Source organism: Ostrea edulis, chromosome 2 (assembly GCF_947568905.1).
Source record: "Ostrea edulis chromosome 2, xbOstEdul1.1, whole genome shotgun sequence".
Lineage (NCBI taxonomy): Eukaryota > Metazoa > Mollusca > Bivalvia > Ostreida > Ostreidae > Ostrea > Ostrea edulis.
The window spans coordinates 22,400,621-22,540,573 of NC_079165.1; the positions used below are offsets into that span (position 1 = coordinate 22,400,621).

Sequence of the window (139,953 nt, forward strand, 5' to 3'; positions counted from 1 at the left end):
AAAACTATGACCACACCAAAGGTCTTTCAGATTGAAAAGGTCACGCAAGCAAAGTTTTCATGAGAGGACCTGGGAAAATAGACTGATCTCCAGCACAGAGCACCTTCTGTGTCCCAAGTTTTAAGTTATCATGTACTGCACAGCTAATGTTGCCAAAAACCTTGTTCTATCAATTTAATCTTAGAATGAGCACCTGTTTTTAACCTACTAAAATTGTTAAGAAAATGTCAATCATTGAAAAGTCACCGTATTTTATGATGTTTTTATTATTTAATTCCGGTGACATTATCTCTCCAGTACGTGATAGACAAATCTAAAAGTGACTACAGCAACGTTTGACGGTAGTTCTTCATGGGTTCTATTAATAGACTGATAACAGAAGTTGACCCAGTGTGACTTTTAATGGAAGTTGTCCTACTGTGGATGACAGATTCTCGTTGGAGCTCTCGGTGCAATAGAAGGCAGCAGTCATATTCACTTGTGTTGTGTTTAAATGTCCCAAACCAAAAGACACTTATTTTAGTACAAGCATGACTGCGTTGGTTGAATGTGAAGGCATTTTTATCATTGTAAATACATCAGAATTATTTCATGCATGTTGGATATTTTTATATGTGACACTTAATTTATTTTTAAACCTCAGCAACCTTTAATGTTTTATTTGATACTTTCAGATCTTTTTATTGCCTGTTCTTAAATCTGATTCTGTCCTCTGTTTTGTTTTTTAGTTACTATTTTATGGATCTTGTAGAAAATTCTCTTAAAGGTTGTTGCAAGAAATCATTGTTTGAAATTGTGAGAATTTTTATGTGTGTATCATGATTATATTAAATGTATGACAGGTAAATGAAGCCTATTCAATAATAACAGCCGTGTTCACTTGTTCTTGTGGTGTTGGTAGTAGAACATAGATAACTGAATGGTCAGCGCAGATCTTTCATTTTAAAGTTCACTCATTTTTATACCTTTGTAATAAAAATTGAAATAAACTGAAAATATTCAATTCATTGGTACAATTCTTTGGACACTTGAACAGAAGGCACATACAAAATGGATTTTTGCTGATACTGGTCTTTCATCTGTCTGCAACTTGTGCAAGATGGAGGGTTAACATGGGGTGTGCACTTGTTGCATGTTTGTAAATGTTGACTAATCGAACAGTTAAGTTTGATCTGTACAAGTATAATGTGTATGGTTTGATCGTATGGACTCTATACAGAAACTGGTCATGGGAATTATTAAATGCAGAAAAATGGTAAATTTTCTCTTGCATTTGTGAAATGGTGGATTTTTTTTTCCAAATTGGAATTTTGGATGCATTGAAAATTGGCTGCACCCCATAATTTCAATTTAGAGTAGATTGTGGCATCAAGGGCTCGCATTCATAATGGAACTACGTGTGTGTGTGGGTTCAAGGCTTATTGTATTTAAAATGCTGCATTAAACACAACCACTACTTGCGTATGGCAAGTTGTGTGGGATAATTTTTGTAATTCACAAATGGTATTTCATATTTAAAGAATTGGGCATGTCAAATTACAAGAATGAACCATTTGGGTTGTACAATACTAAGGTTAAAAGTTGTGCTCATAGAATTCCGGTAAGTTTCAAGCCCAGCTTGTGAAATGCAGGGAAGTTGTGTGCTTTACAACACGAGAAAGTTGCAAGTCGAACGTTACAGGAAAGTTTGAGTAATACAAAATGGCAAGTTTCAGGTCGGACTTGTTATTTCAAGTTTCTTGTCGATGTCGTATATTTTGTGCTTGTAAAATGCTGTTAAGTTTCGAGTCATGATCGTACAAAACTGGCAAGTTCCAATTCTTGCTCATTAAATACAGTAAGGGTTGATTACTTTGGTTCGAATATTCATAGTTTTAATACCTAATGCATATGAGGGGGTGGGGTGGTTGCAATATTATAGGGTTATTATTTGATATTTAGCAAAATGTTTTACTGTACATAAATTATGATGTCCCCATTTACAAAATCAGTTTGCTTCATGCATTAATCACGGGTTAAATATTGAACAGTTAAAGCTGTATGGTCCGAATTACAATATTTTTTTTCCATCTCGTAAAAACCCTATTAAATCATCGCACGTATGTAGTTATGAGACTGTACGACATATAAATTATTTCCCCTGTTTTAACCCATATAATTTGATTTTAAATCGATGTTTACAAATAACCGCGTCACTCTGCCATTTCAAGTGACAGTCACGTGACCAATTCAATCTTTCAGATTCATTGGTTTTGTCTGTGTAAAGCTGTGTATTTTGTTATAACAGTGCCGTACCACAAGTTTAATAGAAATAAAAATATCAAATACCTCTTAGTAATTCGTTGTTTTACGCTCTTTCAGCCTTAAAACTAGACAGTTGCGTATGAGTTAATGCATCATGTTGGGATTCCCGACGCGCGTGGGTCTATTTATAAACGTCTATTATGGGATGATTTATATATGTAGCCACTATATTTACTTTCTAAATAATATTCGCAGTTTTTTTTTTACATGCAGATGTTTTCAAGCATGTAATTAAGGGAAAGTTCATAACTTTATAAAGTAATTAATCTGCTTTAAAGTAATTATGTACAAAAATAACACATGAACATCGGGTCATACAGCTTTAAGAAATGCATGCTGTTATTGCACACTGCCAATATTGATGAATTCTCGTCTATTTTGGAGTAGTTTGAGTGAAAAGGGATATAATTTAACAACTAAATACTTTAGCTATATAATAAAAGGGTTATTGAACTTATATAGGTGAATATTGGCACTCGTTGGCTGTCAAAATATCGCAAGCTCGTGCATTTTGACAGCCAACTCGTACCAATATAAGTTCAATAACCCTATAATATTATGGGTGGTGCAATAATCCCATGTGTGCAAACGTACACAAGATTCAATATTTTTTGTGCAGACACAAGATATTCAATATGTTTACAAATTCTTTCTTGACCACGTTTCATGAAATTATGTTGAAATAAACAATTCCTTGGATGTGTAGCAGTCAGATGAAATTGATTGCTGGAGCACAAGCACTTGTTTCATACATGGTCCTTACTAATTCTAAGGAGGGGTGACCCATGTATGAAACAAGTGCCGGTGGCCAACTACCTCAGTTGGAGCACCTAAGGTTTGAAGACATTTAAGGAGGGAAGAATGAAGCAGTCCGCCGGGTTGGATTGCCGGTGGCCAGGTAGCTGAGTTGGTAGAGCACCCGACTGGAGATTCAGGGGGCTCGGGTTCAAATTCCCATCTGGTCAAGCTGCTGCATTTCTCCTTTCCTGGTACAGATGATTTCATAGCATAACTTTGTAGAAAATATGTTTTTGAGAAATATCAAATTCTTTATTTTTTCTTAAAATGAATTTTATGAAGATGAAATTTACAAAAACAAGTCTTTCAGCTTTTCCCTTTCTTTTTCTTTTTCTTGGTGCCTGTGTTTGGGGGCTTCTCTTTCTGCAGGTTCTTCTCCTTCCTGTAAAAAAACAAAACGTGTTTACAATGAAAAAATTCTGTATGATTACTTGTATCAGATGAAGCATTTTTAAAAACAAGTCAAAATAAAGTGCTTAAAGTCACAACTTATCATGGATTCAGAAACATTTTTTCAAAATCATTTTGTTTACCGAGATAACAATACACCCAAGAGGTTTCTTGCTGTGACCTTTGAGATTCACAGAAAATGATAGGACTCACCTGAGGGGTTTCACATTGCGGACCTCGTCGAGATTCACTGAAAATGATAGGACTCGCCTGAGGGGTTTCACATTGCGGACCTCGTTGAGATTCACTGAAAATGATGGGACTCACCTGAGGGGTTTCACACTGCGGACCTCGTCGAGATTCAGCATCACAGTTCCCTCCTCTTCACTATCATCGCCAAGGTTACCATCTGCAAGAACACATTCATTGACATTGTCACCTGATGAATTTATAATATGGATAATGTATACTGCCTCAGAAACATTGCATCCTACAAGCTGCCCAGGAAATGGTGCATGACGGGCTGAACTGCCCTGGAAGTAGCATAACCTATAGGCTAAATTGTCCTGGGAGTAGAGCATCCTACTGACTAGACACTCAGTAGTATAGTTATTGACAAGTGCAAGGACACTGAGGATACAGTCTACAAATACTGTTTTGTAATACACCTTCTTTCTTTTAGGTTTTGTTTCTAGATGCATATACTTTGTTGACTTTGAACATTTAACAGAACAATGCGATTTTTGTACATTTATCACTGTATCCACTATTTTAAAAGAAAACACACTTGAGTCATTATGTTAATTGATAATTTTTTTGTGTGTGTTTCTGCTAATTCTGTATTTCATCATCAGTTAAATAAGTGACCTTGCCATTCCATTACGTAAGCAAAGCAGCAGACCAAGAATCAAATGACTTGTGTAGCAAATAGACATAGGGCAGACAATTATAGCCTGGTAAACAGGTCGTAAACTGTTGACCAGTCAACAGACCACGAGTGTACGGGTGTGAAAGTTGGTTTAACAATAAAAATGTTGGTTCTAAATCAAAATAGTTTTATATAGGAAAAGAATTAAGGTGTAGAACAAAGCACTCTACAGGCTACATGCACTGCCTAAACTGTCCTACGAGTTATCCACCTTACAAGTCCAACTGTTCAGGGAGTAATTGCAACCTATTGTTATACACCTTCCTTTTTTTCCTATATAAAACTAATACGATTTAGAACCAACATTTTAGCTGTTAAACCAACTCTTAAACTTGTGGACTATTGACCGATCAACAGTTTACAAACTGTTGACCGGCAATAGTCTGCCCTATTTCTATTGGCTATGCAAGTCACATGATTCTTGGTATGCTGCTTTCTTTATGTAATGGTGAAGTTCAGTGATTTAACTAATGATGAAATACAGAATTTATTAGATGAAAAAAGAGCAGAAACATGAAAAATATAATTATTGATTTTAGAATATTGGGTATGTTTTCTTTTAAACTAAAGGACATGGTGATAGATGTATGCAATCACACTGTCCTGTTGAAAGTTCAAAGTCAACAAATCATGTGCATTTAGAAAGAAAAAAAAAACAACATAAAAAGAAAGTGTACAACAAAACAGTTATAGACTGTGTCCTCAGACAACAGTTGTTTTGTTTGACCCTTGAACAGATCTGTTGCCCTCAGCCTACGGCTTTGGGCAACTGATCCGTCCTCGGGTCAAACAAAACAGCTGTTGTCCTCGAACCCAGTCAATAACTGTCACTGAAACTCAATACTAAGGTTACTGTTGTTTAATCTACAGCGAGTGTCTGATTGACTCAAAATAGTTTGCTTGAATGAATAAGACTTAGGTGACAAGAACAAGTAGGGGTGTTGATTAAGAAGGAAGTTTCACTTATAAAAATACATGAGGGTAAGAACTTTAACGCTTCAACCTACTTTCATTTCTATCAGAATCTGTATCTGTTATTGTGTATCTATCGAAATTCTCCTAAAGTCATTAAAGTAGATACACTATATTTATCAAGGTTCATATGGACATTGTTCATAACTGCAGTGAATTCATGAAGGGCTATATCATAACAATTTGTAAAGATATCAAAGGCAAAAACATCTGTAAATATTTGATGTTCAGTTTTTACCAGGGTTTGCTCCCCTGAATTACAAAATTAATGTTGGCAGATTCCCAAGTCATCTACACCCTGGTTTATACAAAATGAATAAGGACAGTCAGAACTGGGCGTAGAAAAGGAGAGTAGCTTAGTAAGAGTCCCTCATAACAAGGTCACAACTGTAGAGAGGTAAGCTTGTCTTGTATGTACAGAGCTGAAGAATGGGAGACATATGCATGTCTTGTATGTACAGAGCTGAAGAATGGGAGACATACTACAGCTTACTGTCTTTCACTTTTAGAAATCTCCATCACATAGTTGTCATGGTGATGCCAGCCAGATAACATCCAAAAACAACAACTTTATTGTGAAAATTTGAACATCAAAAACAGGAATATATTCAAATCTTAGAAATATGAATATTTAAACATCAAAAACAGGAATATTCAAACCTTGGAAATGTGAATATTTAAACATCAAAAACAGGAATATTTAAACCTTAGAAATGTGAATATTTAAACACCAACAATAGGAAATCAAACAACAACCTTCCAGTCAATTAATGAAAGCCAAGTATAAAACTGTCATTGACTTACAAAATCATCCAATGTCTGGTCCATGTGAGGTGAACCATCTTCCACACTTCTTTTGTTAACTTCACTTAGTGGTAGAGCATGACAAATGTCGAGGTCAGCACCTGTAAGAATGACCTCGTCTATCTCCGCGACATTGTTCTCTATTCCTCCAACTTTCCTGTTGTCATTTAACGGTTTCTCTAACACACCAGACAAACATTCCATTAAGTCCTCCAACAACACATCATTACCGTAGTCGTTCATATGGACCCCATCTTTGATATACAGCGTGACATTCTGGTGTATTATGTTGTCGTGTGACATCACAATTCCGCCGATTTCTGTCACATACTGACCTACTTCACGGTTGATTTGCTGTCTCTTTGCTTCTCCACACGGCAGTGACATTCCCCTCCACACACGGCGAGCCAGAAGCTCCGAATACACCAGCTGTGCTGTAGGAAACATTTCTGTCACTTTCGTAAGATCACCTTTCATTCTGTTAATTAATTCATTAGTATCCCATGATGCAACATCATTAGAGCCAAGGTGAATGACTAAAACATCAGGTTCGGGGAGGTCCCAGACAGCCAGGTCTCTCTGGAGGTTGACCATGAGCGAGTCCCATCTCATTCCTCTCATTCCGTCCCAGTAAATGGCCACCTCTGTTTCGTTGTACGTCAAATTGTGAATTCCGCGGACCTTTGCTCGGGACTCTGCCCAATATACAATGGACGATCCCACAATCCAGACATTCGTCACAGCAGACTGGTCATCTGAAATCAACCGTTGTTCTTGTGGTAACTTTGGTGACAGTAATGGCTTGGTACAGCAACAGGTTTAAACAACCACAAAACAGAGATCAAATTGGGGGAGCAAACCCTGGTAATCGGTTTGACAATGTTAATAATTTAATGTGGTTATGTGTCATAAAAGGAAATTTTACAGCAAAGTCACATAATTGTGTATCTAAAATTCATCCAGATAAACTTCCATGTATTTTATGCTCATTCATCTGATGTTACAGAGTGAAGCTTACACTGCAAAATAACTTGACCGCAACAAAAAGTCGCAACGCCAGTCACAAAATTATAACAGACACCAAACAAACAACTATAATTTCAACTACCAATCTAAAGTTCCCAAGTGACTCTTTCACTCACACGTGTATCAGATTTAGTTTATGAGTGTCTGTTATTGTGTTGCATGTATTTACATGTATGTAAAAATTAGTTCATCACAGATAAGATTATGATGACAAAGATATTAAAAATATTTATCCAGTGGCTTGAAAATCAATAGGATTTGACAATCCACTAGGAGGGACAGTCATACAAAGTAACCCCACTGGTACAGTTTTCTTTAAAACACAAGGTGTAATAATATATAATAATAAAGCCTTTATTTAACCAGGATTACATATTTAGCGATAACGCTAGTTTTCAATATGGTCCTGCATAATGATTTTGTGTAGCAATATACGCGAGGTGTCAAAAGGATCTAATTCTAATTTGATTGATGTAGCATTCTAACTAATGTTTATGATCAGTATTGAAAGAGGGTGCAGTGCTGGGTACAGAATGATCAGATTGTATACAAATTCTTGACTGTAGAAACCCTCTGAAACTGTATACATTACACGTAACTAAAGGTTGTAAGTCTTCCGTGACTTATTTTGTACCTGTGGTCTGAGCCAGTCTTCCGTGACTTATATTTTGTACCTGTGGTCTGAGCCAGTCTTCCGTGACTTATATTTTGTACCTGTAGTCTGAGCCAGTCTTCCATGACTTATATTTTGTACCTGTGGTAAGTCTTCCGTACCTGTAGTCTGAGCCACTTCTCTTTGGATTTTCTGTGTGACCTTGGCCTCTTTCTGTAACTCTTCTGTCATGTCTTCATCCTCCACCCCCCAGGTATTCACCCCTCCCTCTCCAATCATCCCCACGCCTTTTTCCTGAAAAAGATTTTTTAAAATTCGTCAGCCTGAAAGTCCTCCTGCTGCTATTCCCCAGATCTTCTAGGAAACTGTGCAATACATTTACTTTAATATTATTCCGTTGTAAATTTCCCAGATCTTCTATAAAACTGCAGATCATTCCTAATGCTATGCAATACTTTCATTGTAAATTTTCCAGATCTTCTAGGAAACTGCAGATTATTTCTAACACTGTGCAATACATTCACTCTAATTATTCCATTGTAAATTTCTCCCATGGGAATCTGGGTCAGAATAGGTCCTCGGTACCCCTTGCTAGTCATAAGATATGACTATATGGGGCGGTCCTTAGGATGAGACCGCAAAAACTGAGGCCCCATGTCACAGCAGGTGTGACATGATAAAGATCCCTCCCTGCTCAAAGGTCGTAAGCACTGAGCATAGGCCTCGATTTTGTAGTCCTTCACCAACAATGGTGGCATCTCCATTTGAGTAAAAAATTCTCGAGCGGAATGTTAAACATTATATAACCAACCAACAGCCATTGAAAATTTCTATATTGATACTTAATTGTAAATTTCTATAGTGATATTTAATTGTAAATTTCTATATTGATATTTAATTGTAAATTTCTTTAGCGATACTTAATTGTAAATTTATATAGTGATACTTAATTGTAAATTTATATAGTGATACTTAATTACATCATCTTGGCTCATTATCAGGTAAATTTGTTAAGCTGCTGTACTTACGAGAATTTTGACTTTAGGTTTCTCTCCAATGTTTCTGATCCAGTTAAAGAAAATACAATGCACAAAATCACAAAACAAATAATGCCCCTCCAAAAAAACCTAATGGAAATTTTCATGTAAACTAGTCTACTGTATGCACATGTAAACTAATTAAAAATTGCTGCAGTATTTAATGTTGATTTTGGTTAAAATTGATTTGATATTAACACATCAACACTAAGACTTACACACTTAAAAGTTACCAAGTTTTGCACTATATGAATCTTCAATAAGACCCTGTATATTGCTAATAAACTGATAATATGTTGGTTTTACTACACTTGAGATTATCCAGTCATGAGATTACACATTTAAATGTTTAGAATGCGTGAACAAGCCCCTACATGTGCAACACGATCTGTCTGGTAAATGTTCAGAATGGGTGAACAAGTTCCTATATTCCTCCCTAGTAAATACTATACATGATTGTACTTATTTTAGTGGGATTAAAATTTTAGCAGTTTTGGAAGCAAGAGTACTAGTTTATACTTGTGCTAAAATATGAAACATAACAGAAGCGCTAAATTATTGCATCAGCTCCAACTGCGCCGAATTCTAAATACTCTAAAAAGTTGCGAGTTTTCATTGACATCTGGAAATTAAGGCAATGTCACATTCAGTACTGTATGACCTTCATTTAAGAAAGTCACAAAACGATGAAAAGATACAAGTCTCCATTCATGTCAGTCTCTTCCTCCGATTCTTCCTCCATTTGGGTTTGTGTAGTCTGAATTTCCTCTGGTTCCCTGTGGGTGGTCAGTATGCTCTCTGTTGGTGTTAACTCAGCAAAACCAAATTTCTCTCCCTTCAGTCTAGAACAGTTTATAAACAGGATAAGTTACAGTATTGGAAAATGGGATCATAGGAATGATCTAATTCATTAAATGAAAGATGCAATTCATTAAAGAGGGAGTGTATAGACATGTAAAGAGTCAGAGCCATATACAATCTATATATCATATGCTCTTTAAAACAATACATTCTTTACTACAGTAAAGGATTGAATTCTTTAATAAACCAAATCCTTAGTCCCGAACACTGAAATTACACTGTGTAAAGAACCATTTCATTGTGACTTTAAAAAAGCAAAATTTAACAGAGATTTTCAAAGCAAATTTATTTTCATTGTGATACAAAGCAATTTTTTTACTGCGATTCTAAAGCAAATTTTTTTTACTGCAATTCTAAAGCAAAATTTTATAAAGAATTCTAAGCAAAATTTTTATTGTGATTTCTGAGTTAAAATTCTGCCATGACTACAAAGCAAAATTTCATTGCATGATAGCAAACTAAATTTCATTGTGATTTCAAAGCAGAATTTTGCTGTTATTTTAAGCAAAATTTCATTTAAAAAATCTATTGTTTAAGCAAAATTTTATTGTGATTGCAAACAAAAATTTTATTCTAATTTCAGAGCAAAATTTTACTAGATTTCAAAATGAAATTTCATTGAGATTTCAGAAGAAAATTGTATCTGAGAATCTACCTAGAGGTATACGAACATCTCATATAGAGAACATTCTGTTTATTTGAATTTTTAAGGTGGAAGTAACTGAACAGTAGATGTTTAACATGTATGATCTTGAGTTATCTCACCTTGCCTGTCTGTCATTTTCTAAAGCTGTCTGTATCAGTTCTGTGATTTCTGCCACCTTTACAACAGCAATGTTGGAACATCTCAGCACCTACAACATATCAAATGTGTTAGTCATTGATTGTAATCCCATCAATAGTTCAGGGCCGTAAATTAACCTTCAATTTGGAGGAGGCAGGAAATTAGGCGGGGGTCTGGGGGCCGCCCAGGCCCCCAGACGCTGAGCACATTTTGTGCACACTGAACACGTTTCGTGCAAAATCCTTGATTCTAGGGCCTTCTAAGATGTTACTTGACTAACTCATTCTAAAAGAAAGATTTGGAATGCTTTTTAAGGGAGGTATCATGTTCTTAGTTATTGGAAACAACATAAATTCTAATGAACTTTAAATTTTAATTTTTTTTGGCTCAAAAGTTGGAGGAGGCAGCTGCCTCCTCCGCCTCCATGTAATTTACGGCCCTGTAGTTGTAACAAGGAGTCACAGAGCAGGGTATCCCCTCGCAGAGCAGGGTATCCCCTCACCCAAAACCCTGGTGTACACGAACACAATATCAATCTCTACAGCACAAGTACTGTACAAATAATTCCACAATCACGTTACAATTCTGTGGTGACGGAGAAATAAAACTATATACTGTAGAATCATTAGAATTTGTGGAGGCTTCATTTTCATAGGTACCCCATCCCATGAATTTCAAACCATACTCCAACAAAAGTAAACTGCATACAGCCAAATGTACCTAACATTAATTTGACATTGGGCACAATTGGCTGCGTAAAATCTCAACAATTCATGGAAATTGAGCTCCATGAATTTAAATGATTCCACAGCACGTGTGATTGAGATTCCCAACACTGGCCAAGTCTGTTTAATTAAAATCTGCTGTTTTTCTCATCATTTGACCCAAAATATAATCTGAATATACCAGAAATCTTAGTTGTAAATATCAATTGTATAGGAAATGTATACATAAAGTATTAAAGAGATATTTTGGATCCTATACTTAAGCATGCAGCTAATCTTGCACATAAACAATGCCAGTATTATCTGCATGTACCCATCAAGTACCTGATCTTTCAGAAGTAACATTTCTCCCGACACCTGCAGGGTACAGATTTCTCTGTGTTTATTCATTCCTATTACCATCTTTCCATCCATTACTTTCTCTTCTTTGTCTGTGGGATCCACCAACAGAAATTTTCTGTAAGCAACACAAACAAAATTAATCGTAACAATGCATAAAGCAGACACTGCATATCATTCTTACTCAGTAAGAAATACAATCAAAATCTGAAATTTTAAAACTTTTTTGTTTTGTTGTCAAACAGATTGCACAGAAATGTTTCGGTAATTTCAGAGTTTGAGATAACTTACCTGAGATTTCTAGATCACAGATTGGTGGCACTGAAAGCTATCAGTCACGTGTTGGTTCGGAATAACTTACCCTTGATCGTAGAATAAGAAAGTGGCACAGATTGGTGACATTGAAAGCTATCAGTCATGTTTTTGGTTTGGAATAACTTACCCTTGATCATAGAAGGAGAAAGTGACACAGATTGGTAACACAGAAAGCTATCAGTCATTCTTTGGTTTGGAATAACTTACTCTTGATTGTAGAACGAGAAAGTGACACAGATTGGTAACACAGAAAGCTATCAGTCATTCTTTGTTGTGGAATAACTTACCCTTGATCGTAGAACGAAAAAGTGACACAGATTGGCATGTGGTGAACACTGAGGGGTATGGGGTCTTTCTCGTCACTGGGATGCTGATAAAAAAACACAATGTCTCTGGATGTTAATCTTCATACAGTTTAGCATCAAATAATGAAAGAGTCCACAGTTTTTATCTTTCATGCATGAGTAGGCAGTTCATTTCCAAAGAAGTGCTTCTATAGTGAGATTTTCACAGCATCAATAGTGATTGCACTAATATGATTGTATTGATTGCACTAATAGTGAAAACAAAACATTCATTGCATTTGTTCCTGAATTTTGTTTTTATACAATCTACCATCCCCTCTGTAGGAATTAAGTGCACTGTTGAAAGATGAAAACAAAATGTTCCCGATGATCTGAGGAGAGGATCGTAAATCTTACCACAATGACTTTACTTCCATCCACGGAGACATCTGGTCGTCTGTAAAATTAGACAACTGTAGTACAGCCACAAAATTATGTAGATATAGGGATTGGGCGTTACGTAGATATAGGGATTGGGCGTTACGTAGATATAGGGATTGGGCGTTACGTAGATATTGGGATTGGGCATTACGTAGATATTGGGATTGGGCGTTACGTAGATATAGGGATTGGGCGTTACGTAGATATAGGGATTGGGCGTTACGTAGATATAGGGATTGGGCATTACGTAGATATAGGGATTGGGCGTTACGTAGATATAGGGATTGGGCGTTACGTAGATATAGGGATTGGGCGTTATGTGTTATTAGTTCAAACATCAGGTGAACAGAGTCCTCATAGCTCACTTCAATGAATGACAATATAGACTGCAGAGTCATGTAATAAAGCATTATAACATATTCACCATGTTATTATGTTATTATGCATTAGCTCAAATTTCAATTCCTGGCCAAAGAATCACAAAACACACATTGATGTACAAAATTATAGAGTGTAAATCAAATTTTCTATAAAATCTACTGTTGATAACTTTTATTTCACAAACCAATATTTTGCGAGGATACGATAATATATTCATTCAAGAGACATACCTTATTAATTATTCATGCTTAAATTTTCTGTATTGAAGAGTTTATTTGTGAGAACTAAATTTTTGCAAATTGATTGGCCTCATGAAATTGTAAATAACATAGTTCGCTGGGATGCACGACTCTATACTTAACCTATCGTTCAAAAGGTTAAAGTTTTTGAAAAATAGGTCAAAGTCCAAGGTTACTAGGTCAAAAGTTCTGATACCATATCAAAGGCCTGGTCATGAGGCATCTAAATATGAAATATCAAATCCCTATCCCCTTGGTTCAAAAGATATAGCCAAGGTTAATGTTTTTGAAAAGTAGGTCAAAGTCTAAGGTCAACAGTTCTTGTAACAAAAGAAATGTCTTTAAATGAGGCATCTATATTTGAAACAGCAAAGCCCTATCACTCTTGGTTCAAAAGATATAACCAAGCGTAAAGTTTTTGAACAGTAGGTCAAAGTTCATGGCAAAAGTTATTAGGTCAAATGTCTTCTACCAAAACAAAGGTCCCTTCATGAGGCATCTATATGTAAAATATCAAAGCCCTATCCCTATTGGTTCAAAAGATATAGCCCAGGTTAAAGTTTTTAAAAAGCAGGTCAAAGTCCAAAGTCACAAGGTCAAAAGTCTTGGTACCACAACAAAGGTCCCTTCATGAGGCATCTATGTGTGAAATATCAAAACCCTATCTTACTATCAAAGTCAAAAATCTTTGTACTAAAGCAAACGCCTCTTCATGAGGCATCTATATGTGAAATATCGAAACAATATTCCCCTTGATTCAAAAGATAAAGCCCAGGTTATAGATTTTGAATAGTGGGTGACAGTCCAAGATCAAGGTCAAAACCCTCCCCTCTTGGTTCATAAGATATAGCCAAGGTTAAAGTTTTTTAAAAGTAGGTCAAGGTCCCAGGTCAAGCGGTCAAAAGTCTTTGTACCAAAACCAAGGTTTCTTCATGAGGCATTTATAAGTGAAATATCAAAACCCTATCCCTTTTGGTTCAAAAGATATAGCCCAGGCTAAAGTTTTTTCCTTAAAGTATGATGCCAACGCTGACACTGGGGTCATGGCTCTCCAGACAGTCGTCTCGGCGAGCTGATAATGTTCGCACAAATAAAATGTGATTTACAACTTACTGACATGAACAGTTCACTTTATAACATATTTTTGGGCAAGACCTATATTCTAAAACATTCATAGTTTGATGTAGGAGTACATTAGAAATACAAACCTGAAGTGTGCTAGGGCAGCAATGGCCGCTATACTACAGCAGTCGACAATGTTCCCATCGTGGTTCATAACATTCACATCCACACGAATCTGCCAAACCTACAGAGTAAAAGCTGTCTGTTAATGTGTTCTATAGCTGCCTGTTAACATGAACACAATGAATATGTAGGACTCCAAAGTGCGATGGCCACGCCAAAATCCGATGGTCTGCACCAAACACCGATGGTACACCAAAGTGCGATGGTCCACACTCATGCGCGAAAGTGTGATGGTGTGACACGCTAAAGTGTGATGGTGTGACATGTAAATTAAAGTGCGATAGTGTGACACGCCATAGTGCGATGGTCCACACTCTTTTACCAAAGTGTGATGGTGTAACACACCAAAGTCAGATGGTACATAATAATGCGCCAAAGTGCAATAGAGTGACATGCCGAAATCCGATGGCTTGCAAAACTGAATGGACACAGAGTTTTGGTACAGACTGTACCAACCGTGTGTTGTTTCACCAAATAATGATAATAAGAACTCATTTCATTACCATTTAGTTGTCATTTTATTAAACACAAATTTTTTAAACGCAAAATTGTATAGAATGTGCTTTGCTGTTGTTGCAGTCCTCAACAGTGTAAACATTGTCTTTGCTATCGTCCATATCAGCCTTAATCACCCATGCCTTTCTCCAATATCCCGAAGACGGTGCCAGCAGAAATAATCTTTGTTGGGGACCAACTGACATTGCATTTCTTTGGTTTGATTTTGAAAGATGTTACAAATTACATTATAGTAACGTGCTGTTAATATGTTCTAAAGTTGTCTGATAATGTGAAGAGAACAAATTTTGATGTCATCAAGACTATAAACGTCAGCATGTAATTCATGTCAGGCAGAACAGATGAAGAATTTATAGGCAACTTTGAGTAATTAATTTTACCAATACACAACAAACAAGAGGCCTTAGCACTAGTGAAAAAGTATCACTACTCCCAAGGGCTATGAAGTCTAGAAAAAAATTTCCTGTTCTGAGTATCTAAGCTAAATTCTATTGTTCAGCAACAGTGTAAAACAAGGTAATGATAATAATAATACAAATGTAATATTTATTTATATAGCGCACTATATGACAATATAAATAACCACTCTATATAATAATAATAATATTTATTTATATAGCGCCCTATATGACAATATAAATAACCACTCTATATAATAGTAATAATAATATTTATTTATATAGCACCCTATATGACAATATAAATAACCACTCTAAAGCGCTGCACACAATAAAAATGATACAGCATGTTATAAAAGTAGTAAAAGGAAATTATAATAGCATTAAGACAGATAATATCAAAACAATGCTAGAAAAACATCAATAATGTGAAGTAAAATGACTAAGATCTAAAACATGATATGCATGAAAAAAGTTCCACGCCGTACAATCAAATGCTATAAAATACAATAGTTGAAATAAATATACAATTATACACTTAAAAAAGTCATGTTAAAATGATGGTAAAGAAACCATAAAGATTTAACCACCTATAATACTAATAATATCCAAGTCTAAAAAGATGTGTTTTTAAATGTTTTTTAAAAGTGTTCAAATTCAGACAACGGCGGAGGGTATCAGGCAGAGAGTTCCAGAGTGTAGCTGCTGCCAAATCCAAGAGCCTGTTTCCATATGTGGAGGTTCAACATCTAGGTCTAACTAATGTCAGTGAATTTTCAGATCTTGGGGAACGATTTGGTTGGTAAACAGTGATCACCTCCTCCAAGTATTTTGGTGCCATCTTCTGAATCACCTTGTATGCATTGAGGATAATTTTGTACATGTATTGGCTGCGCCTGTCAATAGGAAGTCAATGTAAAGAAATCAGCACTGGAGTTATGTGATCACTTCTCTTGGTACGAGTGATGATTCGTGCTGCCATATTCTGTATCCGCTGCAGTTTTGCCAAGTCGATTGTGTTAATACTGAAAAGAAGAGCATTGGCGTAGTTGAGCCTAGATGTCACGTGGGCACATACTAGGGTCTTGCACGTATCTTCTGTGATGAGCAACCATATTCGTCCGATGTTACGTAGTTGATGATAGCAAGTACGAGACACAGATGAGATTTGCTTTTGCATGCAAAGTGTCTTATATCAAACCATACACCTAGGTTCTTCACAAACGGTGTCTCACTGATCATAGAATTATAGTGTCGGCAGAGTTCAGATGGTACGATGGTGAGTCAGTGACTATGGTTTTCGGTAAAAAAACAATGAACTCAGTTTTGTCCTGATTTAATTTTAGCATGTTAGCGGACATCCACATCTTTATTTCGTCCATACAAGCCTCAAGGCGGCTAGCGGTATTTTGCCAGTCATGTTTAGGTTTGAAGACTAGATAGGCCTGTGTGTCATCTGCATAACAGTGCTGTAGAACATTGTTTTTACGACATATTTCACCAATAGGGTTAGAGAAAATGGCAGAGAGCCGAGGTCCTAGGACAGATCCTTGTGGTATGCTGCAATTGAGACAGAAATCATCGGAGAAGGTAGATCCTATGGCTACTTTTTGGGTCCTCTCTGAGAGATATGACTTAATCCAATTAAGGACCAAGCCAGAAATACCAAAAGCAAACTCAAGTCTTATCAGAATAGGATGACCAATGACATCAAAGGCCGCCGAAAGATCTAACATGATTAATGCAACGCTGGAACCACCATCTAATGCTGTTACAATGCCGTGGTGGACATGAAGTAGAGCTGTCACCGTTGAATGGCAGGCACGGTATGCTGACTGTACATTGTTGTGTAAATGATTCAAGTCTGTGATGATCCAAACGTTTCGCAACAATCTTTTCAAGAATTTTGGAGAGAAACGGGAGGGTTGAAACAGGTCTGTAATTCCGGTATTCCTGTGTATCTAGGCCTGATTTTTTTTATGAGAGGACGAACAACAGCTTGTTTAAAGGATAATGGAAACACAGACTAAGTGATTGATTAATTATAATGTTTGTAACTATGGGCAAGAACGCTATCTAGGCAAGTTTTCAGTAAGGACGTTGGTATTGGATCCAATTCACAGGATTTAGGAGGTGCTGACATAATGACTTCAATGATTTCATCTTGTGATGCTGGTTCAAAAGTTCGCAGATGCACACCGGCAAACTCTTGATCGACTCATAGTGGGTCAACATCAAGCTGTATGTCTTGACACAATTCCCTCTGGATTTTTTGTATCTTAGATTGGAAGAAATCACTGAAAGTGTTTGCCTGGATGTCTTCACTCCGATGAATTGGCAACACAGCCTCGGCCTTATTACCCATAAGTTTATTGGCCAGGCAATACAATGGTTTCTGATCTTTACCAGCTTCCTCGATTTTGTTTGAGTAATAGTCTTTCTTGCAGCACACAGCAAGTTTTGATGCACGGGCGGAAATATTACGATATATTTCTTTATGTACAGTTAGTTTAGTCCTACGCATCTGTTTCTCTGCCTTTCTCTGTTCCATTTTGATGGTCCGTAGCTCAATAGTGTACCAAGGACAGTCTGGACGCAAAGTAACCACTTTAGTCTGCTCTGGAGCGACAGCATCTAGAGCACTTTGAAGATTTGAGTTGTAAACTTGTACTAATTTTTCAACAGAGTCATCACAATTTTGGATGTTTGCATAGGCACTAATAGAGTTCTTAAGACCACTGTTGTCAACATCCCGTAATTTCCGAAATCTGTTGGTTCTGCTTTCCCTTGGCAGTTTCGAAAGTGAAAGTTTCGAGAAAACAGTATTTTTAAAGATGATCACAGGTAAGGTTGCCATTTTTGTCATATAATGATGGATCCTTAACTAACAGTTCACCGATCAAAATAGATGTCTCATCCCTCGCTATAATAACATCCAGGGTGTGGCCTCCTGAGTGCGTTGATCCTTTGACACGCTGATCCAGCCCATGATCATCTAATAGCTTCAGAAACTTAACAGCTTCGGAGTTCTCTGCATCGTCAAAATGAAAATTAAGGTCTCCTGTGATGATACATTCCCTTTGATCAATCGCCAAACTGTCCAAAAAATGAGACCATTCATCGAAGAAAACAACACTCCGCAGTTGGTTTTTTATAGATGGGGGAGGTCTATATACAATACACAAGCGAATATGATTTATTACGCATTCTAGGTATTCAAAGTGCGTGAAGTGATCATCTCTACTACTAACTTTCTCATTGTGAATAAGTGCTAGTCCACCTCCTCGTCCAGAAATCCTGGGTTTGTTAATAAATGTGTATCCATTCGGTAATAGTTCGGATATAACACATTGATCCTTATCTGATCCAAGCCATGTTTCTGTTAAAGCAAGCAAATCGATGTCATTCGTTGTTATGTAATCACATATGGCTGTAGTTTTGTTTCTTACTGATCTGCCAGGGTATATAAACACATAGGTCTTGCACAGGAGATGATACATCTTTGATTCTGTAAAGTTATTTTAACTAAGTTGTTTAAGGTCACTTGCCTTTTAGAAATAGTTTGAAAGTTCTCACGTGAGGTACTATGACTTGGTGTTTTCCTTACGTTAGAAACATTTCGACAGATTGGTCGAGTTTCTTTGCCCTGTGTTGTATCAATGCTGGATTGGGAGAGCATCACATGACCCATCATTAACTGTTACAACAGATATGAGGTTACCGAGTGTGTCACACAATATACAAACCTGATTATCAATATTAACCCCAAGTTGTTGATGGACAAGATATTTAAACTGCCTTAAACACACTGTGTGGATTTGTCTGATGAACTTGCGTCCAGTTTTTATGCCTCTTCGCACACGAAAATTTTTCGTATGACCTCCCAGATGTGGGTTAACTTAATTGGTTTTAAAAAACACATCGCACAGCTAAATATCTCATGTACGAAAAATAATGGAACGAGTCTATATTAAAAATCAAGACAACAGGAAGACAATTTGTACAAGTAAAAACCACGAGTACGAAAAGTCGCGGAGCGACTCCTCAATAAAAGTCAACACAGAAGAAAAACAATTTGTACAAGTAAAAGTCTTGAAAAAGTTCCGGATCAGTGAACACAATGAATAGAACAATTAACTAAGATTTTGTTTAAAATACAAGTTTTAAAATTTTTTTTTTACCGTAGTTATATTCAATAAGTTGTAATAAAAGAGCTCAACAAATTTTAAAACTAGAACTTGAGTAATTAAAGAGAAACTAAGTTGAACAGTCAGAGGTGGAGCTGCCATTACATAACGCTAACACACTCACTTGAGTTTTTCGAGTGAGTGTGATGTGTGAGTGTGAGTAAGATGTGTTCTTAAAACTTCAATGACCTCAAAAGTGCATACACTGATGAAAGGCTTTACATAATATAATAGGTGTATTAACATTTAATTTAAAACATTAAAAGTTATGACTAATTTGGACCCATCCTAGAGTCAAAACCCTGGGTTGTGAAATTCCCTATTTTTTGTACATCCTTTTCTGCTATTCCTAAGTATGCATTTAGATTTTATACAGTATCAGCAAACTTACACATAAATATCATATACTAAGTTTGGCCCCACCCTGGGGTCAGAACCCCTACCCTGGGGATCATCAATTTTACAATTTTGGTAAAGGACTACCTGCTCTTTCTAAATATCCATTTAGTTTTAATCTAGTACCAATAACACTAAAGAATATGTTATTTAAGTGTTTTACACATAAACACTATATAGTAAATTTGGCCCCGCCCTGGGGTCAGAACCCCTACCCCGGGAATCATGAAATTTACAATTTTGTAGAGGTCTTCCTGCTCTACATCACAGTGAATATGCATTTCGCTTTCTTAAACATGTGCAGTTCTAGAGAAAAAGATGGTGGTGTGTGTGTTGCAACCTCCATAAACTCCCCCTTTTAGATCCACCACTGTCATGAAATATATAGTCTTACAAAATGGGCCCTTTTGAATATTTGTAACACAGCATGATGAAGCAAGTTTTAAGACACCACCCTCTATCAGTAATAGTCCAAACAAGCAATGAACTCTCTCTCTCTCTCTCTGTCTCTTCATGACTTTAATAATGGCTACCAGGAGACTAATAAAACCAGCCTTCTTCTGTTTGATGTTTTAATTAAGTCTTTGCATTTCACAAATGAACATCATCAGAAATTTCATGAAGACTATCATTTTACAATATCTAATCACCATTTTCTGACTCTATGCTTGCAAATATATATATATATATATATATATATATATATATATATATATATATATATATATATACATGAGAGAGAGAGAGAGAGAAAGAGAGAGAGAGAGAGAGAGAGAAGACTAAAAAAAACATTCACTTTAATAAAAATGATCCATTAAAGTAATACATTATGTAATACCAAAAATTGACATGCCAACTCAATGCATTTATCTATTAAAGGAGTATGCACGCTGAGTTGAGTTTATTTATCAAAAGTGCACTAAAAATGTTGTGTATTCTTAAAATTCTAAATGTTCCTGCACATCATTGCAAACCACAGCTCATCATTCCACAAACCATTTATATAAAAAACCATGGGTTATGGAATGAAACAATAACCTGTGGTTCTTGCATAGCATTTAAAAATTCTATAACACAGGCACTCATTACCCTCTTTATGAAAATACAATTCATAAAAAATCTTTTTCACCTACACCGTGACTTAGTTTGGAGTACTAGTACACCTAATATGCATCAACCAATGAGATGATTCCAATTACTTACACCTGCATCAACCAATGAAATGATTCTAAGTACTTACACCTAATATGCATCAACCAATGAGATGATTCTAAGTACTTACACCTAATATGCATCAACCAATGAGATGATTCTAAGTACTTACACCTAATATGCATCAACCAATGAGATGATTATAAGTACTTACACCTAATATGCATCAACCAATGAGATGATTATAAGTACTTACACCTAATATGCATCAACCAATGAGATGATTCTAAGTTATACACCTGACAAGTGTACTAAAATCGAATTATTCTAATTGAGGTCATCATGACCTAGTTTTAGGTTGCAACACATATTTACCCTAAGATACATCAACTGACAAGGTTTGATGATACTTGACTCAAAGCCCTGCACAGAAAAGCTCACCATATACGGAAGTCTTCTCCATACCCTTATCTGGCCCATCATAGACAGGTGAAAGATATAAAAAATGTCTTACAACTAACCTTTTCCCCAGAGATAATACACAAGGATTCTGTGTCGACACATCTAGACTCTCTCAGGCAGCGTTCCAACAGCCTGTTAATTTCTACACCCAGGTCAGACATCCTACACAAATTAAAAACCAAATGTTTTCATTGATTTCTACATTCATGTCAGAAAAGGCCCATGGGCCTTAACAGTCACCCGAGGATGCAATGTTTTCACTCTTCAGAAATCACTGTGTTACCTGTGTGATAGATAGATTAGTACAACTATTATACACAATTGATAATTTAGAATTTTCTTATCGGTAAGTTTTTTCACATACTGCAGTGAAATGCGATTTTCTATTTGAGTTCCAGAAGCACAGTTTTCAAAGATGGCTCATTGCTTATTATAGGTAACCAGCTGCCTCCTTGATGGCCATGCAGAAGTAAAAATTTTCAAAAATATATTGCATTTTCAACAAATTAAAGATCAACTAAGCCCCACCATGGGACCTGAACTCTGAACCCAAGGGTCATAAGTTTCACATTACTCATTATAATCACACAAACACTCCTTGATGTCCACATGTAATGAGATTTTCTAAGATATAAATGCACTTTCAATAAACGACCGACTTTGTCTCACCCTAGAGCATGAACACTAAACCTATAGCTCATCGATTTTACAGTTTAAGTTGAGGGCTCAATGCCAATTACAATCATGCAAACATTTTGTATCCTTGATGTCTAAGATTTCTAAGATATAAAAGCATTTTTATCATATAACTAACTTAGCCCTACCCTTGGGCATGAACCCTGAACTCGGGGGCTATGAATTAAAGAACACACTACTTATCATTATCGTGCTAATAATAATCTGACAGCTTGATGCCCCGGAGTAAAGATTTTTAAAGATTTCATGAGTTTTGATGGTTCAGGCCCAAGGGCGACAGAGTCCATGATATTCACAAATCGTGTTCCCCACCACCCAACTGAAACTGGTTGAAAGTCTACGACCGGCGCATGACAACACAATGGACGACACCGAACAAAACCAGAGGATATCAATAGGTCACTCAGGTGACCTAAACACATATTTCCATTAATATTATCCTACAATACAGAAACAATATGATCTCCATAAATTTCTACACAAAATGTCAGATGTCTTACACAATATACAGAAACCCATTGTTTCATGTACTGAATTACTTTTAGCAAAAATGGAAATTCTTTAATAGTTAATTTGATTACTAACATAATCATACATCTTTTAAAATATTAATCATATTCACCTAGGCACCTGATCCCACCTCTAGTATGTCCAGGGATCTGTGTTTGCCAAACTCTCTATTTTGTATTGCTTATAGGAGTTATGAGATTGATCACTGTTCGTTATCTTCACCTTTCATTCAGTCAATTTGAAAGGATAAATAATATGCCATATAGTTCACGAACCTGCCTGCTTCAAAGGCAGGTGATGCCATGGGTGACAACTCAACATTTACAAACAAAATTCCATCTGATGGTCGAACGGCTCGTGGAGAGGCTATTTCACAGGAAACTTGTGCCAGAACTCTGAAAAGCAGTTAAAACACAATTACACATGGAACAAGACCAACACAAACTTTTTTTTAAAACTGTAAATTAACTCAGTATACCCACCTCCATAACCTCAACCCTGCCACAGCCATACAAGCTAGTAATGACTGAATTTTTGTTAGAAAATAATCAAATATTTACATTCACTGAATCTTTTCTCTTATATTTCTTTTGAAATTGACACTGCTCTCATTATAGACAATGAATTCATGTTTGTTGCACTAGTTTGATCCGGTTTTTCAGTACCACCTGTCCGCATAATCATTACCAAATGTGGAACGTCGTAAAGGTCAAAGGGTGTATTTGCTGTTCTGCATGTTTAGTAATGAATTGGTCAACTATAAAATATTTCAGTACTCACATCTGGTTTATGAAATATCTTTGTTGTTTTTTCAGGTGATGAAGGTAGCAATCATTGCAGAAAAATTTGCATAACCATCTTCTTTGGGTTATGATTTTTTTCTGTAATGCTAGCCACCTTCATCACCAGATAAAACAACAAAAAATCAATATATGCACCCAGGGGTGCATGAGCCGAGTTGCATGGGATACATTGTAAAGTCAGGAATGATATGGCATATTTTTAATTGTGAAGAACTAATTTCAGTTTTAAACTTTTTGAGTTACTGTCCAGAAACCATATTTGTCTGAAGTTTTCAATCTATTTTCGGTCACTGACCTTGAGTGACCTTTTTCTCCAAAATCAATAGGGGCCTTGCTTTGCTGGTATCCAACAATATATCCAAGTTTCATTTGATTCAAGTTAAAAAAAAATTTGAATTATCCTCTGGAAACCAATTTTTTTTTTAATTTTAAATCTATTTTTGGTCACTGTGACCTTGACCATTGACCTATTTTCTCCAAAATCAATAGGGGTCTTCCTTACCTGGTACATAACAATACATTTAAGTATAATTTGATTTGGATTTAAACTGTCTGAGTTATCATCCGGAAACCAAATTTTTCTGAAATTTTCATTCTATATTCGGTCACTGTGACCTTGACCTTCGACCTTTTTTCTCCAAGATCAATAGGGGTCTTCCTTACCTGGTACCCATCAATATATCAAAGTTTCATTTGATTCGGATATAAACTATCTGAGTTATCATCCGGAAACCAAATTTTTCTGAAATTTTCATTCTATTTTCAGTCACTGTGACCTTGGCCTTTGACCATTTTTCTCCAAAATCAATAGCGGTCTTCCTTACCTGGTACCCAACAATATATCAAAGTTTCATTTGATTACATTGTAAACTTTTCGAGTTATCATCCGGAAACCAATTGTTGATGCCCAAACGCCCACCCGCCCGCCAACCCGCATCACCAAACCAATAGCCGAGTTCAACTTCGTTGCAACTTGGCTAAAAAGTTATATTTACAGTACTTTCTTTCATTAGTATAGATATTCCATACAAATGAAAGAAAGCAAGTGTAAATGTCTTGTGTCATAAATATTCATAACATCAATGCAATGTAACATCATAAGTCTGGGGTTGAGAGAAGATTTGCAATAGAGATCGGTGACACTGACTTTTCAGAATTTCAAAATGATTTGTATGACAAGGTGAACGATGTAAAGTCGTATTTACAACAGTTGTTTTCTAGCTATGTTCATAGTTTGGAAGTTGTAGTACGGTTCAGTGGAAAGTATTGTACAAATAAGCTCCGCCCCCTGGCAGTTATTGTATGTTGGATTTCTGCCAAAGGTTTTCTGTCTGAATTAAAGTATGGCTAAGATTAAAGGAAAAGGTACTGCACCATGACGCAAAGCATTTTATTGTTTAAATGAACTCCCCTGAAAACAGAAAATTCACAACTGAACATGCTGAAAATACAGTTTATCTTCCCACGCTGTTTGAAGGCTGTTTAAACATTTCTCCAAATGCAATTGGCTGTTTTCTTTTTCTTAAAACCTAATATGAAATAGCTAATACACATAGAAGAATTTGTTAAGACATGCAAATCATTAATATCACCTTCCATTCACTACACTATACCATGCTATACTATCCAACAGTTATTTTGCATATCTGAATTTCTGGCAGCAGGTACACATGTATCTCCTGCCCTTCATGAATGCAATCTGGCCTCTTAATTAAATTTGCAGATGATCTTATGCATGTTGTTTCATTTATGTACTATTTGTTCTTATTCCTAGTTCCTTATATAGTTATACTTTCAGGAGAAGCTGCAAAACAAATAACAAACACCATCTACAGGATATGATAAGCCAAAGGAAAATCAATTCTTCTGGTGTGATTAAATGCATAATCCACACAGCTGTGATAAATGATTATTACCCGCACCATAAGTTTATATTATCTGTACTTGGAATATGTGTAACATCGATTATGATATATTATGCTTTTTCCATCCATCCATCTATCTATTTATAGATAAGCACCGAGCATAGGCCTAAATTTTATTAAGTTTTGCAGCCTTTCAACAGCAATGGTGACATCGCCATCTACCTATTATCTATAACACAAAAACCACATATACAATTATTTTGTGTAAAAACAATTTTTTGATTCGAATAGTCTGTCGTTTTGATTGATGTCATACCAATGTCAACAATAAACACACAAGATTCAAACTTGCAGAATGGAGTTTTATTTTCTTAACCGAACACATAAGAAATTGATTGAAATTGAATCCAAGTAGAGCATCATAATTAGTACAGTGAAACCTGTCTAATCTGACGTACCCTGGGAGATAAACTGTGTCAGGTTAGACAGGATGTCAGGTTACACAGTCAGTGTAAAAAACATTGAAAAAAGAGAATTTGGAATTACAATAAGGTAATTAGAGTTCAGTGAAACAGAATGCACATCAGGTTTAACTGCACTGTCATTTTCAGCAGCCACATACATATCCTGCTGTTTCAAACATTATTATTGTCAAACTTCCAACACATGAGATGCATTCCATGATTAAGTCAGGTCCACAAGACAACTTAATGATAGGAAATTCTATGGACTTTATCACAGGATGAAGTACAATATATGACTTACAGAGTTTGCCCAATATTCACTTTACAACAGCCTCGGTCTGCACCAAAAGTGATCTTAAGTTTCCTGTAATCATATGGTTGTCTTCCATCTAGCCTCTAGAGAGAGAAAAAAAAGAAACATTGTCAAAAGATTAAAACAAAACTGTACACAGTGTTTTGATTTAGCTACATACATTTAATTAAAAATCTATTTTCATAGCTTCATTTAGCTATTTTAATATATTAAGTATCATGATATTAAAAGTATGCATATTTGTGATGGACTATAAGGATACTTATTATTTTTCACTTGTACTGTAGATTCCTTATTTTACGTGAGTACTTAATATCGCGAAATGACTCGTACACGTCAAATAGTGAGAACATAAATTCATGAGTGCTCTGTTGATCAAGACAGTGTTCGAAATTAACCATAGACTGAGTCTATGTCAAATGACAACGGTCTATGCCAATTGTAATTGTGATAGACCAAATTGTCTATGCCGATTTTTTAGGTTTAAAGCAATAGAGTTATCCCAAAAGTCGACGTCTGATAAACATTATGAGGATAGGAGGACATTGTTATGGAAATGGAAAGAAATTATGCTTTCTAAGTACATTATAAGTAAATAACAATGTCTTAAATTTGTGCTATTTTTTTTTCAATGTTGCGGTCTATGTCATCTTGTTTTAGCATAGACCCGTGGTCTATACCATGTTTTAAACCAATTTTTTGATTTTGGATCAGCTCTTTGGATGAATAAGGCATGTCCTAATTCGCTTCACTTTTAACATTGATTGGCAAGCCTAAAGACCAAAAACATGTAGTCTGCGTTGTAAATACGTTTGTAGATTAGTGTAGTTGTAGTGCTAGATGTATTTATATGTAGTTTTTGTTATTATGCTCTGTTGATATTGACCACATTATGTAATTCTTTTCGTTTGTCCTGAAGAAGGGACGGGGCGTCCCGAAAATTTGACAATCTCGTTGTTCGTGTCGTTGGTCATTTTAGTGCTTTGTATAATTTTTTGTATTTGACCTTGTATCCATGTTGTGGATCCGACACTCTGAGGTATCGGGTGTTGTTGGAACTTTAGTGCTTTTATATATATATATATTAAAAATTCAACAAATTAACAGATTTGTCAGAAATCTAATTTTTTTTTATCAACCTGGGATGTTTCATTCTATTTGATCATATAGTATCCGTAATATATAACTTTAAAAACAGCATTTTCTTTCGCCACAGAGCATCATTATGTCAAAAACACAACATCACAGTGTCATGTTTCACAGTTTCTCAAAATATTCTCCTCTACATTTCACAAGCAGCCTGTGGTGCCTTCTAGCTTTGTCTTCTAAGTATCTAGTGGGCTGCAACTCTCTCTCTCTGTGACATTTCCAAATGTTCAGTAAGAATAGTAAAGACGGTGCTGGAGCTAACATCAGATATCTGACCATTCCGCGACAGTGACGCAGCTCTATCATTTTCCATTTCTTCACTGACAAATGATTTGTTTCCTACCAGGACGTTCATCATCCAACATAGAGTTTCTACCATAAGAAAATCATCTATGCCATTTTTACACTATTTAGAGCACGACTCACTTTTGACAATATACTATGCACTTCCAGCATTTTAACAGTTTCTATTGGGAGATTTCCGGAGTGCAACACAAAATTTTATGGCCATTTGCTGCTCCATGATTTCCTGCAACTTCATGTTTTTTACCTTCATGAAAGAGAACTAATCTGCCTTCTGTTATCAATTTCCATTAAACGCCTTGACAATTATTACGCCAAAACTTTGCTTTTAAAATGACAAAAATTCTCTAGACTATTAGAACGTATAAATTTTATTCTGCTTTAGTGCCATTTTTAAGAGATTTGACAATCAACATTATATGATGCATTTTTGTAAAAAACAAAATTCTATCATGTGCTGTGAACTAATTTTTCGGTTCTAATTTTTGAATTATTTTCTTATATATTGTAACATACCTGAATTTTCTTCAGTATAATTAAAATTATTTATTATCTGATTATATGTCTACCAATTTTGGATGTAATATGACCAGGGTTGGGCGGTTAAAACCGCCTCCGGTTTTAACCAGCGGTTTTAACCGTCCCGGTCAATACTCCCTAAGTGGTCAATACTGGTCAATTGAGATTTAAACTGTCCATTTTCCTATTTTTGTATATTTTTTGCAAAGATAAATTAAGCCTTTTCATTATGATATATGGATCAATTGGTTATCAATAATTTTCATTATATAATTAGATGTAATTTCATAAGTTTAATATATTTGGTTTGCTGAAACTGTGACCATAATATCTTCAGAACTATAAAAGAGGGTCACATATAGCATAACTAGACAATAGGATCTTCTTATACATGTACCTGGACAGATTAAGAATAACAGGACATTAAATAAACACAATGATTTAATATGAATTGGGTGACTGATGCTGTAGATAAACAATGTGTTGCAATGTACAGAGCAGGAGATGTACCTGAGCACAGGAAACAGAGTTGACAGTTGTTAATTAGCATACTCTGGGACCAGAGAGGACCAGTGTACATGTTATTGTTTATGAAAACATCACCAGCACAACCCCTAAAATGTTTATTTAACAGTTAAATGAAGATTTGAAACAATAGGTAGTTCTTGATAAACTAAAGAATTTGAACAGAAATAGAAAACACTTCCCCCATCATACTATCTATGGCTTCAACAAAACATTTTGGAATTTCTATGATATTGTTGAGGACAACAACAAGACCACAGCAAGATGTAAAGACTGCAATGCTGTTGTCAGTGCCAAAGTAATACGGCCACGAAACAGTTTTTAATTTTTACAATAAACTTTTATATCTTCCCCTATTTAATTGAGTCATTTACATTATTTATTTAATATTATGACTTGCAAGTATATTATAAACTGATAGTGCATGTTATGAATTACAGTATTTACCATAATGACCACTGAAACATTTAAAATAACCAACATCACAGACTATAATGACCAAACAATTTTCAATCAACCAGTATTGACCAGTTTTAACCAGTATTGACCAACGGCCCGGTCAATACTCATATTGACCACTTTTTTGCCAACCCTGAATATGACTCAGTAAAAAAGTTAAATGGCAAAAGTCTACGTACTTTTATAATGACCCACGTAATTGTAAGAAGGTACATTTTCATCTGATAAGCTTTTGTTGTCTCGTGTCCTCAGATTTTACAAATCCCACTCAAAACTGAATACAATGAAAAGGGAGAACTGCCCCCTCATTAAAGGGAAAGGCAACCCTAACTACATTGTTGCTTTAATGAATAAAGTATTACTTACTGATATCGTAAATGGCAGTCTTTAACCACAAAAACCCTTGCTTAACAATTAAATCAGTATTAATCTATCATATATTTTAAATTACCCGCTGCTAAGAGAGCGACCATTGAAGTAAAATATATGATGTCACACCATCTGTTCCGGTTTATTTCTTCAGCAGCACTGGAAACGAACAGTTAATTAAGTTAAGAGCTGTATAGACTTGAACCCATTCTTTAATAAGAAGAAATTAAGAAAAGAGATGCTCAGTCGAGTCGCAGACCATGCAGACAGTACACGTTTATTCATACAAATGTCTCGAACCTCAACTTGTCATTACGCACATGATGGATCCATAGTTTACATATTCTTTTCTTTTCAGATGACTTGGTTGGGTCAGTATTTTCGAAAAAACCCAAAAACAAAACTTTTTTCACATCTAGCATCTCTCCTTCGCATTAGTGTAATCAAGTGCTTGACAGGAAGGCACCAACTTATTTACAATGTATTCGTAAATTCTAACACAAGCACATCTTTGATGATCTTAGGATCTCATCAAAACCGGAATAGATGGTGTGACGTCAAAATTATTGATTTTTGTGGTCTTGGATACAAGAGTTCCACATCATGGCAGCCTCTATAGATAGCGGGAATTTCAATTTTCAAATTAGTACTGAAGCTTATCTAGGCCGTATATCAACAGAATAGTATGACAAATCTTTATCATGTAATTAATCCTATCATTTATCATGTAAACAAAATTTGGGTTGCCTTTCCCTTTAAGGGCCTCAAACAATAAGACCTGGAATAGTTACTACTTAGAGCAAACTGTATAACATATGTCAGTTCTAGGCTAATTATGGTCAAGAAGATCTTCAGAAATAAGTCAAACAAAGAGATTAAAACAGGCACAGTTGTACTATCTAGATTTTAGTGATGGCAGATTCATTAATCCTGTATGGTAATAAATATATATATATATAAAGTTACTATACTAAAGGTATTCAGCTAAAGCAACCCATTGTGCATGTTGTGCTGGTCTTGCTTTTGGTACATAGAATTCAACATTCACCGAAATGACCTAAGAAATCATGGAAATTACCAATACAGGGGGTGAAATTGTTACTCATGACAATCATGATTGTGAACAGTTCGTTTACCTTTCTCTCTCCAAGAGCTTGGATAATAAAAGTTCTCTCACATGTTGATAATGGTGTATCTCTCATTATTGAAGATTAAGTATATCTTCTCGTTATTTTATGCAAAATTCATCCTCGTCAACTCTTCTGACAGTCCGAGTAAAGCCGAAAATGAAACTACATGTGTTCGATCACAAAAGTCTACTTCCGGTAAGCACTTTTGTATCTCCTTTGTCTGAAGAAGGTAACGAAGAAGAGTCATCATCAAAAGATGCCGACGAACGGTCACAAGTACGTGGATGAATAGTATGTGACAGAAAAATATGGCTGATAAAAGCCAGGATTTCACTGACTTTGGGAGCAGAATTGACGGTAAATATTTTTTAAAATTATTATGTTTCTAATCACATTTTCCCATGTAAAGTACTGTGATGGTGAATGTACATATGCGGGTTTACCATATTAATGATATTTGCATCTACATACTACACGGTGCACCTCTAATCCCCCACTCCTGTGTAATTCATTGGATTATTCACACTTCTACAAAAAAATCTAGATAATATTCTATTTTGTAAGATAAGGAAATATTTAATGGGTACAATGTAGATATATATTTTATATGTACCCTAGAAGAAAATGTAAATCTAAACAAGAAAAAAAAAAAAGCTTCAGGAATATGTGACTTTTGGAACTTATAATATATGACATTGAATTATTATCTTAATAAGAAGACAGTTACTAAATGGATTATTTTTGTGTGTGTGCGTGCTCACAATCCAATTATTTTCTTCTTTTTTAAAAATCACATGTTCAGAGTATAATGTTATGGACTATTCTGATGTACATATTAAAGTTTGTCAAAACATGTTGATGGCATTTGTAATTTAAGTATAGCCTGTGGTAAAATATGAACATTCTTAAATGAGGAAGTTAAATATTGCCTGGTAAAATTATGAAATTTACCACATAGTGCAGTCCATTAAACTGAAATTTGAAAAAAAAAAAGTATGAAACACAGTGAGATCGGGAGATGTTTATTATAGATGATCAATGTACATAACAAGTGAATTTTGCAGTAGTTGGCTACAAGGAAAGTAATTACATGGTGCATGCATATATATGGAATTAGCAAGATGAATTCATCATATCAGTTATAATTCATGAACTGTAGTACAATGTACTAACTATACACAAAGTATTTATACTTTATTGAGAAAAAATACAAGCACTAGGAAACGCAAAAAGAATCTGATGAATCAACGCACGCTGTGTTTTGGTCTCAATCGCAGCCATATTAATTTGCTCTCAGGTCTATAAATACAGCTATAGCCCTAAAGCAGTATTCTCCCTGAGGTCTATAAAAGGTCTATATATATTGACGTTTGTATGCACTGACCTGTGCTGTAATTAGTACTGTGTGTTTCATTATGCACACAGTTTACCCCTAAGTAGTGTCATTAAAGAAGCCTTCCTAAAGACAATTCAACATAAGAAGGGGAAATTGCTTTGAAACAAAATGTATTTCAGATCATGTCTGGGGTTCAATTTCAGATTATTCATTATCATATCCCTGGTTTTATTTGTACAGTGTAAGATTCGTAACAATGCTGACACGATGCAGCCATGGCATAGCCACTGCTATAAATAACATTTTCTTTTTATTGATTACTTGTCATGCTTCAGACAAAATTGAAGTGCATTGATCTTTCAGTTCAAATTATTGCTTTTATATTAGATTTTATTGAAGAAGATTGAAAATGGTTCAATAAATTAATTTTACCATACTGATCAGCATTTGATATGAATTGGAATGACTTGCTAGTAAATTGTACTACAAATTCTTCACTGAGATAAAAAAAAAATGTTTTGGTTACCAGAATTAGCATAAAATATGGAATGAAATGTCAAGGGGAAGTACTCTTATTATTTGTAATAATTTTAAATGCATGTACTTGTATTAGACTAATTCATTTGATCTATATTATCTCCCCCTTTTTACATATTTTGTAGTTGTTTTTTATTATAGATTTTATAGGGAATACACAGGCTTTTACTCATCCATAAAAGCCCACAATGGGGACTACTTTTTCCCAGTTAATTGTGATGTTGCATCTGTTTACAAATGATAATTACCCTGGCTCCCGTACATTAATGATACAGCCGCTTTCCGTCAGAGCTTTATTTTTACACTGCTGATACAGCCCCTCTATGTCAGAGCTTTTTTATACCCCCCGCAACAAGTTGTGGGGGGTTTACTGGAATCGGGTTGTCCGTCTGTCCGTCCGTCTGTAGACGCAATGGTTTCCGGGCTCTAAAGCATTATCCTTTCCACCTACCATCACCATATCATATATATGGACTACCCATGGGATGAAGATGTTCCCTATTGATTTTGGGGTCAAAAGGTCAAAGGTCAAGCGCACTGGACATCGAAGTAGCAATATGGTTTCCGGGCTCTAAAGCGTTATCCTTTCCATCTACAGTCACCATATCATACATATGGACTACCCATGGGATGAAGATGTTCCCTATCAATTTTGGGGTCAAAAGGTCAAAGGTCAAGTGCACTGGACATCAAAGTAGCAATATGGTTTCCGGGCTCTAAAGCGTTATCCTTTCTACCTACAGTCACCATATCGTACATATGGACTACCCATGGGATGAAGATGTTCCCTATCGATTTTGGGGTCAAAAAGTCAAAGGTCAAGTGCACTGGACATTGAAGTAGCAATATAGTTTCCGGGCTCTAAAGCGTTATCCTTTCCACCTATAGTCACCATATCGTACATATGGACTACCCATGGGATGAAGATGTTCCCTATCGATTTTGGGGTCAAAAGGTCAAAGGTCACGTGCACTGGACATCGAAGTAGCAATATGGTTCCATTTAAATTCTTTAATGGCTATTTTCATCGCATGGAGATGCTGTGTTCCTAGATATCTTTTGGATCACAATACTGAAGTTTTACTTATTACCAACACCCTTTGGGAGATTGGGGTAAGCGGGGGGTATTCTTAGTGAGCATTGCTCACAGTACCTCTTTTTTTTTTTTTTTTTTTTTTTTTTTTTTTTAATACACTTTAACACTGCTGATACTGCTCCTTTAAGAGTTTATCACATATCACAAATTGCTGATGCAGTCCCTAAATGTCATAGTGACAGTTTTATTTTAACCCCCCCCCCACCTCTCTCACTACCACCTGCCAAAGTTATAACACAGACATTGGTATTGATTCTCCAAGATATTAAGCACTGGAATTGTGCGAATTATCTGAAGCTATTGATCTGCAGGCTACAGTGCTGAAGCTGTTATTGACATGTGCACAGGGGGAAAAAAAAGCTTTGTATGAAAACCCTCCCCTTCACTTAAATATTATAATAAATGGATCCTGTTTTCTCTTTGAACTTTGTAAATAAAGCATGCTATAACATGTTTATTGATTGCTTTCAGTGAAAATATTGCCTCTCTATTGGGCTAATATTTGCTTCAGGTTAAATCAGACATGTCAATGGATGTGTTGTATTCCATATGGAATAGGAATTCAATGATTTTCCATCGAGTTGGCTCTGTATAGAATAACAACAATTCCTTAACTAACTTCAACAGACTGACAGACAATGCTGGAATGTCGATGACACCTGGAGTCAATCGTGTGAGATACAGGTTAGGTGAAGTCTTTCACTCTGCCCGTTATTGGAATCAGATGTAGTCCAGTCAGTGGAGGGAAACTCCGGACCTAATAGGCTGACCATGAGCTCCATGGTGTGTGACCGGTCAGTGCTAGGGTAGACTCCGTTAAGGCTTTGGTCAGTGCTAGGGTAGACTCCGTTAAGGCTTTGGAATATAAGGAATATGTTCTTGTGTATGTAACAGGAATGTGATAGTAATGTAACAGTGGCTTTTTCATGGAGGAATATAGAACTGTACCTGTGTCCTCGTAACGATGACTTCAGTGGACCTCCATCTTCAGGGGATATTTAGACGTAAGCTTAAATACAGACTTTTTCATTTTCAGTAACATAAGCGTCTGATGACACAAGTTGCATTTTAGCTGTAAGCGTACTTTGGTTCTTGGAGTCTCTTTAGAAATTGAAAACAAATTGATATTTTGATATTTTAGAATGATAGTATAGTGTTCAGAATGATTGTGTTTAGTTTGTATGTGGAAGGGAAAAGGAGGAGGAGGAATTGAACTGTCCAGGTATGAAAATAAAAAAAAACAACTGGGATATGATAATCTTGTTATCCATTATAGGAAGGTAAAGAGAATCCATCGGGATGAATTATTAAATAAGTTCCTTTATGATTCAAACGGTGTGTGATCATTGGGGTGTGCGATACCTGTAGGTAGAGAATTGTATCCAATAAATCGGTTAGAAAGATGTCGTTATAAAACAACTTGATATCTGTGCGCTAAATTTTGTGAGGAACATTGAATCTAGGAGTTTTGAGTTTACACTTATTGTGTAAATCTAATTAGGTTTTGTATTTAAGTCCAGTTAAGGATTTTTAATTTTCCCAGAGCTTCTGAATTAAATTGTGGATTTTATGTGAGAAAATAATCCATTATTATTTCTGTGTGGGATAGGCAAAGCCTGACCCCATGCAGACCGTGAATCTAACATTCACTTGATGGAATTTCCCAATCCCACACTCAATACCAATGAAGGAATCTATTAATCTTGTTCATCTTCTTGATGGAGTACCCAGATATTCATTTACCGGCCTTCATCTATTGAAAAATAAATTGTCCATATTTACAAGGTTGTTTTTCCATTTGATATTATGAGCAAATTCTGTAACACAGTTACTCTAGTAAATATTTTGGTATTGAGAATAAAACCACTGGCATCCTTTGGTATGAAATTTTTCTCGATCTTTCGTAACATGCAATTTGATTGATTGACATTCATAAAATTATTTTTTAGTTACCTGAACTGGTTTACTAAAGCTGCACCTCATGACTAGCTTCAAAAGTGTAAGTCTGAGACTATGGTGAGAAATGGGTCTATCCTAAATTCTGTAGAAATGCAAGTCTTGGGGGGAGGGGGAGATAAATAGGTCTATCCTAAATTCTGTAGAAATGTAAGTCTTAGGGGGAGGGGAGGGGGGGGGGGGGGGAGAAATGGGTCTATCATAAATTCTGCAATTAACCCTTATGATAACAGAGAGTGACATCATAATATTGCTATGAGTGATATTGCTCCATGATATTTTGATTAAATTTTATTTTTACTAAATGTTTATTGGTTAAAGCTACACTTTGTACTGCCTCTTTCAGAGAAATGTGCCAAATACAAGTTTTCCCAATTGATGCTAATTAAATTACATATAAATTGAAATTTGTCAAGTATAAGGAATGAGGCTAAATGATTTGAACTGGTACACCAGATCTTGAATTTGCTTGTAACTTTAGATGTGTAATTATATTAGTGCATTCCAAATTCAAATGATCAGAGGTTATAATTGCTGTGAACTTTGTTCAGTCATAGTGAAACACTATTTATTCTGGTGTTGATCATTGATTATAAAAATGATCAAGTACAGACATCTAGGTATTCCAACTTTAATTTCTGTAATGATGAAAATGTTCAACTGACAGGTAATAATCTTAATTTTTGATGATAATTTTTTGGCACACAGATAATGTCTCCAATGAATACAAACTGTATCCCTTGCAGTGTCAGCTTTTCCATTTTATAAGCGTGTTGATTACACACTCATTGTAACACACTATTGATTTATCAGACAAATATACTACATATCTGATTGTGTGGTTTAGAATTGTTCAGAATATGAAACGCCGGGGAATAGACTGTTACATATTGTATCACAGACTGTGCATACATTGATGGCCAATTACAGTGACAGTTATTGATTGACCAAAGATATTCACAGGGTCAGTGACATCTACATCGCTTTACTTAATACACATTTTGTGTGATGGTTTTGCCAGGCCAGCTCTCTGTATGAAACTGCTACCAAGGTCATCACATCTGAATGCCAGTTAGAGCTTTCTATAGCAGTTTATTGGTGGGGCTTGTGAGTGTATTGTCCTGCAGAAATGACATGTTGTAGATATTGGTGGTTCCTATAGTGTGTGGGACTGTTGTTGGGGCTCTATATAGAGGGTCTAGTGTTCTATAGAAATGATATGTTGTAGATATTGGTGATTCCTATGGTGTGTTGGACTGTTGTTGGGGCTCTATATAGAGGGTCTAGTGTTCTATAGAAATGATATGTTGTAGATATTGGTGGTTCCTATGGTGTGTTGGACTGTTGGTGGGGCTCTATATAGAGGGTCTAGTGTTCTATAGAAATGATATGTTGTAGATATTGGTGATTCCGTTAGTTTGACTTTAAATTTTATGGAGATCCTAGCTGTGTCATAGCAGCCATTATTACTAGCATGATAAAGAACCCTCACTGCTGCAGCCTAAGTGGCTTGACACCCTGCTATGGCATCATATATAGGTAAAACAAAAATTGTGGCTCTTTACCTAGAACTGTTGATGTCTCTAAATAAATCAACATGCAAACAAAAACAAGTATCATAGATATTTCAACAATTCGGAGAATTAGACCACATGAGGGTTATAGAAGTAGCACTTAAGAGTGGCCTTCTCTGAGGGGGCTGTCATTATAACATATCATTCAGTTGATGTACTGATGAGGGATCTCGCTGTTTCTAATGAATGACCTGTGTCATTTATATATGACAAGAGTTTTTGTCTGAAGTATAAAACAATCTGATGTATTTATTTTTGTTGTTGATTTTTTATATTTGATGTACAAAAGCTGGGTTACGGCTTGTAATCTGCATCATATAATGTTATGAAGTGACAATGTAGAAAGTAATAACATTATGATTATTTTTTCCATATTTAGAATTTCTCAGACTGGACACTTGTGTTTTTTAGCTCACCTAAGCCAAAGGCTCAAGTGAGCTCTTCTGATTAAAATTTGTCTGTCGTTGTCGGCGTCGTAAACTTTTCACATTTTCATCTTCTTCTCATTACAAGAACCACTGGGCCAATTTCAACCAAACTTGCCACAAAGTATCCTTGGGTGAAGGGCTTTCAAGTTTGTTCAAATGAAGGGCCATGTCCCTTTCAAAGGGGAGATAATCACAAAAATGCAAAAATAGGGTGGGGTCATTTAAAAATCTTCTTCTCAAGAACCACTGGACCAGAAAAGCTGAGATTTACATGAAAGCTCCCTTATATACTGCAGATTCAAGTTTGTTCAAATCATTGCCCCCGGGGTGGGATGGGGCCACAATAGGGGATCAAAGTTTTACATACAAATATATAGGATAAATCTTTAAAAATCTTCTCAAGAACCACTGAGCCAGAAAAGCTAAGATTTACATGAAAGCTTCCTGACATAATGCAGATTCAAGATTGTTCAAATCATGGCCCCTGGGGGTATGATGGGGCCACAATGGGGATCAAAGTTTTACATACAAATATATAGGAAACATCTTATTCTCAAGAACCACTGAGCCAGAAAAGCTGAGATTTACATGAAATCTTCCTGACAATGCAGATTCAAGTTTGTTCAAATCATGGCCCCTGGGGCTTGGATGAGGCCACAATAAGGGATCAAAGTTTTACATGCAAATATATAGGAACAATCTTTTAAAATCTTCTTCTTAAAGAACCACTGGGCTAGAAAAGCTGAAATTTACATGAAAGCTTCCTGATATAGTGCAGATTCAAGTTTGTTCAAATCATGGCCCCCGGGGTTTGGATGGGGCCACAATAGGGGATCAAAGTTTTACATACTAATATATAGGATAAATCATTAAAAATCTTCTCAAGAACCACTGAGCCAGAAAAGCTGAGATTTACATGAAAGCTTCCTGACATAATGCAGATTCAAGATTGTTCAAATCATGGCCCCTGGGGGTATGATGGGGCCACAATGGGGATCAAAGTTTTACATACAAATATATAGGAAACATCTTATTCTCAAGAACCACTGAGCCAGAAAAGCTGAGATTTACATGAAATCTTCTTGACAATGCAGATTCAAGTTTGTTCAAATCATGGCCCCTGGGGCTTGGATGAGGCCACAATAAGGGATCAAAGTTTTACATGCAAATATATAGGAACAATCTTTTAAAATCTTCTTCTTAAAGAACCACTGGGCTAGAAAAGCTGAAATTTACATGAAAGCTTCCTGATATAGTGCAGATTCAAGTTTGTTCAAATCATGGCCCCCGGGGTTTGGATGGGGCCACAATAGGGGATCAAAGTTTTACATACTAATATATAGGATAAATCATTAAAAATCTTCTCAAGAACCACTGAGCCAGAAAAGCTGAGATTTACATGAAAGCTTCCTGACATAATGCAGATTCAAGTTTGTTCAAATCATGGCCCCCGGGGTTTGGATGGGGCCACAATAGGGGATCAAAGTTTTACATACAAATTTTTAAGGAAAATCTTTAAAAATCTTCTCAAGAACCACTGAGCCAGAAAAGCTGATATTTACATAAAAGCTTTCTGACATATTTCAGATTTCAGTTTGTTGAAATCATGGCCCCCAGGGGAGGATGCATGGGGTCACAGGGGGGGGGGGTATCAAAGTTTTGCATACAAATATATAGGGAAAATCTTTAAATATGAGCCAAGTGACTCAGGTGAGTGATGTGGCCCTTCGGCCTCTTTTTTTAAAGCATTCCTTCAGTGAATACCTTGAGTAGACACATTACACAGTCCTGTACCGAGACACATAGGAGGAGATGATTATTTATTGATAGTTATATTGATCATGTAGTCAACATTTTGGTGAGCCATTTTATTAATAAATACAGCAGAAGCTCTGGTTGCCTGTAACAGCGGGTTGACAATTTTAAGGAGGATTAACATACCAGAGAAACTGGTTCTGGAAACTGCATAATATGTATAATAAAGTGCACCGCTAGAGTATGTGAGGCGCCTATCTGGAACTACATGATGCATACCTATGTCTGTATTATTAATAACTCAAAGCTGTGACAGTCATTTGCAAAGTTCTACATTGGAGTAGAGAACTAGGACTACTGTAGCATTCCTAATTCTCTATCAGCGACTATAGGTTTGATGGAGCTAGGTCTTACAGTGTGCAAAATGTGACCTGGAAGTGATTTGAATACAGTATAATTTGTCCAAACCGGCCTCTGAGTACTCCGGCGCTCTGTCAATTCCGGCCAAAAAATATAGTCCCTAACATTTCTTTAACAAATCCTTTATTAATAATTCCCTGTACTCCAGATACTGCGTATTCTGTATATCAGCTGGCTTACACAGTCCCAGCTGCTGTTAATTAACTTTAATTATCCTGTGTAAACCGGTCCCTTGATGATACACCACCCTAATTGTTAAGGTCAATTTTATTCGGTGTACACAAGGTCCCAACTGCTCGTAATTAGCTCTAATTATCACATTTAAACCAGCCACCCCGCGATGGCCAACCTGTCGGTATTCGGTCGATCACACGCGATGTACACAAAGGGTGTCTCAAGGGAAGCCACAGGTAAGTAAAAGAGTGCAACTGGCGATGAGTCACGATCAGTTTAAAATAAAACCTGATTTTGGGGGAGTGCACTTTTCAATTATGACAGCACCACGCATGAGGTAATGGCGCCCTCCCCCTAACGACAGAGACGAGAAATTACATTAAAAGACAAAGTTCAATTTATTTAATCGATGAATTCGATACATTCTTGGAATGAAACAAAATCAGCAACAATCCAGTTATGGTTTCCAAAAGCAAGGTTGCCCTCGTGGACTTCTCGGAGCTCTCCGGCGAGTCTGACAGTGATGGTATGCAGTTAGTTAGCACAACTCGCCATGTCCGGTCGATCACTCGGCATTACATCAGTTTCCGTTTCACAAATTGAGACAGTTGAAAGCGATACATTTTTACAACGAAAGCTGGGAAAGACAAATTTTAGACGGATACAACAAACTTGACGAACGTACATAATGTAGCACTTGATAACGGCGATGATGTAGACGAAATCGACAATTTACCAACAGAAAAGTGCGCGAATAATTCCCAGATTTTAAACTGTTTAGTAAAAATTGAAACTTTTTCAAATGAGCACGACAATAAAACACTGACATTTATATTTTTACATTTTGAATTCTTTTGTGATATATTAAAACGTTAGCAATCATTACACATGTATGCATAGATAGTGAATACAAGGGAAGCAACTCTCATACTTGTCAACATTCTACACTCCGGACTTTGTGTAAACCAGCCAATTTCTTTGGAACCACACACAGCCGGTTTAGACATAGCTATAAAAATTTCAAAATGAGATAACAGTGACCTACTTTTAGGTCGCAACAACTCACCATCCCCCAATATGTATCAATTGACCAAGTTTGATGTCCTATATCATAATTACAGTGTTTAAGATACAATCTGGACACAGATTGATTATGTGTAGCTAGTGACTATCAATTCCAGAAGGTCACGGATATGACCCGGACAGCTAGGAAAAAGCTAAATGACAGACAGACAGATGGATTGGAAAGCCCATAATAATACCATGATATAGCCCATCAAATGACAAGGGTGTAATATTTTGAAATTGAAATCCTCAAGATATATATACCTTATTTTGTGAAAAAATGCAAAACTTGCAAAAAAAAATTAACTTTTGCTGAACTCAAACATACAATTTACAGATTGGCAACTTCACTTGTTATCACAATTCACCTTTGAAGGTGAATTGCGATAAGGATGTTCTTTAGACATCTACATGCAGGTGACGTAAAGGTAATTTTTCAGACATCTACAGGTAATGTGAAGGTCATTGTACAGACACCTACAGGTAATGTGAAGGTCATTTTACAGACACCTACAGGTAATGTGGAGGTCATTTTACAGACATGTACAGGTAATGTGAAGGTCATTTTACAGACACCTACAGGTAATGTGAAGGTCATTTTACAGACACCTACAGTTAATGTGAAGGTCATTTTACAGACACCTACAGGTAATGTAAAGGTCATTTTACAGACACCTACAGGTAATGTGGAGGTCATTTTACAGACATGTACAGGTAATGTGAAGGTCATTTTACAGACACCTACAGGTAATGTGGAGGTCATTTTACAGACATCTACAGGTAATGTGGAGGTCATTTTACAGCTTTGTTTATCAGACATATACAGGTGAAACGGAGGTCATGTACCAATTATCTAGAGGTGATATTAAAATAATTCATCTAACATCTGCAGAATGCATAATACAGTTCACTCACTGGACATGTTCAGTTGACATTCAGGACATTTATAAGTCAACTCATTGTAACCAATACTTTTAAATCCTTGGAAAATCAAATTGCAGAAATTCTGTAATGTTGCTGCTGAAATATGTACAAGTACTGCTGGGATGGGTTTTTTATACCCCCCGCAAACGAAGTTTGGGGGGGTATACTGGAATCACTTTGTCCGTCTGTCCGTCCGTCTGTCTGTCCGTCCGTTTGTCCGTAGACGCAATTTGTCCGAAGTTTATTTCTAATACCGCTGGACATATTTCATTCAAACTTTATGCACATCTGCTATATATTATGTAGTGGTGCATCTCCTATTTTCATTGAAATATTTTAACAGTTATAGAAGTTACGCACATTTTCTTTTCATTTTGGGGGTTGTGCACTTTGTCCATAGTTTAATTCTAATACCATTAAACAGATTTGATTCAAACTTTATTCTCATCTTATATATATAATGTAGTTGTGCATTTTCTATTTTCATTGAAATATTTTAACAGTAATGTTATGGAAGTTACAGACATTTTCTGGTTTGGTTGTACTTGTAGTAATAGACACAATTTGTCCAGAGTTTATTTCTAATGACAAAGTAAAGTTGGCATAACATAATGATCTTTAACAAAGTGAATATAAACTAAAGCTAGAAGAGTTGATCAGGGATTTGCAATCATACAGCCTAATATGTGCCAAATAGTATTCATTATTTATATTAAACATATTTTTAATATTTCATGTACTGCTGTACTGTAGAATATACACTTCTGCATTCACATTGATTGCCCTGTAGATAATGTGAAAATATCCAATGTGCTTGCATTAAATATTTCCCATCATCTTATATGCCCCGCGGGGGGTATTAGTCCCATTAGGACAGTTCTAGTTTCTCTCGTCTTGTTGATAGTACGATAAATTAACTAATAATTACATATTCTTTATATATATTTTAAAATCACCAAATTGTTTTTATGGGTGATCATCAATTACATTTTTTTTCTCCTTAATAAGTATTAGTTTTTTGCTAAGCTATAAATCAAAATTGCTTTGGACTTATGTATGCTATTTTTGAAGCATAAAGAACATACGAATGAATGATGCAATGATGACATGACAGTGATGATATCTGTGTTATTTAGTTCAGCACTTGCTGAAGTAATGAGCCCCCATCTGACACAGTGTATTTTGCTGTGATATAATACATGATGTGACAACATACACTGTGTATCGTACAATATATATTGTTTAAGTGGATGAATATTAAACTGATCATGATGAAAGGATTAAGATTTTGTTTACAAAACTTTCTATATACAAATATTCACTGATATCTCAGGATTGTCCCATGAAGCCAGTGAAGTACATATTGTTAAAGTCAAACCAAACTGGAAAAATAAGCACAGACATGAAAGGGAAATAAATTGTGCAATATCTCTTTGATATTTCTTTAATTTTCGTGTGTCTTTCTAAGACACATTTACACACATGATCTACATTTGATTTATAGAAAATCCTATAATAGGGTGCAAGTGTGATAGAAACAATTAAGTGCCTTGCTCTTGATACATGTGACTATCAGTCCTTGTAACTTGATTTTGAGTTTGAAAGATGTTTATGTAACAGTGTACAGGACATGACCCAGGTACTTGTGACTCGTACTTGACTGAAGACATGTTTTCTTTAAGTTGCAGAATAATGTAGTATGAAATTTGATCCTATTGAGAAGTATTGTGGTTATTACATTTATTATGTACACTTATTCCCATCTTTTAACTAATGACCTTCACCCCATGATCTGACAAGTCTGCAATCATAAAAGATCTAATTCAAAGGACTGAGGCAAAACTAATATGCATTTATTATTAATTCTTTTTTTTTTTCAGACAAAGCTCAGATCAATAGCAGACTTTTAAGTAACTGCCAGAACATAGTTTTCCACAAAATCTATTCAAATCTTTATATTTTATTAGCCCTATGAAGTTTTCAGTCTCTTGCAAGGTCATTCTAGGTGGTAGAATACATGCAGACACAAAAAATAAACAGCATGGCAGATTTCTACACTTCAGATGTACTAGAGCTCAAACAATATCTCCAAGATGGGGTGTTACATGTGCTTTAGTTCACAAGGTAGATCTGGTTAGATTAGGTGAACTTTCCATGGATTAACAAATCCTGAGGGGATCCAGGTTAGAATAGGTCCTCATGTAGTACCCCTTGCTTGTCGTAAGAGGCAACTAAATGGGGCGGTCCTTCGGATGAGATTGCAAAAACCGAGGCCCCATGTCACAGCAGGTGTGGAACGCATTGCTCAAAGGCCATAAGTGCCGAGTATAGGCTTAAATTTTGCAGCCCTTCACCAGCAATGGTGATATCTCCATATGAGTGAAATATTCTCAAGAGGGACGTTAAACAATATACAACCAACCATAAATTTGCATAGGTCATGAAAATAATTTCAGCTGTGAACACACCTTCACAAATATTACAAAAACTACAGACTTATTGTACAATTCAACTTTAAAATATGATCGGTTATATCCTGGTGGGTTGTAATCAAACTCAACCAAGCTCACCTACTTTGTGGGTCCTAGCTTTTTCTGTTAATTTTTATCTCTGCCATATAAGCATACCTTGTTTCTTGTATTGTTGTGACAACCCTTGATAACACAGTAATATATTTTAGGTCTAATACTTGTGCATGTATTTATTGTCTACACCAGAAGTATGGAGGGCTTAGCAAAGTTTGAAATCATGTGACCGCAGTGTGTAAATTAAGAATAAAACTGTGTTCCAGCAGTGAAGAGTCTGCTATTATGTGTAGCTCTAAGTTCTAACACTTGATGTAACATTTTTGTTTTTGTTTTTACTACTTGTACTGAGATTACTTAAACGTGCTTGATGAATAAGATAGAGCAATATTTTGTAGAGTACCATCCTATGAATGATGGCCTGGGCTCTGAGACCACAGAAGAGGTGGAGCCTCAGAAACAAAGGGTGATCTATGTCAACGCACCACAGCCTGTCAAATATTGCTACAACAAAATCAGGTAAACGTCATTCTGCTACAACAAAATCAGGTAAACGTCATTCTGCTACAATAAAATCAGGTAAACGTCATTCTGCTACAACAAAATCAGGTAAACGTCATTCTGCTACAACAAAATCAGGTAAACGTCATTCTGCTACAAAAAAATCTGGTGCACACTATTACCACTCGCCATTTTCACAGTATTGGTGATAATTCATACTTGCTAATGTTATAATGCATTCTACATCAAGATATATGATTAAACCCATAACAAATATGACCAAATATTGACCAAATGGTACCTTTAACAAATCCGATGATATATAACAGTCCCATGTTCTATTCAAAAAAAATATTCAAGATATACATCTGAAAAAAAAGGATATTTTGTGTTATGCTGTTGCAGCTCAAAAATGGCTTTATTTTCAAGCTTTTGTTCAAAGAGATTTATAGAAGAGGCTTTTGGTAATAGAAACCAGATCAGTGAGAAATTAATCCACTTTTACGTGCAATTTACTGTATGTAAATCGAAAAAATATTAGTGAAATAATGTTTAAATATGTGAAAATGCTTGTACGTTATGCAATTTTATAAAATTCCAATGTTTAAACTTACAAGTAAAAAAACTACATGTTAATTCATTATTTCAACTTTTGTTTTGCATTGAAAATTGAGTTGAATACTAAATGAAACATTATAGAAAAGTTAGAGAGGATTATTCAAAACTTGAAAAAATTACGCATTTTTCTCTAACTGGCATAAAAATGTCCCAAAAATTCTGTAGTGTCCGCAACATGTGAATATTTTGGAATGCCTGATGACTTACACTTCTATACTCTTACTGGTAAGAGGCAATACAGATATATTGTGTTTTGTAGTGTCCACAACCCTGTAGAGTCCGCAACGGCTTTTTTATTTCATAGATTTTTTAAAGAAAATGTATTATGATTTATCTTTATGATGAATATAACTATTCAAGTATTTACTTTAAACATGTAATGGATTAAAATATTGTAAAAATATATGTTCAAACTTAATTGGAATTTACACCCATAACATCTAGTGTATACATATTTAAAATCCTTCAATTTTCAGTCTAAAGTTACAAATTTCAAGTGAATTTTCACATATTTCAAACTGAAGTGGAAACTAATTAAACAAATATATGTCAAGATGTTAATTGTTTAATGATAAATCTAAATATATTCCAATTTAATTATGTTGTGGACACTACAGCAATGATATGTATTCCAAATTTCTTAAGTGTCTTAGACTAAAAGATTTCAATGAGCCACTAGCTAAGATGAGCACCCCAGAGAGGTTAATGAAATCAAGGGAGAATATAGAAGAAATAGGGTGAAATAAAAACAAACAAACAGTGAAGCTAAAGAAAGACAAAATAAGGGAAAGGAGAGAGAAGGAGAGAGAGATAGAGACAGACAGACAGAGAGAGAGGGAGGTAAAAAACAATCCCCAATTTCTTGCCACAAAAAGAGATTACATGAATGAAAAAATACAGACAGAAAGAAATCTTGAGAGAAAGTAAAGGTTGAAATTGAATATGAAATGCAAGAAAAGGTGAACACAAAAAATTTGAAAGAAAAGAACAACTTTAAAAAGGAAAAGAATTAAAACCAAAAAGGGCAGAGAAAGAAATGTTATTTGTGACAAACATAATTTTCAGATCATAGTTATTGACAAGGAGAAAGATGAGGTTGACCCCCACCCCCAAGTACTGCTGGATATCTGAATACAATTTCTGTTCACATGAAATACAGAAAGTAGATTCCTCCTGGGGAAACTAATGATAAAATTAGCATCATACTTTATGAGCCAATTTTATCCCCAAACAGTACCAATGACAAGTTATTTCATTCTTTTGATAATTAGTACTGTTTATATGCAAACATTATTTTGCAATCAACATTTAGTTCCAAGTTCAAGTTTGTTTGAATTTGAAAAAATAAATAAAAGAGTTGTTCATAAATTTATCCACAGTACTTGCAGTGTCTATGTTAGCATTAATTATCATTTCACTTTTATTTCATTACAATATTTCTGAAATAAGTGAATATAATAAAACATCTCTAATATTCTGTTCTTTAGATGATAAAGTTGGATAACTTGATTAAAAAAAACAAATGGTTAGTTTGAAAGATGACACTTCAAACTTGTATACACTTTATAATTGATATATAGGTATTATTTCCAAAAGTATCATTCTAGCCTCCCCCCTTTTCTTTATTTTCCCATCATATTATACCATTCACTAACATAGAAAACAAGTTAGAAGTTAAAGTTTTTAATTTACTTCATTCAAATCAAATTTGGATTCAATCAGAAATACTTCAGTATATTTGTAGTGTCCGCAACAATATAAAATCTGAGAGAAAACAAATAAGAGTCCTCAGTAAATTCTTTAATTTATGAAATTTACTCTATAAAATCACTCCTTACAACATGTTTAATAGAATGAACATCTGTGACACCATCAATAATTTTTGAAACTGCATAACAATATACAATGAGGAAAAATTAATGGTCAATGTTATATGGTAATTCCCATCTTAAAAAAACTCCATTCTACAACTTTTCATATCTAATTTTCCAGAGTTGATCCTATGGCACGTGAATTAGTCGAGAAAGAAACATTTATCAACATTGATTTTGAAATAAATGACAATATATTAGATATGTAATGTAGGATAACCTGTAGTGTCCGCAACAAGAATATCTATTTATTTTCAAAATTTAAGAAGAGTGAAATGAAAACATACAGAATATTATGATAGATTTATTTGAATTTAGGAATATTCAATGTCATTTTCACATGATAATCATATAGGTCTTATGAGTATTTGTAAATGTAAATAAACCTAAAAGATTGGAGACAAATTGGGCAAAAATATTAGTAGGACATTTATATGAAAAATTTTCTTGTTTTCAAAGAAAACCATAAAATTTTCTTTTTAATTTACTTCTTTCTGCTACATAGTCCAAACCAATAAGAAATTTGGCCATGAACATTATCTTTGCATAAGTTTACTAGTTGTAACAGGTGTAATTTAGTGTCCGCAACACAGGTTCTTTTCGCACTTTCTAGGCAACAAGTCAAAAATGTGCTATGTGGATTTTTATTTTTTGCTCCAAGTGCAACATAATTTGCACAAATACTGTGAAAATGGCGACTACAACAAAATCAGGTTCAAGCACTGCTACAACAAAATTAGGTTCAAGCACTGCTACAACAAAATCAGGTTCAAGCACTGCTACAACAAAATCGAGTACAAATAGTGCTACAACAATTGATTGATTGATTGTTTGCTGTTTTCCGCCACACTCAACAATTTTTCAGTTATCTGATGGCACCCAGTTTTTAGCTCACCTGAGCTGAAAGCTCAAGTGAGCTTTTCTGATCGCCTGTTGTCCGCCGTCTGTCCATCCGTCTGTCTGTAAACTTTTTACATTTTCAACTTCTTCTCCAGAACCATTGGGCCAATTTCAACCAAACTTGGCCAAAAGCATCCTTGGGTGAAGGGCTTTCAAGTTTGTTCAAATGAAGGGCCATGTCCCTTTCAAAGGGGAGATAATCACAAAAACGCAAAAATAGGGTGGGGTCATTTAAAAATCTTCTTCTCAAGAACCACTGGGCCAGAAGAGCTGAAATTTACAGGAAAGCTTCCTGACATAGTGTAGATTCTAGTTTGTACAAATCATGGCCCCCGGGGGTTGGATGGGGCCACAATAGGGGATCAAAGTTTTACATACAAATATATAGGATAAATCTTTAAAAATCTTCTCAAGAACTACTGAGCCAGAAAAGCTAATATTTACCTGAAAACTTCCTGATATAATGCAGATTCAAGTTTGTTAAAATCATGGCCCCAGGGGATTGGATGGGAGCACAATAGGGGATCAAAGTTTTGCATACAAATATGTAGGGAAAATCTTCAAAAATCTTCTTCTCAAGAACCATTGGGCCAAAGAATTTGACATTTAGATGAAAGCTTTCTGATATAGTGTAGATTCAAGTTTGCAAAAATCATGGCCTCCATGGGTAGTAGGGGTGCAACGATACGCTTACCTCACGATACGATACCTATCACGATACAGACCTCTCGATACGATACGTATCGCGATACACAGAAGATACTAAGAATAATAACCAATTACATTGATTTTGGTATCATTTAATATCTCTTTAAAGCTGCATATTTTTCTGTCCTGAATGGGTGCTTGTATTTCGGTTCCAGTGTTGATAACATTTGTTTGAACCCCCTCACTCTCAATAATCGAATATGGCCGCATGTCCATTGCAATGAATATTTCAATTGAACGTGATATATTCATTGACTGGGGCGAGTTTATTGGCATCTTAACTTTCATAGCATCTTGCAGGCGCATTTGTGAATGTGTAGGAACCTTCTTCCGAGTGACAGACAAATCGATGCAGGGGTGATGCCTTATCATGTGTGTTGCCATGTTCGAAGTGTTCCCCGATTTGTACGACACATCAGAAAAACAGTGCTTGCAAGTTGTAACATTGGAAACAGGGACTTGCTTACTGTTTTCTGTTTTTCGGAAACCGAAGTGCTCCCATATGGAAGATTTATGGCTTGCTGAATTAATTCAACAATACCACGTTTTCCACTATCGGAAGCCATTTTTACAACGTAAATTTAGAACCAAAGCGGACGATTCCTATAAATCCGGACCGAGAATACTGAACCGCGGTACAGTATGGCGTATCGAGAATCGAACCGTAGCATAATATTACCACGATATACCGTCTCACGGTTTATCGTTGCACCCTTAATGGGTAGGTTGGGGCCATAATAGGGACTAAGGTTTTACATGCAAATATATATGGAAAGTCTTCAGATATGGTCCAAGGTGACTCAGGTGAGTGATGTGGCCCATGGGCCTCTTGTTTATTGGTGGAAGAGAGAACCCAGATACAATGTACCTGGGAAGACACCACCGACCTTCCGAAAGTAAACTGGGAAACTTTCTCACTTACCGGCGCGAGCAGTATTCGAACCCGACAGAGGCTACAACAAAATCAGGTACAAGTACTGCTACAACAAAAAAGTTTGAATACTGTGCAGCAAAATCAGGTTCAAATTCAAATGTATCGCAATCATGGTCAGGTACTATTATAATAAAATGTGAATACTTAGATACATAATCATTAGAGAATTAATGTTGTAAGAAACAAGGAAAGAAATCTGCTTTATGCAGGACAAGGAAGTTATGGAAAGTTGAAGAGCTTTTTGAAGAAGTACTTGGTGTTATAGCAGAGACTGCAAATATTCCTGAAGGCAGTGACATAGAGGAAAGACTGTTGATACACTTCCACCATAGCAACAGAGGAGGTGAACAGAGCTATAAAAAATTGATTAAAGAGTCGAAAGTGCCCTAGGGTAGATAACAACAACCCTGAATCATCAAACGGAAGTATGACAAGCTCCATACATAAGCTAAAGATGTTCAACAGAATCATACATGAATTAGAAATTCCTGCACATAGGATGAGATCATTGATAGTTACCATTCAAAAACAAAAAATGATGTGGATATTATTAGGGAATATCACTGCTCTCTGTGTCATCCAAAGTACATGTATTTTTTAATATTTTTGACAGAATAAGGGCAAGTGTAGAAGGTAAACTATAGGGAGCAAGTCATTAATTTAGAAAACATAGAACAATGCTCCTATATACATAATCTTCATAGACTTCAAGAAGGCCTTTTTCATCAACACCACAAAGCAAATGTATAAATGAATTACAAGGTGTATAATAAATGATAGGAAAACAACAGAATGGTTTGGAGTGAAGAAAGGTGTAAGACAGGGTTGTGTTATGGTAGGCTTCCTTTTCTTAATTATCATAGACTGAATAATGAAAAATACCAATGATAAAAATTGAGGAATTCAATGGACATTTACATTGATAACTCTTAAAGATTTAGAGTACTGTATGCAGATGATTTAGTGATGACACCCAGTACTCACTGTTACAGGAAAACTAAGACCACGAGATTGAATTGCAAAAACAAAGAAATAAAGAAAGATGAAGATGTAGGGTCAGTCTTATAAACACCTTAGAGCAACACTAGAAAAGACCAGAGGAGCTGAAAAGGATTAACAAACAACTGGTTCCTGTGAGAACACACTATAACAACTGTGAAAATCCTCCAATTACAGTGGAAAGACCAAGCTGAGAATATTCAACTTAAATGTGATGGCAGTCCTGGTATATTGCCCAGAGAAGTGGAGAGTAACGGACAAGGATGATGAAAGGCTTGACACATCCCAAAGGTTGAAGAAAATACTGAAGATACAGTGTCAGAAAAAATTACCAGCCGGGAGAATCCAGTCCACTCCACCATTTGCATTTGATTATATGCATCAAAGTTTGGGAGGCTTGATAGATATTAATAGTTTAATATCTTAAACCCCCTTTTGTGACCTGCTTTGGTCTATGGCTACATGTGAGCTAAAATCATTTATCAAACTGCAAATATAACTTAGCTAGTATATATATATATATATATATGTGTATTTGATGATGCAACTGGTTGCACCAGTATTAACTAACGATATGTCTCTTTACAGTAGCTAAGCTTATCTTTTCTACAAAAAGCATGAAGCCACAAATCATTTTTCTTCACTGTGTCTTATCGTTTGCAGTGCATGCAGCTCCTTTTTATGATTTCCATCCAAGTTCTTTTCTTGAGCACAGAAAATCATGATCAGATGGTGCCCTCCCTTTCGGAGTGGTGATCACTGTCCTATATTTCTTTGAAATCCTGGATCTGTGTTTTGGTTTTACTCTCCATGGACAGTTGAAACAGAGAAAGAATTTGGGACTACTTCTTGACATATCTGAAATATTTATTTCATATAATTGAAATACAATTTGGGTTGGATGAAAATCTTATCTTCATGTTAAAACCCATTAGCCTAGGTTATTTTTCCTAAAATCTAATTATAAATCAATTAACTTGTTAATTAATGCTTCGTGAATCAATAAATAAATTGTATTAAAAAACTTGGGTTTTTTTTTTCTTCACTAACTGAAAATGTGTATCTTCAAATGTTTTGTTGATTAATGTCAGTGTGAAATATAGAGGGGGTATGGGGTTTACAACAATGTATATTACATGGTTAATTTAATTCTATATATAGTCCATAAGAGCCTGAAATCTCCCAACTCGGATCTGTTTAATGGACCCTTCCAATGTCCTTTTTTAAGGAAAAAGTAAACCCTTTTCATAATCCAGAAAGAAAACTGGTGCAAAAACCATGCACATCTGCATACATGAAATAATATAGATAATAGAAAAATTATCAGTAGTATTGTAATACATTTTTGGGGTGGGTGGGGTGAATTTTGCTGTTTCACCTTTACAGATGGTTTTTTTTTTCTTCTAACATTTAAAACATGTCTTTTCAATATCAATTTTGTCTATAGCACAAAATTAAAATTCTAAAATCAATTAAAGCGTTTAAATTGATATATAAATAAAACAAAACGAAAGAAAAAAACTAAGATCCACCACTAGTAAGCTATGTTTTCCATTTAGAGTTCTTGCCCTTCAATCAAAAAAAGTAAATAAATATAATTAAGTGAATACTTTACATTCAACACAAGTTATGGCAAATATTATTTAACAAGATATACTTTGATATGTATTTAAATTGACCGACTTCATTACAAACAATCTCTGTGTGTGTTTTTGTAGGTTTCTTTCCAAGTATATACAAGGGACTTATGCATTTACAAACTTAAATGGTTGAAATTGAAAACAAAACGGTAGTTACTTTGCCTGTGTTTGATGTATGAATATTGTGCGTTCAAATTCTCAAGCACAAATGTAAAATGGATATGCTAACAGCCGTGTTTGAAATCGCCGTAATATGTGGACATTTGTTAGTGTATGACATTGCTACAACTTTACAGTTACGATAGACAGACTTCATATTTTATAAGAAACAGTGAACTGTATAATAAACGTACAAAATTTGTAAAATTGTGAGAACCATTGGACAAATTCATACGATAGAACATACTGTCTGTACATATATCGCACATCTCCATGCGTAATACATGTGTATATCCTGGGCCTGTGTAATTGAAATGTTTACTGGGGTATTCCGTATATGGCCGTATAAGTTTGTACTGTACGTTTGATTTTATTTAATAAATATATAACAACATAAAAACTCACCTCTTTGCTGTTTCTTTTTGAGTTGTATCAACTGCGTTAGATGTATGTATTGACTTCTTTGGAATCTGACGTTTCCAGACGACACTTTTGTTATTATTATTTTTTTTTTTCCACATGGCCACATTGATTAAGAGTAATTTTTTTTTTAATGGAAAGTGTTAATCTAACTCTGCATTTTAATTTTATTTTACAAAATTGAGTCGTGAGTAATGCGGCCCATGTGAATTTTTAGACTGAAGTTGGCAAATTTATACGATTTTCCCGGAAAACGTCAAACTGTGGTAGGTTTGGGCATTTACTTGAGTGCTTCAAACATCCGGTGTGAGGAAATGATTGCGCAATACAACTTGGCTCAGGTTATGGATAAAAAATATCCTCTTGGATTTATTCTAAAGTGTTCTTTAATTTTTCCAAAATTGATAGGCCAAAAATGGCATATTGTGGGTCAAATTCTTTGTGTATCATTCAGTGCTTGTTAATAATAAATTTGTAATATTTAACTAGCAGATGAAAAAATGGTTGCCTACAAATTAGCATCATATTGTTAAAAAAAACTATATAGATGTCCCAGAGAAAGGGGAAAGGGTCCAACACCTCCCCCCCCCTCCCCCCCCCCCCTCTAAATCTGCTAATGTGGTATTATATATATTTCTGCACTGATAGAACACTTGTACAAGTTCACTCCTAGTGAATTAATTACATTTATTTATTTATTTATAGCACAGCCAAATACAGTATTTTGACCTTCCTCCCAAAGTTCCTGTTCGAACAGTTCAGAAAATATGCCAACATTTTCTTCCTTTTTATATCATTACTGCAGGTAAGCAGATTAAGTTATGTGTTCATCACATTCAGACTGAGTCAAGTTTTCAGATCAAAGTAGAAACTGACCCAAGTTTTCTTCACAAGAAAGATGGTAAATCAAGTTTTCATCTCAAAAACGAGAGACCGACTCAAATTTTTTTTTACAAAAACTGAAAATAATGTAGATTGTAAGACTGTCTCTGTGTTAAACAGTTTGTACTGTAAATGTAGGATTGTCTCCGTGGTAAACAGTTTGTACTGTAAATGTAGGATTTTGTCTGTGTTAAACAGTTTGTACTGTAAATGTAGGATTGTCTCCATGTTAAACAGTTTGTACTGTAAATGTAAGACTGTCTCTGTGTTAAACAGTTTGTACTGTAAATGTAGGATTGTGTCTGTGTTAAACAGTTTGTACTGTAAATGTAGTATTGTCTCGGTGTTAAACAGTTTGTACTGTAAATGTAGGATTGTGTCTGTGTTAAACAGTTTGTACTGTAAATGTAAGACTGTCTCTGTGTTAAACAGTTTGTACTGTAAATGTAAGACTGTCTCTGTGTTAAACAGTTTGTACTGTAAATGTAAGACTGTCTCTGTGTTAAACAGTTTGTACTGTAAATGTAGGATTGTGTCTGTGGTAAACAGTTTGTACTGTAAATGTAGGATTGTGTCTGTGTTAAACAGTTTGTACTGTAAATGTAAGACTGTCTCTGTGTTAAACAGTTTGTACTGTAAATGTAGGATTGTGTCTGGTAAACAGTTTGTACTGTAAATGTAGGATTGTCTCTGTGTTAAACAGTTTGTACTGTAAATGTAGGATTGTGTCTGTGGTAAGCAGTTTGTACTGTAAATGTAGGATTGTGTGTGGTAAACAGTTTGTACTGTAAATGTAGGATTGTGTCTGTGGTAAACAGTTTGTACTGTAAATGTAAGACTGTCTCTGTGTTAAACAGTTTGTACTGTAAATGTAAGACTGTCTCTGTGTTAAACAGTTTGTACTGTAAATGTAGGATTGTCTCTGTGTTAAACAGTTTGTACTGTAAATGTAGGATTGTATCTGTGTTAAACAGTTTGTACTGTAAATGTAGGATTGTCTCTGTGTTAAACAGTTTGTACTGTAAATGTAGGATTGTGTCTGTGGTAAGCAGTTTGTACTGTAAATGTAGGATTGTGTGTGGTAAACAGTTTGTACTGTAAATGTAGGATTGTGTCTGTGGTAAACAGTTTGTACTGTAAATGTAAGACTGTCTCTGTGTTAAACAGTTTGTACTGTAAATGTAAGACTGTCTCTGTGTTAAACAGTTTGTACTGTAAATGTAGGATTGTCTCTGTGTTAAACAGTTTGTACTGTAAATGTAGGATTGTATCTGTGTTAAACAGTTTGTACTGTAAATGTAGGATTGTCTCTGTGTTAAACAGTTTGTACTGTAAATATAGGATTGTCTTTGTGTTAAACAGTTTGTACTGTAAATGTAGGATTGTGTCGGTGGTAAACAGTTTGTACTGTAAATGTAGGATTGTCTCTGTGTTAAACAGTTTGTACTGTAAATGTAGGATTGTGTCTGTGGTAAACAGTTTGTACTGTAAATGTAGGATTGTGTCTGTGGTAAACAATTTGTACTGTAAATGTAGGATTGTCTACGTGTTAAACAGTTTGTACTGTAAATGTAAGACTGTCTCTGTGTTAAATAGTTTGTACTGTAAATGTAAGACTGTCTCTGTGTTAAACAGTTTGTACTGTAAATGTAAGACTGTCTCTGTGTTAAACAGTTTGTACTGTAAATGTAGGATTGTGTCTGTTGTAAACAGTTTGTACTGTAAATGTAGGATTGTGTCTGTGGTAAACAGTTTGTACTGTAAATGTAGGATTGTGTTTGTGGTAAACAGTTTGTACTGTAAATGTAGGATTGTGTCTGTGGTAAACAGTTTGTACTGTAAATGTAGGATTGTCTCCGTGTTAAACAGTTTGTACTGTAAATTTATAATTTTATTGTATTTGAAGTGTTCATTTGATTTCTGACCATTTTAGCAAATTCCCACCGTGTCCCCCACTGGGCGGTACACCACAGCGGTGCCTCTACTGGTCATCCTCAGTATCTCAGCGGTCAAAGAAATCATTGAGGACTTTGTAAGTGGTGCTCAGTACATTAAATCTTGGCATATAAAATGAGGGATGTATGCATTTGTTTGATACTTTTCCTAATCATTTTCTGTCATAAAAAGCATGATTTTTGCAGTTTCATTTTTCTTATAGAAAAGACACAGACAGGATGCTGAAGTTAACAACAGAGAAGTGTTAGGTAAGATTTAAAAGCAGTTCCTGGTGAGTATTATGTTCCAGAACTTCATCATGTTCCACTACCTCATAATGTTCCACTACCTCATCATGTTCCACTACCTCATCATGTTCCACAACCTCATCATGTTCCACTACCTCATCATGTACCACAACCTCATCATGTACCACAACCTCATCATCATGTTCCACAATCTCATAATGTTCCACTACCTCATCATGTTCCACTACCTCATCATGTTCCACTACCTCATCATGTTCCATGACCTCATAATGTTCCACTACCTCATCATGTTCCACTACCTCATCATGTTCCGTGACCTCATCATGTTCCACAACCTCATCATGTTCCAGTACCTCATCATGTTCCACAACCTCATCATGTTCCAGTACCACGACCTCATCATCATGTTCCACAATCTCATCATGTTCCATGACCTCATCAGGTTCCACAACCTCATCATCATGTACCACAACCTCATCATGTACTAGTACCATGACCTCTTCATGCTCCATGACCTCGTCAGGTTCCACAACTCATCATGTTCCACGGCCTCATCATGTTCCATGACCTCATTCTGTTTCATGGCCTCATCATGTTCCATGACCTCATTCTGTTACAAAATTGTTTAGTTCCTGTCAACTTCTATATTGATTAACTTCAAGCATACCGATCCAAAGTTTTAATGATAATTAGAATAATTAGATAAATGTATGTAAAAAAGAAAAATGCCGTTTTTGATGCCCTTCTTTGTAGTATTATATACTGGAATTTATGATCCTTTCATTTGTAGTTTTACGTAATGGAATTTGGACAAAGGTCCACTGGATGGATGTCCTTGTGGGTGACCTTGTCAAGGTCACAAGTGGTCAGTTCTTCCCAGCTGACCTTATATTGTTATCATCTAGGTATGTTACATCTAGTAATGCAATATCTGTTAATGGAATGAAGCAAATGATACAGACAATCGTGTTCATTTATACTGAGCACGGAATGAAAGCAAGAAATGATACAGACAATCGTGTACATTTATACTGAGCACGGAATGAAAGCAAGAAATGATACAGACAATCGTGTACATTTATACTGAGCACGGAATGAAAGCAAGAAATGATACAGACAATCGTGTACATTTATACTGAGCACGGAATGAAAGCAATAAATGATACAGACAATCGTGTACATTTATACTGAGCACGGGATGAAAGCAAGAAATGATACAGACAATCGTGTACATTTATACTGAGCACGGGATGAAAGCAGTAAATGATACAGACAATCGTGTACATTTATACTGAGCATGGGATGAAAGCAATAAATGATACAGACAATCGTGTACATTTATACTGAGCACGGGATGAAAGCAATAAATGATACAGACAATCGTGTACATTTATACTGAGCACGGGATGAAAGCAATAAATGATACAGACAATCGTGTACATTTATACTGAGCACGGGATGTAAGCAAGAAATGCACTGATTGGTTGTATGTTTCTCTTAACAGTGAACCACAAGCAATGTGTTATATAGAAACTTCTAATCTCGATGGGGAAACAAATCTCAAAATCAGACAGGTACGAATTCTATTGATACAGTAAAACATGGCTACAGTGAACATGTTTATAATGAATTCACACTTACAGCAAACTGATTTTTAATCCCCTGTAGTTTTAAAGCATATTATGAACTTATTGGAATGGATATATAGCGAATCAAAATTGTTTATCCCCAGCACTTCTGTATAATCATGTTTTACTGTATACAGCTGACTAATGTTGTGTGGTTTGTTGTAAGGGTTGTAGTAAAATCCAAGTTTTTACCAACCGTATATTGTGATAAACTTGATTATAAAAGTTGTAATTTGATTGGAGTTATGATAGCTGTAACCCTGTAATTGTAATGAAGTGATTTAACTGTATGATTTCCCTTACATACAGGGCCTACCTCAGACCTCCAAACTTCTGACCCACAGTGACCTATTAGATCTCTCGGGTACAGTGGAATGTGAGCTGCCAAACCGACATCTGTACGATTTTGTGGGCAACATCAGGCCCTCAGGGAGAATGTAAGTCTTGTAGTGGTCTGTCCTGTTAATGTTTTACCACATTGAAGATGTTTTTTAAGTAGTCATTAGCTTAGAGTCATCCAAGTGGTCAAATTCAGTGTTGTGGTGCAGTAGCATGAAACTGATACTTGTAAATGTGTTTTACTGGGACAGAAAATGCTACATGTTAATAGTCTCCAGGCATTCAATTCCCATAGACGCACTCAGTATTTATTAATATTTATTGATTATTCCTTATTGGTTAATGGTGTGGATTACTGCTATAGTCCACAACAAATACCTCCCTTTGTTTCATGGCACTTGAACTGTTTCCTTTACAGGGCCATTCCTCTGGGACCAGACCAACTCTTACTCCGAGGGGCCATGCTCAGAAACACCAAGTGGATATTTGGTAGGAGATGTTGCGATCTGTCGTTCAATTCAATCTAAGATGAAAATTATGACTTTATCTCTATTATCATTTTTAAGATAATGATTTTAATAAAAACCTTTAATTGACAGGAATTGTCATTTACACTGGCCATGACAGTAAACTAATGCTGAACTCCACATCAGCACCACTAAAGAGGTCTCATGTAGAGAAAGCTACTAACATACAGGTTTGGACAAAATCTAATTACTGGACAAAATCTAATTACTAGACAAAATCTAATTACTGAACAAAACCTAATTACTGGACAAAATCTAATTACTGGACAAAATCTAATTACTAGACAAAATCTAATTACTGAACAAAATTACTGGACAAAATCTAATTACTGGACAAAATTTAATTACTGGACAAAATCTAATTACTGGACAAAATTTAATTCCTGGACAAAACCTAATTACTGGACAAAATCTAATTACTGGACAAAATCTAATTCCTGGACAAAATCTAATTACTGAACAAAATCTAATTACTGGACAAAATTTAATTCCTGGACAAAATCTAATTACTGGACAAAATCTAATTAATTTATAAAGCAATAATTTCTTATTTCTGCCTATATTGAGTCTGATTTGTCCTTTCCACTAGATTCTGTTTCTGTTTGGAGTTTTGCTTTTTCTGGCCCTGGCAAGCACCATCGCCAACAAGGTGTGGACCTCCTGGCATGTCAACAAAGACTGGTACCTGGGATATCAAGGTATGATATTACCTGAACTATCAAGACATTATATTACCCAGACTATCAAGGTATGACATTACCTAGACATTAAGGTAAAGCATTAAACTCCAGTGATGTCAGACTGACTTTCTTATCATTGACACAAGAATTTCATTATCTCTTTATATCATTCTTCGGATTACATCTTTTTAGCATACATATGATAATTGTTGGGAAAAAATTATATAAGTTATGATTTTGCCCATAAATCTCATTCCAGCCTAATATGACCTGTTGTAACCTTCACTTTTAACTGACAGTGTGTTTTGAACTTTACATTGTTTCTTTGTCAGTCTTTGACTTTGTTAAAATGAAAGATGATTTTCTCAATGACCTTGTTTTTCTCTCATTTGCAGGTTCTATTGGTATGCATTTATACATGTCTTGGGGTGAATTACTTTGCAAAAAATTGCATTGAATTACAATTACTAGGGGAAGGATAACAGCCTTTCTGCCCCCCTCCCCCCTTTCCCCCATTAAAAATTATTATTTTGGAAGTTAAAAGAAAGTTATTTTGTAAAAGAGATCATATCTAATACAATTTTACACAATTTGTCTCTGATATTTACAGTCTTTTGGAGTACCTAGCATCAAAGGTGATGCCATTTCTCAATTCTACTCAAATTTAATAAAAATGCATATTTTTGTGATCCCATCCCCCCCCCATAACCATAAAACATAGAGAGCATCTTTGGACAAACAGATTTTTTTTAATGTCACATGTGTATTGGAAAGATGAATTTATGTTTTGAATATAGAGTTTGTCGGAGTCTGTGCTTGTCTTGCAACACGACTTTATCCCTTGATATCTGCCCATTCATTTAACATGGGAAATAAAATGCAGTCAATGTAAATAGTGCATTGTGACATCATAATTAGCTTCAATGTTTTTTTATTTCAAACCAAGCAATTAGGCCAAATAAAAAAATATGTGTAATTATGGTTACCCGACCGTCCCTAATTTTACCCCCGACCCTAAACTTTTTTTTTAATATTTCCAAAATCAGTTACCGTATTTTGCCAAATATAATGCACACTTTTTTCAAGATTTTCTTGTATGAAAAGGCGTGCATAAGATATACCACTGTGTTTGACCTGTTTTCCTTCAGGTGAAGCATGAGTGTAAGTTCATTCATAGCCAATATATATATACCGCTAAAATGCTAAGCTGTAAACACTTAGGGCTATTACTACAGGCCATCTAACATTAGACAGAAAGTGACTTAGAACTAAAGAGTGCTTATTTAAACAATAGTGCCAATTTCAGGTTGTTTGAATATACTGAGCGATCACCCTTCTTATTTTTAAAAAAGTTGGATAGATTTAAAAACTTGAAAGGGCATGGTACTCTGGTTGAAATATCATTCCTACTTTCATGTTCAAAAACATGATTTTGGCAAATGCACTGATTTTTTTTTTCTGTATTCATTTATTTATTTGAAATATATATACATGTTACATGTATATAAGAATTGTCAAAACTAGGTTGATCCCTATGATTTTGATGGGCATATATCACACCATATATATAAATGGTACATACAAAGAAGTGAAAGTAAAAGAAAATTGTATTTCCATTTAATATCTATCATTAAAAAAAAAAAAAAAAAAATCCCTACCTACCTACCCTATTTTTCGAGGGAGTGTAACTGGAACCACACATATTATTTTATTTGGCCTTATCAACAACATTAAAAAAACCAAACAAAAAAAACCGAAGGTATGAGAATGCCTGTCTGGTTATTAATAAAAAGATTTGTGGAACTTTTCAAACAATTCATTTTATCTATGGGTTTTTCGGTGACATTTTCCACTTTGGGTAACCCCCATATTTTTCAGCTGATGAAGAGCAAATCACATGATTCACATGTGTAATCATTGGAGTGAGGTCATCATGTCAAAACTTTGCGACGCGGGTTTTGTTCGCTCTTAAAAATGAGAATAACAACTGAGTTACATCAGAATTCTAGCACAAAAAAAAAACTACTTAATTTTGAAACATTTGCACAAGTGTGGAATTTGATGAGCAAGTAGAAGCCTTATCATTCATATACCGTATATCGGGGAATTTCAGCTGCTGGAAATGTTGTGTATGTTTTGGCGAATGAGGAAAAGAAAAAGCACCAAAGTTTTTCTTTATAAATAAATGATGTACTCGTTAAAATGAAATTACACCAAAATATAAAGTGCAAAGATTTCAAACTACTTTTTTGAGAAAAATATGCTGAATATATATTCCTCATGCCAAAGTCACTTGATATGCAGTATAGTCCTTTATACCATTAATTACAATTACTTTTGAAATTTTTATGCCCCCGAGATCGAAGATCGGGGGGCATATTGTTTTTGTCCTGTTTGCATTGAATTACAATATTACTTTTGAAATTGTATGCATTGAATTGAAATTACTTTTACGTTTACTCTTGAAATTTTATGCCTTGATTTACAATTTCAGCAAGTTACATTGTTGTTTTTTTTTAAAGCCATGCTTTAAATTACAATTTCTGTTGCAGGAAATGAATGAAATGATACAATTCATTTTCGGTTTGATTGATGAAAATCATGAGTTATTTTACTTTGTGTTAATTATGACAACTATTCAGCATTTACAAACAGTAAGCTTATTTTGTTATAAAGAATTCAACATGTTTACTAGAAATGAGCAGAAAGTAAAGAGAGAAACCATAACATAGAGAATAATGCATAGTCAAATCTGTATCGCACCCCATTCCAATATCAGCCTGAGGGCTGTAGAACTATTCATTACTGTCTTCTGATACACAAGTGAAATCTGATTATTTAAAGATGTTTGAGCATGGTAAATGTACTACCATGTATTTTTTTTTCTGATATTAGATTCAAGTATATTCAAAGAGATACACTATGATGCACCAATGCATTACAATGAGGTTTTGTCTCCCCAAGCCTGATTTATACATTGTGACCTTGACCTTTCTATATTGGAGTCAACATTCAGTAACATTATCACATGCAGACTCTTGTGGGTTTTTTTTTTACCCATGTCCTTGACCTTTTTTCAGATTCTCCACCCAGTAACTTTGGCTATAACTTCCTGACCTTCATCATTCTATACAACAACCTCATTCCTATTAGCCTTCAGGTCACGCTAGAGGTCGTCAAGTTCATCCAGGCCATCTTCATTAATTGGGTCAGTTTGCCATTTTGAATCTTAGTGTGTGTGATTTTTAATCTGTTGTTAGTGTATGTGATTTAATTTATGAAGACTTAGTATATATTATTTATCTTTAAAGGACACATCTCGTGTTTTCAAAGTATACAGAATTATATGCATTTTGTCTTCCTTATGCTTATAGAAATTAATTGTAATAGTTCGTTCGCTGAAGTATTGCGATAATTAGCCACAATACGGACTTAAATCTAAGCCCCGATTTCAAAAAGCCTAGTTAATTAGATAGGTAGTCACGTGGTACAGTGATGTCATATGCGACCTTCGCTGATCAACTTGTTGTAAAAGTAGTGTTAGATATTTTTAAAAACTTGGGTTTTAGGGGCCTAATTTATTTACCATGGATAACATTTATTTTGATGTTGACAAATTTCCCGAGTCTTACATCTTTTAGCCACCAGTGCATACAAATAGCGACCCAAATGTAGCGAGAAAAGCGAGTATGAAATCTGCATAAATTTGCGAGTAAATAATGTTTACATGGGATCACTGTCTAAACACAATTTGGTAATGCCATTTCTGTAAACAACTGTAATTAGCGTTGTTGCTTTTCTAAACTAAACAGTGCAATAATTATTAAATTTATTTTTGGAGAAGTTAGATAGACCTAAATTATGATACGATTATGTATCATTGACAACTAGACTTACTGTCACGGGTGCATTTCGAAAAGAAAGAAAAAATAATAATAATAATGATCAAACTTATTGTGAAAATCACAATACTTTTAAATTATTTTATTAAAGCAATTTTATTAGGCCTAATCATTATTTTTTGTTATCAACACGTTGTTACTTAGGAAGTGGGAGCGCGGCGTGCTGTTGTTGTACAAACACGTCCACTACGCGTTCCTTAAAAAAAATTAAGCATTATAATTCAATTCAAAGTCAGGAAATATTATATTTTATTATTTATAATTGAAAGTTCAAATATCTTTTATCTTTAATTTTTTTAAAACTACCAGTTGGTAGACGCTGCTAGCAAAGTTCTGCCTATATGTTGTTACAAGGTGAAGGTCAGTTGCTGCGAGTGTGTATTGAATTCGAGAGCAGAACGGAAAGTATATGCCGTAGACCTATATGTAACAGTGCGTAGCTTCGATAGAACAATTTTCTCGCAGTTTATCTATGTCTTGTCCAAGTGCTTGTTTGAAAAAGTACAGGGACAAATTCTACTGGGTTTTTTTTAGGCAAAGTCGTTGTGCCGACAAAAAATATTCACGTCTTGTCCCACATACCTTCCTTCGAAAATTGAAAAAAACAAGTCCAAATCCTCTCTAATGACAGCAAGTACACCCTTAAACGGCACAAAACACCCTAATGCAGCGTTATTTACAAGCTGTTAATGTGATAATTGTTTGTTTGTCAATTAAATCTAATCTGTTTATGAAATGGCTATCAACTGTTTTCAAATCTTCTCGCTCGAGGTCGCATATGATGTCACAGATAATGGCGCGTAAAATATCGAAGAAAATATTAAACAATTACCTAGAATAGAAAAAGAGAATGGATCAATTATTTGTAAACAGGAAAAAATTCTTGAGGAACTAAAAGATTTTTATGAAACCCTCTATAAAAAACCAGCTGTTTTAGAAAGCGATAACTTCTCTAATAATCTTAATAAATATAATGATATTCCTAAACTGACTTATGATGAAGCACAAAGCATAGAAGGTATGTTAACTGAGAAAGAGGTGCTTAATTTTCTTAAAAAAATGAAAAATTATAAAACCCCAGGCCCTGATGGATTCACATGTGAATTTTTTAAATTTTTCTGGAAAGATATCAGTTCTTTTGTTACTCGAGCAATAAATAACTCCTTTGAGAGGCACAATTTTTCTGAATGTAACAAGTTAGGGGTGATCACCTGTATTCCGAAAGCCGGAAAACCGAAACAGTTTCTAAAAAATTGGAGACCCATCTCTCTTTTGAATGTTGTTTATAAACTAGCATCAGGGTGTATTGCAGAAAGAATAAAAATTTTCCTAGATAAATTAATACATACAGATCAAACTGGATTTATTAAAGGTAGATATATTGGTGAGAATATAAGATTAATTTATGATATCATACATTATACAGAATCCAAACAAATACCGGGGCTTCTGATGCTTATCGATTTTGAAAAGGCTTTCGATACTGTCTCCTGGAAATTTATTCAAGAAACATTATGTTTTTTTAATTTTGGTATTTCTATTCAAAACTGGATAAAATTATTTTACAATCAAATAAAGTCATGTGTCATTCAAAATGGAATTGTGTCACAATACTTCAGTCCAGAACGGGGCTGTAGACAGGGCGATCCCATATCTCCTTACTTATTTCTTCTATGTGCTGAAATACTTGGTATTCTAATACGCAAAAACAAAGATATTAAAGGCATTACTATTGATGGGGAAGAATATAAAATATCTCAATATGCAGATGACACCTCACTTATTTTAGATGGGTCTCCCACTTCCATGGATGGCATTATTAGAGTCCTAGATTACTTTGCAATAATTTCAGGTCTAAAGATAAATTTTTCAAAGACAAAAATGATTTGGATAGGTAGCAAAAAAATTTTCAAAGGACGTTTTCCATCATACAAGGTGGAAATTTGATTGGAACAATAAAACATTCGATTTATTAGGAATAAAATTTAGTATCAATTTACAAGAAATGGTAGAACTGAATTATAAGACTAAACTGAAGGAAATAAAAAAAGTTATGATGCAGTGGAATAATAGAAGTCTTACTCCTTTAGGACGGTTAACAGTAATAAAAACATTACTGATACCAAAATTAAATCATTTGATACTTACAATTCCAAATCCTAAAGATGAAACCATTTGTGCTTTTGAAAGTGATTTATATAACTTTCTTTGGAATAACAAAACTCATAAAGTAAAGAAAAATGTCATAATTCAAGAATATGCTAATGGGGGTATTAAAATGGTTGACTATAAAGAATTTATCACTGCTCTTAAAGCAACATGGATTCGACGTATTCTACATTCAAATACAAAATGGACAAAACTACTGGGGGCAGAACTAATGATTTGTATAGAAAAGATATGGGTATTTGGAATAGATTTTATCAATAATTTAAGGGTAAAAATAACCAACAGTTTTTGGATAGATGTGTTTCAGAGCTGGTCAAATATAAATTCTGCAAAAGATAAAATCAACCCAGATTTTTATTGTGAACATATTTGTTATAATCCAAATATTACTATTGGTGGAAGATCAGTATTGTTTAAAAGTCTGCATGATTTAGGGATTATATTTATTTATGATCTTCTTGATGAAAATAGTAACTTGTACAGCTTTGATTATGTACAAAATGTTTTGAAAGTTAAAATGAATTTTGTAGAATATGCAGGACTAAAGAAAGCAATCCAACAAAGACAAGCTCTTATACAAGACAATACAAGAACTACAAAACCACTTTTGCCTATTATTCCCTCTACTATTTCAATATATTTCAAAGATAAAAAAGGTTGTAAAGATATGTATAAGCAATTGATAAGCCATAAAGCAACCAAAATTAAATCTATATCAAAATGGGAAGAAACAGAAGAAGGTTTTTCAGAGCTAGAATGGAAAAATATATTTGAACTTCCTTTTAAAACAACTCAAGAATCTAAATTGCAATGGTTACAGTTTCAAATCTTACACAGAATATTTCCATGCAACTACTATTTACATAAACTTAGAATTGTTGATTCCCCAATTTGCACATTTTGCAAGAGGGATTTTGAAACTATTGATCACATATTTGTAGAATGTCCATGTGTGAAAGAGATCTGGTACGGAATTGAAGAATGGCTTTGCGAAAAACTGGACAGGCATATTAGTTTTGATAGACAAGCAATTCTTTTTGGAAAATTTGCTAATAAGAATGTACACAAGGTGGAAAATTTGATAATTCTGATGATAAAGCAATATATTTATATTAGTAAATTCTCAAGTATAAGCAAATTAAGTATAGATGCATCCAAAAAAATTATCATTGATAGAATTACAGTTAAAAAACTTTTGTTGTTGAAAAACTGCAGGTATAGGGAGTTTGAGAGATACTGGCAAAATATTTATGATAAATTATGATTGTATTAAAAAGTTGTTTTTTTTGTTTTTGTTTTTTTTTTAACCTAAGACTGTGTTCCATGCCCCCTTTGTTTTATATGTTTTCTTTCTCTCTTTCTCCTTCTTTCTATTTATGAAATGTCTTTTGCATATGAATATTGATGATATTATTGTGTAGATTAAATTACATAGATGTATATAATGTAAAAGTCAAATAAAAAATCAAACAATAAAAAAAAAAAAAAAATAAAAAAAAAAAAATCTAATCTGTTTATGAAATGGCTATCAACTGTTTTCAAATCTTCTCGCTCGAGGTCGTATATGACGTCACAGATAATGGCGCGTAAAATATCGAAGAAAATATGCATATCGCAAGCTTTGAATTTCATCGCTTTCAAACTCGAAAACTACACAAACTGTTTCATTTAAAACACATGTAAAGTAGTTTTAGGCATGAAATGAATTAATTTTGCTGAAAAAATTAAAAAGTTTAAAAACATGCGATGTGTCCTTTAACAAAGTAAGATGTTATGTTGATATATGGACATATTTGTTGAACATACCTAGACAGTATACTATATCATACAATATATATGTGAACTAAATGAATTACAAGAGAGATATCCACATTCCAGAGAGAATGGTTTTATTTATGTATATGGAATCATTTCTTGTTTTTGATATTTTCAGGATTTGGACATGTATCATGCAGAGACAGACACCCCAGCCATGGCTAGGACATCTAACCTGAATGAGGAGCTGGGACAGGTCAGTTACCCAATCCAAACACCTCGACCTTTTCTCCGTTACTTCGTAATTTTTTATGTTGTAAAGGGTTAGGGGTTCCGATTGGTCAGTTACCCTGTGATATACAGGCCATTACAGAAAATACCCTGTAATAGGCAGAAATTCAGGCTGGTACAGAAAATACCCTGTAATAGGCAGAAATTCAGGCCATTACAGAAAATACCCTGTAATAGGCAGAAATTCAGGCTGGTACAGAAAATACCCTGTTATAGGCAGAAATTCAGGCTGGTACAGAAAATACCCTGTAATAGGCAGAAATTCAGGCTGGTACAGAAAATACCTTGTAATAAATGAAAATTCAGGCTCTTAAAAAACATTTCATGTAATAAGGAGCAAAATGCCTACTGTTCTTGAAAATACCATCCTATGAGAGAGAAAATTCAGTTTGTTACAGATAACTTTGAAAAGGAAATTTACATGATGTAATATTCTGAAGAATTTGATCAGTGAGAAGAAATCTGTACCTACCTGTAATGTACTGCTGACATATTTTCAATTAATTGTTGTCTTTGTGTGAGTTAGTCCTCAAACACTGATTGTCTTTTTGTAGGTGAAGTACATTTTCTCTGATAAGACTGGAACACTGACTCGAAATATTATGGAGTTCAAAAAGTGCAGTATTGCTGGCATAGCGTACGGGTAAGTCCAGTAGTGCTGAGGACCCGGAGTCGAAAAATATGATGTTGTTAGTGTCCTCTAAAGCCTGAATGGGTGCGTATCAAAAAACACAAAATTGACGATGTACCATCAGGCTCTGTACAAAATTTTCAGTATCGCAGTTGAACCTTAGGGGTCAGTCTCAAAATGTGCAATACTGTTTACCATAGGGGTAAGTCTCAAAATGTGCAATACTGGTTACCCTAGGGGTCAGTCTCAAAATGTGTAATACTGTTTACCTTAGGGGTCAGTCCAAAATGTGCTTTATTGCTGGTTTACTCTAGTTGTCGGTCTGAAATGTGCACCTTACCCACAATCAATCATCTTCAAGTGTTGTAGATCTTTATATGTAATTTCATAAAGCTATTTTTAGGTTTCTGAATAATTTTGTAATTGATTTATTTTCTAGATGTGGTGAAGATGAAGTGGATGGCTTCAATGACCCCACACTGACAGAGAACTTAAAACGCAGCCATGTGAGTTTACATACATATTGTGTGATACCAGTGTGCATCAAAGAAGGTCGGAATGACCGGCCAAAGTCAAAATCAGTCCATTAGTTCTGTCTGTGGTATTAACACTGGACAGACTGGCCAAAGTCCATTCAATCCGTTAGCCGTATGATATACGTAAATAACTTTAAAATGTCAGATGTGTCATAATAAACTTTGGCACGCTCTGTGATACTGAAACTTTTAGATGACTTGTACAGGTAGTCATTGAAATGAAGTGATAAGGATCTCCTGATAACGATCTGTTGTCTTCCACAGGTTACAGCTCCTGTCATCAGGGAATTCCTGACATTAATGTCCGTGTGTCACACAGTGGTACCAGAAAAAAACGGAGTGGATGATGCTATAGAATACCAAGCTTCTTCTCCAGGTTTGTGTAAACAAACTCATATAAACAATCATGTCATGACCTGTAATATGAATGTCTGCAATTTTATGAATTACACCAAAAAGGTGCATGTAGGTAACAATGGGCAGGATCTTTGAAGTAGAATATGAAAATAATTTGTCATGCCATCTCAAACTTCACACATTTCAACACTATATGTAACTGATGTACAGGTAACTTGTACAGGTAACTGATGTAATATGTACAGGTAACTGATGTAATATGTACAGGTAACTGATGTACAAGTAACTGATGTATAGGTAACTGATGTACAGGTAACTTGTACAGGTAACTGATGTAATATGTACAGGTAACTGATGTAATATGTACAGGTAACTGATATAATATGTACAAGTAACTGATGTATAAGTAACTGATGTACAGGTAACTTGTACAGGTAACTGATGTAATATGTACAGGTAACTGATGTAATATGTACAGATAACTGATGTAATATGTACAGGTAACTGATGTAATATGTACAGATAACTGATGTAATATGTACAGGTAACTGATGTAATATGTACAGGTAACTGATGTAATATGTACAGGTAACTGATGTAATATGTACAGATAACTGATGTAATATGTACAGATAACTGATGTAATATGTACAGGTAACTGATGTAATATGTACAGATAACTGATGTAATATGTACAGGTAACTGATGTAATATGTACAGGTAACTGATGTACAGATAACTGATGTACAGATAATTGATTTACATGTAATTTGTACACTTAAATCACATTTTATTTGCAAGAACATTATTTACACCTAATTTCATAACACTAGCTATTTTTGGAAACTCAGTTTTTGTGAATAAACACTTACACATAAAAGACATAAGCAATAAAAAAAAAATAATGATTTGCGAAAGTTACGTCTCGTGAATGAATACATCAAAATCAGGTCCTGGACCTTTAGTCCTGCCATGAAAAAAACCCTCTGAAAATAAGTGATAATCACGGTGTGTTACATCTAACCAGTGAATGTCGTTCTTTGTAGATGAGGGTGCTCTCGTGAAGGGTGCTAAAGAACTGGGCTTCTTCTTCAAAACCCGGACCCCTGATGCAGTCACTGTGGAAGTGGTGAGACTTTCCAAATTACCAAACTCAGTTTTTTATCCGCTCAAATAAGTGAAATACATGTATGTCCCACACAGATAAGACTAATCTCCTCTTGATTCATTGCAGAATGGACAAGATGAAGTGTACGAGATTTTGAATGTTTTAGAATTCACAAGGTGGGTTTTAGAATTGTTTATTCTTACTTTTGATTGGATGATTACAGATGGAACTATAATGTATTAACTGGTTCCCCTACTGATTGTGTTCTTTACTGTTTCAGCACCAGAAAGCGAATGTCGGTCGTAGTGAGGACTCCCACAGGGGAAATTAAGCTCTTCTGTAAAGGAGCAGTAAGTATTACACTAGCTTACAGAAGTCTTAATAAAAGTTATTAGAGACCACAATCACCCACCCACCCCCACCCCCACCCCCACCCCCCACTTCTGTAAAGGAGCAGTAAGTATCAGACTAGCTTACAGAAGTCTTAATAAAAGTTATTAGAGACCACAATCACCCCCTACCCACCCCAATAATAATTCAATTTCAATTTATTTATTGATTCATTCACCAAGCATGTTAGCATACAATCATGTTACACAATATAGGGATATATATTAAATGACAATAAATTAAATACTAACAGTTGAAATACATATATGTAAATACAAGTATATATATTTGACATGTACCTGTGACATCAAACTGTATTTATGCAATTTAGTTATACATATAACATTAATTAGATATAATTACTTGTGGTGTGCAATTCAAAACATTCATTTCAAAATTCACATAATAATAATGAAAAAGATAATGTAGCTCTATGTCAGTCATTTTGTCTGTGTGTCTGTCCATTAACACAGCTCTATGTCAGTCATTTTGTCTGTGTGTCTGTCCATTAACACAGCTCTATGTCAGTCATTTTGTCTGTGTGTCTGTCCATTAACACAGCTCTATGGCAGTCATTTTGTCTGTGTCTCTGTCCATTAACACAGCTCTATGTCAGTCATTTTGTCTGTATGTCTGTCCATTAACACAGCTCTATGTCAGTCATTTTGTCTGTGTGTCTGTCCATTAACACAGCTGTATGCCAGTCATTTTGTCTGTGTGTCTGTCCATTAACACAGCTCTATGTCAGTCATTTTGTCTGTGTGTCTGTCCATTAACACAGCTCTATGCCAGTCATTTTGTCTGTGTGTCTGTCCATTAACACAGCTCTATGTCAGTCATTTTGTCTGTGTGTCTGTCCATTAACACAGCTCTGTCAGTCATTTTGTCTGTGTGTCTATCCATTAACACAGCTCTCTGTCAGTCATTTTGTCTGTGTCTCTGTCCATTAACACAGCTCTCTGTCAGTCATTTTGTCTGTGTGTCTGTCCATTAACACAGCTCTCTGTCAGTCATTTTGTCTGTGTCTCTGTCCTTTAACACAGCTCTATGTCAGTCATTTTGTCTGTGTGTCTGTCCATTAACACAGCTCTATGCCAGTCATTTTGTCTGTGTGTCTGTCCATTAACACAGCTCTATGTCAGTCATTTTGTCTGTGTGTCTGTCCATTAACACAGCTGTATGTCAGTCATTTTGTCTTTGTGTCTGTCCATTAACACAGCTCTATGCCAGTCATTTTGTCTGTCCATTAACACAGCTCTATGTCAGTCATTTTGTCTGTGTGTCTGTCCATTGACTCTATACTGTGAAGCCACACATGTATCTCTGGTAGTTTTAGGTTAACTGAGTCGCTTGTCCGGTATCGTCCATCAATAGTTAAACATAACCACCTTCTCTGAAACTGTATGACAATTTTTCGTCAAATTTGGCATGAGATATCGTTAGGGTAAGGGGAACTACAAATGTGAATTCCGTGGTCGTTGCAACCCTAGGATCTTAGGGGGAGGGTCAAAAACTGTAAAAATTAAAAAATGATGCAATCTTTAATAATTTTCTATTTCACTCTAACAGACAAACTGTATGTATAGTCATAAAAAACAAGGAGGCCTTTACCAAAGTTGTAGCACTCATGGTCCCTGGGTCAGGGATTCTGGTGTTAGGGTGAGAGTAAGACTTATACCAGTTTGTGGAAAAAGACATCTGTGTATTTTGAGGTTACACAGTCAAAGGTCAAAGTAAAAATCTACAAGTGATTGATATGGTCAATGACCTTGTTAGCTTCCATAGTTTACAGTTTCTGTCAAAGGACATGTATGATAACACCCATGTGGGCCCCATAAAACTCAAAATTCTAAAGATTTAGAGAGAGACTACATCTCTCATTCATAAATACAATTCTACATAATTTTTCCCTGATATTTACAGTCATTTGAAGTATGTACATGTAGTAAAAAGTGACACAGTTTTTTTTTTTTACTCAAATTCAGTTAAAGTACTATTTTTTTGTGAACGTTTTTCTTTCAGGAAACGTAGAACACAGCTTTGGACAAAGAAATCTTTGCTATTATATGTGTACTGAAAAGATAAAAATGAACTTTGTTCAAATCTGCACTTCGTGTTTTCTGATGGAAAAACTGCATGAATTTTATCAATTTTATGTCAAAATACCAAAAATAGGTGCAGAATGTCATGTTTATAACATCATAGGTCTGGTTCTATGTCATTTTGATCAAACTGAGAGTAACAACAGGCTCCTTACACAAAATGCACTTAATTTTGTAGGAAAAACATGACTGTCAATTTTGATTAGCAAATACTTGTCCTTATCATAATGTGCATAGTGTAAAAAAAAAACTGCATTTGTTGAAGTTGAATGTGCAGTCATACTGTATGACCTTGATGTTGTATCATTGATGTAAGAGGTTTATCTTGTGAAGGAACTTTTTACATGATTTATGTATTAATATTTAGGATACAGTTATTTATGAACGACTGGATGACAAACAGATGTACAGCGATATAACTATCCAACACTTAGAGGAATTTGCTTCTTTAGGTATGTTAATACTGTGTAATGGATTCTCATGTAAGGTCACAAATAATGTGTAAAGTTTTATTTTTACTGCAGGTTATTACTGTAGACCAAAACCATGAATTTGAAACTGCAGGGAAAATGAGCCGATTTTGTTTTCTTCTACGCACATTATGTATAGTATCAGTGATTTTATGACATTATTTAGGTTTACACACATGTATAGTATTAGTCATTTTACGGTGATTTCCAGGTCTACACACATTATGTATAGTATCAGTCATTGTACGGTGATTTCCAGGTCTACACACATCATGTTTAGTGTCAGTAATTTTACGGTGATTTCCAGGTCTACACACATTATGTATAGTATTAGTGATTTTACGGTGATTTCCAGGTCTACACACATTATGTATAGTATTAGTGATTTTACGGTGATTTCCAGGTCTACTCACATTATGTATAGTATTAGTGATTTTACGGTGATTTCCAGGTCTACACACATTATGTTTAGTGTCAGTAATTTTACGGTGATTTCCAGGTCTACACACATTATGTATAGTATCAGTCATTGTACGGTGATTTCCAGGTCTACACACATCATGTTTAGTGTCAGTAATTTTACGGTGATTTCCAGGTCTACACACATCATGTTTAGTGTCAGTAATTTTACGGTGATTTCCAGGTCTACACACGTTATGTATAGTATTAGTGATTTTACGGTGATTTCCAGGTCTACACACATTATGTATAGTATTAGTGATTTTACGGTGATTTCCAGGTCTACACACATTATGTATAGTATTAGTGATTTTACGGTGATTTCCAGGTCTACACACATTATGTATAGTATTAGTGATTTTACGGTGATTTCCAGGTCTACACACATTATGTATAGTATCAGTCATTGTACGGTGATTTCCAGGTCTACACACATTATGTATAGTATTAGTGATTTTACGGTGATTTCCAGGTCTACACACATTATGTATAGTATTAGTGATTTTACGGTGATTTCCAGGTCTACACACATTATGTATAGTATTAGTGATTTTACGGTGATTTCCAGGTCTACACACATTATGTATAGTATTAGTGATTTTACGGTGATTTCCAGGTCTACACACATTATGTTTAGTGTCAGTAATTTTATGGTGATTTCCAGGTCTACACACATTATGTATAGTATTAGTGATTTTACGGTGATTTCCAGGTCTACACACATTATGTTTAGTATCAGTAATTTTATGGTGATTTCCAGGTCTACACACATTATGTATAGTATTAGTAATTTTACGGTGATTTCCAGGTCTACACACATTATGTTTAGTGTCAGTAATTTTACGGTGATTTCCAGGTCTACATACATTATGTATCGTGTCAGTAATTTTACGGTGATTTCCAGGTCTACACACATTATGTTTAGTGTCAGTAATTTTACGGTGATTTCCAGGTCTACACACATTATGTATAGTATTAGTGATTTTACGGTGATTTCCAGGTCTACACACATTATGTATAGTATCAGTGATTTTACGGTGATTTCCAGGTCTACACACATTATGTTTAGTGTCAGTAATTTTACGGTGATTTCCAGGTCTACACACATTATGTTTAGTGTCAGTAATTTTACGGTGATTTCCAGGTCTACACACATTATGTTTAGTGTCAGTAATTTTACGGTGATTTCCAGGTCTACACACATTATGTTTAGTGTCAGTAATTTTACGGTGATTTCCAGGTCTACACACATTATGTTTAGTGTCAGTAATTTTACGGTGATTTCCAGGTCTACACACATTATGTATAGTATTAGTGATTTTACGGTGATTTCCAGGTCTACACACATTATGTTTAGTATCAGTAATTTTACGGTGATTTCCAGGTCTATACACACATTATGTATAGTATTAGTGATTTTACGGTGATTTCCAGGTCTACACACATTATGTTTAGTGTCAGTAATTTTACGATGATTTCCAGGTTTACGCACATTATGTATAGCTTCAGCAAACGTAGCAGAGGAATTCTACGACGAGTGGAAACACACGTATTACAAAGCAAGTACCTCACTTCAGAACCGCGACAAAAAACTCGAGGAGGCAGCAGAACTTATAGAAAGGGTACGAAATCTGTACATGTTTAATGATATTTACTAAAAGTAGGGTGATGGGGTACTTGATTGCTCTCTAGTAAATGAGTTCATTATGTAGACTTCATTGTCTTAGTTTCAATCTAAGGATAGAAGAAAAGCCTGACCTCTAATAAAATGTAGAAAGTGATCGGATGACGATGTGCTTAGTGTTCTAACGAGTTCATTTTTCTCCTCAGAATCTCACACTTCTTGGTGCTACAGCTATCGAAGATAAATTACAGGAGGTAAGCTTATTGATCTGTCGGGTATTCTGTTCTGTAAGGTTTCTTGTAACTATTGATAAATATGGCCTGCTTGTTGACATCCTACAGAACTTTTAGAGATTCGTTTAAGCACAAACATTGTACACAGGAAATTTGCGTGATTTTCATGAATCTGAAGTCAACCACTTTCACACTTAGTCTGGCGACTAGCAATTATCCATCATAAAAGTAAAATATTACCATCTACATATTTGTTAGCTTTTCGCCCCCCCCCCCCCCCCCCTTTTCTACTACAGTCCTCATATGGTGTAAATATGCACACCCTTTTAATAGTGATTTGTCTGTGTCAAAAAAGGTTTTTTATATTAGCTAATTACAATTTCAAATGAATCAATGTCATTTATGACGAGAAAGAAGGTGTTTGTTGTGGTTATTAGTAGATATGATTTAGTTTCCAATATCAAAAATTGCCTTTATAATTCATTATACAAGGTATCTCAATCAAAAGTACTAATTTGTTTTTTCATACATGTATGTTGTATACCAAAAGGTGGTCCCATTAGCATTTATGATAAAGTTCTGTTTTTAGAACTGCCATTATCATTTGTTCTACAGGGTGTGCCAGAAACTATCTCCAGTCTTTCTAAAGCAGACATCAAAATCTGGGTCCTTACAGGGGACAAACAGGAGACAGCCATAAACATAGGTAACCATTTTCAGGGATGACATAAATTCTTTGTGTTGTGGGATATTCTTCGCGTTGTAGGATATTCTTTGGATTTTAGGATACTCTTTGGATTTTAGGATATTCTTTGATTTTAGGATATTCTTTGCATTATAGGACATTCTTCGCATTGTAGGATATTCTTCGTGTTGTAAGATATTCTTCGTGTTGTAGGATATTCTTTGGGTTGTGGGATATTCTGTGATTGTAGGATTATCTTTGATTGTAGGATATTTTTTGGATTTTAGTATATATTCTGTGTTGTAGGATATTCTTTGCATTGTAGGATATTCTTTGGATTTTAGGATATTCTTTTGCATTGTAGGATATTCTTTGTGTTATAGGATATTCTTTGTAGGATATTCTTTGGATTTTAGGATATTCTTTGGATTTTTAGGATATTCTTTAACATTGTAGGATATTCTTTGTGTTATAGGATATTCTTTGTAGGATATTCTTTGGATTTTAGGATATTCTTTGATTGTAGGATATTCTTTGGATTTTAGGATATTCTTTGGATTTTTAGGATATTCTTTAGCATTGTAGGATATTCTTTGTGTTATAGGATATTCTTTGTAGGATATTCTTTGGATTTTAGGATATTCTTTGATTGTAGGATATTCTTTGGATTTTAGGATATTCTTTGGATTTTTAGGATATTCTTTAGCATTGTAGGATATTCTTTGTGTTATAGGATATTCTTTGTAGGATATTCTTTGGATTTTAGGATATTCTTTGATTGTAGGATATTCTTTGGATTTTAGGATATTCTTTTGCATTGTAGGATATTCTTTGTGTTATAGGATATTTTTTGTAGGATATTCTTTGGATTTTAGGGTATTCTTTGATTGTAGGATATTCTTTGGATTTTTAGGATATTCTTTGGATTTTAGGATATTCTTTGTGTTGTAGGATAGACTTTGTGTTTTAGGATATTCTTTGTGTTGTAGAATATTCTGTGGATTTTAAGATATTCTTTGTGTTGTAGGATATTCTTTGGATTTTAAGATATTCTTTGTGTTGTAGGATATTCTTGCCAGTTGCTAACACAAGGGATGCCACTCCTAATCATCAATGAACACAGTCTGGATGTAAGTGTGATAAAGTCAAATCAATCATACAAGACGAAGTGAAATTATGAAAATTATCAACTTCATTCAATGTAGAAAATGTCAAGCTAATCTGTGAATTAAAAGGAATATAATTCTTTAAATTTTGGGATAAATTGTTCTCAATCTGCCCTGTGATTTTGATTTTTTTTTCATTGGTTATTGCAGGGGACGCGGGAGACCCTGAGGAAACACGTTCAGGACTTTGGAGATCTGCTGTGTAAGGAAAATGATGTAGGCCTTATTATAGATGGCCAGGTGAGTAAACTTGACTTTTGACACAGATACGAGCGTTAAGATGTGTGCTGCGTTTTGTTCGCCCAACATGTTAATGCATCTTGTTTACCATTTACGTGCACTACCTGATGTTAGTGTGTTTTCGTAAATAATTTATTTAACTTCAACTTGGTTTTGTGTTTGATTTGTTTATGATTTTGTTTTGTGTAAATAAAAATTTCATGTAATGACTTTGGTTTGTGTTAAATTCATTTGTATGGATTATATTTTTTGTTGATTTTTTTTTATTCATTTTTAAAACACTAAGAACATAGCTTATGATTAAATAATCTTTACGAAGAGTTATAAATAACTTGAGAAGTAATACGCTGTATTCAGACTGACAGTATCTGTTGTTGATAAATCAGATTTCATTAATAACTGTATTTGTTCTTTTCATTTGCCATATTACATGTATGTATGTACAGTATCATAGCCAAATTTATCGACTAACTATCATAAAGACTGATTTTATTAACATAGACAATTTTTCAGTCAGAGTCTAGAAAATTATTTTTTCTCCATGTGACATGCAGGAATATTTAAGCAATATGTGTTAATTAACAAAATATTCTGTGAATTAACCCAAAGATTGTTGTAATTTAATCATTATTCACTTGTTAGTCAGCTGCTTCTTGTTGACACAGTTTGATTTGTCTCCCTTTGTTTGACTCTTCAGACTTTGGACTATATATTTCCCACACACGAATGCCTTAAAACGCCAATCAAAAAGATGCTAGGAAGAAAAAAGGTTTTTTCTATGTTTGTTAATGATGTCTTGTGCATTATGCAGAAATGTGACCAGCTGTTTCCTTCATTCCCTCTACCTCTTCTACGATAGATGGAATTTGTAACTGTACATGTGTACCAAATTTTTTAATTTGAATTGCATCTAGCCTAACAATTTGTTTAATGCATAGGACATAAACATTTTTTTTTGCAAGCTTTAAGGTTTTTGCATCGCATGTTTGCATCTTGGGTATGGAAATCAATAGCTGTATTTTAAGAACTTGTAGATTATGTGTCGGGAATACCGAGAACCAGTTTAGCTAGACTACGGTAGGGGTGATCCCATTGTGGATTTGGTTCATGTATAAATCATCATGAAGTGAGCAGGGTATAGCTATTGAAATACTAAAGCAAGCCCAGTACTGTGTACTGTGGATAGCAGGTTGCATTATTATAAGCACCACATATACATGTAATCGTAAATCACTTGAAAACGCATAGTTATATATACCTTATATTACAATCCAACTAATATCACCACAAAATACCCACAAATCCACAGTAACACTTGGCCAGTACTAACTTCCGGTTTTGCATGGCCCCCCTTTTCATGTATTTGTTGTTTAGCTGTATATCAAGACAGTTTTAGCTTTTATTTGGAAGTTCGTAGAAAACTTAATGTCTAAGCATTTTCGAAGAAAAGAAAAAATTCATTGCTATTGCGTTTTTTGTTAAGAAAATGTTTTCTTATTTGTGGAAATTATTAAAATTGTTTGAAGTGTAGGTCAGATGGTAGTAATTGAGCATAAGTAATCAAATGAATGCAAAAGATTGCGATTTTTAAAGCGATCTTTTTATTGACCGTGTACTGTTTATAGTTGTTATTTTGTTTTTATTGTGCTTAGTCCTGTGTTGTATAATTATTTTTTTAAATTTGGGGTCAAATGTGGCATATAAACTTTTTGGTTGATATTTTTCTATGAATATAGTGGATGGAAGGGAATTGTCTATTGTTTACAGTCAAGTAATTCATAGCATTGCAACATTTACAGTAAACCAAGTTTTATTCACATGCATGTAATTACCTGTGAGATTTGCTTCCCTTTCTCGTGAATAGTTGAAGTCTTGAGCCCATTATTTTTATCTATATCACAGGGTGTGTTTGTCGGTCCACCTGCAAATCTTTGCAAGCATGGTCCACATCATGAATAAAAGCAGTCATGAATGAAAGTTGGTTTACAATGTTTCTTGACACCTAGTACAGTTATTTCTTGTTTGTATCTGAATCTTCAACCATTTCTCGCATAAGACAGATTACATTACTTCCAATACGCGCCATAAGATTACTATTTTGACCCGTGTCATTAGGATTACTATTTTACCGTATAACGGGGTTTTTTTTGCGTATCACAAATTTTGCAAAAATGCCCCCAAACACTGTTATTTTTTTATTTGCGTAGTTCTTTGTTTGTGATTACAAAGTTTCAATTTTGTACAGAACAGACACTACTGTTATGTGTGTTATCCCTCCACAAGTTAACAGGTGTACAGAGTGATAACGCCAGGTCTCCGTTTAAGATCATTAATAGCACACCTGAGATGGTGAGTTTCTACTCACTGTGTTATTTGATCTTGTAAGATATGGTACAGAATTGGTGTAAATTTTATGCGATTTTAATTGTTTGCAATTCAAAAATGCTCGAAGAGAAAATGAAAATTGGATTATCGCAGAAAAAAACCCGTTATACGGTATGATCTTTCTGATGCCCCGCTAAATTTCCCTTATGATTTCCTTTCAGACTTTGAAGTATGGCCTGTCATGTGACTGTAGAAAGGACTTCTTAGATTTAGCAGTGTCCTGTAAGGCAGTCATCTGTTGTAGGTAAGTCATGTGATTCCTATATTTAGCAGTGTCCTGTAAGGCAGTCATCTGTTGTAGGTAAGTCATGTGATTCCTATATTTAGCAGTGTCCTGTAAGGCAGTCATCTGTTGTAGGTAAGTCATGTGATTCCTATATTTAGCAGTGTCCTGTAAGGCAGTCATCTGTTGTTGGTAAGTCATGTGATTCCTATATTTAGCAGTGTCCTGTAAGGCAGTCATCTGTTGTTGGTAAGTCATGTGATTCCTATATTTAGCAGTGTCCTGTAAGGCAGTCATCTGTTGTTGGTAAGTCATGTGATTCCTATATTTAGCAGTGTCCTGTAAGGCAGTCATCTGTTCTAGGTAAATCTGGTGACCAGATCATATACACTGTATGCATTGATTTTCTGAGTAGACATAGTTAAAGTAATTTTCAAAGAAGATATATTTTCTAAGTACATAGAAACAGCATAGAGTGTTCATGATTGACTGAATGTTCATAATTATGTAAGATTGTTGTTGACTGAATGTATATAATTATTGGAGATTGTCGTAGACAAAATGTTCATAATCCTATAAGATTATCGTTGACTGAATCATCGTAATTATGGAAGTTGTTCATTTCAGGGTGTCTCCTCTACAGAAAGCAGAAATAGTTGACCTGGTAAAGGACTCTGTCAAATCAATCACACTGGCCATTGGTGATGGTGCTAATGATGTAGGAATGATACAGGTAATGTCACACCTGAAAAACACACAGGTATAGACAGGTGAACACTCTCTTCCTACGTGTGTGTGTTGTATGTATTTATGAGTGTGTTGTGTGTATGTTATGTGTATGTTGTGTGTATTTATGTTTATGTTGCGTGTATTTATGTGTATTAGTGTGTATTTATGTTTATGTTGTGTGTATTTGTAGGCAGCACATGTTGGGGTGGGAATCAGTGGAGTGGAGGGACTCCAGGCAGCGTGTGCCTCTGATTACGCAATCGCTCAGGTAAGTCATGTGACTGTTATACAGTCATTTAATTGTGATGTAATACAGTCACTTAAGTTTAAATGTGAATTTGGAGCCTTTGATGCACAATCCTATAATCTCAAGTTTTCCATATTGTCATGTTTTATCGCAATTCACCTTTGAATTAGAACGCTTTGGCCGATATAGCATTGTGTTGTGTGACGACACAATTGAATCTGTTTGTAATACAATTGCGAAATGCAACAGAAACTCTCATTGGTTCATATGTATAAGTCCGCCCAAATTCCCTTATACGGGAGTAGTCAGCATTTGAAAACATGACGGTCAGATGCTAGATTGAAAAAAAAAAAACTTCAAAGGAAGAAAGAGAAAAAGTTATATTCTTGTGTTGTTTCTCATAAATTTAATATTAAAAAAAATCCTAACATATTTTCCTACTATACTTGTGTCCAAACATACCTTCAAATATTTATTAAAGCCCCATACGACCCAAAAACTCGGATCACAGTTTTTGATGATTTCGTTCATAGACGTATGTTAGGTAGCCAGTCAATTCGAATCCCAGTTCATTTCCATATTGGCACAATAGCGTCTAGATGTGTACTAATACCCCACACATATTTTAGCTAAATTGTTTAAATAATATACCACCCCAGTCCTATTAAATGATAATTATTGAAATAGCTAAACTCACGGCAGTGCGGCTTTCATTTGTCATGAGCGGCCGCGCCGGCCGGTCTCCATCTAATGTCCTTATGTAGCATTTTCGTTCATCTAGAGCTTATTTTACCTTTACAAAAACTGGTACAAAAATGTTTTAATTTCTATTAATTATTCATGTCGATAATAAATGAAGAGCGAATACATAACTTACAACCGATTTTATGAATAAGATACACTGTACCAATAGCAAGAGTTCAAATTGACCAGCTACCTAACATGGCTACGTCAACAAACGAAATCATTTGAAGCTGCGAGTTTTCGGGTGGTGTGTGGCTTTAATGAATATTTGAAGGTATGTTTGGACGCAAGTATATAGTAGGAAAATATGTTAAGATTTTTTTATATTGAGTTTGTGAGACAACAACACAAGAATACACCGATTTCAGGCCTCAACCGTCCGCAGCTTTTTGTGACCCGTAAATCGAAGGTTTTTATAAGAGGTGGATCTTTCCAGAGAGCTATGTACATTTCTCCAGTTACACTGAATCCGCTCGAGAAAGTGGGCGGGCTGTAATTGGCCAATGAAAACTCTTGCTGTATTACATCAAACATGTCATTCAAATTGTTCAATCGTCTCATTCAATTGTGTCGTCACACAACGCAATACTACATGTATATCGGGTAAAGCGTTCTAATTCAAAGGTGAATTGCGATAATCCCTATATTTTAACATCCCAGGTTGTTTTGTTGTAGTCGCTATGATTCTAACATCCCGGGTTATTTTGTTGTAGTTTCTATAATTCTAACATCCCGGGTTATTTTGTTTTAGTTTCGTTTCCTGAGTAAGTTGCTGCTGGTGCACGGAGCCTGGAGTTATGCACGCCTGTGTAAACTTATTCTCTACTCCTTCTACAAAAACATTTGTCTGTATGTCATTGAGGTAAGGCAATCTTTGTATAACAATGAATCAGTCTATCAATGAAGTAAGGCCTTGTGATTAACTATCTAATTATTGAAATAGGGACTTGTGATTAACAATCCATCAATGAAATAAGGATTTATGATAAGCGATCTGCCTGTCCACACTTTTATCTTGATTCCTACATGGTGTCCACATTTTTTGAACCTTAGAAAATTAGTGATTTTTAGTCTGTTGAAGGACAATGGTGAGAAATACACTTTGCATGTAGTAAATTCAATGCAGAAACCATAATCAAACCTAACCTGTTTAACATATAAATTCATGTAAAAAAAATTACACCCTTTGTATAGCTTTACATTTATAATTGAATGAGGACCAAATTGTATGTGAGTGAATTTAGTTGTTTGTACGTTCAGATTATTGATTGTTCTTTCAGTTTTGGTTTGCCATTATGAATGGATTTTCTGGACAGATTCTGTTTGAGAGATGGAGTATAGGTTTTTATAATGTGGTAAGTGTATTTAGAATCTAAAATAAAATAATCCTTGGTCGCTTCACCGGATTCCAAGGATAGATGTATGTAGTGGTATTGGGTTTAAACATATTTGCTGATGATTCCTAGAGTTGACTGAATCTACCATATTTACAGATATTTACGGCAGCCCCACCCTTGGCCATGGGTCTGTTTGACCGTATCTGTAGCTCAGAGAGTATGATGAAGTTTCCTGCTCTCTACAAGTCATCTCAGAATGCCGAACTCTTCAATACGAAGGTACACAATGAATGACAAGTTTAGGTCTTATAAAAGTTTGGAACTACATGTATTTGTACATGCTTGATAAATGTGCGGGTGACTGTGACAACTGGTGTTGTTTTGTAGGTGTTTTGGATGTGGATCTTTAATTCTTTATTTCACTCCATTCTTCTTTTCTGGCTTCCAGTTCTTGCTCTTCAACAAGGTAAGAAACAGTTTTCATTGGGTCCTTTTATAACATGTGACATATCTGTATTGTTTATAACTATCACATGCTGAACATGATTTGTTTAAGTTAATGCTATTGCACTCAGTCTTTTCAGAATTTTCTTGACTTTTGAAATACCTGTACATGTATTTGATATTCCTTCATGATGGCTCCCTTGTGAATATTTTAAAACATTGCATTTTTTTTGTAGATATTGCGTTTTCCAATGGACAATCAGGGGGTTACCTCTTCCTAGGAAATTTTGTTTATACAGTGAGTGTGATTATTGATTTTTAGCTGGTTAGTCCTCATTTCCTATACCAATATAGATGTTATTTACCGTTTTACAGCTTGCACCTCCTGTAATTGTATACCCAAAATGCCAAATCTTGTATGTAGCAGTTTTCAAACTATCCTGCTATTTTTTATTTTTTTTTATCTTTATGGAATTAAAAGAATTTTACTGTAAATCAATGCAGTATGATGGAATCAATAACGGTGTTGATGATTTAATATCGGGAGGGTGGATATTGGGGGAGCTGTTGATGATTTAATATTGGGAGGGGGAATGTGACACACCTCTATTGATGATTTGATATAGGGGGAATGTGACACACCTCTATTGATGATTTGATATAGGGGGAGATGTGACACACCTCTATTGATGATTTGATATGGGGGGAGATGTGACACACCTCTGTTGATGATTTGATATCGGGGGGAGATGTGACACACCCGTGTTGATGATTTGATATCGGGGGGAGATGTGACACACCCGTGTTGATGATTTGATATCGGGGGGAGATGTGACACACCCGTGTTGATGATTTGATATGGGGGGAGGTACATCTTGCTTCTGTTAACGATTTGATATCGGGGGAGGTGCAGCATGCTTCTGTTAATGATTTGATATCGGGGGAGATGCAGCATGCTTCTGTTAGTGACTTGATATCGGGGGGAGGTGCAGCATGCTTCTGTTAATGGTTTGATATTGGGGGGAGGTGCAGCATGCTTCTGTTAATGATTTGATATCGGGGGAGGTACAGCATGCTTTTGTTAATGATTTGATATTGGGGGGAGGTACAGCATGCTTCTGTTAATGATTGATATTGGGGGAGGTACAGCTGGCTTCTGTTAATGATTTGATATCGGGGGAGGTGCAGCATGTTTCTGTTAATGATTTGATATCGGGGGAGGTACAGCATGCTTTTGTTAATGATTTGATATTGGGGGGAGGTACAGCATGCTTCTGTTAATGACTTGATATCGAGGGGAGGTACAGCATGCTTCTGTTAGTGACTTAATATCGGGGGGAGGTACAGCATGCTTTTGTTAATGATTTGATATCGGGGGAGATGCAGCATGCTTCTGTTAGTGACTTGATATCGGGGGGTGGTACAGCATGCTTTTGTTAATGATTTGATATTGGGGGGAGGTACAGCATGCTTCTGTTAATGATTTGATATCGGGGGGAGGTGCAGCATGCTTCTGTTAATGATTTGATATTGGGGGGAGGTACAGCATGCTTCTGTTAATGATTTGATATCGGGGGGAGGTGCAGCATGCTTTTGTTAATGATTTGATATCGGGGGAGATGCAGCATGCTTCTGTTAGTGACTTGATATCGGGGGAGGTACAGCTGGCTTCTGTTAATGATTTGATATCGGGGGAGGTACAGCATGCTTCTGTTAATGATTTGATATTGGGGGGAGGTACAGCATGCTTCTGTTAGTGACTTGATATTGGGGGGAGGTGCAGCATGCTTCTGTTAATGATTTGATGTTAAGGAGACATGATACTTTTGTTTGTTATTTCAGTATGTGGTGGTCACCGTATGTCTGAAGGCTGGTCTCGAGACAAGTGCTTGGACTTGGGTAAAAACACAAAACATACAGTTTTCTGATTATACTGCATACAACCTCAATACACAAAACATTTAATGAATTTTTATTGGGAAAATTTCTATTAACCTTTATCAGAAAGTTGAGATATTGATAGTTGTAGCATTTTAGTATTTTAAAAAATGTAAAACTCTTTCTGTGATAGGAAATTCAAGTATGCCCATGATATTTTCTATGCTGAGCTTTTGACCTAGTAATTATACATTTTCTATGCCGAGCTTGTGACCTAGTAATTATATATTTTCTATGCCGAGCTTGTGACCTAGTAATTATACATTTTCTATGCTGAGCTTTTGACCTAGTAATTATACATTTTCTATGCTGAGCTTTTGACCTAGTAATTATACATTTTCTGTGTTGTTGTAGCTGACACATCTGGCTATATGGGGCAGTATTGCTAGCTGGTTCCTATTCCTTCTGGTATACAGCCACATCTACATGATAGTGGACCTCGCTCCAGAAATGCTGGGCATGGTGAGTAGTCATCTTAATGGTACTGCCCAAGAAATTTGCTTTATGGAGGTCACAGTAGTACAAGATGATTCAGGCACAATCTGTTGTAGAGATTTCTGCACAAATCTTTCAAACTGCACACACATTAAATTTTGCTTTGGAGTAAATTTCATTATTTTCATGTTGCAAAAAATGCAGCAAAAAATTCATCCAACACATTTTTCAAAGAAATTGTCATAGTTGGTCAGTATTTTCTGTCAGCTCATTGTGTATTGTCTGTTATTGTTAATGAATTCAGTATTTTCTGTCAGCTCATTGTGTATTGATAATGAATTCAGTATTTTCTGTCAGCTCATTGTGTATTGTCTGTTATTGTTAATGAATTCAGTATTTTCTGTCAGCTCATTGTGTATTGATAATGAATTCAGTATTTTCTGTCAGCTCATTGTGTATTGTCTGTTATTGTTAATGAATTCAGTATTTTCTGTCAGCTCATTGTGTATTGTCTGTTATTGTTAATGAATTCAGTATTTTCTGTCAGCTCGTTGTGTATTGTCTGTTATTGTTAATGAATTCAGTATTTTCTGTCAGCTCATTGTGTATTGTCTGTTATTGTTAATGAATTCAGTATTTTCTGTCAGCTCGTTGTGTATTGTCTGTTATTGTTAATGAATTCAGTATTTTCTGTCAGCTCATTGTGTATTGTCTGTTATTGTTTATGAATTCAGTTTCCGTCTGTCTTCATTTTGGATCACTATAGAGACAGGTGTACAGTTGTATGTGGTGTGAAAATTTGTATATAAAGTTAATGATTTTAGTTTGATAAATTGTTTAATTGAAAATTTTCTGAATTACTGTGAAGTCATGTTTTGGGATTTGTAAAACTATAATGTTAAATGTTATGGCAGGGTTGAAACTTAACTAAAATTTCCATGAGCCATGTGGGCTCCTGAAATGTTATTTCTGGGAGCCCACAACAAAACATGCAAGCCCACATATGATAAAATATAATGTAAGAAATCTATGAGACCTGACTGGATCAATGCATATATTTTGTGTTTGTTTGTTTCATTATACCGTTTGAATGCACAGTAATATTTAGAGAGGTTGAAAATAGGTTTCCATATTTTTTAAATTTTATGTAATATACGTAAATATTCTCTATTACAAAACATTCATTATTAAATTATTTGTATTCCAACCCCAATATTTTTTGTTTTAAGAACATTGCTGTTTTCAGCTTTCTATTTTTTCATATCCCTAAGTCATAATCATCATGAAGACTGCAATCGTGTTTTTTTTTCTCTCGGCACATTGACAAGAACTTGCATCTGATATTGCTCTTTCGTTTTAGAAGAGATCTCCAAAATGCTTTAAATTAAATTTGTAAATTACTCTCGGAAAAGCATCTGGTCGCTAAAGAGATACTGATTACCAAACCTGATACAATTATGACCGATTCCTGTTCATAGAGATCACTCGCCATGTGGGCAAGCGAGACAGTGAATTTAGGCGCCCACACAAAATTTTACTTGCTGTTGGCGAGTGAGTGAGTGCTAAGTTTAAACCCTGTTTGGGATTTGTAATACTGTAATGTTATATGTTTCAGGATCTGTAACACTGTTGTTGTATGTTTTGGGATCTGTAACACTGTTGTTGTATGTTTTGGGATCTGTAACACGGTATTGTTGTATGTTTTGGGATCTGTAACACTGATGTTATAATTTTGGGATCTGTAACATGGTATTGTTGTATGTTTTGGGATCTGTAACACTGTTGTATGTTTTGGGATCTGTAACAAGGTATTGTTGTATGTTTTGGGATCTGTAAAACTGATGTTATAATTTTGGGATCTGTAACACTGTGATGTTATATGTTTTGGGATCTGTAACACTGTGATGTTATATGTTTTGGGATCTGTAACACTGTTGTTGTATGTTTTGGGATCTGTAACACTGTTGTATGTTTTGGGATCTGTAAAACTGATGTTATAATTTTGGGATCTGTAACACTGTGATGTTATAATTTTGGGATCTGTAACACTGTGATGTTATATGTTTTGGGATCTGTAACATGGTATTGTTGTATGTTTTGGGATCTGTAACACTGTTGTTGTATATTTTGGGATCTGTAACACGGTATTGTTGTATGTTTTGGGATCTGTAACTCTGATGTTATATGTTTTGGGATCTGTAACACTATGATGTTATAATTTTGGGATCTGTAACACTGATGTTATATTTTTGGGATCTGTAACACTGTGATGTTATATTTTTGGGGACTGTAACGCGGTATTGTTATTTGTTTCAGGATCTGGTGTACGGCTGCTCCATCTTTTGGATGGGACTACTTCTGATTCCTTGTATATGTCTGATTCGTGACGTGGCATGGAAAGTGTGAGTTGGAATTTTCCCTTCCGTTAATTGCAAACCATTAAGACACCGATGAAACATGCTGTTACTGACAATGACACTGATGAAACATGCCATTACTGACATTGACACTGATGAAACATGCCGTTACTGACAATGACACTGATGAAACATGCTGTTACTGACAATGACACTGATGAAATATGCCGTTACTCACGATGACACTGATGAAGCATGCTGTTACTGACAATGACACTGATGAAACATGCCATTACTGACATTGACACTGATGAAACATGCCGTTACTGACAATGACACTGATGAAACATGCCATTACTGACATTGACACTGATGAAACATGCCGTTACTGACAATGACACTGATGAAATATGCCGTTACTGACAATGACACTGATGAAACATGCCGTTACTGACAATGACACTGATGAAACATGCCGTTACTGACAATGATTATAACACAGTGCCATAATGAAGATAGAGTTATTTGTTCAATGTAAATGGAACTTTATGGCAGAATTTTTAAAACTTGTTTAGAAGTTTTAAAATTAACGGTTTAATATATAAATGTGTATTATCTGTAGCATATTATTTGTCATCCATAGAATCTGTATTAGAAACAAAATACATGCCATACTATGTGTATAACAAAGGAATAGGGGGGGGGGGGGCTTGAAAAAATCCAGTTCTTGTGTTAGGTACTGGATTTTGATGTCCTGTCCTGTTCTAGTGTTATATAACAGATAATTTCTGTTCTAGTGTTATATAACAGATAATTTCTGTTCTAGTGTTATATAACAGATAATTTCTGTTCTGGTGTTATATAACAGATAATTTCTTTTCTGGTGTTGGATACCAGATTTTAATTTCTGTTCTGTTCTGGTGTTAGATACCAGATTTTAATTTCTGTTCTGTTCTGGTGGTAGATACCAGATTTTAATTTCTGTTCTGTTCTGGTGGTAGATACCAGATTTTAATTTCTGTTCTGTTCTGGTGTTAGATACAAAAGGACAATGCACAAAACACTGAAGGAGGAGGTGCAAGAGAAGGAGAAACTTCATGAAGACCCAACGCCTGTCGTCATTAGAATGACCAAGAAAAGGTCAGAAACTCCACATTTATACACATACACACACCTTACAATCTACAACGCCTGTCGTCATTAGAATGACCAAGAAAAGGTCAGAAACTCCACATTTATACACATACACACACCTTACAATCTACAACGCCTGTCGTCATTAGAATGACCAAGAAAAGGTCAGAAACTCCACATTTATACACATTCAAACACCTTACAATCTACAACGCCTGTCGTCATTAGAATGACCAAGAAAAGGTCAGAAGACTCCACATTTATACACATTCAAACACCTTACAATCTACAACGTCTGTCGTCATTAGAATGACCAAGAAAAGGTCAGAAACTCCACATTTATACACATACACACACCTTACAATCTACAACGCCTGTCTTCATTAGAATGACCAAGAAAAGGTCAGAAACTCCACATTTATACACATTCAAACACCTTACACATCTAACAGCATTTAAATGTTAGACAGGTACTTGTGTGTAGGTTTCATTTGATTGATGTCGTTAAAAGCTGCATGACATTTGATATTTATCTGAAAATGAGAATATATCACTGCATGAACAAGACTTATTCATGATGAAGTGAATGACAGATTTTACGTATTGAGTGAGAATCTTCTGTCCACAGGCTGACGGAAACGGCTCGCCTGCTGAGGAACGTGTTTTCTCGATCATCCAACAGGATGCAGACGGCAGCTGAGCAACCTCGTAAGTTCTGTAAACTGTTCACGTATCTAAAAAAAAGTTTGCTTATTAAATGTTTCTGGTTTATCATTGAATTGTTTTGTAATAATTATACAAATGTAATTGTTTTAAAGTGAATATTATTATAAATGTTGCTGATGCCATTTTCATCTCATCAATTTGTGCCATTGGTTAAAGTATGTTATGTTTTGAATTATCTTTGTTCAGCTACAATTAAAAGTGAGGATACTTACAAAATATTAACTACTCATTTACATAAACTTCCCTTGCAATGACAGCTCCCTCCCCTTCCCCGTCACGTAAGTTTCTATTCCGTTTCCTGTCCATTATCGGTGGTTTTCCTGGCAATCTCAGGAACACTGCGGGTACTGATGGAGAACTGAGCAGTGTTGCGTTGGCAAGACGACATTACAAAAATTGCAAACAAAATTAAATATTATTTTGGTTGGATGTGATTGTCTCAAAAATGACAAACGCATTTCTTAGCCAGGAAATATACTGTAGTTTTGAATCAGAAGCACAGTGTATATACCTGAGGTATTAATTGAGTAATGTAAGGTTAAAGCCAATGCCAGACTTTAATGTAGAATTAATGGGTTCTAATCACAGAAGGTATGCATGCTTGTACTAACTGGGCAGTTTTAATGTGGGAAACAGATGAGAGAACATGCTAGTACTAACTACTGAGCAGTTCTTATACGGAAGACAGAGGAGAGGACATGCTCTGCTTGCCGGGGGGGGGGGGGGGGGGGGGGGGGGATAAACATGCTGCCACAGGTCTTAGGTGGGGAGATAATGAGAGAACATGCTGTAACTATAACTGAACAGTTCTTTGGAGGAGAAACGTGGGAGATGCTAATGTTTATCAACAGTAGAAGGGTGCAGAGATAAATATTTTTAGAGACATAGAAATGAATGAGGTTTTTATAATGACCATTCTAACACTGCTATAGTTTGTGTATCGGATGCAGGATTTGTCAATTAAACTTGTAAATTGTATTTTGCACATTCAGGTTGTTCATTAGCAAGGCAAAATGGTAATACTCTGCTTTTCATTTAAAATAAAGGAAATGAAGGAGAAGCATGTTAATAAGGCCCTACGTTGATTATGAGATCCCAACAGTAATCACTTTATCTGTCTGTCAGTCTGTCAACACTTTGTAACTCATCTGAAAGTGAGCTTTTTGGATCAAAATTTGTACGGTGTCTTTTGTTAATGGTATTGTCAATGCTGTAAGCTTTTCACAATTTCAACTTTTTCTCCAGGAAAGTATGACCAATTTCAACCAAATTGTTCCAACTTGGGTAAAGAGGATTTAAGTCTGTTCAAATGAATGGAAATGCTCCCCACCAAGAACAGATAATTGAGAAAATAATGAAAATATTAAAAACTGGGGTTTTTTGTGTGTTTTTTTCTTCTTTTTTGCTTAAGAAGCATTGGACCAGATATGCTGAAGCTTGCTTAGGTTCAAGTTAGTTCAAACCATGATTGGGGGTGGGGGGATGTGGTTAAAGCAGTAGGGGGTTAAAAGTTGTGAACAGTTATACATGGACATATCTATAGCAAAAAATCTTCTCTACAACCACATATCACTAATTTTGTAAATTCCAAGTTTGCAGCATTCAAATCGCTACCCAGGGCCACAAAATTGGGGCTTTCAATTTTACAATAGATCTGATACTATTTATCAAAGTAATATGCGCCTATTCTGATATAGCATAGACATTTTTTGTTTTAATCCCTGCCAACACCACTAAGGTACAATGTGTGAAATTGATATGCAAGCATTCTCATATAGTGCAGTGCAGGCTAGGACTTTAGTATAAAGGGTGTGAGTATCTGTTAATTAGCGAGGTGAGTGTTGTGGCCCATGGGTCTCTCTTTTTTTTTTGATATTGTACTTGAGAGCAATAGTCAAGGGAAAAGACGCCTATAATAAATTTTTAGCTCAATGTCACTATGAGATAATGAATTTGAGATTGTATGCCATATTAATTCCTGGCTAAGAATTATTGTACAATTTTCTACTAATTCAATTTAAAGAGAAGCAATGATAAATTATGTCTGCAGACTTTGAGGTCACTGAGTCAAGGTTATATATGCTATTGTTTTTGACATGATCAAACAGCAGGAGCCTAGATGACTGTTTTTTTATTAATTACATGTTTTATTTCATTCCAATTATGTACTTGTGAATGTTGTTTAATTTATTTTTCATTCACAGAGTATACAAAGAATATTTCTCTTTTATTATTTTTTTGGGGTATTATGAAGTGGGTACACACATGGTTTGGGTTGGAAATGGACACCTTCACTGTGTCTTACGAAGTTTTGAAAGCATTTGTGTTTCTTTGTGCCAGGTGGAAATGGGGCATGAATTACTGAATTTTATTTGTCATGGAGTTTGCAATTAGTAGTACAACCTGTTTTTCTTGCTTTAGTACGAGGGAGTTTCAGGAGAATTGATGGTAAATACTGTTATAAGCAAAATGAAGAGCATGAAAGCAGGGGGAACAACTCTCTCTGTTGAAATATCACTCCAGAAGCAATGACTCATGTCCTAACAATGCATTGCAGTCGCGTTAGCCCTAACCCAGTATAACACAGCCTTTCCTACTGCAAACAAATATTTTACTACTAACCATTTAATAATGGATCGTATAGCCTTGCACCAGACCTTGATTTTATTCTTATACGTAAACTAGTGCAACCCATACTCCAGCCTATATCTAGTTTGTTCAACATATTCCTCTGTTCACGTTTATTGTACTCTATTACTTGGAACGTTTTACTGTGTCCTTTTCATGAGCATTTTAATACCTTGTCACAGATCTTAGAATTTACACTGAGAAAAATTTCAGAGTTTTTACTTTCTATGTCGCTATGTTTTATGTAGCAGTGCTTTCATATGACCGAAAATCTATTTAGAATTCAGAATGAATTAATACCTCTCGAAGAAGAATGCGTCTTATATACACTTTTTGATAAAGATTAGAATAAACATGTACCAGTCATACAAATTAATATAGTGTGTAAAGATCTATTGAAATTGTATGTGAGTTTATAAGCAAGTTGCACTCTTTTATTTTAGAATTATCAACGTACAATAATTAATTATTATGACTTCTATCCATCCCATGATATTCTTGCAATTTGATTACAAATACAATTCATAGTACATTGTATGTCAATGTTTCATTATTTTTGCTCCATACATATTACTAATATCAAAATCACAGAATTTAATATGGAGTTTGTTTTTATCAGAAACAAATACATTGTACTACTAACCAAAGATTCAAATGTTTTATAGTATACATGTATTTACATTATCATTAAACAAAAATATCTTTTCAGGCATTTTGAAATTGATATGAAAATTCTCACGATCTTGTTTATTTACAGATGGATTTGCATTTTCTCAAGAAGAGAATGGTGTTTTAACTCAGGTATGTAACGACAAATAACCCAGAATAACAGGAGATTCATTACTTACAGTAGCAACTGAATTGTAGATTCGTAACCATGGTTACTTGTATCTTTTACTGCCGTCTGTATTTTTTTAAAGCTTTTGAATATGTACACACAATTTTAGCAAACAGTTGAGAGATGTACACTCAAGTATGTTGGTTGAGCTTAATTTTATAAATGTGTAGGGAGACTTGTAAGGGAATTAACTCCGTAGTGTTTGAAGTGAATACAAGTTGAATTGATTACTTGCAGGCTCAACTGATACGAGTTTACGACTCAACCAAAAGCAAGCCAGAGGGTTTGTAACAGGTCAACAAGAGCAAGTCGTCTCCAGCCATGATGTGAATTCATCATTTATTTCAATCGTGTGGAACTGAAAGGGACCAAGTGCAATACACTGTCATAATTGTCTGTTCTATACATGTTCTGACTGCACATTCCGGAATTTTCAACCAAACTTAGAGACACATACATCCACAGGAAGTCTTTTCGTGGCTCCTCCCTCTAGGGTTATTAATTCTGACAGTCTGTACATCGTTAATTAAATGTGCAATACCTGACATACATTTTTGTTTGAAAAATCATCCACAGTTATGATATCTTTTTATTTTATGTACAGTCATGTATTTATGCACCAAGAACTTTTTTTCAGCTCTAGTCCAGTGGAGTAATTATTGAAATACATTAATGAGCCTGATGTTACTAGTCCAAATTACACTACAATAAAAAAAAAAAAATATGGATCGGTGATGAAAATCATGTATTTCAACTTAGTTTAGTATATTCTGTCTGAGTGTTTTCTTCTGTCCATTAGACCAGTTGAACAAGTGCTGACTAACCTTTACTCGCTTTGTACGGGTGTAACTGTATTTTGGCTTTGGACTATTACTTTTGGTCCACTCTGTATATAACTTGTGATAGTGATGTTCTAGAAGTATATATGAATACTTCTTGAAGTGAAGGGATTGTTACAGCAGATACTAGTTTATGTGTCTGTGAGATAGAAGGAACAGTATGAATCTTGTCTTCATATATCTACAATAACAAAAATCTTGAATTTTATTTCTTCTGTGCTATTTTTGTCGTCAACATTAACATATACAGTATTAATTTAAAGCATAGTAGTCAGTTTTTGTCTGCAATGCATAAAAACATCACTCTATTATAAGTACTGCACAGTACACATTCTGAATCAAATTTTATACTTCATCAGAGGCTAATGTGGGATTCTATACTGCATCAGAGGCTAATGTGGGATTCTATACTGCATCAGAGGCTAATGTGGGATTTTATACTGCATCAGTGGCTAATGTGGGATTCTATACTGCATCAGAGGCTAATGTGGGATTCTATACTGCATCAGAGGCTAATGTGGGATTCTATGCTGCTCTGGACATAATTGAATTGATTGAAATCTAGTTCTTGTTAGTGTAACATATTATTGTATAAATTAACAACATAATGGAAATACTGTAAGATTTTTAAGGCTGTGGATTTTTTTAATGTGTCAGTGTGTTTGTTAAGTTTGTAATGAGAAACAGAGTTCTGTATCTCCAGCATTGCAGCCTGTTGTGATTTTTCTATCTCGAGGAGATACAGCACACCCATCTCAATCGTCATTAATGAAAACCTAAAGGATATGTGTAATAATGTACGTGATCAAAATTTGCTCCTTATAGCAAGAAATTGCAAATTTAGTTCCAATTAAAAGTTTTGGTATTGAACATACCAGACATGTATGAAATATTTACTGTAAAAAGGACAGAATATATTTCAGATTTTATTTTCCTTTCTATGGTGTACTTTTGCATGAAAACTTGTGTTGTTACTCCTTACGTCTATATATGGTGCAAATATTTGTATCGCTTTCTTGTGTATTTTTGTGAATACTCAGTTTATGTTACTACGCAAAATTTAATCAGTAGAAAACATTTTCACCACATATACAAGTATATACTGAAGTCTATGTTTTTACAGTGCATTATTTTATTTTTTTATTTTTTTAAATTCTCTTTTATAATAGTATGGTTTGTTACTTACATGTATTATATTGATTATTTGTATTTATTATGTTAACAGTTAACATGATTACTGATTGTGTTAACACTTAACATAATTATGTTAATACTAGCATGATTACTGATTGTGTTAACAGTTAACATGATTACTGATTGTGTTAACACTTAACATAATTATGTTAATACTAGCATGATTACTGATTGTGTTAACACTTAACATGATTACTGATTGTGTTAACACTTAACATGATTACTGATTGTGTTAACACCTAAAATTATTATTGATTGTGTTAGCACTTAACATGATTACTGATTGTGTTAACACTTAACATGATTACTGATTGTGTTAACACATAACATGATTACTGATTGTGTTAACACTTAACATGATTACTGATTGTGTTAACATTTAACACGATTACTGATTATGTTAACACCTAAAATTATTATTGATTGTGTTAACGCTTAACATGATTACTGATTGTGTTAACACTTAATATGATTACTGATTGTGTTAAAACTAACATGATTATTTGTGATTTTAACACTAACATGATTATTTGTGATTTTAACACCAACATGATTTGATATTGGGTTATGTTAATATAACATGAATATGAATTGTGTTATCAGTAGCATGCTCATTGATTGTATTTAGTAAAAGGATACTAGCATGGCTATTGATATCACAAACGTGATCATTGTGTTATATCATTGTGTAGTATATAATACTAACATGATGAATTCATTGTGTTAATTATAACACTATGAATTGATTATGTTGACACCAACACGATAAATTGATTATGTTAATTGTGACATGATAAATTGATTATTGTAAGGTTTCTTTTGGAGTTGTGTAATATATTACAATGAATTTTGTCAAATATAAACTGGCATTCATCATGCAACAAGTGATTCAGAAATTCCATTCATTGCATCAACATTTTTTATTGGTTTGACGTGGTGGAAGTATGGTAACATCAAGAAAGGCTTGACTTGTTCTGTAGAAATCCACTCTCAGGACAAAAGATTTCACTCTAATACAAAAGTTATGTAATTTGCATTTTGATTGGCTAATGCACTGATGTTTAAGGGAATTCAATGAGAGTTTACAAGACGCAAAGATCTTATTCAATATTGTGACAATTTAGAGGAATGGCACACAAAGCTTAGACATGTCATAATGCATTTTATCTAAATCGTAATGAAACAACAGCTATATGGCTATAAAGAAAGTGGTATACAATAGATAATCTCTAGTCTCTCTTCATATTCAAGTCATTAAAGCTGAATACCTGATATTTACAACCTGAAGTCATCATCCAACTTAAATATCCTATAAGCAGACATTTTAGTGAGGATTTAATTTTGGTATTATTAGTGAGGATCGCTAAAACGGAATAATTTATTCCATACCATGGGCAATAGATATCTTTCTTGGAATTATATAGTTGCTATAATTAGCTCATTAAATGATATACCCATTTAAAACTTATGAGAAAATCACTAAATTTGTCTCTTGCTAAAAATTACACCTATACACTATAACAAATTTAATTTGGCTCTGTGGTTGTATGATATAAGTATCATGCTCTTTTACATCTTAGAATTCTGTTACTAAATTTTAAGTTAATTCAAAATTGTTATACATGCACATTGTACTACCAGGAACCTGATTATATTAGATCCTTAGTGATAGTACTGTCTATGTAGCAGTTTTTCTTTGAATACAGATTTATGCCCAGGTTTAAATGCAGTGCTGTGGATTTGAGTCTAGCAGTACTGTGGATTTAAGTCTAGCAGTACTGTGGATTTAAGCAGACTGGAACTCCTTTAGTTTATGAAAGATTATATAAACAAGTTATATAGTGCAACATTTTATATTGTGACTGTTACACTTCAATAATTGTTATTGATCTTGGTGATAGAAATGTTCACATTATGTACCTAACAATTCCTAATCAGCATGGACTATTTCTAGTGGTGATTGTTTATGGACTATTTCTAGTGGTGATTGTTTTAGGTGTCAACTGAATGGGTGACTTGTTCTTCCTTTCAACTTTCAGAAATTTGAAGTAATGCATCCTCTGTCTCGAGATGTTAATGAATCCATGCCAACGCAGTATTTTTCTTTGTAGATCATCAGAAAGTATTTTACATCCTAGCTATTATCTAGGTATCATACATTTCACAATTTATAAACTTTTAAATGTGGACATATATGGAGTTGACATTCCTGACTGTCTATAGTTTTGGTGGTGTTTCTTCTGAAATGTGAACTTAGTATTTAAAATTTCATTGTGTAATCTGAAACGATGCTATTATGTATGTTGATTTTACGTCTTAAGTGTTGATGAAACAAAATAAACAATCCGGGACATCAACATATTATCCTTGTTCCTTGTTATTCTCGTTAATCAGAAAAAAATCAAGTAGTGGTATTTTTCATTGTTAGCATTGATCCCAAACACCAGCTTGCTTCGCTTGAATTCAGGTTGGTAAACTGAACATTTAGAAAGCATTAGATGTACCTATGTGTGGTGGTCTGATCCATTCAACCACTGGTACCAGGTAGCTCCGCAGAAAACCTGACGAGAGATTCAGGGGACCCAGGTTTGAATCCCAGTCTAGTCTATTGCATTTTCTCCTGGCCACTGACATGTGCAATGACAGATAGTTTTCTCTCGAAAAGCAATATAGACTCGTTTGTATTTTTTGAAAGGTGACAACAATACCCAAGTACGAGTCTTGTCAAGTTAATTAAAAAGTTCAGAGACAGATCTTCAATTTAGGCATAATTAGGATAGCTATCTAAAGGAGGGCCTAAGATTTAGGCATAAATTATAATTATGTAGGTGGAATATCTACAGAGAAAGGCATTAGATCTAGAAATTGGGTTCAGTATGACAAGAATCAGATCTAAGTATATTTATCAGGTTAAATATCTACAGACGCGTACTAAAATTTAGTAAATAATGAAGTTGAATATTTAGATCTAGGCATTAATAAGTTTTATTTGGAGGCAGGTCTTGTATATCTAGGCATGATTTTTTTCTCCTTTTAAGTGCTTGAAGGCAGATCTTAAATCTAGACGTCAGTTATTATTCAGTTTGTATTTTGTTTCATCGTATAAAAATGTTGCCAGCTTTCTAGGTGAAGTTCCAGAAAGTTTGACCTTCATAATGGCAATAGCCGTGAGGGTTCTTTATCGTGCCAACGCATACTGTTGCTTGAAATCTCTGGTTTGGAAAGTCATATCTGAAAGACCTGACTTTCATGGGTGATTGGTAAAAGAACAGTAACTACCTATGTTGACGTCTGAGGTTTATTTCAGCAGCTGGAATTGAAAATTTGAAACCTGCCAGATGCAAATCAAATGTTCTGATCTTTAGGTGACAAGCCTTGGATATAGGAACCAATCAGGTCAAGTATCTAGAGACAGGCCTTGGATATGGGGACCAATCAGGTCAAGTATCTAGAGACAGGCCTTGGATATAGGGACCAATCAGGTTAAGTATCTAGAGACAGGCCTTGGATATGGGGACCAATCAGGTTAAGTATCTAGAGACAGGCCTTGGATATGGGGACCAATCAGGTCAAGTATCTAGAGACAGGCCTTGGATATGGGGACCAATCAGGTCAAGTATCTAGAGACAGGCCTTGGATATAGGAACCAATCAGGTTAAGTATCTAGAGACAGGCCTTGGATATGGGGACCAATCAGGTTAAGTATCTAGAGACAGGCCTTGGATATGGGGACCAATCAGGTCAAGTATCTAGAGACAGGCCTTGGATATAGGAACCAATCAGGTTAAGTATCTAGAGACAGGCCTTGGATATGGGGACCAATCAGGTCAAGTATCTAGAGACAGGCCTTGGATATAGGAACCAATCAGGTTAAGTATCTAGAGACAGGCCTTGGATATGGGGACCAATCAGGTTAAGTATCTAGAGACAGGCCTTGGATATGGGGACCAATCAGGTTAAGTATCTAGAGACAGGCCTTGGATATAGGGACCAATCAGGTTCAGTATCTGGAGACAGGCCTAGGATATAGGAACCAATCGGGTTAAGTATCTAGAGACAGGCCTAGGATATAGGGACCAATCAGGCTAAGTATCTAGAGACAGGCCTTGGATATAGGGACCAATCAGGTTCAGTATCTGGAGACAGGCCTAGGATATAGGGACCCATTGGGTTAAGTATCTAGAATAAGATAAAGGGCTTGGAATAGGGAGTGTTGGGTTATTGTAAATGTGGGGGTGGATGGTGTAAAGGAATTGGAGAGGAGGGAAGGGAATAATGTAGCGTTCAATCCCCAGTGGCCAGATAACATTTGGTAGAGCACCTGACCAGTAGATTCAGGAGGCTCGGGTTGGAATCCTTGTCTGGTCCATTGCATTATTTTCTCCCTTGCTGTTACACAAGTATTGCATTAAGGAAATTTTTAGGAGGAAAGCTCTTATGAAAATCTTACTTTTAGGAGCCACAAGGATACAATTTTTCAAAAATACCTATGTACTCAATATTTATGCATCCTGAATATGTATTGTCGATTCAAGTTTGTCCAATCCATGCATGACCCAAAGGACAGGTTTACAATATTTAACACAAAAACTGGATAGATTCTTTAAAAATCTTCTCGACAGCCATAAGGATGCAAATTTTTCTAATGTAATATAGATTCAAGTTGTTGACACTAAGAACTGCAAGGCAATAATGAGATTTAAATGCCTTTAAAACCCCATCATGAAAAATTGTAACTGGGGTCTTCTTGTTTCTAAAAAAAAATCATAGCCATTCAGAAATACTGAAAGGGATCAGCATATAATGTGCTTCCATAAAGAAAAACATCTCTCACCTAGCTTCCAATGTAAGAATTGGTATATATGAACAAACTTGAATCTACACTACATGCAGATGCTTGCATCTTAAATTTCACACATTGCAACCCTCTGAATGTTGAGAAAATTAGAAGGATTTTCCCCATGTCAATTTTCAATTTTAATTCCCTCTTGTGGCCACATCCTGTGAATAAGATACTAACCTATCTATTTAACACGTACTGTGTACACTTATGATGTTTTGATATTTTTTTTATCTATGTATTCTAATATAAATTTGTAACCCCTCTTGTGGCCCCATCCAGACTACAAATGAACTCTTACTCAACACTACCGTACATGGAGACTCGTGCATATTAATTAAGTTTTACATTCTGTTCACTTGTGGTTCCAGAGCAGGATTTTCAATTTCCACTATACTTCAACGTCAAACATATAAATATCCTTAGTTACTGTGGGACAAACTTAAATATGCACTATTTGAGATGTAAGAAGAAAAGTGTGGAAAAAGAAGGGAAACAACTGAGATTCTGCAGATCAAATATGAAGCTGCCAGGAAAGAAAAGGACAGAACAAAGTGAAGAGGAATTGTACATAGCTCATATCTTCACATGAAAATGAAGATGCTGCATCAGTATCTTCAAGGAGGTACTCGATTTCTCCATCGTCATAATGACTGACTTCCTTTTAAAACATGAATGAAAATATAAACATTGGCAATATTTGTCTATTCATTTCAAATATCATGCATGCTTAGGCGAGTAGCTCCGAAGGTTGGCACATCGACTGTTCAAATGTAGGTCACGTCCCAGTTTGAGTCCTGCAGGGGTTTTTACATTTTTTTCAGATTGGTTTCTACTAAAACTGCATTTTTTGACTAAATAAAGTAAATTTGAAAGTTTTCATTTTCAAAATAATGTTGTACATATCCTCCACTTTTCATCCATATAAAATTTCTCTGGTGTAACATTCCTTCTTAAGCATTATTTACTCTTACTATAATCATCATTGCTTACCCTTCCTCCTGGAGTCAGTGCCCCTGCCCCAGGGGTCATGAAATTTTCATTTTTAAGTAGACAGGTTTATCATCTTTTTATATTATGTGGTCACTTTCTATTCAGTCTCAGCAGATGATTAATACATCATAATTATGTACATTAATACCATTATATCAGATCATATTTTGGCCCACACCTCATATCAGAACCCCTACCCTGGGGGTCATGCTGTTTGTAATTTTGGTAGAGGTGTCATAATCAATGTGCACAAAAATAATTGTCACAATACAAAAGATTAAGGAGATTTCTGCTGTGGAAGTAGAAAACAATTACTTTCTCCAAGATTTAATATATTTTCACTGCCAGTAAATAACCATATTGGCCCCACCCTAGGTCTGAACCAGCCAGGGGCAACGCATTTGAAAATTTATAAAAAGTTCATGTAGATTAAGGCTTCATGCAGTCAGTATATCTTCCACTATGCTGTGGAAGTAATGAAAAGGATTTTGCATTTTATTAGACGTATATGGCCTTATTGGCCCCACCCTAGAGCCTAAACTTTTAACTCTGGTGACATGATTTTCACAACTTGGGTATAGGGCCTAGCTCATAAATATGCAAGTATTTTTTCTTATCTCTATGTGGGAAGTGAGAAGATTTTATAAGATTGAAGACATCTCACTATATATGGCCATATTGGCCCCACCTTAGAGAGTGAATCCCCGACCCAGAGGTCATGAATTTCACAATTTAGATAGAAAGCTTCATAGACATCATAACCGTGCATTTAGTTTTTCTCGAACCGTGCATGCCTGATAGTAGAGAAGATTTTTCTAAGATCCAATACATTTATACTAGAGATCCATACTGGTGGCACCTTGGGGTTTAAATCCCTTACCCAGGGGTTACAATTTTCATAATTTGGGTAGAGCTTCATGGACATAACATTTTATTTTTCCTCACACCTCTGAGAGTAAAGAAAAAGATTTTCGAAGATTTAAAACATTTTCACTAGAAAGCCACATTGGCTCCACTCAAGGGCCTAAACCCCTAACACAGGGGCCATGATTTTCACAATTCTTTAAGGATATCATAATCATGCACTTAGATTTTCTCACACATCCAAGAGTAGAGAATATTTTCTAAGATACCTTTACTATATGGCCATTTTCGGCCCTATACCCAAGACTGAATCCCCGACCAAGGGGCCATGAATTTCACTTTTGGTAAAAGGCTTATGGACATAACCATGCTTTGGTCTTTCTCCGTTTAGGACTAGAGATTTTTGAAAATTTTGCATTTTTTTGGGCTCCACCTATGAGGGTCTGTGGGGGAGCCAAGATCATAAATTTCATTTCATCCTAATTTAAAGAAGTTTCACATCAAAACTGGTAACAATTGGCCTTGCAGTTTTCAGGAAGTTAAAAAATGTAAAATTGTTACTAGTAGAGGATGACAGATGAAGACCAATATGACAATAGGTCACCCAAGTGACTAAGGTGACCTACAAAAACTTTAACCCTACGATGCTGTTACAAGTTTGGTTGAGAATTATAACCTTCTCAGATCCAGAGGTGAAATTATGAGATTGTACAAGACAAACATATTTGTTCGAAAAAGACAACACTTGATCAGAAATGCTAACGAAATTGAAAACACCTTAGGATGAAGTCACAGTTTCCAAAAGATTTAAATGCAACTCCTACAAAACAAGAAATGTTTGTAAAACAGCTATGCCCCCCATGGTGCAAAATTAAAGAGTTATGCACATGCATCATTTAAATGATAGTAGTGCCAAACCATTTCAAAATATTGAGCAGACAATATCTTCCTATATCCAGAGTAGATTGACCACATGACCTAAAAATTAATAGGGATCATCTACTCCTTATGCTGTACCAAGTTTGGTGTCAATCAAGCAACTAATTCTTAAAATATAGGAGAAAATATACCATGTCCAGTTTAACCCATGACCAGGTGACTTCAAAATCAATAGGGGTCATCTACTCCTTAATATTCACCAGTGTACCAAGTTTGATGCTTGTCAAGCAAAGGTGTTCAAGATATTGAGCAGAGTATTCCTATATCCAGTTTAACCCTTGACCAGGTGACTTCAAAATCAATTGGGATCATCTACTTCATAAGATGTAACAAGTTTGATGTCTGTCAAGCAAATGGTTCTCAAGCTATTGAGCAGGCAGTACATTCCCATGTCCAGTTTGACCCTTAACCTTGTGACCTCAATATCAATAATGGTTATCTTCTCCCGAAGATGTACCAGTGTACCAAGTCCGATGTCTTGTCAAGCAAAAGGTTCTCAAGACATTGAGCAGACAGTATAATCCTATGTCCAGTTTGACCCTTAACTATATGATCTCAAACTCAATAGGGGTAATCTTCTCCTGAAGATGTAGCAGTATACCAAGTTTGATGTTTGTCAAGCAAAGGGTTCTCTAGATATCGAGTGGTCAGTATATTCCTATGTCCAGTTTGACCCTTGATCATGTGACCTCTAATTCTAATGCAGACAGTGTCTTCTGATGTCCAGAGTAGATTGACCCTTGACCTGAAAATCAATAGGGGTTCTCTTCTATTCGTAACCAACCCATACACGAAATATCATTACGATGAAGTGAATGGTTCTCAAGATATTGAGCAGACAACATCTGGTCTACCGACAGACAGGTGCAAAGCAATACGCATCTTCTTTGAAAGGGGGGGGGGGGGGGGGGGGGGGGGGGGGGGGGGAGGGGCCAAGCATAAAAAGAAGTAACCAAGAAGGTAAAAGATATACATATATTTATTGCAATTAATTTACAATATTAAAAAATAATATTAAACAGAACAATGTAAGAAATATAAATATTCTTCTAATTTATACAACTTCAAAAAAAAAGTTTGAACAATAGTGATGATTCAGTTTCCATTTTAATTCTATGGTTTAAAGGACACAAAACATAATGAGAAATTTAATGAATTCATGAGATCCTGTAGAGCCATTCTATGGAAACAAAAAATGTATCAACTCTAGTTTTGATTTTTTTAATTATAATAATGTCATGATGCACTAAGCCATATTAACACATAGTGCAAATATGGTCAAAATCTCATACCTCTAACAACATTAAAGTAAATTCTGCCATGATTTTTCCTAAACACAGAACATATCCTGTATTAGAGCACAGCCAGATATACCTAACAAAAAAGGGGAGGGGAAAAATCATAACCCAATGCACTTTTCATAAAAGACCTTTGTCTATGTACAAGTAAAAGGCTTCATTTGTTCCGAAGTGAGACAATGGCTCTGGCCAGCTTACATCTCTAGTGTTGACTGATTACTCGTCATCTTCATCCTCATCATCGTCCTCTTCATCTTCATCACTTTCCTTTGGTTGAGGCTTCGGTTTCTTAGCAGGGGGGGCGGCTTTCACCACAGATCCCCCACTTCTATACACCTCCATTTCCTACAAAATCATTTATACAGGTGAATTTTACTTTGGTCAGTATGTAAATATTAAAATCAATGTGGAAGAATGTGTTGTACTGTTTAAAGGATTAAACTATGCTCATAAAAAATTATAAAATGAATCAATCTTGAATATTTTCTTTAGAGAGTTTGACCTGAGTTATCTACCTTTGCATATCTGGCCTTGTCCGCCTCAGCTTGGGCCTCAAACTTAGATTTGTTTGTTATTTTTTCCCAACGCTTTCCCAGTTCCTTAGCAACTTCAGCTACAGACCACTCAGGATGTATAGATCTCACATCGGGGCGTTCATCAGCGCAAAAGAAGAAGAAGGCAGACCTGAAACAACAGAATAATCGTCCATTTAAATGATTATTTTTTTCAACAAAAGCTTAACTTAATGCTATATCACGATATTTTTTGACACTTACAAAGCTCTTTTGGGTGCACTTGGATCTTTGGATCGCTTTTTCCTCTTGCCTGTTGAGCTCCCGGCCGGTGGATCATAGTTGGACATTTCTTTCTCATACCTAGATTTGTCCCTCTCTGCCATTTCCTCAAACCGCCGCTTTTCCTTTGCACTCATTTCCTGTGAAGAATCCATTACCAAATTCAACATATGGCATTTTTAGGCACATCTGAATTTCATTTAGAGAAAAATACTCAACATTCAATTGATCCCTCCCCCTCAAAAGTTATTTGCTTCAAACTGAGAACTCGTCCAAAAAAAAATAAAAATAAAAAACAAAAAACCCCACAAACAATTAGTCACAAAAAACAACAACCAACCCACAACCCTGAAACCAGTATTTAGCAGAAAACCATAACACAAACGGACCATTCACTCACCTTCCACTTCTGAGCACACTTTTTGGTAAACTCAGCAAAAACAACATTTTCGTCGGGACATTTTTTCTTGTGCTCCTCGCGGCATGTCTGCACAAAGAATGCATAGGATGACATGCGACCTCTTGGTTTTCCATCTTTCCTTCCCATTTTGATAGCTCAATCAGACTTTAAAATATAGAAATCAATTATAATAGCATAACAAAATCAATTTACTTAGACCATGTCAAAAATTATATAAAAAAAAAAAAAAAAAAAAAAAAAAATTCTACTTGAGGAATACATAATATTCTTTTAAACAAAAGATCTTTGTAATATTTTATCTACACAAATTTAAGATCAGAAAACTCATGATAAAAGTATTGAATTTCAATATTTTAATTTTTTTTTTTAAATTTAATTCAAACATATTCTTAATTTTACATTATATTTTTCTGGATTTTCATTTTAAGTCATTTATATTGAATCCTTACAGTGAAATAAATATCAGAATGTCTTAATTTTGGCATTCAAACAATCATGGAATATATTTTTGTTTATGAATAAAATATGCAAATGTGACATATTTTTAGAATCAGTAATGTGCAATATTTCCAAATTAATAAATACAGTAAGACATATTTCACATATGATCATCAATTTTCCATTATAAATGTACTTCAGTTTTACTAAGTTAATATGGGCAAACCCATAGGCCTATACTGTGTAAAACACTATTCAGACATGGCGGACTGAAACTTGCCGACAAAGAACGACCTCAAAAATCACCCTACAATGTCAAATTCCAATACCATGAATGAAAGTCCACCTAAAATTAACCCTTGTCCTAAGTTTTCTTCGAAAAATGTTGTTATTTTTCGATTTGTGGAAGATTCTAGTTTGCTTTAGTGTCTCCTATACATTACATTACAGTATAGGGTTTACACAGTAAGGCATAGAACATTGTACACGAACGAAGCGCTATGGCTTGTATATGGCGTTTTACGGCGCTTCGGAACAAAGGAGGTCCATTTCGGTCAAGTAAAAATACTGTAAGGAATTACCTAAAGTACTTATAAATTGATTTCATATATAAAACAAAGATTAAACTATCTATTTAAAGTATCATGAGGTCTTGTTATGTCCGATCCATCGAGAAATCGGCGGCGAAACAGACCCTATATTTCCTCATTGCATATCCATTATGGCAGTCTAATGGCAGCCAACGCTTGATAAGCGCCAAATATTGAACCCCATAGCATTGTCTAAAGAGGCTATGGCATACTTACAAAAATGTGCATCAGATAGAAAAATGTCTAAACTTGTGCATAAAAATTACATAAAGTGTCCCAATTAAACCATAAGCACAAAATAATTTCAAACTTACCAGTACCCTTCGACAGTATTTCCTATAGTCAAGCCCCACGCTACCTTTCTACCACTATGCGAGAAGCTATGCTGCTTGTATTGCTAAGATGATTGGTTGTAATGTCAGCAATGTGCTTTTCGGAACCAATGAAAGCAGCCGCTGAGGATGACGCTTATGTAAATGAGAGTTTTGTCATTAAACAACTAACCACGTGATCATTATCACACAACTGAAAAGAAGGGAATTAAATGATACATAACACAACACTATCTTGTGCTCTAAATTTTCTGATTTTGCACAAATTTGTAGATGAACCTCTTACTCCGATCATTTTTTGTTCTTTATAGAAAAACAATTTGGGGGCGTGGCTTCGAGTCATATGACCTTTGACCCTTTACAGCTAAACACAAGCCGCCATATTTTGTACAACGCAAGGAATGAAAGAAGAAAGTTGGAAGACAGTTTGCTAATGTTAAAGATTGCATAAATCTCTTCATGGTAAGTGTATGCAGTTTGAGAAGGCTACTTGAAAGTTTGAATTATTTTAACGTTTGGTGACCTAACAAGATGGGAAAATGTGTTGTCAAATGTCAATACCCCAATTTAAGGGCACACGGTTAGAGAACAGGAGTTCGAAATTTTATCAATGAAATGTACTTGATTGGCCAAGCCATGAGCTATACGTAACCCTAACCCTTACGCGTAGCTCATGGCTTGGTCAATCAAGTACATTTTATTGATAAAATTTTCAACTCCTCCACGGTTAGAGAACATCGTAATGATATGCCGGACCCATCATCGTTTAAAATTACAACGTTAAACGTAAAATAAGCTCGTATATATAACCGCATGCTTCTGAATGGTATCAGATCACAATAAGATGTTTGTAACATAGTTTTCATAGATTTTATGTTTTCCCTCTCCGTCAGATCTGCGTGGTATTCTGATGTTTGGTGGGGATCAGCTCCTACATAGCTGTTCAGCCTTACCCAGTCAGAGCGAAGACATAAAACTCCACAACGCAGACAGTAATACAGAGGTGAGTCCGAGATAGATCTCTAGTACAAAAATAGTATAAATAAACAAAAATTTTCATACACATTTCTTAAAACCACAATTTTTCTAAGATTAAGACCTGCATACAGGTCCAGTCCAAAGACTATTTCTACCTACTTAGGTACTTATAGCTACGTAGGTATTTAAACCTACTCCAGGTAGCTATTTTTACCTACTTTTTCCTTTACTTGCATAATCGTGGCCAAATGCAGGAACGGCGCAATATGGCGTGTACCAAATTTTTTGATTCACTTACACTGACGATGAATACCACAAAAATATTGGACAAAAATGATTACTTTTTAACTTTTCAAATTTGCATCAATAACAGCACCCAATATTCCATTTTCTAGGAGTTTAGGATCAAAGCTACGTGAGAAAAAGTGTAGAATGTCTAACAAATCTATTAATTTTAAAGTTTACCTTCATGCAGTTTTACATTAAAGGCTTTTGGGGCGAATTTTCATGCATTTCCTATGCATTCTCCACCCTTGTAAAGTATTCAAATTTACACTGAATTTTGCCGTGCATGTGCACAACATGATACATGAAACGACTGACCTGTTTAAAAGATGTGCTTTAATTATTATTTATTTATATTTTCAAAAACAGGTAAAAGTAGGTAGAAGTAGCTACTTTAAGTAGGTTTAAATACCTATGTAGCTATTAATAGCTACGTAGGTAGAAATATTCTTTGGACTGGACCTGTTTAATGCATGACAACAGTTTTAAAATTAGTTGTAATTTTTTAAGGAAATGTTTAAGGGAAAATTGTTTTTGTTATGTTTATATGAGTAGAGCAAAATTGTTCAGATCATGATTCCTTTTGTTCAACGTAACTAAGTACGAAGGTTTGGTTTTATTGGAATGCGATTTCGTTTTTGGTGGGGATATTTTTTGGTATGGAAATTACTCTGCAGTTTGAGTATTTTATCAAATAATTTCCTTTAGGACTGGGTGCACATTTGGGACACCAAAATTAAATAATATTCCTCAAAAAAATTTCATAGAGTGTATGTTTCCATATTAAAATGATTATCATTAGTGATGAAACGATTGTCGATCGTTTTTGGCTGTTTGATTCCGATTATATTTTTCATTATGATTGTCGCCTGTACACTAATTAATATCTAATCTGAGATCCATCTGACTGTTAATCCCACTTTTCTATCAAGACATGTGCGGGGGGGAGTAGACACCGCATTGAAAAGTGGTAATTCAGTGACGCCAGCTAGTGTGTATAACTAAATAGAAATAACCCCCAAAATAATAAATATTCATCCACAACATGTAAATAATGATTATATCGATCATTGATCAATACAGTTCTTACGATTATGACTGATTATCGATTGTGAAATTTTTCTGATTTTTCAACACTAATTATCATATATATTTGTACGAAGCTTTCCGTATGTATAAAAACAATGTAAATACAGTATAGTTTATGATAACGTGTCATTTTGACATTACCTTATGTGACATCACAAACAAGAAGGCTATGTCATGAAACGCAATCCTTATTTCGCCATACTTCAAGATTTATCTAACAAATGTGCACTGTGGTTTTTTATTTGGAATCTCCAAAAGTTTTTATCATTTGTAGATTCTGTGCGGCGGATACCAGGATTTGAATGATGAATTGTGTATTTGTAGAGCAATCCATATTCATTCAATTTTACCATTCAGCATTTAGTTTTGCCATTTACATTAGGATTAAATGGCATTTTTTGCAATCTAAATGAAATGAATATCAATTATGTACATAAAATGTGGGTACCTGAAGCTATACTGGGGTGTATGTTATTTTCTTTTCTTTCTTTTTTCCTAGCGCACTAAATGTGTTATTCAGCAAAGGCATGCAAACTAAACAATACAACTAACATTGGGTTATTATAAGATAAGTTTATTCCAGTTTTGGGCCCAGATGGCATAATAGCAAGACAACTCATAAAGGACATTTCAAAAAAAGTTTACAATATTAACTGCAGATTACATGAACTGCAAACTACATGTGGATGCAGCATGTGGGGGAAATGAGTACATGCATATATGAATTGCAAATCAGTAAATGGACAATATCAGTATTATTATGAATAATAAACTATAATGATTTTTGTAGTTTTAAAGCATCACTTCTTGTTCTGAAAGTTTTAACTAAATATTCACTCAATTTGACAATTACTGGTTTGTCTTCATTAATCATCAACCAAATAAATTCATCCTTATTTGTTAAATATATAAGAATTTTGTTGAGCTTATATATATCATGAAAAAAACATATTTCTCTCTTCAACATAGAATCAATGAGGAAATGAAATTCTTCTTCTACACAATTTAGGCTACGTAATTCACATTTTCTTTTGTTTCTTTCTAAAGAAATCTTCTGGTCAGTATTGCTTTTTATAAATTCATATCTTCCTCTTTCAATTTGAAGGTCATGTGCACTAATTTGAAATCTACTTAGAGTTTTTCTTAATTCTAGGGATTCTAAAAATATAGAACTTTCCATATTTAAGTTTTCTTTATATGAAAAATATATGTTGTGAGTTTTCCTGATTTCTGATCCTCTTCACGTCTTTTTGGCCAGTAAAGTAAAAATAGTAAAAAGAGCATGAAATTTATTCAGAAGTAATGTGAAAAGAAGTATTATAAATGATTTTGGAAAGTTTTGAAATCCCAAAAGACGACAATGGGACAGAGCGAGGTTATAAGATTTACAAACAATGTGAGAAGTTCTATGCAGGATTGAAAAAGCCAACTTAAAAAATATTCCATATTTACACTCTTTATTTGAAAGAGAGAAAAAAAGATGTAATAATAATTTTCTATATTAAAAAAAAAAATCTTTCAATTCATTGCTATTTACGCAATTGAAACAGTTTGAATTATAAATCATGGTTATCGTCTCAAGCCACATCCAGAGTCTGTTTGGGAGAAGATCGTACGTTTTGGCACCCCCTTCTTCCTCTTGCTTTATCCCCGATTTAGTCAAAGAAACATCAAGGAAATAATCTTCAGTTTTCCTGCCTACCAAATGATTTTACAATTCCTTTTTGGTCTGTGTATAATGATGAATGAAATAGTGACAGTCTAAACAGCACCGAAGTAAATGAATTTATGACAATGCATTAGCATAATATGTACATATAATACTGTCAGTCAAGGTTGCTATTTTCCAGCAGTGAAAAGTGTAAAACATACTCGATTCTTAGTATCCTAACCTATCTGTATTGTAAAACAACAAGTATGAAGAGAATTGTTACATTTATCACTGGTGATTATGTAAATTGAAAATGGAAGAAGCTCACTGGATATCAAACAATCGTTCCGGTTTTGTATTATAGATGATTTAATGATAATATTATGATCTGGTTCTGTCATCATTCCTCAGCACACACAATTCCAAGGAGGGCGTGTCCGAACCCCATACTCTAGATCTGCTCAAGATTCGGATGTAGTTCGTTAGTGATGTTTTGTGCACATTCCACTAAGTGCTAAGTGAACATTGGATGGGATGGGTAGAGTGTAAATGCAGGAAAGGGAAGGCCTCCGTACGTGTGAAAATCGTGTTTTGTTTGGAACACCTGTTCCACAATTTAATGATGACAATAACCAATGACTAGCTGCCATGTACGATTTTCAAATAAGACTGAACACATTCCACACCCTTTAGAAAGAGTGGGCAAACGTGGGCTTTTTCCGCTCTCAAATATTAACCTTATTTCATTAAAGAATAACTGAGTCAGTTTAAAGTTCAATGAACAAAATTTATTTACACATATGCACAATACTATTAAAACAAAGATATTAGATCATAAAAATCGCAATATTCACTGCAATGTCACTCACATCCCGTAATACCCAACAATATGTTGTGTTATAATATAATTAATATGCCAGCTACATGTAATTTTAGTAACAATAGATTAATTTCCAATTATGACATCCCTAAATATCCTAAGTATATACAAATAAGAAATTATAATAACTCTACTTTAAATTTAAAAAAAAAAATTAAAATCCTTCGTACTTCTTTATCGAACCCAATATCTTCTATTTTTTGTCGCGCAGTTTACTACTATGAGGATGCAGGCACCGTCTTTATGATATAAACCTACGACATCTGGTAAAAAAAAAATCAAATTGCAGGTGCTCTCTTGGTGCTGTGAACCAGTTGCATTGCAGAATTTATCATATGAATTGTGTCAATTACAAGGAGAACATTTCTGAGCCCACTGTTTTAGAATACTTACTGTGGGAGAATGCTCTATTGAATGATTATTGAAAATAAAATAAAATTTTGTCTGCGGGTTGGTAGAAATACACAAAGACATCACTATGACTTTTTACATCAGGTGTGCTATTTGCTGTTGTAGACTCCAGCTGTTTCTAAGACATCACTATGACTTTTACATCAGGTGTGCTATTTGCTGTTGTAGACCCCAGCTGTTTCTAAGAAAAGGAGAAGGAAAACAAATCTTTGGCTTCACAGACCAAAGCAGAGAAACCCAAGACCAGCATCTCCCTACGAAGGACTTGTACGGTAAGGGATTATAAGGTGACCACAGCTATGCAGTGGTACACTGGAAAGTTCTGTTCCTTGAAACATCAATGGTATTGACAAATCGTGTACAGTAAAACTTTGATATAGCGAATTTCTGCGGACACTCTATAAAAATTCGCTATAAGCGTAATTCGCTATACGTTTATAGCGAATTCATAATTCAAATATAACAAATTCATTATAAAACTGATTTGTTCTACATGTATATCAGTTGTACAAGAAAGCGGCAATCGATATACTTGCGTTTGTATTGTCTCTAAGAGAAATTAAGCCTATATCTTTTCGAGAAGAAATAGTTTTATACAAAAAATATACGCATTAATTGATATATGATAATTTATCTTGATGGATTATTAAGTCACGCAAGAACATGTCGATAGAAAAATGTCAACAAAACTATGCGCAATACATTCATGTACAAACAGTCTATTGCAGTTGTCATTTACTTGTGGCTTTACACAAATGAAGGAGTGTACGATAAAATAAACACATTCAAATTTGATTAACGAGAATAGTAAACAATACCAACAATATATTTGCTAAACGTACATGTATGTGTAAGTATTGTTTTTTTTGAAAAAATACAAACAGAAATTTTCTAATAAGTGTGGATCCTTCATGGCAAGGAAATCACGAGTTTAAAATGAAAAAAAGAAATTCGTTATAAAAGGTGATTTTTACGTTCATTTTTAATTCAAGGGGAATAGGAATTTACTTCATTATATCCGTAAATTCGCTATATCCGTGTTCGTTCTAGACGCAGATTTTTATATAGAGTATATATATAAAGAATTTGCTGGAGAAATCGTTTTCACTTCGCTATAGCCGTAATTTCGCTATATCCGTGTTCGCTATATTAGATGTTTTACTGTATTCATCTATTTTTATTGTGGAGTGCAACTTGATATAGAATCTGTTTCAATGCAACTTACCTGATGTTAATTCCTTTTGGCGTGTTAGAAATGTTGGTGTTTTTTGACAGATGAGGAAAATTTGCAAAATTTCTATTTGTGTAAATCTAATGCTTAATGACCAGTTGCGGTAGCCCATTGGTTTCACATTCACATAGGTAGTGATTATTCGCCAAACACTTTGCATCTCGGGTCATTCGGATATGACCTGGAAAACAGAGGTCCCATGTCGCGGTAGGTATAGCATATTGAAGAACCCTCACTGCTATGGCCCTGAGCATAGGTCTAAGTTTTATGGTAATTCACCTACAGCTGGTGATGTCTCAATATGAGTGAAAAATTCTCAAAGGGACATAACTCAAACAAACAAAACATTTGTTAAATAAAATTGCACCAAAAAGTCAATAAATGAGATTTGAAACTACATTTTGAAACATTTCTTTGTGAAAAGTATATATGATGTTTGATTTCTTTTCTTTTTTTCCCTGATTTTTGTAGGGACGGGATGTCGGTGAATGGTTTTAGTACAGAGGATGACAGTCGCCAGGGTCATGACCAGATATGCTGTTTGATTGACAATGGTGAGCGTTGTAACAACAATGCAGGCAATGCCAGCTACAGCAAGAGAATACAGAAAACAGTGCAACAGAGGAAACTCAAGCTAGCACGAGATGATAGGGTAAATACATTCTTATGAATTCTTATTCACCACAAAATCAAGGTCTCTCCTCAAGCTTCATTTGCACATTTTTCACTGCCTCGTCTGTTGAAAATCCAGAGAAAATTGATAGTATGTCTATGAAGAGGTTTCAATCAAGTCAAATTACACTTTCTATGTGTAAGTTTCCAGGTGTCTGACGGGCATTCATTGAGTCTGCAGGTTGCTGTTTGAACTGTATACATGCTATGTATGACAGGCATGATGAAACTTTTAACTGCAAAACTTTTTTTCTTGGCTTAAACCTGTAATTTTCATTAAAAGAAAGTATCATCTCATTTTGGATTTGTCCAAAGCCATTTTGAGTAAAATTGTCACCTAGTTTTGAATTCTCACACTTAAGATGAGGGCAAAGTGGGAAATATTTATTACACAATTAGATTGATGATATTGATATTACTTTGTCTTCTCTAGGTGTCACATATTTATATCTGTGACTATCATAAAAACGTGATTCAGAGCGTCCGGTCGAAGAGGAAGAGGAAAGATAGCGAGGACGAGAACGGCTCAGTGGACGGCTCGGAAGACTTACCCGAGGTTTGTTTTGTATATAATGTATTATCAAACCAACAGAACAGAAGTAGCAACACTCAAACAGTCTCTGTTTATTTACATTCTGGGTTTTGTGTTGAACTTGTTTCTAAATGTTGTCTTGGCAAAAGCATGATAACCTCATTCCTTATATACCCCATCCTCCATTTACCTATACTCATATATCCTATGGACATATTTCTAGTTTATCTAGAATTGCTTTTACACAGTTTTGAAATTCATGATTTTTATCCAAAGATGCCAAAATTAAAACAAGCAGTGAAAATAAGACTTATTACAGTAGTTAGATAGAAAGAAAAATTAGCCACGCAGATACTCTCTTAACACCTTACTACTTAACACCTGACTACTTGTACACTGGGTTATAGCCAATACACTGTCATGGCCGTCTTATGGCAATGTGTACGATGTAACATACCGTTCTTGTCCTCACGACTTTGATGTATGTACATGATTTTGTATGGTGACATTGGGGTCAATTTTAATTTCAGATTGACTTTTTTCAAATGCCAGTCAACACACTCAGACGTTACAAAAGACACTTTAAGTTGTTAACCAGGCCGGGGATGAACAAGGCCCAGTTAGCAGATGTACGTTTCAGAAAAGATGTGGGAAAATATATTATAACAACTGTTCAAGTTCTAGTAGCTAATAATGTGTGTGTAAGAAGCAAATGCCAATATGTATTTTGATGAATATATTAATACAAAAAGAGAAAGACCAAAAACATCAAATATACTGAAATAGAATATTATAATTGTGTTTAAGTGTGCATTTTTAGGTCACCTGAATCATTCAGGTGACCTATTGCTATCTGTTTTTGTCCGTCGTCGTGCGTTAACATTTGAACATTTTCAGCTTCTTCTCTGAAACCCCTGAACCAATTTCAACCAATTTTGGCATATAGCATCTGTGGGTGGAGGGGAACAAAAATTGTGAAATTCGTGGTCCCTGCCCCCCTGGGGCCTGAGGGGTGGGGCAAAAACCATCAAAATGAGTGTAATTTTAAAAAATCTTCTTCTTTACTCCTGGACATCAAGAAGCCAAACTGTGGGCATAATTATAATGAGCGTTGAGTCCTCTACCAAAATTGTGAAATTCATGGCCCCTGGGGCAGGGGTTCATGTGTTAGGGTGGGGCTCTATTTGTCATATAGTGAAAATGTAGAAATTCTTTGAAAATCTTCTTATATTGGTTTTATCTAAGGAGTAAATAACCCTTTTCTTTATGATGTCTCAAACCTAGGTTTTTTAAAAAGGATTATTGATTGAACATAAAAATGACACATGTACTTCATGACCACATAGCTATTCAATGTTTCTTCCATCCAAAAGTAAAATTCTTATATTTAAACACAAACCTAATTCAAACATTGGAAGGTTGTTACATGATACTCAGGTGACCTATAAGGCCCCTGGGCCTCTTGTTTCTTTTGTAATCTTTTGTTTAAGTGTACATTATTTTATCTTTGCAGCATGTTGCCAGGCATTTCAAGTCAATTCCAGTGATTGAGAAAGAGGCTTTAACATATTTTATATATATGGCAAAGAACTATAAGAGTCGATTTGATCAGAAGCATTTAGAGCATGCAAATTCTTAAAATTTTTCCTCTCGTGGAATAAGTGCTAGTCTAAAAAGAGTGCTGAAAGGCAGAGCAAGTGAATATCAATAATATGCGACACAGTTCCAGGACAGATCCAGGGGAGGGGGTTCTGGCCCACTGGAAGTTTGCTGTTTACATTTTTCAGTGTGATTGTTTTGTTTTTAGGACTCTACCCCTGACCCCTTTTAAATATACTGTACATTTACCACTGAATTATGAATCTTTTCTTTAAGCCCTAATTGCACATTTGCTGGGCTTTGCCACATACAATGTATGTGTATATATACATTAATTGACAGATGTACACGTAACATAAACCTTGATTTTTGGGGTTTGTGTGTATATGATAAACTTTAATGAGTTTGTTGACCATTGCCTTTAGTATGAACTAGTTAGAACAACACACAGACTTCTAACACAAGTTTGGTGCTTATGGATTAAAACATAAAATGGCTAGGTTCTGCTGTCTACATGTTTGCGCTTCATGTATATACATTAACAGACAGACACACATGTAACCCAAACCTGTATTCTAGTGAAGGGTGTGTGTGTACATGTATATGGTAATCTTTAATGAGTTTACTGTATTCTAGTGAAGGGTGTGTGTGTACATGTATATGGTAATCTTTAATGAGTTTGCTGTATTCTAGTGAAGGGTGTGTTTGTACATGTATATGGTAATCTTTAATGAGTTTGCTGTATTCTAGTGAAGGGTTTGCATGTACATGTATATGGTAATCTTTAATGAGTTTGCTGTATTCTAGTGAAGGGTTTGTGTGTACATGTATATGGTAATCTTTAATGAGTTTGCTGTATTCTAGTGAAGGGTTTGCATGTACATGTATATGGTAATCTTTAATGAGTTTGCTGTATTCTAGTGAAGGGTTTGTGTGTACATGTATATGGTAATCTTTAATGAGTTTGCTGTATTCTAGTGAAGGGTGTGTGTGTACATGTATATGGTAATCTTTAATGAGTTTGCTGTATTCTAGTGAAGGGTTTGTGTGTACATATACATGTATATGGTAATCTTTAATGAGTTTGCTGTTGGGCATGGCAGTTCATACCCTCATGTATTATTTATTTCATATATTTACTTCAACTTTCACCAAATTAGATGTAGTATATTTACCTGTATTCATACACACATTGTTTACAACTGCAACACATTCATGAGGAAATGGCTATCATCACAATTTGTTGAGATATGAAAGGCAAACACATTGCAAATTTAGGGTAAACACATTGCAAATTTAGATCTATAGACACAGCAGATAGGTAGATTTACAACCTGGTTTGATGGGGTTTGTGTTTTTGGTTTTCCTGGTAAATGTTGGTACTGACCCTTCTTAGCAATATATCCTGGATCTGTCTTTGTAATAAGTGTGTCAAGGTCAATGTTAGTGTGTCAAGGACTGTGTGTTGGAGATGATAGCTGGCATGGTTAGCCATACGATCAGCACATGGTGCTCTTACTGATGAATGTAGTATGTGGAATAAATAATTTTGTTATGATTAAATCTGTTTGATATCAAGAAAATCTTTGTTACTCTGTAAACATAGAATTCCTATACTCTGTGCAACTCAAATTTGTCGCAAAGTACAGTTTCATTAAAATACAGAGTATATTGCAGGTGTTATGTGTGCTACTTTGTCACTTCAGCAGTTTAGCCGATGGAACTTCTTAAGTGTGTCTGTAATTTCATTCTCTGGTAACCCACAACAAACAATGTAGGGTGAATTTTGGATATGCTGTAGTTGCCATTGACGATTTGTCCTTGATCAGGCGCATAAGTTGGATACTAGGTATACATATACTGGTGTACTTATTATATTGAGTGAATCCTTGGAAATCGGCAAAATGGGCCAAAATTATATACCTGCCAAAAAAATGGCTATACATGTACGTACAGTAGAGTGATTTATGATACCACAAACTAGACCTGTCAAATTGGGACTGATGCTCCCTGCATGGTTATTTAAATGCATTGAGGAAATGGTACAAGTTTCAATATACATAGTACCGGTACATCTCTGGTTAAAGTTTTATACTTTACAATGAGCCTGTTGACTGCTCTTTGAAGCTTTGAATATGGTCATTTAAATGAAATTTTTTGATTGAATGAAAAGCATTTCCATACACTTTCGTAAAATCCTAATGAACAGGCTTTGTAAAAATCTCCAGATGAAAAGACAAGTGGAGTGAAATTGATATACCCCTATAACCTTTTTTTTGGGGGGGGGGGGGTATAACAAACTTCAATTGGTCACACCTGTCAGTTCCAGGGGCTGGTCTATGTCACCAAATTTTACAGGAAGGGATAAAATGCAATGGACCAGAACAGGATCTGACAGATGAAAATGTTTGCATGGGGATATAGATCTTGGGTTGATGTCTTCAAGTGTAAAGACAATTAAGGTGGGAGGAATGTAGCGGTAAGCCGGGTTAGATCACTGGTGGCCAGATAGCTCATTTGGTAGAGCACACTTCTAGAGATTCAGGGTGCCACGTTTGAATCCCGATATGATGCGTCATATTTTCTCCCTTTTACAGTTGACTCCCCTGCCCCTAGAATCCTTACTGTAGTCTCCAAAGTAGAACACTGCACGAATGGTTATCCCCCTCATAAGGGGCATTAGTTTCAAATGCATGCACAAGGACCTTCACCTTTGCTCTCTGTCTAGCATTTCAGCAGAAAGTAGGGAGTCCTGACTGGTCAGGTTGTATTCACTTATATTGTTAAACATGTTAAAGTAGGAGTCCTGAGTCAGATTGTATTCACTTATATTGTTAAACATGTTAAAGTAGGAGTCCTGACTGGTCAGGTTGTATTCACGTTGAATATGTTAATGACCCCAGACCTGATGACTGGCTGACCACTGTGTAGGAAGAATAGAGTGCCACTCCACATGGAATCCCACGCCAAATTAACTCGCTCTGATCATCAGAGCTCTTTCCACGTACCAGAATACCTAAATTCTCTGATTATTTGAGTTCTCTCCACACACCGGAGTCTCACACCAAATTAACTTGCTCTCTGATCAATTTCCCAGAGCTCTCTCCACGTACCAGAATCCCGGACACACCAAATTAACTTGCTCTCTGATCAATTTGTAATAAATACAATGTCATATCTGCAAGTAATATCTTCGACATGGTATTTGTGACCAACGAAATAACATGATATGATAAGAATTCTACGTATTTAATCACTCTCTAAATACTTTTAACTTGCTTAGTTTGTGTATCAGTTGAATTCTGGTGATCACATAGGGTGTGAGAAACTTGCTGAGTAAATTCACTTATGCAGTGATGAATATTTGTCCCACTCTTGCAGTACCTCAGTATGTACAAGTCGGAGTTCTTCAAAGGGAAATAACTCTGACGTATCTTGAAACTGGCGTATTGGGGCAAGCTTTAATGTAATTGCTGCTCTAATCCACCAATCAAAACCTGATTAAACTGCATGTATCCCTCTGATTGAGAGTAGGTTTAGGGGGGCCTAAAACACTAGCTAAATGTTTTTGACAGTAAAATGTCTAAATTTCATAAAAACTACATTCATAAAAAACCTACAAAACCAAAATAAAAAGCAGGCATTGTGCTAATTTCGGAGGATTTTTTATTATTATTTTTTTCATTTATTATCATGTGGCAGTCACACAGGTTTGATTGCTGATGATCAGCCCCTGGAATAGACAGTTGAAAATGCCTGTGGGGGGGGGGGGGGGGGTGTAAAGATTCTGGGTATATATCTTCATGGTGTGAAGACAATTTAAGAGGGAGGAATGTGGTGGTCAGATGGGTTTGATCATCGGTGGCTAGATAGCTCGGTTGGTGGAGCACCTGACGAGAGATTAAGGGGCCGGATTTGAATTCAGGTGTGGTCCATTGCATTTTTCCCTTCCTGTCCTGTTCCGCACATAGCATATGGTAAGTAAGTTTCAACGGTTTAACCTCTACGGCAGATTATCAAATGGCACTTATTCCTCTTGTCAAACCATGCATAAAAACACTGAACATTTGTATATTAACCAGGATAAATTTACACATCATTCTGATATCAAGGGCAATAACTCTTATTGCAGAAAAGTTGGTTGGCAGTGCATTGGCATTCAATAATTCATTTAGTCTAAGAGACCTCTTCAGTTTACATAAATGTATATACTCATTGAATGCTTTCTGTTGAGCACATAAATAGAATAAAAGTTGAAACTTGCTTTCAGAGAAAGGATTAAAGATATTTTTATATGGTAATTACCCAGGAGGATGTACATTGCTTATTGCTCTCTCCAATTGAAGCTCTAATCTACAGTTGCTTTAGATCTCTTCAAATGAATCACAGAATGGGAGTGTACTAAAATTCTATTGATGCATGCCTCAACTAATTGGAAGAGTGCAATAATTCAATCAGAATATGTGGATTTAAAACTTTACAAGTGGAATTGTCAACATCTTCAAATCAATGTGTATAAATAGAAATACTCTCCATTAGAGAGAGCTTGATTTAAATTATTCAAGTATTAAATAATGTGGCATTCCATTACCGTATATACTCAATCTGACTAAAGTACAGACCTATATTATTATATATATAGGATATATAAGTCGGATTTTTCGGAGTTAAATTTTGGTCCAAAACTCTATGTCCAACTTATAGGAGTGTTCTAAGAAGATCAGTATTTTTCTGGATGGCGTAATGTATTACCTAGTATTTTTTAAACAACAAAAACATGGACGAAATAAACAAAATAGTAACTGTTTAATTTGTTGAGAATAAAAAATAAAATATCGATATCATATCCCAAAATAGTATTGGAACACAGATAAATACATAAGATTATTGATATGCAATTGATTTGTCGAGACAAAAATATCAAATGTCGGCAAATTTCTTCAAATATTATTTGAAACACAAGTAAAAATAGAGCATTGATTTGAAATTATCATCCGATTTTTTAAAAAAGTTCGACCGACTTATAAATGGGTCAATGGCAATTCTCTCCAAAATAACCTAAAAACTATACAACCAACTTATAGGCGAGTATATACCACTCTTTAATGTGGCAAAAATTTGCAGCTGGATTAAAATTATCATTAATAATCGTAGCACTATTTTAGCTGATTTTGGGAATCACAATTACTTCAGGAAATGCCTCGTATTTGTTTTGTTTTTACAGTTTGCTTATTTTATACTGTACATTGTATCCATCTTTTTAACTGACCTGAGCCAATGGCTCAAATGAGCTTTTCTGATCAAAATTTGTCCGTTGTCTGTCGTCGGCGTTGTAAACTTTTCACATTTTCATCTTCTCCAGAACCATTGGGCCAATTCAAACTAACTTGGCACAAAGCATCCTTGGGTGAAGGGCTTTTAATTTTGTTCAAATGAAGGGCCATGCCCCCTTCAAAGGGAAGATAATCACAAAAAATGCAAAAATAGGGTGGGGTCATTTAAAAACCTTCTCAAAAACCACTGGGCCAAAGGAACTGAGATCTACATGAAAAGCTTCCCGGCATAGTGCAGATTCAAGTTTGTTCAAATCATGGCCCCTGGGGGGTAGGATGGGGCCACAATAGGGGATCAAAGTTTTACATGGGAATAAATAGGGAAAATCATTAAAATCTCAAAATCCACTGGGCCAGGAAAGTACAAATTTACACGAAAGCTTCCTGACATAGTGCAGATTCAAGACTGTTCAAATCATGGCCCTCTGGGGTAGGATGGGGCCACAATAGGGGATAAGTTTTACATACAAATATATAGAGAAAATCATTACAAATCTTCTCAAGAACCACTGGGCCAGTAAAGTTTACATTTACATGAAAGATTCCTGATATAGTGCAGATTCAAGTTTGTTAAAATCATGGTCCCTGGGGGTAGGTCTTGGCCACAATAGGGACCGAAGTTTTACACGCAAATATATATGGAAAATCTTTAGCTATGGGCCAAGGTGACTCAGGTGAGCAATGTGGTCCTCTTGTTTAAGATAAGTTTTAACCAGGCTCCAACAAGCCTGTATTCCTCCACTCGGATCAGCTAATTAAACCGGCTGCCCGTACATTGCAGATTGTAACAACTCTTCAACAGGACCAAGCACGGTAAAGTTCTGAAAATACGCAGCTCTTCTGGAAGAGAGGTCCATTTTCTTTTGGCCGATAAAATGTTTTGGTGACCATATTAGTATTCATATTAATAATAACGTATGATCGAAGACCAACATCCCTAGGTAAATTTTAAAGGTGTTCGACTTCAACCAAGTGGACACTATTATTAGAGTCCATAAAATAAAGTATACAACTAATATTCTAAGAACGAGCTCCATTACTTCTGTAGATTGCACACTGTCAGGTAGAATTTGTTGCCTAGTTTCAACCTACTCCAGCATGATAGAGGTTTATGGCGAGATATTTTTTACGTGGTGCCACGTATCAGAGGAATTATAAGGGATGTTAACCGAGGCTCTAACTTGTTGGAGTAGGTTTCAACCAACTGATGATGATCATCAGTTCAAAAATGTCAACAAATATTTATCTGTGCACAATACTGAAGCCCATATATTGATATGTAGTCGAAATCAGATTGCTCGCTAAAGTAACAACTCCTCGATGGACCCACTAGTGGAACATTTGTATAAAGTATGCAGTTACTCTCGAGATGAATTAATGGGTCGTTTACATATGCCATCACAAGCAAAAGCTCACACTGACTTTTAATGTACAATTCTACCTTATTACTACTCGGGTATTTCCTGCAGGAGAGTACAGTACTTGGGTACTTACTGGAGAATACGGTACTTGGGTATTTACTGGGAGAGAACGGTACTTGGGTATTTACTGGGAGAGTACAGTACTTGGGTATTTACTGGTAAAGTACGGTACTTGGGTATTTCCTGCGAGTATGCGGTATTTGGATACTTACTGGGAGAGTATGGCACTTGGGTATTTACTGAGAGAGTACAGTACTTGGGTACTTACTGGTACTTGGAGTTGGTAGATAGACTGTTCAATAGTTAAAATGATAATGTCCAAGGAATCCAGTTCAACTCAAGCTTTTTGTTGCCTGTTCTGAGACACATATTATTATAACTAGGTACTTCCTGGGGGAGAGTATGGTACTTGGGTACTTCCTGGGGAGCATGCCTGAATTAATGTTGCTACATCTATGTTTATTACAAAGTATGGTCAGACAGTGCTGTCCACTTTACTCAAAATGAACATTCGGGAGTTTATGTAAGAGAAAGTTGTACTAGACCAGAAAAAAATGTGGAAGTTAGAAGAACCAGACCATTGAAGTATTCATGCTTATAACTTATAACCCAAAAGCTGAAAGATTCTATAGTGGAAATTAACCCCCCCCCCCCCCCCCCCCCCCAACGTCTCGCAACCTGTATAGACTCGGGTCTTTTCGTGGAAGGTATAAATTAGGTACAGTATGCAATTAAGTTGATGCTTCTGAGTTCATTTCTCAAACTATTCACTGGCATAAAAACACCAGCCACGGTATTCTAGGATATTTCCAATGTCTGCCATCTTGACGATTCTTCTCATACACCAGGGGAAATTTTAGTATTGCATATTTTAATCAGAAAATCAATACACATCTTGGAATAAATAATTATCACTGTCTTATTCAGTCTATAACTCGTCTGTTTCTTCTTCATCTTCATCCAATGGCAACAGATAACAGTAAAACACATGTGAAGAGTTTTAGATGGTGAGAGTCTGTAGTTTTTCGTTAAGAGCTAGCTGGGTTCACGTGATGAGTTAGATGGTGAGAGTTTGTAGTTTTTCGTTAAGAGCGAGCTGGGTTCTGGTCAGATTGGCAAGATATACAACCATCAACAAATCCTGAAATTACACATTTATAATGATTCATCCCATGTGACTTTAATGAAGTACAAAAGAGATCACTCTAATTCTATCAAAATGTACTATCTATCAGGCTCATGTCAAAGGCTTGTGTAATGAAATGTTGGATAAAGTTTGTGTATATAAGAATTGCCCTTTGACAAGTTAAGTAAATATCTTAATACAGATGCTTACCTTCATATTTGAGTTAAGCATGGTTTCAAATTCCTCTGGTTCTATTTTGGGGACATTGTTGATTAAGTCTAGTAGGTATCTTCCGATTGCTGTGTCAGGTTGAATTTTATTAGCCTGAAAAATTCAAATCAGTGAAATTTAAGCAAGGTCGCAGCAAAGACTGGAGACAAAATCAAATAATAACCATTTGCCCTATCCTAATCTTTTCAGTGTAAATATGGAAACATTTAAAAAAGAAAGGTTTTAGAAACACACATCCATCCCTATGTGAAAATGTTGAAAAGGCCCACTGTCTATACAACAAGAGGTACACTGACCTTAATGGTCACCCAAGTATCATGTGCCAATCTGCATATCTGTATATATACAGTAAGTAAATTGGTCATAGTTCTTCATACTTCATTGTCAAAGATTAGTGCAGTGATACTACAGATGTTCTGATAAATACCGAAACACCATCCCATGTAAAACAACAAGAGCAACGCCAACGTGGCATAATACGCCCGTAGATTTTGCTCAAGGAAAACATATTTTAGTGGGATTCATATTTTAGTGAAGTTAGCACTGTCCTCTGTGAGCTAATTCATTATTATGCTTGTAGAAATGGATATCAATATATAAAGAGGGATAGCCTTAGAATGCGCTACTTCATAAATATGCTAACGGTTCGGTTTGTATCCTGCCCACAAGGTTTTCCTAAAAAGTGATACTATGACCTTGACCTTTGACCTTGAAAAACAATAGGCATCTTCCTCTCATCATGGTGATCAAATATACCATGTTATAATATCCTGGAGCTTACGGTTCGGTTTGTATCCTGTCCACAAGGTTTTCCTAATAAGTGATACTACGACCTTGACCTTTGATCTCTGACCTTGAAAAACAATAGGCACCTTCCTCTCATCATGATGATCAAATATACCAAGTTATAATATCCTGGAGCTTACGGTTCGGTTTGTATCCTGCCCACAAGGTTTTCGTAATAAGTGATACTACAACCTTGACCTTTGACCTCTTACATTGAAACACAATAGGCACCTTCCTCTCATCATGATGATCAAATATACCATGTTATAATATCCTGGAGCTTACGGTTTGGTTTGTATCCTGCCCACAAGGTTTTCCTAAAAAGTGATGCTACGACCTTAACCTTTGACCTTGAAAAATAATAGGCATCTTCCTCTCATCATGGTGATCAAATATACCAAGTTATAATATCCTGGAGCTTACGGTTCGGTTTGTATCCTGCCCACAAGGTTTTCCTAATAAGTGATACTACGACCTTGACCTTTGACTTCTGACCTTGAAAAACAATAGGCATCTTCCTCTCATCATGGTGATCAAATGTACCAAGTTGTAAAGTCCTAGGGCTTATGGTTCAGCCTGTATCCTGCCCACAAGGTTCGGACAGACGGACAGACAGACGGACGACGCCATACCATAATACGTCCCGTCTTCGACGGGCGTATAAAAATAAAACACTGTATATTTGTATTTTTACTTACCTGTTCAATTAAACCCCTTCAACATATTTAGTTTGCAATCACAGAACTCAATACCATTTTCAATAGTTTCCCAAACAAATATCGGGCAAAATTTTTCTACAGTTACCCCTCTATGTGGAAACTCACTTTAATTATCAAAATACTGTATTCATGTTTTGGGGGATTCTATTTTCACAACATCACATTGTAAACAGGTTTCTAGTTATAAAACTGCATGAGTGGAATTGTTAAAGTATGTAAGACTATTTCATGTGTTCGAACTCCCCGCCTGTATTACTTATATACTTACCAGTACATCCTCCACATACTCTAAAACCAGAACCAGCTTCTCCTGGAGACTGGTGCACGCCCGCTCTACCTGAGTCAGATCACTGACCATACTAACGGTCCTCTTGTTGTTTAATTTCCCCTGCTGGATCAGGTCCACTAAGATAAAAATATTCATTATTGCATCTAGATATGATATTGATTTGTAATCAACTTATTACATCTATTATCAACTGATTACATCTATAATCAATTTAATGCTTTGTTTCTTAATGAATGGAAAATGTACAAGGTCGAAACAGGTTTTTTGCTTGAAATACAATATTTTGCAGTGGCAATAAATGTCATACCTCCAACTTTTTCTGGTTCATATGTGTTGACCTCGACTTGAACTGGTGTGAACATGCATCCCATTGTTTTCCCTGGTACTCCGATGTTGGCACTGAACAATATAAAATCAGTTAGCATCTCGACTAAACAGCAGGATTCCACTTATACCGGAACTGGGTGAATTTTACATTATAAAATATATTGTTATACCTGACATAGCATTTGATATCCATCTTGGAGCCTTTGAGTCCTGTGTCTACTGTAACATGGACAGGATTTTTAGCCTCTCGGGTGTAATATTCATGAATAAGTACGGAGTGTTCTGACACATCAGATCCTGTGGAATACCTGAAAATGTGACATTCAGAACCACCTTTAACTCTAGGCACCTTTCTTGTACATTGACAAGTCTAACAATGAACTAAGGATCATATACTGATTGTTTTCAATCATTAATATTGTGACTTTTAACATTAAAGCATCTTAATATATATGGATTATTCATTATTCATTTTTTTTTTTTTGGACATGTGAAATTTAATTATAAACAAAAAAAGTTTATTTTCATAGGTACATTTCATTATAGACAAGAAATTTGTACATCCTAATTATACCTGTTGTAGTCTAAAAATTCATTCATTAAAGCCTAAATTCGTACTATATCTAAGCATTTTATTTGGCATCATTCTCAATCAATTTATAAAGACAAAATTTGTGATGTCCAAAGTTTATTATACATACTAATGTTCCACTTACCATCCGACAATTAGTTCTGCTGGATTGACTTTTTTGTGGAGTTCGTACATATTTCTGGCATACTCGAGGTCTGCTGCCACCTGATAAATAAAATTTGATAACTTTAATAGTTTTACCCTTTCAAATTAAATGGTAAAATTGGATGATAGATGGTTCCATGGAACATACCTCATCTTCAGACTCATTGTGTGGAACACAGAAACAATTTGTAACATCCACAACTCCTTTGTCATAGGATCCTGAAAGTAAAGTAGAAAACTCTTGTCAAACAGAAAGTACCAAGAAAAGCTCTAGTCAAACAGAAATTTCCTACATATAAATGTAAGTGACTTAGCTGACACTTGTCTAATGCAGTAAGTGGTAATAATTTTTCATCCAAAACAGTCATTTCGCTGTGTTAAGTTAATCATTTTGTTCACTCACATGACCCACACCTGAGTCCCTTGAGTTATTCATTCATGTTGCTGCATGTTAAAAGTCTATCACAAATATGAATAACAGGTAATAAATACATTTCAAATTTTTAAAATAGCAGTTAAGCATGGTGATAGAAAGAAGGTATAATTAATGTGATTAACTTTAGCAACAATTCGAAAAAAGTCCTGAGAGACTCACTTAAAGACACTTGCTACAAACAAATTTTTCTATCTCCTTTAGAAGAATTTCAAGTTTTACATTTCTAGCTTTTGACAGATTTGGAACATGTTTGAAATTTTCCTTCCTGTAGAGTATTTATTGATACTTACTAACTAAATATGATTTTTATCAAATTGGGAAAAATCAATAACATTGAACTTAATCTTGATTCAGATTGATAAGATGCAATATAAAAGTAATTTAAACTTTATTTGCAAAGAAAAAATTAATTTAAATAAACAACACAGTCACAGTTCTACATTTGTAACTTTGCTTTTTTTATCACTTTGAAATTGTCAGTTATTTCTCTAAATTTTCAATTCAATGAAAACAACAATGCAAATTGAGGAAGAAAGACAACTTCAATAGGGAACAATCAGTAGTTTTCGAGAGGGAAAAGGATCTGTATTTGGACTTCAATTGTGTGTAGAAAAATCACAAATGTCCAACTCTTAAAAATAGTTTTCCACAATATTATTATCTAAATTTTAAGTATCACATAAATTTTATTATTTTTATTCACTAGTCACTTGGGTATTTAAATTTTTACTGGTCCATCAAGAACTTTAATTGTTTCTTCAGACCAGTGGATATGAAAATGACTGGCCCAAATTCCATATCTAATAATAATAAAACACTTTTATGATAAATATCTTGTATCTTGTTTACAATTTTTTTTTTAACAAACTATCATCATTAGTGGGTCAAAAAATATCAAATCTTACTATTCATATCCATGATTATCACTTGAATTTAGACAATAGTCGGTGTCATGTTCTCTTTGTTAATCTATTGTATCCACTACCCAGGACAGGGACTGTCACATATTTATTTTACAATCGTGGATAGCGTCCCCTTTCATTCACAACACTGAGAAATCTTTCTATTAAACATTTAAATACATAAAACTTTCCATATTTTTGTTATTCAAAGACATAAGCAATATATTCATAAAGATTTGCTGTCAATATCACATACTCGAGAAAATTCCAAGGATGATGAACGTGCAATTTAGCAATATGGCATGTTGTAAACAATATGGTGATTTGGATTTCAAATCTTTTCAAAAAGGAATTAGGGATATTCATTGTAAATAAAAGAACCAAAAAATATTCTATTACCAAGTAATGTTCCTATAACTCTCCTTGCATCTTCATTTCTCCTTTCATAAGAGTCAATTATGCTAAAAAGCACCACCGGATGAACCCTGCACACGAGGTTACCTGCCATCTTGGATGTGTGTTACTGATTGCAAGGTTGCTTTGTGATTGGTCAAAATTAATTCGTCCATACAATAATTAAAATAAAAAATACAATCAAAATGTTAGAACTGTACGAATATTTGAAAGCGTAACTCACATATTGCAAACTTTTTTGAATTTGATTTTTTCAATTTATTTTTTATCCAATCATCTACAAATGTCTTCTACGAGACAAGGAGCACGATGGCTATCATGAACTTCCGGTTTGGATATTTCACCCAGACAGCTAACATTCTTGAAGTCATTTTGGGAAGGTTTTGAAAGTTTTCACTAGAAAAAACCAAACACATTTGATCGATGAAATTTTCAAGTTGTTAAATAGAGGTAAGTGACACCAAAACGGAACTCCCACCTTCTGATTAAGATGGAGAGACGGTTGCCAGTGCATAAAGATCACACATTTTCATTTCTATGCATAAAATCATGCGTGTGATAACGTGCTATATTGAGGTCATTGTTCGCGAGCAAATGTTTGTAGAAATTCCGTAGAGTAACTTAGCTATATTGTCATCCATTTGATGTGCACTAGTCCGTGTTTATTTTCAAGCAGGGTGTCGAAACATGCTCACCCCACATGGAGAATAATAACAATGTTGGACAGTATGAATTAGTTGCATAAAAAATGATTACGTGATTAAAAGCTCATCTTTCCGAAGGAAAATTTGAAGTTTTCTTAATGCTCCTTTGCTATTTGAAGTTAAATTATCTGCACATGAAGAATTAGATTAATTACCAGACTGTTATACAAGTATGTTTTAGGCCTAAATAATTATATTGTAATCTTGTTATTGAAATTGCTGGGTTGAAATAGCATTGCATTTAATTGCATTAAAGACTTCTCATTTTCTTGTAGCTAACATTAAATAAGTTCAGTATTTCTAATTGATTCCCATTTTAACATTCCAGGAAAACACTTTAAATTTAGTAAATTGAAAGTAGCACATTTCCTAGATTTGTGGAGATCGGAGATGACTTCATTTGCCGCATTGACACATTGTACTTATCTCATTGTACTTATCACATTGTGTTGACATTAAATTAGTGATGGAATGGGAAGGAGTGTAATAATTGATTTAATATAAATAAGTGGCACTTTGTAATTTCAATTATGATCAGAAAATGTATTAAGTAACACCATTTTTGTCTATTATTTTCCAATATTAGGATATAATTTCACATTGGAGTTATAATGCATGAGCACAGATAAAGTTTTCTATTTTTTTCATGTTTTAGTCAGGTTTTGGATGATTGTATTCATTAAAGTTTTAGAATTATTTATTATGTTCATCTTATATTCTAATTTTTAAGACGTAGGATTGAAAAACATTGATAAGCTATCTTAACCTGAAATCATTGATTCGTGCTCATTTAGAACCCTTTCCATAGATCTGTGAGGATCGACTAGATGTCTAGCAGTGAGGAGAGTGAGGATGACAACTGGGGGTTACCTACCCCCTCCTCAGGACCCAAGATGGAAAGGTGTCTTCTTGGCAAGACAGAGTTCCTCTTACCGGAGTCCATGCTAGAACAGGTGAATCAACAGTAGACACATCTCAGGTTTCATTACTGCTGTCTGGCGATAAAATCTGATAACTGAGATTTCATACAGCTAGCTCATACATTTGTTGTACTACAGTTTCAAACTAAACTCGAAATTGACAAAGCTGGAATATGCGGCTCAAGTTGGTCTTCTATCGAAATATCTTGGCATTTAAGGGAATGAAAATAATCATATGCTAATGAAACTGGAAGAGACTTTAGTATACTAGGATTTCGTATCCGCCTGTCTGTCAGTCAGTGTGGCTCATTTAGCCCTCCATCCTTGTTGTGTTGTGCTCTGGGGTACTGATACAAAACCTTCAAATGAAGAACTTTTATATTATAGAACAAGTTCAGACTTTAATCATGATTAACTGACTTTGTTTAAATTTGCCAGGATAATGAGGCCTGAAGGAGGCATTCAGATATCTCAGAGTGCTTGTTTGAAAATGAATTTAATTATTGCTTCTTGCATTTTAGAGTCATGTCTTTCGGGATGTGTTGAGTATGGACACCTGGAAAAATGTTTTAACAGAAGAGCAGAGGACACATTTAAATGTAACCATGTTGTTCTTGTAACATTTCTGATTTTCATTTAGATATTTAAATTTACATAGTTTAGTAGATTTTTACTCAAAAAAGAAATGGCTTATACATTTTCAGGCCTTGCTGCCAACTTTTCCTTCCAATGATACAACAGAGAAAGAAGAATGTCTCCAGTAAGAATTATTTGGTGGTGTTTTTTTTTATCAAACACAGATCAAAAGCTTTTCCATATTTGCTAACCTGCAGCAGACTCAATTACAAAATGTAACTAGGAATTGTCTGTATGGTGGATGTGTCATCCTTCAAAGGCATGGGTGGGATGGGACAGCTCCTTCAAAGGAGTGGGTGGGATGGGACAGTTGGGACCTATTGTAGAATCACTTGTTTTTATGGGATTAGATATTTGTGGTTTGACCAAAAAATTGTGTGTTCTTGGGAGTATTGATTTGTGGTTGATGAGTTGAGTACATGTATACTATTTTCTGTGAAATAAATCTTTGCATTATATTTCAATGGAAAGAACTTCAACTATTGTGACATACTTTGTTTGTTTTCAGGAAATTATTTGGAAATGAAAATTTCAAGTTTGGAAATCCTCTGTCTCAACTTCAGACAAAAATGAGAGGTTTGTTGATTGTAATAATTTTGTGTCATCTTGGGGTTTGCTTATGGAATGAAATGAAAATACATGTATAGAATGATAACCAAAACCCTTCCTCACATTCATGTTTCTGATTATCACTTCTTAACAAAGTTGTGGGAAAATATAGTAACTTTTCCATTCATCATACATTTATGTGTATGTTGGTTCACGTTTTGTGTACAAGATTTAACCCACATTTCTCTTTTGATTTGTATGAACTTTGGAATTGAACCCTTTATAAAGAACTTGGTTTTGATTGTTTTTCAAGGTCAGTTACAAAGCATTAGTCACAGGAATGAATTTACGAAATTCCTTATGTACAATATCTAAGCTACAAGCTTTCAGAACTAGTGTATAAAATTTAAGCTGCAAGCTATCAAAACTATAGTGTATGATATTTAAGCTGCAAGCTATCAGAAATAGTGTCTTGTATAAAGTATCTGATTTTAAATCTCAAAAGGTTAAAGCCATAGAAGGAAAATTCAAATTCCTTTTCCTTTTCTATGGTTTTAAAAAAAGTAACTTGGTTTGGGATATTATTTTTTAAAGTCACATGTAAAGGGTTATGGTTAAATTCCATGTATACAATTTCTGAGGTGATTTTTATCAAACTTTCAGAGATATTATCTTGTATATACTTGTGAGCTTAAGTGGTTTTTAAGTAAAAATGTAACATACAAGGTCTTTTGGAAGGAGATGTTGATACCCTTTGGTGCCTGACTTTTAATGTATAAATGGTACCCAATATCAGTTACATGTGTGGGGATGCTATTATACATAGATATTTCAGTTACATGTGTGGGGATGCTATCATACATAGATATTTCAGTTACATGTGTGGGGATGCTATCATACATAAATATTTCAGTTACATGTGTGGGGATGCTATCATACATAGATATTTCAGTTACATGTGTGGGGATGCTATCATACATAGATATTTCAGTTACATGTGTGGGGATGCTATCATACATAGATATTTCAGTTACATGTGTGGGGATGCTATCATACATAGATATTTCAGTTACATGTGTGGGGATGCTATCATACATAGATATTTCAGTTACATGTGTGGGGATGCTATCATACATAGATATCTGGATTTTGTTAAAAGACAAGAAAACGCATGTTTTAGTGCAGCACAATGTTTCATTTCATTTTAAATTTCCTCGCAATGAACAGCAATAATTTCTTGTTTTCATAATTTTTGTGCATTTATGATAGGTATAAATATTGTCAATGAATAAGATTTTTCCATCTTATTAAGTACACAATGCTTAAAAGACAGAATTAATATAGCAGTACTGAGTACAGTAAAACACAGTTACATGTTTATAACAAATTCATGCTTACAGTAAAACACAGTTACACAGAGCATGCATATAATGAATTCATGCTTACAGTAAAACACGGTTACAGTGAACACACTTATAATGAATTCATTCTAACAGTAAAACATGGTTACAGCAAACATGCTTATAATGAAATCATGCTGACAGCGAAGTGATTTTCATTCTCAGTAGTTATAAAACATTAAGACCTTATTGGATGTGTAATGAATCAATTTTGTTCATCCTCAGCACTTCACTGTAAGTGTGTTTTACTGTACAGAGACATTAATCATTATTCCAAAATTTAATGTTGGGTTCCGTGACCAGAGTGCCCCATGGGCGTGATCACTCACTGTGGTTCGGTGGATTACACATGATTCCTTTTAGTTTTACTGTTTTCTGAGGATCAAATTTCCTTTAAATACACTCTTTGCATTGAAGTATATACATGTATATCTATTTACAGATGGATTTTGTTCACCAGACATTGCCAAGTATTCCAGCTTATGTCGAAACATCAAGTATCGGGAATATCAACACAGACAGCAAAGATACTACTCCAACTTGCTGAAAGACATACTGCTGTCCAGGCAGGTCAGTACAAACTACACTGTAACAGACATACTGCTGTCCAGGCAGGTCAGTACAAAATAACAGATATTCTGCTGTTGAGGCAGTTCAGTACAAAATAACAGACAGATACCCTTCTGTAGGCAGGTCAGTACAAAATAAAAAAAAAATCATATTGTTCTCAAAGCATCTTAGTACAAAATTTCACAAGGAAAAAAAAAAGAATACTGGTAAGCTTTAGGAAAAGAAAATTTTGATGAAAGAACTAAAAAAAAAATTGCATACTTTTCATTATGAATATGGTTTTACAGAAGGCGTATGAAAATATTCAGAAAGTGCCACCTGGTGGAAGGTTGGAATTTACCCACAATCCTTCAGCCAATACAAAACGGAGCTCTGTGGAGCACAGGTCCAAGAAGAAATATGTCAGGTGGGACGTAAGATATTTTAAGCCATTACTTGCTGGTTTCTCGTCCTAAATCTGTATAAACATGTACATTTTCTTATGTTTAATTGTTAGGTTGATGAAGGAAGTGAGGCAGGAATGCGGAATGGAGGATACATCCTCGGAGGAAGAAGACACTACAGGTTAAATTTAAACATACACACTATAGGTTAGACATACACACTGTAGGTTAAACATTGACACAACAGGTTAAACATATACACTACAGGTTAAACATATACACTACAGGTTAAACATACACTACAGGTTAAACGTACACACTGCAGGTTAAACATACACTACAGGTTAAACATATACACTACAGGTTAAACATACACTACAGGTTAAACATACACACTACAGGTTAAACATACACTACAAGTTAAACGTACACACTACAGGTTAAACATACACACTACAGGTTAAACATACATGTATATGCACTACAGGTTAACCATACACTACAGGTTAAACGTACACACTACAGGTTAAATATATATGCACTACAGGTTAAACATATATGCACTACAGGTTAAACGTACACACTACAGGTTAAACATACACACCACAGGTTAAACATATATGCACTACAGGTTAAACATACACTACAAGTTAAACGTACACACTACAGGTTAAACATACACACTACAGGTTAAACATACATGTATATGCACTACAGGTTAACCATACACTACAGGTTAAACGTACACACTACAGGTTAAATATATATGCACTACAGGTTAAACATATATGCACTACAGGTTAAACGCACACACTACAGGTTAAACGCACACACTACAGGTTAAACATACACTACAGGTTAAACATACACACTACAGGTTAAACATACACTACAGGTTAAACATACACTACAGGTTAAACATACACTACAGGTTAAACATATACTACAGGTTAAACATACACACTACAGGTTAAATATATATGCACTACAGGTTAAACATATATGCACTACAGGTTAAACATATACTTAGCACTAGAGTTTAAACTATGCTATTAAAGAAAAAATTCAGAGTATATGAGTTTAGACACTATAGGAGCATGAAATATGTGAGACTTTATTAAAATCTGTTTACTATACTTAATGTTATACTTAATCACACAGTAGTCAAGCAGTCCAAAACTAAATATTTTGTAAGATTATATTACCACCGTGGTGTTGATTGCAAATTTGGGTCTCAGTTTCGCAGTTAGTAAGCATTTTACAGATGACTGGATTATTTGATAATCAGTTTCTCCTGACCTACGGTAATTGTTATAAATTGAGGACCATTTTCTGTGTATTCAGTGTCAGCTCAGAGGATGAAGAAGCAGCTCTTCAAGTCGGTGTACCCCCTCCCCTCCCCTGACCCCACCATTCCCAGCGTGGTCCACACTTTCTCCTCCAAACCGCTGTTGGTCAATGGGGATATTACAGGTTTTGTATTCTATCCTTTTCTGTTTCTTGAAAAAAAATGAATTTGTATTAAGTTTTTCTCAAATATCAATTTGTCCAATGCTAGTTCACATATACAAACAGAAAAAGTTGAGGTACAATCTAACTTGTACTGATGTTTGTGGTACAACCTAACTTGTTCTGATGTTTGTGGTACAACCTAACTTGTACTGATGTTTGTGGTACAACCTAACTTGTACTGATGTTTGTGGTACAACCTAACTTGTACTGATGTTTGTTTTATACCACAGTAAGTAGTGATGGACAGCAGGTAAAGCGACCACGACCATTCAGCCCGGTGGAGGTGACGGAAGAAGATTATAGAAATCTGCTGAGGAACCACAAGAGGAAGAAACTGTCGACAGAGGTAGGCTATCTAAACCAAAGTGTCAACTGGGTTCACCAGTACTCCTGTTGGTTATAGCTTGGCAATGGACCAGAACTAATCCGAAGTCTCAATCGGTACCTGTTGAGACTTCTGTTTGTTTTAGCCAGGGACAGACCAGAATTAAAGTTAGGTCTGAACCGGGCACACCAGTACTTTTTTATCCATGTAGCTAGGGACAGACCAGAATTAAAGTTAAGTCTCAATCGGGCACACCAGTACTTTTGTTTGTTATCCATGTTGCTAGATAATAGACCAGAACCAAACCAAAGTCTCAACCAGGTACACCGGTACTTTTTATACGCCCGTCTTAAGACGGGCCGTATTATGTTATGGCCTTCATGTCCGTCCGTCTGTTAGCTTTTTCGTGTCCGGCTCATAACTTAAATACTATAAGGCCTAGAATAATCAAACTTTGTCAGTTGATACATCTTGGGTAGAAGGTGTGTCGCACATTAAAACCAGGTCGCTGTGACTTTTAATTAAGAAGATATGGCCAAATATGGTAAAACCCTGTCCGGCTCATAACTTGAAAACTATTTGATCTAGAATCATGAAACTTGGTCATCTTATGCATCTTAGGTAGAAGGTGTGTCGCACTGTACTTTAAGGTCACTGTGACATTTAGTTGAAGTGATTTTTTGAAAAAAGTATGTTATAATTGGTACAATCCCTACTCATATAAGAGTTTTGTAGAAAACCTCATTCAAAAATGTTACATCAAGAAAACACATATTTTTTTTATGATATACTGTACAGCTTTTTTTTAGCCTATGTAATGTTTCCTTTGTTTCTAACAATAACATGAGAAATTCCACTTGTCCCATGGGAGTAGCATGCAAAGGGCATTTTGACAAGACTAATTAATGAGTTTTGTGTAGAGCATCTCTGATCAACATGATCAAGCAGGTGTTATCTTTATCTCTAGGGAATTGGGCAGAGAGATCTTAGCCTCTTAATTGCAGATATACCAGAAATTATTTGTGAAAGTGAATTTGTTTGTTTTGGTTAGTCTTTATTTTCAAAATTAATTTGACATTGTACTATATAATTTTTAATTTTTTTTCTCAGCAATCTATATGCAGAGTATCATTTCTCACTAAGACAACAAATGGTTGCAATATGTATAAAGGCCTATTTTAATGATTAGTATTTTGATGTTTTGTTATGGCTGTGGCATTGTTCAGAAAAAAGATATACAATGAACAAAGCTGCAGATTGGGCATTTGTGTAAATCTGAACAGATGAAATAGTATTGCAATAACCATATTAAAAAATGTTAATTCAAGAAACTACACATTCTTCATTATATACACTGTACTATACAGCAGTATATAACAAACAAATTATTTCTTTTGTGTCAGTAACAAGAGAAATTTCCCTTGTCCCATGGGTGTAATTATCAAGCAATTCAGGAGGCATTTTGCTAACAGAAAAATTGCATTCTGTCAAATTACAGATTAATTAATGAGTTTAGAAGATTTCTGTTACAGCAATCTGATCAAGGAGGTGCTATCTATATCTCTTGCAATCGGGAATTGGGCAGAGGAATCTGGCCTTCTAATTGATCTGTCAAATTTTAGAACAATTCTAATTGGTAGCCATTACTTTGAAAGTTAATTTGGTATAAAGTTTAAGAATTAATATGATATTGTAAAATATATTTTTATTTTATATCTCAACAACAAGGTGCAGATTGTCATGTCTCACTAAGATGACAGTTTTACAGTCTAAGAATAAACATAATGACTAATGTTTGATGTTTTATTACGCTGTGCATTGTTCTTCATTCCTTAAAATACAATGAGCAAAGCTGCAGATGTGCATTTCTCAAGTCTAACACAACCAGTTGAGAAATATATGATGTATTATTTTTTTCTAATTAATAACTACACCATAGGAGATGCACCAGTATTTGAAATAACCGTTTTTAATCTATATTTATTTATATTGACATCACCATGCATATTTTACTTTTATACTTGAAGATTTGACAAAGGCAGATACTGATATATGTATTTTTTGATATGTTGAATAAATCAACCTTTTTGAGTACTCCCATTTATTGTAAGTTGTTTGCTTGGATAAAGGGCTATCTTGCACTTTAATCATTTCATTGAAACCATTTGGGAAAATGTTTTTATATCCTTTTAAAAATCATTAAGCTTACATTATCAATATTTGAAGCAATGTCACATGAGGCCATAAAGTGGGTAAGATTCTTAAAGGAAGGTTGACATTTGGTTCCATGCATACCTATCTCTTTATGGTGATATGTTCATGTTAACAATATGTGACGGGCGTATCATGTGCCGTGGCGGTGCACTTTATGTTATCTGTGTAGTTAGGCAATAAACCAGATCCAAACCAAAGTCTCAACCGGGTACACTGGTACTTTTGTTATCTGTGTAGCTAAGCAATAAACCAGAACCAAACCAAAATCTTGACCGGGTAAACCGGTACTTTTATTATCCGTGTAGCTAGGCAGTGGACCAGAACCAAACCAAAGTCTCAACCGGGTGCACTAGTATTTTCGTTATCCGTGTAGCTAGGCAACAGACCAGAACCAAACCAAAATCTCGATTGGGAAATCAGTACTTTTATTACCCGTGTTGCAGGCAATAGACCAAAACCAAACCAAAGTGTCAACCGGGTACACCGGTACTTCTGTTTGTTTTAGCTACAATATATACAAGATATTATGAAGTTATAGATAAAGACTGTCTGTTAGAAAACTACTGTGTATTTTGCTTTTTTGATGACTTTTATGAATACTTCGACACAGTTACCAACATTAAAATGTCTTGTTGCTGGTTACCATGAGGGGTATGCGCTCAAGTGTATGATGTGATTGAATGTTGTGATGAACCAAATTTTTAATCTTGAACTATAAAAATTTCTCACAGTAGAAATATAAATATGTAAGCTTTAGTGGCAGTATATTGAATGCAATTTTTTTTCTAAGGAGGATCATCCCGACCTAAATACGGACTCTATCACTCTTCAAGATGTCATGTCACGATGCCAGGCTACCAACAGAACCAGTCCAAATGAGTCCAGTAAGATAGGTATCTTTCAACATCATTTAACGTCATACATGACATTTGTGACATTTTTTGTAACATTGCTTTTTTCCATCCTCGATATGAAGAGTTTTATGATTTCCAAAATAGGATTAGATTTCTATTATAAAATTATCACCAAGCTTTGTATATTGGCCTGAATATCTCAGTGGTTAGATCACCTAACTAGTAATGCAAGGGTCCCAGGTTTGATCTCAGATCGATCCAAAGATTTTTCTTTCCTTCTTTGCTATAATAACTTAGTAATGTCCATATTATACAACCTTCTGTAATACATATTAAGAATTGACTTCACATTTTGTTTTACAACAAATGGAACTATCAAGGTAATGTACATGTAATTCTAAAACAGACCTGGTCACCCCAAGTTTTTTGTAAAATCAAAAAAGGATGCAAGAGAATTGTATATGTACTTAAAATGTCATGAAAAATTATATATTGTTGAGAAATGTCGTGT

The 139,953-nt window shown here is 34.9% G+C and overlaps 7 protein-coding genes across 16 annotated transcripts in view; 4 read left to right on the forward strand and 3 right to left on the reverse strand.

The window, feature by feature from the left end:
• Window positions 1-1,003, forward strand: part of LOC125681113 (G2/mitotic-specific cyclin-A-like) — a 13,262-nt gene extending 12,259 nt beyond the window's left edge. The window contains exon 9 of the mRNA XM_048921038.2: window positions 1-1,003. This exon is cut by the window's left edge and continues 66 nt beyond it. The gene's annotated coding sequence lies outside the window, so the exon portion shown is untranslated.
• A 2,816-nt stretch (window positions 1,004-3,819) lies between these two features.
• LOC125678407 (exosome complex component RRP45-like) lies at window positions 3,820-30,917 on the reverse strand. Its single transcript, XM_048916836.2, has 14 exons — window positions 30,709-30,917; window positions 26,237-26,331; window positions 23,079-23,198; window positions 21,657-21,759; window positions 14,450-14,547; window positions 12,598-12,637; window positions 12,184-12,266; window positions 11,567-11,699; window positions 10,499-10,587; window positions 9,571-9,714; window positions 8,864-8,897; window positions 7,997-8,129; window positions 6,197-6,951; window positions 3,820-3,901 (listed from the first exon to the last, which is right to left on the reverse strand). Exons 1-14 carry the CDS (start codon window positions 30,772-30,774, stop codon window positions 3,860-3,862), a joined length of 1,935 nt encoding a protein of 644 aa, XP_048772793.2. The 5' UTR covers window positions 30,775-30,917; the 3' UTR covers window positions 3,820-3,859.
• Window positions 30,909-98,180, forward strand: LOC125679789 (phospholipid-transporting ATPase IA-like). Of its 7 annotated transcripts, XM_056156419.1 has the most exons (43): window positions 30,945-31,059; window positions 35,621-35,670; window positions 44,891-45,011; window positions 53,948-54,047; window positions 56,058-56,156; window positions 56,283-56,328; window positions 57,119-57,233; window positions 57,833-57,902; window positions 58,266-58,393; window positions 58,714-58,784; window positions 58,895-58,992; window positions 59,412-59,520; window positions 62,583-62,710; window positions 67,507-67,584; window positions 68,174-68,262; window positions 68,690-68,756; window positions 69,051-69,162; window positions 70,190-70,272; window positions 70,378-70,427; window positions 70,532-70,601; window positions 73,111-73,195; window positions 75,155-75,294; window positions 75,503-75,550; window positions 76,145-76,235; window positions 77,280-77,344; window positions 77,531-77,620; window positions 78,318-78,389; window positions 80,167-80,249; window positions 80,856-80,961; window positions 81,148-81,225; window positions 82,700-82,810; window positions 83,229-83,303; window positions 83,442-83,564; window positions 83,673-83,751; window positions 83,966-84,027; window positions 85,572-85,628; window positions 86,022-86,129; window positions 88,419-88,504; window positions 89,498-89,599; window positions 90,222-90,301; window positions 92,741-92,767; window positions 93,705-93,748; window positions 94,023-98,180. In XM_056156419.1, the coding sequence occupies exons 3-43, from the start codon at window positions 44,902-44,904 to the stop codon at window positions 94,074-94,076; spliced, it is 3,489 nt and encodes a 1,162-aa protein (XP_056012394.1). In that variant the 5' UTR covers window positions 30,945-31,059; window positions 35,621-35,670; window positions 44,891-44,901; the 3' UTR covers window positions 94,077-98,180. The 7 variants fall into 7 exon arrangements, with proteins under 7 accessions (XP_056012391.1, XP_056012390.1, XP_056012393.1 ...); XM_056156416.1 differs by lacking the exons at window positions 35,621-35,670; window positions 92,741-92,767 and adding an exon at window positions 90,577-90,597 and having other exon boundaries at window positions 30,909-31,059; XM_056156415.1 differs by lacking the exon at window positions 35,621-35,670 and having other exon boundaries at window positions 30,909-31,059.
• Window positions 98,181-104,415: 6,235 nt separating this feature from the next.
• On the reverse strand, window positions 104,416-107,482 carry LOC125679453 (high mobility group protein DSP1-like). Its single transcript, XM_048918680.2, has 5 exons — window positions 107,310-107,482; window positions 105,947-106,111; window positions 105,529-105,686; window positions 105,268-105,436; window positions 104,416-105,097 (listed from the first exon to the last, which is right to left on the reverse strand). Exons 2-5 carry the CDS (start codon window positions 106,091-106,093, stop codon window positions 104,969-104,971), a joined length of 603 nt encoding a protein of 200 aa, XP_048774637.1. The 5' UTR covers window positions 106,094-106,111; window positions 107,310-107,482; the 3' UTR covers window positions 104,416-104,968.
• Window positions 107,483-107,505: 23 nt separating this feature from the next.
• On the forward strand, window positions 107,506-118,327 carry LOC125679454 (histone deacetylase complex subunit SAP30 homolog). Its single transcript, XM_048918681.2, has 7 exons — window positions 107,506-107,789; window positions 108,221-108,330; window positions 112,790-112,893; window positions 114,324-114,504; window positions 114,958-115,080; window positions 115,587-115,685; window positions 116,570-118,327. Exons 2-7 carry the CDS (start codon window positions 108,238-108,240, stop codon window positions 116,693-116,695), a joined length of 726 nt encoding a protein of 241 aa, XP_048774638.1. The 5' UTR covers window positions 107,506-107,789; window positions 108,221-108,237; the 3' UTR covers window positions 116,696-118,327.
• Window positions 118,328-124,263: 5,936 nt separating this feature from the next.
• Window positions 124,264-129,495, reverse strand: LOC125679102 (eukaryotic translation initiation factor 3 subunit F-like). Its single transcript, XM_048918051.2, has 8 exons — window positions 129,361-129,495; window positions 127,772-127,842; window positions 127,604-127,683; window positions 127,058-127,195; window positions 126,868-126,959; window positions 126,540-126,676; window positions 124,746-124,859; window positions 124,264-124,550 (listed from the first exon to the last, which is right to left on the reverse strand). Exons 1-8 carry the CDS (start codon window positions 129,467-129,469, stop codon window positions 124,467-124,469), a joined length of 825 nt encoding a protein of 274 aa, XP_048774008.1. The 5' UTR covers window positions 129,470-129,495; the 3' UTR covers window positions 124,264-124,466.
• Window positions 129,496-129,688: 193 nt separating this feature from the next.
• Window positions 129,689-139,953, forward strand: part of LOC125679101 (nuclear factor related to kappa-B-binding protein-like) — a 28,190-nt gene continuing 17,925 nt past the window's right edge. Inside the window, exons 1-11 of one of the 4 annotated variants that reach the window (XM_048918049.2) lie at window positions 129,689-129,825; window positions 130,888-131,032; window positions 131,521-131,598; window positions 131,704-131,759; window positions 132,144-132,211; window positions 134,027-134,154; window positions 134,442-134,560; window positions 134,651-134,718; window positions 135,882-136,010; window positions 136,280-136,395; window positions 139,379-139,481. In XM_048918049.2, coding sequence (XP_048774006.1) covers window positions 130,907-131,032; window positions 131,521-131,598; window positions 131,704-131,759; window positions 132,144-132,211; window positions 134,027-134,154; window positions 134,442-134,560; window positions 134,651-134,718; window positions 135,882-136,010; window positions 136,280-136,395; window positions 139,379-139,481 — 991 coding nt within the window. In that variant the 5' untranslated portion in view covers window positions 129,689-129,825; window positions 130,888-130,906. Of the gene's footprint in view, window positions 129,826-130,873; window positions 131,033-131,520; window positions 131,599-131,703; window positions 131,760-132,143; window positions 132,212-134,026; window positions 134,155-134,441; window positions 134,561-134,650; window positions 134,719-135,881; window positions 136,011-136,279; window positions 136,396-139,378; window positions 139,482-139,953 lie in introns of all 4 variants that reach the window. The other 3 variants (XM_056156422.1, XM_048918048.2, XM_048918050.2) reach the window with 3 other exon arrangements.

Coding starts and splice junctions, on each gene's coding strand:
- LOC125679102 (XM_048918051.2), bottom strand. CDS start 129,469: ATGGCAGGTAACCTCGTGTGCAGGGTTCATCCGGTGGTGCTTTTTAGC. Junction 126,960..127,057: donor GATATCAAATGCTATGTCAG/GTATAACAATAT, acceptor TATATTGTTCAG/TGCCAACATCGGAGTACCAG. Junction 124,860..126,539: donor AGTATGTGGAGGATGTACTG/GTAAGTATATAA, acceptor TGAATTTTTCAG/GCTAATAAAATTCAACCTGA.
- LOC125679453 (XM_048918680.2), bottom strand. CDS start 106,093: ATGGGAAGGAAAGATGGAAAACCAAGAGGTCGCATGTCATCCTATGCA. Junction 105,687..105,946: donor AGTGTGCTCAGAAGTGGAAG/GTGAGTGAATGG, acceptor GATTCTTCACAG/GAAATGAGTGCAAAGGAAAA. Junction 105,098..105,267: donor ACAAGGCCAGATATGCAAAG/GTAGATAACTCA, acceptor ATGATTTTGTAG/GAAATGGAGGTGTATAGAAG.
- LOC125679789 (XM_056156415.1), top strand. CDS start 31,011: ATGGCTGATAAAAGCCAGGATTTCACTGACTTTGGGAGCAGAATTGAC. Junction 56,157..56,282: donor AAGAAATCATTGAGGACTTT/GTAAGTGGTGCT, acceptor TTTTTCTTATAG/AAAAGACACAGACAGGATGC. Junction 70,273..70,377: donor ATGCAGTCACTGTGGAAGTG/GTGAGACTTTCC, acceptor GATTCATTGCAG/AATGGACAAGATGAAGTGTA.
- LOC125679454 (XM_048918681.2), top strand. CDS start 108,238: ATGTTTGGTGGGGATCAGCTCCTACATAGCTGTTCAGCCTTACCCAGT. Junction 112,894..114,323: donor CCCTACGAAGGACTTGTACG/GTAAGGGATTAT, acceptor TGATTTTTGTAG/GGACGGGATGTCGGTGAATG. Junction 114,505..114,957: donor AGCTAGCACGAGATGATAGG/GTAAATACATTC, acceptor TGTCTTCTCTAG/GTGTCACATATTTATATCTG.
- LOC125678407 (XM_048916836.2), bottom strand. CDS start 30,774: ATGAGAGATACACCATTATCAACATGTGAGAGAACTTTTATTATCCAA. Junction 14,548..21,656: donor GTATTATCTCTGGGGAAAAG/GTTAGTTGTAAG, acceptor TTTACTCTGTAG/GTTTGGCAGATTCGTGTGGA. Junction 3,902..6,196: donor ACCAGACATTGGATGATTTT/GTAAGTCAATGA, acceptor GTGTTCTTGCAG/ATGGTAACCTTGGCGATGAT.